At 38.4% G+C, this 101,066-nt stretch overlaps 10 protein-coding genes, 1 long non-coding RNA gene and 1 pseudogene across 15 annotated transcripts; 5 read left to right on the forward strand and 7 right to left on the reverse strand.

The window, feature by feature from the left end:
* Window positions 1-263: 263 nt before the first annotated feature.
* Window positions 264-4,881, forward strand: LOC110729089 (palmitoyl-acyl carrier protein thioesterase, chloroplastic-like). Its single transcript, XM_021908788.1, has 7 exons — window positions 264-810; window positions 1,397-2,078; window positions 2,194-2,327; window positions 2,597-2,710; window positions 3,071-3,242; window positions 3,382-3,450; window positions 4,265-4,881. The coding sequence occupies exons 2-7, from the start codon at window positions 1,566-1,568 to the stop codon at window positions 4,532-4,534; spliced, it is 1,272 nt and encodes a 423-aa protein (XP_021764480.1). The 5' UTR covers window positions 264-810; window positions 1,397-1,565; the 3' UTR covers window positions 4,535-4,881.
* An 11,630-nt stretch (window positions 4,882-16,511) lies between these two features.
* LOC110729167 lies at window positions 16,512-21,385 on the forward strand (annotated as a pseudogene).
* Window positions 21,386-21,516: 131 nt separating this feature from the next.
* LOC110729091 (protein yippee-like At3g11230) lies at window positions 21,517-26,980 on the reverse strand. Its single transcript, XM_021908791.1, has 5 exons — window positions 26,295-26,980; window positions 23,166-23,209; window positions 22,443-22,551; window positions 22,299-22,354; window positions 21,517-21,922 (listed from the first exon to the last, which is right to left on the reverse strand). Exons 1-5 carry the CDS (start codon window positions 26,388-26,390, stop codon window positions 21,823-21,825), a joined length of 405 nt encoding a protein of 134 aa, XP_021764483.1. The 5' UTR covers window positions 26,391-26,980; the 3' UTR covers window positions 21,517-21,822.
* Window positions 26,981-27,275: 295 nt separating this feature from the next.
* Window positions 27,276-56,488, reverse strand: LOC110729090 (mitochondrial inner membrane protease subunit 2-like). Its single transcript, XM_021908789.1, has 5 exons — window positions 56,280-56,488; window positions 55,424-55,684; window positions 55,270-55,339; window positions 54,833-54,998; window positions 27,276-27,963 (listed from the first exon to the last, which is right to left on the reverse strand). The coding sequence occupies exons 2-5, from the start codon at window positions 55,575-55,577 to the stop codon at window positions 27,856-27,858; spliced, it is 498 nt and encodes a 165-aa protein (XP_021764481.1). The 5' UTR covers window positions 55,578-55,684; window positions 56,280-56,488; the 3' UTR covers window positions 27,276-27,855.
* A 683-nt stretch (window positions 56,489-57,171) lies between these two features.
* LOC110729092 (3-hydroxyisobutyryl-CoA hydrolase-like protein 3, mitochondrial) lies at window positions 57,172-60,717 on the reverse strand. Its single transcript, XM_021908792.1, has 10 exons — window positions 60,534-60,717; window positions 59,866-59,967; window positions 59,491-59,543; window positions 58,884-59,018; window positions 58,696-58,792; window positions 58,454-58,583; window positions 58,136-58,314; window positions 57,926-58,053; window positions 57,724-57,825; window positions 57,172-57,511 (listed from the first exon to the last, which is right to left on the reverse strand). Exons 1-10 carry the CDS (start codon window positions 60,640-60,642, stop codon window positions 57,374-57,376), a joined length of 1,173 nt encoding a protein of 390 aa, XP_021764484.1. The 5' UTR covers window positions 60,643-60,717; the 3' UTR covers window positions 57,172-57,373.
* Window positions 60,718-61,356: 639 nt separating this feature from the next.
* Window positions 61,357-64,063, reverse strand: LOC110729094 (3-hydroxyisobutyryl-CoA hydrolase-like protein 3, mitochondrial). The gene is made up of 10 exons (XM_021908798.1): window positions 63,933-64,063; window positions 63,509-63,613; window positions 63,324-63,376; window positions 63,010-63,144; window positions 62,815-62,911; window positions 62,601-62,730; window positions 62,244-62,422; window positions 62,008-62,135; window positions 61,802-61,903; window positions 61,357-61,594 (listed from the first exon to the last, which is right to left on the reverse strand). Exons 1-10 carry the CDS (start codon window positions 64,039-64,041, stop codon window positions 61,457-61,459), a joined length of 1,176 nt encoding a protein of 391 aa, XP_021764490.1. The 5' UTR covers window positions 64,042-64,063; the 3' UTR covers window positions 61,357-61,456.
* On the reverse strand, window positions 63,994-67,868 carry LOC110729093 (3-hydroxyisobutyryl-CoA hydrolase-like protein 4, mitochondrial). 5 transcript variants are annotated; one of them, XM_021908795.1, is made up of 10 exons: window positions 67,597-67,867; window positions 67,128-67,232; window positions 66,941-66,993; window positions 66,467-66,601; window positions 66,276-66,372; window positions 65,995-66,124; window positions 65,644-65,822; window positions 65,389-65,516; window positions 65,194-65,295; window positions 63,994-64,070 (listed from the first exon to the last, which is right to left on the reverse strand). In XM_021908795.1, the coding sequence occupies exons 1-10, from the start codon at window positions 67,709-67,711 to the stop codon at window positions 64,044-64,046; spliced, it is 1,071 nt and encodes a 356-aa protein (XP_021764487.1). In that variant the 5' UTR covers window positions 67,712-67,867; the 3' UTR covers window positions 63,994-64,043. The 5 variants fall into 5 exon arrangements, with proteins under 5 accessions (XP_021764487.1, XP_021764485.1, XP_021764489.1 ...); XM_021908793.1 differs by lacking the exon at window positions 63,994-64,070 and adding an exon at window positions 64,590-64,885 and having other exon boundaries at window positions 67,597-67,864; XM_021908794.1 differs by lacking the exon at window positions 63,994-64,070 and adding an exon at window positions 64,892-65,092 and having other exon boundaries at window positions 67,597-67,868.
* A 1,247-nt stretch (window positions 67,869-69,115) lies between these two features.
* On the forward strand, window positions 69,116-70,290 carry LOC110729095 (circumsporozoite protein-like). The gene is made up of 2 exons (XM_021908800.1): window positions 69,116-69,439; window positions 69,709-70,290. Exons 1-2 carry the CDS (start codon window positions 69,159-69,161, stop codon window positions 69,785-69,787), a joined length of 360 nt encoding a protein of 119 aa, XP_021764492.1. The 5' UTR covers window positions 69,116-69,158; the 3' UTR covers window positions 69,788-70,290.
* A 1,058-nt stretch (window positions 70,291-71,348) lies between these two features.
* Window positions 71,349-72,111, forward strand: LOC110729098. Its single transcript, XR_002512813.1, has 2 exons — window positions 71,349-71,526; window positions 71,771-72,111. It is a non-coding gene; the product is annotated as an uncharacterized LOC110729098 (long non-coding RNA).
* Window positions 72,100-76,453, reverse strand: LOC110729097 (protein PGR-like). Its single transcript, XM_021908802.1, has 5 exons — window positions 75,718-76,453; window positions 75,474-75,587; window positions 74,230-74,452; window positions 73,556-73,804; window positions 72,100-72,610 (listed from the first exon to the last, which is right to left on the reverse strand). Exons 1-5 carry the CDS (start codon window positions 75,882-75,884, stop codon window positions 72,479-72,481), a joined length of 885 nt encoding a protein of 294 aa, XP_021764494.1. The 5' UTR covers window positions 75,885-76,453; the 3' UTR covers window positions 72,100-72,478.
* Window positions 76,454-76,547: 94 nt separating this feature from the next.
* On the reverse strand, window positions 76,548-80,458 carry LOC110729096 (tudor domain-containing protein 3). The gene is made up of 6 exons (XM_021908801.1): window positions 79,842-80,458; window positions 79,359-79,526; window positions 78,277-78,511; window positions 77,718-77,906; window positions 77,235-77,500; window positions 76,548-76,942 (listed from the first exon to the last, which is right to left on the reverse strand). Exons 1-6 carry the CDS (start codon window positions 80,115-80,117, stop codon window positions 76,763-76,765), a joined length of 1,314 nt encoding a protein of 437 aa, XP_021764493.1. The 5' UTR covers window positions 80,118-80,458; the 3' UTR covers window positions 76,548-76,762.
* Window positions 80,459-82,634: 2,176 nt separating this feature from the next.
* Window positions 82,635-87,007, forward strand: LOC110729099 (probable small nuclear ribonucleoprotein F). Its single transcript, XM_021908803.1, has 6 exons — window positions 82,635-82,793; window positions 82,986-83,048; window positions 84,757-84,844; window positions 85,107-85,144; window positions 85,284-85,348; window positions 86,680-87,007. Exons 2-6 carry the CDS (start codon window positions 83,043-83,045, stop codon window positions 86,747-86,749), a joined length of 267 nt encoding a protein of 88 aa, XP_021764495.1. The 5' UTR covers window positions 82,635-82,793; window positions 82,986-83,042; the 3' UTR covers window positions 86,750-87,007.
* Window positions 87,008-101,066: the final 14,059 nt, after the last annotated feature.

Raw genomic sequence — 101,066 nt, forward strand, 5'->3', positions numbered from 1 at the left:
TTGTGTTTTTCACAATATTTATGAAATGGGAAGAGAAAGTGAATGAAGTATATTAAAAAACGCGCAAAGTACAATTATAGACAAAAGTTAAAAAGAGAAAGTGGAAAAAGTACAAGGCAAGTGAAAATTTCAAGAACAATTACAAACTATTCAAAAATGGAAACAAGAACAAGATTTTAGGTCTACAAAATAGAAAACACATAAACTATATTACGGAGTATTATAATATGAGATGAAGGAAGTATGTTTGACCATATTCCGGAATCGAGTTCATTGTGAATCTATGAGTTGCCATACACATTACATTTACACCTAGTAGTAGAGGAAAAGTAAGAAAAGGTAAAGAGTGCAAAGAAGAGCAATAGAAGTCTACTTTTATAAAAAGAGGAGGCGGGACGAAGAGTTGGACACTATAAGAACAAACTATAGCTGGACTTTTACTCATTTGTCTCCGCCACCCATATTTCCAATTTTTTTTCTTAAAAGAGAGAAAAAAATATTTAGAAAATTCTTATCAAGCGTTTGGATTTGACGAAATATTTTTCTCAAATTTCACGAAATCTTCTCTCTTTAATCAACCAAAAACCTACATCCCAGAAATATATTTATTTAACAAAATTTATTAAATTAAAATTAGGGGTTGTTCTTATTTTTTGTTTATTGTATTTTCTCCTTATTTTTCTCTCACCCCCTTCGAATAAGGAGAAAATAAAAACTGAAGAAAAGAGAGGAGAAACTACGAGGAACAAAGCGCACAATATTGGAGAGAGAAAATAAGAAATAAAGTCACCGATTGAAGTATATATCCAGGTGTTTTTTCTATTTCTTTTTTTATGAATTTTGATTTTTATGGTGTTTGATCTAATGGGTATTGATTGTTTTTTGATTTGGTTTGTTTATTGGGGTTGAATTTGTAATGCAATGCTGAAATGGGTTTTTGTTCTTGAGTTTTTTTGTGCATTTTTTTGGGTGATTTGAGGTCAGATCTGAATTGGGTTTCTGAAAAATATTTGATTTTTTTCTGGGGTTATATTGTTTTTAATTCAATGATTTGCTTGCTTACATTTGGCCGAATGTTTTTGCTGTTTTTTCTGTATGATTCCAACTACCAATTAAAATAAAATTTTCTGGAAGAGATCAATTTTATAGGCACCTTCAGTTTTCATATATTTGTTGAGAATCATATTTCTCTAATTGTCAATGTTTAGGTAAATGCATAGAGTTCTGAAAGCATATTATATTGGTGTATTTTTGGGTGAATGTTTATGATTATATGGTGGTCCAATTATGTTGTAGGTTCTTTCTTTGTATAACATCTAATTGCTCTTTGTTTACATTTTTATGTTACATAAATATGTTTGGAATGTCTAATATTTGCCTTGTTGATTGGATTCAGGGTTCATGTGTGCAAACTCTGTGATGTTTCCTGATACAGTACAGTGATTCTTTTGGTTTTGATTCCTTGCAATTATCAACGTTGTTGATTGGAAAGTTTTTGATTTTGTGGTGTGGGGTTGTTTAAAAGGATTTATTGATCTGTTGGTGTTTAATTTGAGCTAGTAATCATGGTTGCCACGGCTGCAACTTCTGCTTTCTTACCTGTTGCTCCCTTACCTCCTGACTCGAATTCGAAATCCTCCTCGTCAAAACTTGGTTCCTCGAATTTAGATACCAGTGGTATCAAGCCAAAATCTGGCTCATCTCGCGGTTTGAAAGTGAAAACCAATGCACAAGCTCCCCCGAAGATGATCAATGGCTCTTCGGTTGGTTATTCTTCAACTAAGGAAGGGTTGAAGAGTGGGGAAGAAACCTCTTCTTCACCCCAGAGGACTTTTATCAATCAATTGCCTGATTGGAGCATGCTTCTTGCTGCTATTACTACAATGTTTTTGGCTGCTGAGAAGCAGTGGATGATGCTTGACTGGAAAACAAAGCGTCCGGACGTGCTTGGTGACCCTTTTGGCTTGGGAAGGATGGTTCAAGATGGGTTTGTCTTCAGACAGAACTTCTCTATTAGGTCGTATGAGATAGGGGCGGATAGAACGGCCTCTATAGACACATTAATGAATCATCTGCAGGTATTGTTCCGAACTTTTAAGGATGTTTGTGAGATGTTGAACTTTCCTACTCGATACTCTTATGGAGTTTGTTTTACCAAGTTTCCAACTTATTTTGTGGGCTATATTTTCGCAGGAAACAGCACTCAATCATGTGAAATCAGCAGGGCTTTGGGGTGATGGCTTTGGTGCAACCCCAGAAATGTGCAAAAAAAATTTAATTTGGGTGGTTACTAGAATGCAGGTTCTTGTGGATCGTTATCCAACTTGGTAAGTAACACAAGTATTGGTTTATTTTCACATATATATGGCAGAATAGGATGAAGATTTTGGACAGTGTTCAATACAAAGTATATGCTAAGAGATGATGCCCCTATAGTTTTTTGGTCCAAGTATTGTATGCTTTTCTATCTTGTCAATTCATAAGGATGCATGCTTCTGATTTGTGTGACTGGAATGCACCATGGTAACATGGCTTAAAAACAGAAATTTGCTTGAATATAAATTTTTTTTATGTTTCACCTGTTTTATTTCTGCAGGGGAGATGTTGTTCAAGTTGATACCTGGGTTAGTTCATCTGGAAAGAATGGTATGCGTCGTGACTGGCTGTTTAGAGACTGTAGGACGGGTGAAATTCTCACTAGAGCTTCAAGGTTAGCAATAATACTTTGAATTTTTTTCCAGTTCCCCTTTTGTTCTCTTTTTAACACTGTGAAAAAAGTTCTATAAGTATTCTGTTCTTATTTATATATTCTATATTTATAATAATTTAATTAGCCGTACCATCTAGCTTTATTTGGTTAGCTTGTACAGTAATAGTTATGGAAACCAATTATGATTCTCCTTGTTAAGGGTGCTGAAACTCTGATTAAGTGGGATTGAGAAGGTCGATGTACCTCTGTACCTCACTCTTGCCAAAAATCATTATTAACATGAAAAATGTCTTCTGCTATGGAAGATTTATAGGTGTTTGTTATATGAGGTAACTAACAAAACCAGTTATGAATTTACAGTGTCTGGGTGATGATGAATAAAGATACAAGGAGGTTGTCAAAAATGCCAGATGAAGTGCGTGCTGAAATTGGGCCCTACTTTGTGGATACTCCTCCTGTCATCGCGGAGGATGGGAGGAAGCTTCAAAAACTTGACGACAACTCTGCTGAACACATCCGTACTGGTCTTACTGTAAGTTACTCTTTCAGTACTCTGTTTTGGTCATGGACAGTTGCCTTAGGATGATGGTTGATTGGTGACTCACCGAATTTTAATCATGTAAAATTTTCTGGCCATGGGTTTTTATGACGGTTTAATTGACATTTTGCAGCCTAGATGGAATGATTTGGATGTCAATCAGCATGTCAACAATGTTAAGTACATTGGCTGGATTCTTGAGGTATCATCTTTTATCTACCTTAATATACCAAGTATGTTTTTTACATGATGGGTTGCATAATCTGTAAATAATTGTCTCAAAAATGTTCATTTTCTTGGCTTGGTTTCTCTTCAGCGTCCTTGTCTGATCTGTTTACTGCCCTAACATTGGCTTTTTTTGTTTGAAGCTCCCAAACTATCGACCATTGTGTTAGTCGAAATAGTCTGAGTTAGATCGTGCTTACAAAGTCTCAAATAACCCTGTCTTCAATTACATGTACTTCGTAATTTCGTATTAAGCTAGAGGGATCACAAATCTTAGCTTGTTAGATCCATCTACTGTGTTCTGTGTGGATAAGCCTCTGTAGAGACTGGTAATGGTGCCGTTGGGCTAACTTAACGAAAAGAGATTTAAAATAAAGAACATTAAAAATTTTGTCCCTAAGCAAAGTATTAGTATTCTAGCTAAAGCTCTAAAAGTTGTAATAGTCTCGAGATGTTTCCAGGGATAAGTTCAATATTAAAAATTTCTGTGATTGGTTTTGTCTTGAAATAATTGCTGCTGTGTAAATAGTATTGTTAATTCCCTGCCTTTGGTTTCAAAACAAAATCTTGGAAAACAAAACGTTGTTTGTTTCCTTTATGGTTGGTTCATGGATAAGCATTAAAAACATTTCCAAAATGGTCTGATCTCATTGCAACTCTTTTTCTTGATATGCTATGCTACTTTGTAAAATGTTTCCTTTTGAGAATTATACTTCGTATGTTTTTTTTTTGGAAAGTTTATTTGTTTCTTGAGAATTATATGTTAACGATAAGCATTTGTTGGATGGCAGAGTGCTCCACAATCAATACTGGAGACCCATGAACTCTCAGGGATGACTTTGGAGTACAGGAGGGAGTGTGGAAAGAACAATGTGATATCCTCGCTCACTTCTGTCTCTGGTGCTAGTGTTGGAGGACTCCAAGATTCTGGGAATGTAGAGTGCCAGCATTTGCTGCGACTTGAGGACGGATCCGAGGTTGTAAGGGGAAGAACTGAGTGGAGGCCCAAGCATGCTAAGAACTTTGGCATGTTGGATCAAGCTCCAGTAGAGAGCACCTAGTGGCCGCGAACATCCCTCTCCCATATTCTTGTGCAAATTTCAAATCTTGGCCCTGGAATCTCAAATGCTTTTACTTCCCCTTTTCTTCTTTCCTTTTACCCTTTTTTTTTTCCTTTTCCTTTTCCCCTATATATGTTTTTAATTTGCGCCGATGTGCTAAATGATTCTACAAAAACCCCCCATGTAATTATCCTATGATATGTATCTTCTACCTCCCCCCTTCTTCCTCATCTTAATGATCATGGTAGGACAATGATAAGAAATTAGGGATATGTTTTGTTCTTTAATTCTTTTTGAATGGTTGTTATGGTGAGTTTCTTATTCAGAGCAGATACCTATTCACTTAATTCTTTTTTTTAATTTATAGTTGATTCCAATTTGCAAGAAATGACAAATCAGATATTCCCTCTATTTAAAATAAAAATGCTTCTAACTTTATTTTATCTGATTTTTGTTAATCGATCTAAAATAAATTCTGTGGGACAAATCGTGAGAAGTATAGTTGCTTTTTGTCTTGTTACATGCTCTGCTGTATTTGTCACTAAGTGAAACTCCATTGATTTTATTTTCCTTTGAAAATAGAACATGGCTGATGTGGTGTTACCGATCTTACCATCTAACATAACATCAAGGCGTGTGTGACACGTGTTGTATACTCCAATCAATAATTGTCCTCAATCTATCTTTGTACCTTATAGTTAGCTAGATTGGAACATAAATTCAACAGTAGTTACATTTACACTATATGATTGAGTAAAACTTCAATTTGGTCCCCAATTTTGTTGCCTGGAAAAAGAAAAGCGTTCTAAATTCCTGGATTTCACGTGCAATTTTTACTGTATAGGTCCATATTTTGAAGTAAAAGCTGGCATATTTGAAACATTTTTGGTCCCTCCTATTTTTGGCTCATGCTATAATTTGAAGGAATTTTGTTAAAAAAAAAAAAAAAAAAAAAAAAGAGAATCCAAAATGACAGAATATTTTGGTGGGCCCTGGGCTTCTTTTAAGGTCTCAGTTAAGTATTGCACTAGATACTATTGGGCTGGGCTGTCAGTGTTTGGCCAGCTGTTTTGTTTCTGTAACCACCTAATTGTGAACGACTTATAGTATATTAAAATTGAAAGTGATTAGTACTAAGAAATATTCAACCTCAAAATTAAGAGGCATGAGAAATGGTACTACTACTTGTTAACTAGTCTAAAAATCGAATCGGCCTAATTATCCAAAATTTAAAATTCAACATTTGGAGAGAGTACCATTTATATTAGGATCTGGCTAGACTGAAAACCGAATATTTAAATACTCGCATTATTTAAGGTGACAAAGGTCACTTTGTAATAGATGTTAAGGAATAATAGAGTATATAGATGAACTAATTTGGCCTAATATAAGTCATGATTTGATAATGAAGACAAAACAAAACATGATGTTCATTAACATGATTTAATTAGCTTCTTTTTATGATTCACATAATCTCCTTTTCTCTCAATTAAATAGACAAAAAAACATACATTGCATAACTTTAAACATTTTTCGTTCTCTCCAAAGTAAATTAACTTTGGATGAATCAAATTAATTCTAGAAGTGTCGGTAATTATGTGGAATACAAGTCAATGAAATATATTCTTCCTAGTACAGATTTGATTTTTTTAATTAGTTAATTACATATTATTGATGAAAGAGCATGTGCCTTCCAGATTGTTTGTAGAATTGTAGCCACATAATTAAAAGTAGATAAGGTGGTAACACTTTTTAAACATTCTGTCATTTTCCTTTTTCATTTTATATTAATTTCATAAATATACTTGTTTAACTTAGCTTAAAGAATCGTGTTGGTGATTTTCCATTTCTCTAAGTAGGATCTATTGCGCAATTACTTCTTTTGGGTTGAAAGAACCAAAACTTTTAGTTAATGTCTGGTTAATTAAGATAAATTTGGTCTGCCCCGATTCCTATGTCAGAATAGACTCAACTAATTATGGCAAACTAACTAGAGTTGTTAAAAGTTGACCCGACTCGAAATACCGACTCAAACCCGATTATTAATCGACCCATCTAAATCCAAAAAAATAGTGACCCAAACCCGACCTGAAACCAACCCTAGACCCGAGTATATGAGACCCGAACCCGAACATGAACTGGCCTGGAGATGACCCGACCAAAATGTAACCCGTAAATTATTGACCTGAACGGCTGAACCGAACCCGACTTGAACCGAAATTGACCCAAACTCGTTTTAACCCGCCAAAACCCGAATTTAACTCGACTTGTTACTAACCCCACTCGTCCCTAACCCGACACGAATTTAACTCAACCTGTTACAAACCCGACCAGAATCAACCTGACTTGTTATTGACCCGACCTGAATTTTACCAGACTTATTACTAACCCGACCTTGAAATTCAACCCGATCTGTTACTAAACCAACTCGAAATCAACATGACTTGTCATTGACCCGACTTAAATTCAACCCAAATTGTTCCTGACTCGATTTCAAATCACCTTAAATGCAATTTAGACCATCTTATTATTGTTGATCAAAAATTTTTGTCTAGGGAGATCAAGTCGGTCTAGGACAACAAAAGAAAGGAGCATCATCCTCACATTTAAGAGTTAAATATAGTATATATCTGTTGTATGGTCAAAGGAAATAATTATCATCCTAAATTATAGACTATAGTTCCCTAGTATATTACCATATATATTATAGTCAAAGGAAATAATTAGGTGGGTGGAACCATCCAATTTGCATGTAAACGACCAATTTCCCAATTTAAAACTTGCACTGATTTCATTAACTCAAGCCTTTCACGAACATTTATGACAACATATAATGATCAGATATGGTTCCAAACGGCATTATATGACCCCGAGATGTATCCCCTAAAATCTTAAGGTTGTTCGATAACGGGTCCGAAACCTTCAAAATTACTCAAAAAGCGTGGATATTAGCCTTCAATTTTGGATTTTTTGACTTTTTAACGCCCAGAAAAAAAATTGCCGAAATGTTTACCATGGTCCTTACTACCCTCCAGGAGTCCAATTAGGTGGGTGGAACCATCCAATTTGCCTTTAAACGACCAATTTACCGGTTTACAACTTGCACCGATTTCATTAACAAAAGCCTACCACGAACATTTATGACAACAAATAATGATTACATATGGTTTTAAACGACACCATATGACCCCGGGATGTATTTCCAAGAATTTCGGGACTTTTAGCGCCGGGCTCCGATGACTCCAAAATTTCTCAAAAAGGTGGATATTAGTCTTCAATTTTTGATTTTTTTGACTTTTTTTTCGCCTGAAAATAAAATTGCCGAAATGTTTATCCTGGTCCCTAATACCATCCGGAAGTCCAATTGGGTGGATGAAATCATCCAATTTGCCTTTAAACGGCCAATTTACCGGTTTACAACATGCACCGATTTCATTAACTCAAGTCTACCACGAACATTTATGACAACATATAATGATTATATATGATTGCAAACGGCATTATATGACCCTGAGATGAAACCCTTAAATTTTCGAGTCTTTTCGACACCGGGCCTCGAAATCTCCAAAATTTCTCAAAAATAGTGGATATTAGCCTTTAATTTTGAAAATTTTCAACTTTTTTTCGCTCAAGAATTAAAAATAACTGAAATGTTTACCATGGTCACTAATATCCTCCGGGAGTTCAATTGGGTGGGTGGAACCATCCAATTTGCCTTTAAAGGGCCAATTTACCGACTTACAACTTGCACCAATTTCACTAACTCAATTCTACCACGAACATTTATGACGACATATAATGATCACGTATGTTTCCAAACGTCATTATATGACCCCGAGATGTATTCCCTAAAATTTCAAAACTTTTCAACACAGTGCCCCAAAGCCTCCAAACTTTCTCAAAAAGCGTGGATATAAGCCTTCAATTTTGGAATTTTTTGACTTTTTTTTACCGCATATAAAAATTGCCGAAATTTTTACCATGATTTCTAATACCCTCCGGAAGTCCAATTGGATGAGTTGAACTATCCAATTTTCCTTTAAACGACCAAATTACCGGTTTACAACTTACACCGATTTCATTAAATCAAGCCTACCACGAACATTTATGACAAGATATAATGATCATAAATGGTTCCAAACGGCATTATATGACCCCGAGATGTATCCCCTAAATTTTCAAGGCTTTTCGACACCGGGCCTCGATACCTCCAAAATTTCTTAAAAAGCGTGGATATTAGCCTTTAATTTTGGAATTTTCTGACTTTTTTCGCCCGGAAATAAAAATTACCAAAATTTTTACCACGGTCCCTAATACCTTCCAAGAATCCAATTGGGTGGGTGAAACCATCCAATTTGCCTTTAAAAGGCCAATTTACCGGTTTACAACTTGCCCCGATTTCATTATTTCAAGCCTACCACGAACATCTATGACAACATATAATGATCATATATGGTTCCAAACTTCATTATATTACCCCCAAATGTATTCCCTAAAATCGCAAAATTTTCGACACCGGACCCTGAAACCTCCAAAATTTCTCAAAAAGCATGGACATTAGCCTTCAATTTTGGGAATTTTTTGACATTTTTTCGCCCGAAAATTAAAATTTCCGAAATGTTTACCATGGTCCTTAATACCCTCCGCTAGTCCATTTGGGTGGGTGGAACCATCCATTTTGCCTTTAAACGGTTAATTTATCGGTTTACAACTTACACCAATTTCATTAACTCAAGCCTACCACGAACATTTATTACAATAAATAATGATCATATATGGTTTCAAAGGACATTATATGACCCTGAAATGTATACCCTAGAATCTCAAGGATTTTCGATATCGGGCCCCGAAAGCTCCAAAATTTCTCAAAAAGTGTGGATATTAGCCTTTATTTTTGGAATTTTTAGACTTTTTTGTCCGGAAATAAAAATTGTCGAAATGTTTACCATGGTCCCTAATATCCTCCGGGAGTCCAATTGGGTGGGTGGAACCATCTAATTTGTCTTTAAAAGAACAATTTACTGGTTTACAACTTGCACCGAGTTCATTAACTCAAGACTACCACGAACATTTATGACAACAAATAATGATCACATATGGTTCCAAATGACATTATATGACCCCGAGATGTATTCCCTAGAATTTCGAGAATTTTATACACCTAGCCCCGAAGACTCCAAAATTTCTCTAAAAGGTGGATATTAGCGTTCATTTTTTGACTTTTTTCGCTCGAAAATAAAAATTGCCGAAATGATTATCATGGTCCCTAATGCCTTCCGGGGGTCCAATTGGGTAGGTGGAACCATCCAATTTGCCTTTAAACGACCAATTTACCAGTTTACTACTCTCATCGATTTCATTAATTCAATCCTACCACGAACATATATGGCATCATATAATGATTATATATGATTAAAAAAGGCATTATATATCCCTGAGATGTATCCTTTAAATTTTCAAGGCTTTTCGACATCGGGCCCCAAAACATTTAAAATTTCTAAAAAAGCGTTGATATTAGCCTTCAATTTTGGAAATTTTTGACTTTTTTTCGCCCAAAAATAATAATTGCCGAAAAGTTTACCATGGTCCCTAATACCCTTCGAGAGTCCAATTGGGTTGGTGGAACTATCCAATTCGTCTTTAAACGGCTAATTTACCGGTTTACAACTTTCATCGATTTCATTAACTCAAGCCTACCACGAACATTTATGACAACATATAATGATCATATATGGTTCCAAACGACATTATATGACCCCGAGATGTATCTCCTAAAATCTCTAGGCTTTTCGACAATGTGCCCCGAAACCTCCAAAATTTCTCAAAAGCGTGGATCGATATTAGCCTAAATTTTGGAATTTTTAAACTTATTTTCGCCTGAAAATAAAAATTGCCGAAAGTTTTACCATGGTCCCTAATATCCTACTATACGGGAGTCCAATTGGGTGGGTTGAAGTATCCAATTTTCCTTTAAACGGCCAATTTACTGGTTTATAACTTGCACTTATTTCATTAACTCAAGCCTACCACGAACATTTAATTTTAATTTATGACAACATATAATGATCATAAATGGTTCCAAACGACATTATATGATCCTGAGATGTATCCCCTACAATTTCAAGGCTTTTCGACACTAAGCCCTGAAACCTCTAAAATTTCTCAAAAATCGTGGATAATTAGCCTTTATTTTTGGAAATTTTAGACTTTTTTCGCCCGAAAATAATAATTGTCAAAATGTTTACCATGGTCCCTAATAATCTTCGGGAGTCCAATTGGGTGGGTGGAACCATCCAATTTGCCTTTAAACGGCCAATTTATTGGTTTATAACTTGCACCGATTTCATTAAATCAAGCCTACTGATAACTTGTAATTTGGTATGGTTTTAGGGTGTTTTTGAACCTTGTTTACTTGATAAAATAATTGGTGTTTTTGTTCACTTTCACTTCATTATTATGTAATTTTTGTGTATCCTATGCTTCACAGGTTGTTAGTGTTTTTGTTGAGTTGTTAGACCTAAAGACGACCAAGTGAAGCCTATGGATGATGAACCAAAATGGAAAGCAAGAAGATGATGGAAAGAAGCCAAGACAAGGGAGCCAAGTCAAGAAAAAGAAGAGACTGTAGTGGCGCGGCCTCTCCTAAGGCACGACCTCTCCAGGTCAGTAGAGAGGCCTCTCCACCCCGCTGCTGTAGCTACTGCCTTCCTTGGCAGTTTCAAGGAATTTTGTGAGGAAAGGCCTCTTCAACATAGGTCGCAGCCTCTCCAACTAGAGCGGAATCTCCGCCTATTTGGATAGCCCTCTCCACCTATTTGGAGAGCCCTCTCCACCTCATTGCTGAACTTCCTGCCTCACTTGGCAGATTTGAAAGAAGTGATGCGGAGAGGCCTCTCCAACATAGGTGCGCGACCTCTCCACCTTTTTGGAGAGCCCTCTCCACCCTGCTACGGAGCATTCTTCCCCAACTCTCCCCAGTTTAGAGCGGCCTCTTCAAGACATGGAGCGGCCTCTCAAGTCCTTAGGAGCGATCTCTCCAGGCTTTGGAGAGGCCGCGCCCAATAGGTTATGCGAGCTTTCTATTGTGGAGTTTACTATGTAATTAGGGGTTATATATAGCTTTTGGGGGCTCATTTGTACAGGTCTTCTTCCCTCTTAACTCCTTTAGACTTATTCTCTTAATTAGTTCATAGTTTTCCTCTCCCTTAGTTTAGTTTCTCAAAAACTCAATCATTTGTAAGATTATTGGAAGTTTGTTCCATCAATTTAAAAAATTTCTCAACTTTGAAGTTTATTAAGTAATCTCTTTCCTCTATCTCTTGCTCTTAATTTTCAGTTTTAATTGTTTTGAGTTGCTAATTTCTCCCTTAATCTTATTTGTTTGTTCTTGCATGTTTAACCCATTCTTGTTCTATCTCTTTCCTAGCTTATTTGAATTCATGAAAACCCTAGATTTAATTGTTAGAGTAATTTTCACCATGTTTAGTGTGTAGTCTCTTAGTTAGGGGTTGGGTGAAAACCCAACCAAGCTATGGTTGATTAACTTGGATTTATTCATGTTCTACCTTGGATTGATAGTTTTTTATGCTTGAATTGATTATCGCATGTGTATTTTGATGGCCATAATATGCTCATGTGTTCATCCTTCTTCTCACATTGAAAGATGGGGTTTTGGAGTGAGCCCTTTCTTGTGCAATAGGATTATGCTACCTTCATGATTGTGGATATTTGGTTTCATTGAGTAGGATGCTTTAGTGTGGTAATTAGGTGAGAAATCCCAATTATTTGTGCTTCATGCTAGTTCGGTACGATTGAGAGACAAACTCGAGCTCGAAACCCACTTCCTATCCTTGTTACTTAATCCTTGTTATTTTGGTGCTCAATCTAGGAAATGCTTATGTTGTAACTTTGAAAGAAGACAATGTTAAGTTCCTATACTATCTTCCATGTATGCTCATGATTTGTCCATGTAATTGATTCCTTGGTTTTAGTTGGTGTTGAATCCCGCCGTTTCCCCTAGCATTCCTTTATATAGTAGTTCACCAATCAAAACCCAATTTGTGACCGAATTAGCTTACAACCGTTTCATACTATTGGTGTTCTTTACCCATTCCATGTGGATATACGATCCTCTAATTTCCCTAGACTTGTCTTAGGTTAGTTTAGGTAGAAATATTCTTTGGTTTAGGGTGATTGTCCAACGATCAATTATCCCTCCACCACCTACCACGAACATTTATGACAACATATAATTATCATTTATGGTTCCAAACGTCATTATATGACCCCGAGAAGTATTCCCTAAAATCTCAAGGCTTTTCGATATCGTGCCTAGAAACCTCTAAAATTTCTCAAAAAGCGTGGATATTAGCCTTCAATTTTGGGATTTTTTTGCCTTTTTTTTTTTGCCCAGAAATAAAAATTGCCGAAATATTTACCATGGTCACTAATACCTTTTGGGAGTCCAATGAGGTGGGTGGAACCATCCAATTTGCCTTTAAAGGGCCAATTATCAATTTACAACTTGCACCGATTTCATTAACTCAAGCCTACCACGAACATTTATGACGACATATAATGATCATATATGGTTCCAAACGTCATTATATGATCCCGAGATGTATTTCCTAAAATCTTAAGACTTTTCGACACAGTGCCCCAAAACCTCCAAACTTTCTCAAAAAGTGTGGATATAAGCCTTCAATTTTGAATTTTTTTGACTATTTTTCGCCCGCAAATAAAAATTGTCGAAATTTTACCATAATGGTCCCTAATATCCTACGGGAGTCCAATTGGGTGAGTTGAACTATCCAATTTTCCTTTAAACGACCAATTTACCAATTGCAAAACTTTTCGACACTGGGCCCTGAAACCTCCAAAATTTCTAAAAAAGCGTGGATATTAGCCTTTAATTTTGGAAAATTTTGACCTTTTTTCGACCAAAAATAAAAATTTCCGAAATTTTTACCATGGTCCTTAATACCCTCCGCTTTCCCAATTGGGTGGGTGAAACCATCCAATTTGCCTTTAAACGGCCAATTTATCGGTTTACAAGTTGTACCGATTTCATTAACTCAAGCCTACCACGAACATTTATGACAACAAATAATGATCATATATGGTTCCAAACACATTTTACGACCCTGATATGTATACCCTAGAATCTCAAGGCTTTTCGATACCGGGCCTTGAAACCTCTAAAATTTCTCAAAAATCGTGGATATTAGCCTTTATTTTTGTAATTTTTAGACTTTTTTCGCCCAAAAATAAAAATTGTCGAAATGTTTACCATGGTCCCTAATATCCTCCGGGAGTCCAATTGGGTGGGGGAACCATCTTATTTGCCTTTAAACGAACAATTTACCGGTTTACAACTTGCACCGAGTTCATTAACTCAAGACTACCACAAAAATTTATGACAACAAATAATGATCACATATGGTTCCAAATGACATTATATGACCCCGAGATGTATTCCCTAGAATTTCAAGACTTTTATACATTGGGACCTGAAGACTCCAAAATTTCCCTAAAAGGTGGATATTAGCGTTCAATTTTTTAATTTTTTGACTTTTTTCGCCTAGAAATAAAATTTTCCGAAATGATTATCCTGGTTCTTATAACCTCCGGGGGTCCAATTGGGTGGGTGAAACCATATAATTTGTCTTTAAACGACTAATTTACCGGTTTACAACTTGCATCGATTTCATTAATTCAATCCTACCACGAACATTTATGGCAACATATAATGATTATATATGATTCAAAACGGCATTATATGATTTGAGATATATTCCTTAAATTTTCAAGGCTTTTCGACATCGGGTTCCGGAACATTCGAAATTTCTAAAAAAGCGTGGATAGTAGCCTTCAATTTTGGAAATTTTGACTTTTTTTCGCCCGAAAATAAAAATTGCCAAAAAGTTTACCATGGTCCCTAATGTCCTCCGGGAGTCCAATTAATTAGGTTGGTGGAACAATCCAATTCGTCTTTAAACGGCTAATTTATCGATTTACAACTTTCACCGATTTCATTAATCAAAGCCTACCATGGTCCCTAATGACCTGACTTGAATATGACCCGACCTGATTGTAACCTGCAAATTATTGACTTGAACATAACTCGATTTGAATCCGAGAATGGCCCGACTTAGAAATGACTCTACCCGATTATAACCCGCAAATTATTGACTTGAACCGAACCCGAATTAAACCCGACTTAATGTTCACCCGACCCGAATGTAACCCGACCCAAACTCGATAAGAAGTATGACCCGACTCAAGCATGATCCAACCCAAACCCGACCCGCATAGGTTATGGAAATATGAATTGAACCGACCCGAGTTGACCCGACCCAAACCCGACCCGTTTATATCCGAATTGACAGCTCTATTGGCTATAATCCGTATAGTATATGACCACTCTGATCTCCACTCCTTTTTCATTAAATTATATACACAACGCCAAATACAAAATAAAATTTACATAACATACGCTTTGTGTCAAGGTACAACAGTCGTGTACTCGTGTTACACATTACGTTACTAGTCTTTAAGACTAACATCATGTCAATATGTGGTATCAATTTTGTTTGAAGAACCATTCACATACACGTTACGCATTGCCTAACCTCGTGTTCGAATTGGTTCATATTCAGTGATTAAAGCAAACAGCTTGCACAAAACTAATCATTTAAGAATGATGGAACTTGAATCTACAAAGTAGTTGAGCAAGTATGGATGAGTTATTATTTGTTGGGCTTTCGAATAGCTTAGATTCTTTTACTTCATAAACAAGAAAAAGATGCATGCATTTGATGCACATAAATGACATGATATGCACGTTTTATTTATCTAAATATAGCCAATTTGCCCATATATCACTGTGCCTCGTTATTGCACATGGAGGAAAGGTGAATGGGTTAGCCGTTAGCTCAACAATTGCTAAATTTACGGCTGCTCGTGTTATTAGCCGAAATATACGCTCTATCTAACTACCAACATTTTCGTCAACGACCATCCCCAAACAATCCTTTTTTGTTGAACCGTAAGTCGGTTGATTTGTGCCCTACTCGTCCTTGAGAATAAACTATCGATTATTAAAAATTGTAACAGTTTGACTTTTACATTATTAATAAACTATATATCGATTGTTAATAATCGCAACAGTCTGTTACTCAAGCTCAAGACCATTAGCGTCATGTGTTGTACTCCATCCGTTTTGTAATAATTGCAAAAGTCTATTACTCAAACTCGAGACCATTAGCGTCATGTGTTGTACTCTATCTATTTCATAATAATCACAATAGTTTGACTTTTACACTATTTATTTGCTTAGTTTGACTATACTTTTTACCAATATACGTAGTATATAAAAACATATATTGCCATGTAAATTTTATATGGATTAGTCTTTATGTATATTTTCATTATATTAACCTTTTATACTTCTTAATATTTTCATTATATTGACCTTTTATGTATATTTTTATTATATACGAAGTAATATATACTACCACCGTTACAGGTTATGTGCAACGTTTAGATATTTTCCCTCTCTACTTTATGTCAAATTGTTGCACATAACCTGTAACGGAGGTAGTATATACAAATATTAATGGTCAAAGTTTGGATTGATATGCGTACCAGTCAAATTGTTGTGATTATTATGAAATTGATTGAGTACCTTCTTTTGGTAACTATTTAATTATTTAAAGTAGGATAATGAAATATGTAGCATTAGAAGTTAGAACTATGTATAAACATTAAATATACTTCTCAAAATAGAATTAAATCGAAAATTCATTACAAAATTACGCGTAAATCGGTGTTATTAATATTAATTTATCCTCAAGTTTTTTTTTAAGCTTCTTATACATACCCTTAGGGCTATGTTTATCGTTTTCCTATAAATATAATTTATCTCGATATCAAGTTAAAACAATAATCTTCTTTAATTCATTAGCAATTTTTAATAATGGCTTCCATTTCTGTTGCCAAGGAGTTCGTTAAGGGTAACGTTCATCCTAACGGCGTCCCTGTTATTACTCTTGATCGTCCTAGAGCTCTCAACGCCATGACTTTAGGTCAAGTTTATTTTCCTTAGCTTCTATTTAGCTTTGTTTTTCTCTAATTGTTTACCATCTACTTAGATGATTATTGATAGACGTTAGTTACTAATTGCTTTTCAATTTGAGCCTTTTTAATGTTAACCTTCTTATCGTTTGAAGTAAATCATAAGGACTATTATTTCGTTTATTATAGTTGCAAGTCTTGCAACACACACTTTATCACGGTATTTAAGAAAAATAGACCTTACAAGATATAATACACTTAAAATGGGGTTAAGAGGTTGTTATGAGTATAATCAAGTGGGGCCATGAGCTTTAAATAAAGGTTATACGGAATAGTATAATTTTCACCATAAGAGCTTTTCTTTTATAATGTGTTGCAAAAATTGTGACATTTTTATTTTAAGAAAGTGTTGCAACTATAAGAGAATGAAGGAAGTATAAAATTAAATGCAAAACAACATGGGTTAGTCGACATGACTTTGGCCCGATCTTATACAAGCCTATAGTAAGTTTTGCACAATATAAGAGGCATGATGGTGGACCATTATGAACATTATTTTTAAAATTTGATATAGAGCCTAATATATAGGTGGCCTATGTTTCGGCCTACTCATTTTAAAACAAAATAAAGAGGCTTATTCGTAATACTTCCTCCGTTTCTTTTTAGTTGACACGTTTTTTTAGTCACGTTTGTCAATGCACTTATTTAATTATTAATATCTTTAATTATCGACAAGTAAAAATTATGAAAAGTTGATATTTTGAAAGTATATAACGTGACGAATCTAACAAGATCCCACAAGACTATATTTTTTATTACGTATAAAGCACAAAATACGATCAAAGAAAGCTGGATGAATAGTGCTAAAGTCAAAACGTGTCAACTAAAAAGAAACGGAGGTAGTAGATCACAAGTGTTCAACAAACACGATTTTCCCTTATCTGCTTGAGTATGAGGCACGATGACATGACATATGGGCATGTACAACCTTGTTCGTGCCCAAATTTAATAGAGTACAATACATGGAAGGGTATTCTTTTTTTTTTGGTTCCACTAACAGTTATTTAGTTAGTTTGGTGCAGATATGGAAATTAAGTTCAAAAGCTTACTTGATGAATGGGAGGTGGACCCAAACGTGAAATGTATTTTAGTAGAGAGTAGTTGTTCACCTCGTTCATTTTGTGCTGGTAATTCATGTTAACTCAAATCCACCTTTATTTTGGATGATTTACACAAACTTAACATTTTGACGTGATACTACGTTTAATGTTACTACGTTTAATATAATTCATGTTAACTCAAATCCAAATATCCACGTAGGCTTGGAGATACATTTGAGGTAATTTTTTCTTTAGAGACAAACCGCTACCTTAAGTAGCGGTTATAGTCTTAAACCGCTACTTGAGGTAGCGGTTTGTCTTTAGTACTCTAATTAAAGATACAGCTAATCAATTTATAAAGGGTAAAACCGCTTGAGGTAGCGGTTTTAGTGCAAAACCGCTACTTGAGGTAGCAGTTTTACTCTAAAAATAAAAAAATAAAAAAACCCTTATCCGAGCCTACATGGACAGTAATTCCGTAATTAAGTTTCATTCCGACGCAAAAGTGTAAATAAGTTTTAAAATAACCATACTTTCGTAAATCATCCCTTTATTTTGTACTAGTTTCTTAGCATCTGATGATTCCATTGTATTTATAACTTGATCTTTAGGTGGTGATGTGAAGTATATTGCTGGAATTCAACATTTATCAGCTCTGTTCGAGGTTTGTGTGTGTATTATTTAGGTTAATTAATTGGATGATGAGTGTTATTGTCGAGGTCAGTAAAATCACGTCAAAATGAGAGTCTAACATTTAGGAAAATGATGCAACTAAAAACAAATGGAGGAAGTATAAATCATATAATTGCCTCTAGAGTGAAAAATTTCGCAAGTGATACTACGTTTAATGTTAAGTTTGATGTGTAGAGAATTATAGACTACCACATGGATTGCAATTGGTGCAAATGTGACCAAAGAAAGTGCAAAAGTGAGATATGAAATGTTGCCTCATATTAAAGTGAAACGGGGAAAAACAATTAACATATAAGATTAGTATATCTACTCCACCTATTATCAATTGGTTTTAGCTAAAATGAAACTAAATCGGACTTGTATGTGGCTAGGAATTAAGCGATTTCAAAAACTTGACAAATCATCAATCATCAATCAATAACTACGAATATATACTAAAAGACACATTAGCAATGACACATGTCATCTCCTGGTGTGTCTTTAGTGAGTATTTTATATGGTTGAAACATGAGAATGCATGTCAATTAAGCATGATATTCTATGTTTCATTATTTAGACAGTTTATATAATATATTCTATCAATTAAATGTAACATTATTCTATAATAAATAATATGGACTTATGAAGTAATAATAACCGTGCATAGCACGAGACCTAACCTAGTAATTTGAAATTTATATGCTAGATAACAAATAAACAAGTACGAGTACATATGTGTGTATTATTTTTTTTTTTTTGTGCTTAAACTCCACTGTTTATTCTATCCTTATGCTTGGTGTGCTTGTTGCCTTGAGTCTATTGATAGGTATTCACGGCGGAGTATACTTTGATATGTAAGATATCCGAGTACAAAAAACCGTACATTAGCTTGATGGACGGCATAACTATGGGTTTGGGTCTTGGCTTATCTGCCCATGGCCAATACCGCGTTGTGACTGAGGTGCTGCTATAATTTGTCAAGTCTCTAGTAATTTTTCTGAAGTCATTATTGCAGAATACATTCTGATCTTTCCTAATAAAATTGTAACAGAGGTCTCTTTTAGCTATGCCAGAAAATTGTATTGGTGTGTTTCCTGATGTAGGGTTTTCGTAGATAGCTGCAAACAGTCCAGGAGACGGGTCAGTAGGTAAGCTAGCCTGATCTTGGGACCGTTTGATGAAAAGAAAATGAAAAGGCCGCGTTTAATGTTTGTTGTCTCTCAACACGGTCTAATATGTTATTGTTGTATCTGCTTCTTATGGGATCTACACTTACTCTATGACTGCTGGCCTTAATCTTTTCATTCTGCAGGTGCTTATCTTGGTATGACTGGTAAAAGAATATCTAATCCGGCTGATGCTTTATACGTTGGTCTAGGGACACACTTTGTGCCATCAAGTAACCTTGGATCTTTGAAGAAGTCTATGTTGGCATCCGCTTTGTATGTACATCCTTTCTTTTTGTTCATCCAGTTTAGGTGTTGTATTTGATTGTCAGCAAGTCATGAAACTATAAGAATGGACTTAAGCTATACGTTGCTGCATTATTATGTCTGCATTACAGTTCTAATAAGCCGAATTTTGACAGTTCAGAGGATCCTTACCAGGATGTTGCAGCAATACTGTCAAAATGCAGCATCAAGCCACATTATGAGCCACAACTGAAGCTTCTTTTGCCCTACATTGCTTCTGCCTTCAACGCGAACAAGTCAGTAAGTGAGATATTTGAGGAATTGAAAAGGCATCAGCAGAGTTCTGAGGACATAGGTAAGCTACCCACTATTCTGTAGTAATGTCTAGAGGTCAATGTTCATTGTGTTTCCTTGTATATCTGTTATGCCTTTTCGATCACACTCTTACAATCGTGGTTCGTTCTGCAGTGGCTGGATGGGCCAAGGAGGCCTTGAAAGGGCTTGGCAGAGGGGCTCCATTCTCTCTTTGCTTAACACACAGATACTATGCCAAAGTTGCATCAGCTGTCAAAAATAATGATGCTCATCTGTCTACTGTGAGTCAGAAGTTTCTCATTTTAATTCCCTTCTGTCAATTTTACATACATATCCCCTTCAAAATTCGTTTCCCTTTCTTTGCTCATGTCTTGCTAAAAATCTAGGTGATTGGAGTAATGAAACTGGAGTATAGAATTATTATAAGATCTTCGCTAAGAAAAGATATCATTGAAGGTGTCCGTGCTCTTTTGGTCGACAAAGATCAGGTCTGTCTAATTTATGCACAGCAAATTCACATCAAATTAAATGCAACAGCATTACAAAGGGCTCTTTGGTTTGGCATAATTTTTTTGCCTGCATCTCGAATGTGCAGTGGCACTTATAGTGATGCTACAAGGGGTCTAGTCATGTTCTTGTTTGACAATTGTTTTGTCTGTAATTTCTTGCATCTATTCTAACAGCTACTTATAACCTTTGTTGTTGAATTTACATGGCTGCTGACAGAATCCAAAATGGACGCCGTCTAGTGTCAAGGAAGTTGACATGCAGGAAGTAGAGGCTATGTTTGAGCCATTTGAGCCTTACATTCCAGAATTGAGGTATAAGAGCTCTAAGGGGATTTCTCTTTCAGCCAAAATTTGAGCGAAAAATGTATCTTGGAATTTATTCATATTCATAAACCAACAACCCTTAATTTACACTTCTCCAAATTTACATGTATATATTCCTATTTGTATGAACTAAGGAATGGACAACTAAAAACAATCCTAATTAAAGAGTCATAATCATCAGCAAGATACTGTTATATGATGACCGATGAACAAAGGGAGATACAACTCTTCTAGGGATTGTAGTATGTGTGCCTCAAATACTCCTTAAATTAGTAGAGAGATCACAAATTGTCATTCAAAATAAATCAAAGTCCAAAGGGTCCTTAATATATACGAGTATGGCAAACACAAAGCCAAAAGAAGTTTAAGATCAAGATTCTCGATTTCTATGTTGAAGTTCTACATCTTGAATGTGTAATTATGTATGTCTTAAATTTTTATTGGCTCGGGAATTATCTAGTTTTATTAACATTTTAACAATAATTGTCGCGTTCATGATATACTGGATAAGTATAAAAGTAAAGCCTAAATATAGTGGGCCTATAAAGGCATGCAGCACTTCAAAGAAAAGCCCAAGTCAATGAAAAATTGCCAAAATCTTGAAATTAACATGTTATTTGCTCACATAGCAAAAATAATACTCCTGTGACTCTGTGATACAGAAGAGGAGGGCACTAAAATTGTGCCAAAATCAATTGGCCGCTAATCACCAAAAAACAACATAGCAGCGGCTACTTTACTGCATTCAAGAATTACCCACCCTAACGATATTAAGTACTATGAAGTACAAGAGATTACAGACTACCATCAATTAATGAGTCGCTATGATATGGTTTAAGGAATGTACACACAGATGAGTCATGTACTCCAATTGCATGAGCTTAACCTTCATCAGTGTTATCTGTGTTATCTGTGTCACTCAAGGCCTGAGGTACCTGTGCGGGTATATATCCATTTCCGTTAGGACCCAGTACCTGGTATCTGTTCAATTAGAAAATCAAAATATCATGAGTTGATCAAAGATTTTAATGGAACACAGAAGCAGAAAGCTATTATTTGGAGGCCTACTTCATATCTGTGATTAGGGCATTTTGAGACTAATGAAATCAACAAGGGAGCACTTTGGAGAACTTGGGAATTAGGAGGATTTATGGTTGAGATAAAATGCAATATTTGCATGTCACAGTTTTATAGTTTGAGATTACCTATTGCTTGCAACTGTCAATCACATGCTTTCATATTTCATCATATATGAACTCATGGAGCGATTGGTCCAAAAGCATGCCATTGTGGAATGAAGCAAACAATAGTCTATGAAGAACACAAGCAGCTTTGAAGTCTAAAGTAATATACAGACCTCTCTAGTACAAATTTTCCTTCCTTGTACTTCTGAATCTTCTCGTATGCAGCCTCCTGCAATAAGTATTATTTCGATGATGATTGCTTGTGGATGAAACTGCCGAAACAAAATGTTAAAATGTTTCAAAGAAGGTTATTTTACATATTTCCATCCAACAAGGGAGCCACATCCAACACAGAATATGTCTACCACTGTGTGCAGTCCAGTCAGCATCAGACGCTCTTCTTTCTCCCCAACAGTGACATTCACACTGGATCAAGGAACAATCACAAAACAGCATTATTTCTAGCCCATAAAATAATATCAAAAAAATAAAAATAAAGTCACAAGTATAATATAAAAATTGTTTAAATACCATTGAAATGCTTTGTGATGATACTTGGACCTTAATCACTTACCATGACATACCACACCCAGATGGCCAGATACCTCTAACAAATCATCTGCAAAGAATGAGCCTTACACGCAAAATTACCATCACCCCTAAACGCAAATAGGTTCTTATTATACCCTTGGAACCTAAAGGTAACTAATTGGCCTTTCGCCACACACTAAAAGTAAAGGACATTTTGGTGAAAGGTGTGAAAACATGATTTATTCCATTGCAATCCAACTAGAAAAGTTTTGAATTATTCAGAGATTAAACACGTAATTTTGACTAATACTCAAATGTTATTCCTAATTTTATGATCCCAGAGACTATCAATTCATACTATCAACTCTGGGCATTCTTTCATGAGTTAGTAAGTTCCGTTCATAATCTGCAAAGGAACGCGTTATCTCTGCCTCTAACTGTGCTATAACTGGCAAGGGATAAACCATCACTAAAAAGAGATGAGTAGTTAGGAATGAAGATTCACTTACATTTTTGCAAAAAGATAAGCCTTGCCATGACTGCTGTGAAATGACTGAAACAGAGGAAATGCATTTTGTTAGATAACGATGTTCTCAATCTAGGAAAGAAATAAAGAATAAACATAAAATGTGAGAACCAAACACCCTCAAAATCCTAATTGGCCTCTGACAATTTAGATGAAAACCAAATTTGTGTATAAAGTCACGCAGGCAGATTAATTATTTACCATTCCAAGAGGTTTAATGATTCTAAATATTAGTATAATCCAATAGGCAAATTTTCCAATTTGAGTCATTGTTACTGATATTCCTTCTAAAAATTGTACAGTAATTGCATTAGAGGAAGGGCAACATATGATTGATATAATGATATGAAGAATTAATCTTTTGCACTAATGTTTAAAACAAAACACTTGATAGAGGATAACTACATTTGCACATAGGGCACTTAAAAAGAATGAAGGCAATAAACAACAAGCCTCAAAAGTCAAAAGCATGGAATTCTCTTTGATGATCATGATCTGAACCTGAACATTACATGTAAAAGGGTTACAGGTTTTTTTTTTTTTTTTTTTTTTTTTTTTTTTTTTTTTTTTTTTTTTTTTTTTTTGACAACAATAAAACCTGGAGAAAGGTGTGCCTGACCATTTTCAATTGATGTTTCAACCAGCTTGTTTTTGAACATTTATGGACACTGTCACACTGATAAATGATAAGCATACGCACTCTAAGACTTAAATGTGAAACAGTAGGATTATTTTTTGGTAATAATATTTTACATTTATACAAGATAAGAAGGCACAGGGTTCACTGAGGGATATATGAATAATGCATGTCATTGAAAGTCAAACCCTCAATCACTGATAGTGAAGCTTGTATATGGACCAGCTTAATAAGAAAAATGCATGCAATAATTTTTATGTAGGACCCTACAGAATCCTTTCCTCCTACTCATTTGAAACACAATCTATATGAGCTACCATAGTCGAATCATTCCAACTTTTATTGCTCATCCTTTATTCCCTTATTCTTTTTTGGTACACAAACACAAAGCCCAACAAAACCCATGAACTTTGACTTTTGAGCATAGGTGTCCAATGGTATTCCTTAGAGCATAAAGACTACTAATTCAGCCTGGAAACATCCTATTGATGCTTGAAGATTAAAAATTGGGTGCAGAATTGTCAAGACTCTGGAGTACTAACAGTATAGAATGTCAAACCTTAGGATCACACCCTCCATTAAAATTCACAACAAAAAGTTGCTTCAGTAACATGTTGGGAAGAGATTTGATGTTCTATAACACTGATGTTTGATATCATTCTTGGAATTCAATTATGACCTTCACGAACAACGTATGTAACATATTTACCACTTTCAAATACAATCCTAAAGGATCTAAAGTGCAGAACTAAGGTTTTATAAATAAGAAGATTTCACTCCAAGCCATTTTTAGCAGCTGGGGATCACTGGCCAGCAAGAAGCTTCCAATGTAATTGGAGAATAGTTCTGAGCAGAGTAATTAACCAGCAGCTAGAGTAATGTTTACGGAGAATGGCATACACTGATACCATTGACCTTTGTGGCTCTTATAGTCTTAAGCAGTTAAGCCTTTCCCACTCCCTCTCCCCTTCTCCCAATTTTAAATTTTTAAAGAAAAGAAAGATAATATAGGCAGATCAACTACCAATAATACAAATCAAATATGTTTTAGCCTGTATTTAAACAAAATTTACTCTCTATCTAATAACACTTAAAATATTTCCTATTTGAAAATCTTTCTGCAGCATTAATTCTAATCTTCAATTCATCTTACGTATCCTTGTCAGATGCTCAACAGTTAAACAAAAGTTTGCAATCCTTATCAGACATTTAAATTTTTACCCCAACACCTCAAGCATTTTGAAAACCACATGGTATGTGCTCAAAAATGACTTAAGAGAATCATAACTAGGGCTAGCAAAGAAGTAAATCTAAAATGAGAGAAAAGCCATGCAAAACTCTTTCAAAATGAGAGAAAAGACATGCAAAACTCTTTCAGTATTAAAAAAATTGTTTCATTAATGCCATATCCCCATACCTGTGCCTAGTTTAAGAACACTACCTGAACAATTTTCAACCTTGGGTTGCCTAATATTTGGATATATACCCGCACCCAACACCTGCACATTAATGCCTAATAACACAGTTATCTACGCAACTGTGAGAAGCAGTTCATGTCATACCTGAAAGGCCAACGCCTCAATATTCAATCAGTTTCTTACTGTAGTTACACTTCTATCACAAAAGGGTTTAACACACTTACTAGCCAAAGAAAAGATTGCCCAAATTGTTGCCACACTTGCTTCATAGTGTTTCCATGAAACAAAAACTATTTCAATAATAATATACACCCTTATAAGTTGACAGAAGCTGCTAAGCATCACCGGAATCAAATCCCATTAACTTGACCAAACCTCTTTAAACAATAAACATCTAGGTCAACTTACACTAATTGAATCAAAAATGCTCCTCGGCCACCTATATAGCCTCCTTGATTATTACTTCTATTCTTGAACTAAACACATCATAATTTGATATCAAAATCAATTAAAAGTAGACAGTCTAGATCATGAAATAACATAAGTTTGTTTGTTTGTCTTTTTTTTTTAAAAAAAAAATTTGAATTATTTCCTACGGAGTACTATTTCATAGTCCAATCTACACCAAATTGCTTAAATATTTCACCCATCATCCCATCATTTTTATAAGCTCAATTTCCAAGTTCCAAGGACCGCTTTTCGATTCAAGAAAACCCCACAATTATGCATACCATAACAAACTAATTCAAGCAATAGAACATTCAAAACAATCACAAATTCAAGATCATTACAAGAAACCCTAATCATTTCAATAACAATAATAATAATCTGAACAAGAAAACAACCTCAATTTTCCCATAATATAACCAACCAATCAATCAAACACAACGTAAAAACATATTCAACAATTCAACAAACCCATCAATCAAACACAAAGAAAATCTCACAATACTTGATTTCAGCATTCATAACACGCAAATTAGCAACTACCCATGAAAGATTAACAGACTAAAATGTTCATAAAATTAAAAGATAATTCATACAGTAAGAATTTTACCTTAGACATGATATCATCCATGAGGCCCAGGTGGGTATGGCAATGTTTGCAACGATAAATCTGGCCTTCCAATGTGATAAAAAACAATCTTCCCATTATCAATCTTTTGCAGATTAACAAAAAAGCAGAGAAAAATCAATCAAAGAGATGAAATTGAACGTATAAATTGGTACTTTTATAGTAGTTGTATGTGGGGTAAGTATTTGCAAATGCAATGCAATGCACGCTTTTTTGCAAGAAAAAAAAAAGTAGAACTAAAAAGGGATATGAATGAATGAAAATTGTGTGTGAGAAAGAGAAAAGAAGAGAGAGAAAGAGAGCAAAAGGAGGTTATATGCATTGATCGTTGTTCCCTGTTTGTTTTACGGGGCAATGATGACATGGGAGCCTAACTCGTTGAAAATGAAGTTTGCTTAGTTGGCTATTTGCGTGTTTTAAAGATGGGGCGTTAATGAGTCGAGACAAGTTGAGCATTATTCACTCGATTGAGTTAATTATTTGTGGTTAAGTTTGCTTATTTAGGTGAGTCCGAGTTCAAATATAAGTTTCATACTGAATTGAAATTTTGTGCAAGCTCAATTTGTCTAGTAATGATTTTATTGTATTCAAGCTTGGTTCTTGAGTAATTTGTTTATTAATCGAGCTTAAGTTTATATATGAGGTTTACTTCATTCTTGGATCGTCCAATGAATAAAAAAAATGAATTTCAACTCATTTACCTTGCATTTGTGTTTTATATTTGATGAATTTTGAAAGGCAAGTTGGATTGTCTAAATGAGTTTGATAGATTATTCGTTAGCTAGTCTTGAGGATGGTGTAATGGTGTATGTATGAAAAAAAACCCCTCTGATGCCAAATGTAATTACAAATGTGTTTACTTGGCTCATAAAGAGCATCCCAAGACCCAAAGTAAACACATTAGTAGATTACTATTTCTTCAAAAAAAAAAAAAAAAAGAAAGATAAACACATTACTAAGGTCTCATGGAAAATGGACTCAGCCAAGTTATGATTATATTGACAGTAGTAACTAACACCAATGAAACTTTATAACCAGAGTTGAATGAGTCTCATATGTCCAAAGTTCTCCAGGTCTATTCACTGTGGTAAGGTTAACTTCGATAACTAGCCAAATGTAATTCAGTGAAACTATGCCACTATGCACCGTTATTCATTGTGAATAATCTACGCAGAGTTTAGGAGGATCCCTATAACTCCATAAGAGGGGACATTATGTAGCGTTCCCAGAGTCTGGGCTTATTTCAATTCAAAACGAATGGACAAAGAAAATTGCAATCGCAGGCAGATTCAGAACGCCTATCATACTTCTGTAAACAAGGAGAAAAAGTGCATGTCCTGTTCGTAATTCAGTAAGATGCACAAGAAAAAAGTCAATGAACAGAGCTTTATCTTCCCTTCAGAAGAATTATAAGACTCTCTCACTCTAGTTACTACCAAAATTGCCAGAGCAACAAACTGCACCAAAACCAAAAAATGAAATATAAGTGAATTCCCTGTTAGTAACCATATCCTGAGTAGACATATTCTGGACATCTGCCTAGTCAGCTCAATGCAAGCCTGTGATGAGGAACTACTCTCTCGACTTTGCCTATTCGATGAGGTGGCCACAAAATGTGTGTGACTCTACCTTGGGCTAAGCCTAGAGGAACCTGTGGAAGAAAGCACAATTCTAAGGTCAGACTGGATACATCTTGTCTTGCTACATGAAAACAATTTCCATACATTTAGATGTTGGCATGTCGCAAACATATCAGTTCAGAATGATAGGAATGAAGTGTACGACTTCTCTTTGCTTAATGCTAACTCTTAAGAAAAAAAACAATCAGATTGCTAATCACAACATCCACATGATCCACCATTAAAACATGTGAGCTGAATACATAAGTAATATTTTGGATAGTGGTTTTAATGATTTTATGCCATGCACCAAAGTCATTAAATCTGATACTGAATTTCCCAAAATAGTAGCTCATAAGGTGTTGAGGAGATATTTACTTGCAGTCTTGCAGATGAAGGGGAAAAAAAGAAAAATTAAATTACAAAGAATTATTTTCATGCCAGCTTGTCAAGGTTATGCCTTTGATAGCTTGATGCATCAGAAAGCAATTTCAAATTCAGGAAAAGAAAATTCCCTCCCAAGTCAGCAGGATATATCCATAGCTTCTTCAATGGTGAAAAGGTAAATGAAGACCAAACATGTGCCAATACAGGAAATTTCCATTATCATTGACAAATAGGATACAATGAAATTATTTATCATTGAATGCTACATAATAAGAACTAGCAATGTTCAAGAAAGCATCACTTCAAGTGCATAAAGTCATTGCTTATATTCAAGTTCAAGAGATACAATGAAGTTCAAAACATTCGAGGCACTATTTAGTTTGCATATAATATCTGGAATGGGATGGGGAATATATGGAACTGAATGAACAATAGAGTACAATGTATATGGAATAACAATAATTATTCTATCTGTAACTAGATCTTGTTCCCTCCGTCATTTAACCCTCACCAGACTTACCACCACTACCACTTCAAAGCAGAGCCTCTTAGTACAAACCTCACCGGTCACCGCCACACCAAGTCTAGGGACAACAAACATCAGGGTGTAACTTGATGTTCAAAAAAGTAAAAGGGGTAGCACTACTTGGGAAAGGGGCAAGGAGGGGCATTGGTCCTCCTAGAGCTGTCAATTCGAGTAAACGGGCCGGGTTTGGGTCGGGTCAACTCGGGTCGGGTCAATTCAGATTAATTCCATAACCTATGCAGGTCGGGTTTGGGTTGGGTCATGCTTAAGTCGGGTCACGTCGGGTCATACTACTTATCGGGTTTGGGGCGGGTTTAGGTCAGGTTAATAACAGGTCGGGTGAACAATAGGTTGGTTTCGGGTTTTCACGGGTTAAAAAGGGTTAGGGTAATTCTCGGGTTCGAGTCGGGTTCGGTTCAAGTCAATAATTTGCGGGTTAGAATCAGGTCAGGTCACTCTCGGGTTTGAGTCGGGTTCGGTTCAAGTCAATAATTTGCGGATTATAATCAGGTCGGGCCATTTTCAAGTCGGGTCATTCTTGTGTTCAAGTCGGGTTCGGTTCAAGTCAATAATTTGCGGGTTATAATCAGGTTGGGTCATTCTCGGATTCAAGTCGGGTCATGTTCAAGTCAATAATTTGCAGGTTACGATCAGGTCCGGTCATTTTCAAGTCAGGTCATATTCGGGTTCAACTAACTATAAATAGATAATTATCATTTTTATTAAGCTAATTATTTCCTTTGACTATAATATATATGGCAATATACTAGGGAACAATATTCCGGAAAGGTATTAGGGACCATTGCAAACATTACGACAATTTTTATTTTCGGGCGAATAAAAGTCAAAAAAATTCCAAATTTGAAGTCTAATAATCACGTATTTTGCGAAATTTTAGAGGCTTTGGAGCTCGGTGTCGAAAAGTATTGAAATTTTAGGGAATACATTCCGGGGTCATATAATGCCATTTGGAACTATATAGGATCATTATATGTTGTCATAAATGTTCGTGCTAGGCTTAAGTTCATAAAATCAGTGCAAGTTGTAAACCAGTAAATTGGCCGTTTAAAGGCAAATTGGATAGTTCCACCTAGGGGTGAGCAAACCGGGTACCCGGTCAAAATTTTAGGACCCGGACTTGGAATTGGTTGGAACCGGGTCCTAAAATTCGGAACCGGAATTGGAATTGGTTAAACCGGGTCCTAAATTTTAGGAATTGGAATTGGAACCACTGGGTACCGGTTCCGGTTCCGGGTACCCACTTATGTATGTAATTATTAAAATATAATACAAATTATAATTCTTATTTTAGTTAGTATCATTATTAGTGTTTAATACTTATATTTATATATGCATTAAGCTATTTGTATTCATGTTAGGTATTAATAATACTTTTTTTATTGTACAAATTAGATACATTTAACATATTTTTATTATTTAAAATTTATTTAATTTAGGATATATTGGGTAACCGGGTACCCAACCGGTTCCGGGTCCAAAAAGTTGAGAATTGGAATTGGAATTGGTTATAACCGGGTCCTTAATTTATTACCCGGAATTGGAACCACCGGGTCCAATCTCGGTTCCGGACCCGCCGGTTCCTAACCAGTTCCGGTTCCAATTCCGGGTACCCGGAATTTTTGCTCACCCCTAGTTCCACCAACCCAATTGGATGCCCGAAGGGTATTAAGGAAATGGTAAACATTTCGGAACTTTTTTATTTCCGGGGGAAAATAAGTCAAAAAATTCCAAAATTGAAGGCTAATATCCATGCTTTTTGAGTAATTTAGGAGGTTTCGGGACCCGGTGTCAAAAACCTTAACAATTAGGGGATACATCTCGGGGTCATATAATGCCGTTTGGAACCGTATATGATCATTATATGTTGTCATAAATGTTCGTGGTAGGCTTGAGTTAATGAAATCGATGCAAGTTGTAAACCGGTAAATTGGCCGTTTAAAGGCAAATTGGATGGTTTCACCCATCCAATTAGCCTCCCAAAGGGTATTAAGAAGCATGGTAAATATTTCGGCAATTTTTATTTTCGGGCGAAAAAAAAGTAAAAAAAATTCCAAAATTAAAGTCTAAAATCCATGCTTACTGAAATTTTGGAGATTTCGAGGCCCGGTGTCGGAAAGCCTTGAAATTTTAGGATTACATCTCGGGGGTCATATAATGTCGTTTGAAACCATATATGATCATTATATGTTGTCATAAATGTTCGTGGTAAGCTTGAGTTTATGAAATCGGTGCAAGTTATAAATCGGTAAATTGGCTGTTTAAAGGCAAATTGGATGGTTCCACCCACACAATTGGAATCCCGAAGAGTATTAGGGACCATGGTAAACATTTCGGTGATAAGTGGTTTATTTGACCACTTATTGTGTTAATTTAAACCCGGTTATGCATTCATTTCCCCTTCTTCTAACCCGTTTTTGAATGAAAATGTTTTATCTTGGCCTTGCCCCCTCTTGGTTTGTGTTTGTCCATGTTTTGCAGGTTTATTGATTCAATTTGGCAAGCATTCGATGCATAGATTTTGTTTAAGGCAAGAAAATTAGAGAAAGGAGAGTCCGCTCCAGCCGGTGCGGGCGTGCACCTCTCAGGGCGCTCCAAAATTCCTGTAAACTTTCTGCCTAGTGCACCCTTTGAGGAGCGGGTGTGCACCTGTGAGGCGCGAGCGTGCACCTGGGAGGAACGCCCAAAATTTCAAAACTGCCTATACTCTGAAGTCAGCTGGAGAGGGCGTGTAGCAAGCTGGAGCGGGCACTCCTCGCTTGGAATCCGTTTTCTTTTGACGGATTTCCCTATATGTTTCGGGGAGTATAAATACTTCCCCTTTAGGTCATTTGTAACCTAGACAGAAATAGCCTAGATTTTAAAAACTCTTAGTTTGAAAAATTAATTTAGCTTAGTTTTCATCAAATTAATCATTGTAATAGTTGGTTTTAAGATTTATCCTCAACATTTGGCACTTTGTATTCAACATTTCCAAGCTTCAATTAGTAACTTCCTTCTACCTTTCTCCATTAAATTTATGATTTTATTTGTTCTTGCATGATATTTAAATCTCTTTAGTTCTTGATAATTTGTTATTGGATGATAGTTATTTCAATTGTTGATCACATTTCCCAATTATTGAAGAAAATAGAACCCTAATACTTGTTTGCATGTTGATAAACATGAGTTGTGAGTAGTCTTCTTGCTAGGGGTTGGGTGAAGCTCAACCTTTTGGGTTAATTATGCAAATGTGGGAGAAACATTGATGTTTGTATTGCAATTAAATTGATTATATGAGATTGCTTGTTAGTTCTTCATGATAGGATTATCTACCCTTGACTTAGGAGCTTAATAGCATGATATGCTTAGTTTGACATGGGAATGTAAATTGAGTATGTCATTACTCATTGCAATTTTATTATGTATCATCTATTGCTAGACTAATGAGGAATCTAAGTTTAGTAGAGTGAGTTGTTTTCTAATTGCTGAGGTCGATTTTACATATAGTCCTTGCTATACCTTGTCTATTTTACTCCCCCTTTGCCTAATTGCCTTGATTGAGTGGATCCAATTCCCTAGTGTATTTAATCCATCGATTTAGAAACATAGTTTGTTTGTCTACTTGACGAACCCCAATTGACCATAAACTTCGAATTAGCTTAAGTGTTAAGATCTTTAGCAACCATATCCCGTTCTTTGTGGACCGAACTTTTACTTATCATTATGCTTGGTTTGTAGGGTGTTTGTTAATAAATGTGTTTAATTGAGTGTGGAATGTGCGACCGTTCTAACGCCCATCAAAATGGCGCCGTTGCCGGTGAACGGTGTTGTTGATTGCTAATTGATTACTTGAGACTAGTTCACCATAAAACAACAAAAATTCAAAAAGAGTGTTTCTTTTTGGCTACACTTGTAGCCTTGTTACTAATTACAATTGTTGAGAGTGTATGCGCAGAAATCATAACAGGATTTTGGTGCCTTACGATTCCGAGATTGAGCAAACCTATAGGAGGAGAAGGAGAGCCGGTTCTAGGCCATTAACTACTTCCCCAACTAGGGTGGTCAATTTCGAGGAAAGACAAGAGCAAATGGCTGATGGGGAACAATCGGTCCAAAGAACTTTGAAGGAGTTGGGAACTCCGAGAGCTTATAGAGCTTCAAGTGGCATTGCTCCGCCCGTTATTCAAGCCAATGATTTTGAAATACGCCCCGCAATGATAAATTTGATCGAAAGGAGGCAATTTAGTGGAGCAAAACATGAGAGCCCTCTTGCACATTTGAACGAATTTGAAAAATATTGCAATACGATCAAGGTAAATGGGGTAACTCAAGAATTTCTGAGACTAAAGCTATTTCCTTTCTCCTTGATAGGAAGGGCTCTTGAATGGCTTGAGAAAGAAGTAAGGCCAAACTCCTTGAGAACTTGGGACGAGGGTACCACGACTTTCTTAGGGAGATTCTACTCTCAAACGAAGACGGCCGAGGCAAGGGCTTTGATACAAGGTTTCCGTCAACAGGCTAGTGAAACCATTTATGAGGCTTGGGAGAGGTATAAAGAATATTAAAGGGAGTGTCCCCATCATGGCATTCCGACATACCAAGTGCTTCAAATTTTCTATGGAGGCTTGAGCCCACAAGGAAAAACTAGCCTAGATGCGGGAGCGGGTGGCCCGATTATGAACAAGACGGAGGAGCAAGTCATAGAGATAATTGAGGATGTGGTGAGGCACCACATGGATTGGCAAGAAGGAAAGATAGAGTCTCTAAACAAGGGAGGAAATGCGGTTTACTCCATTGATCACCTTAACGCCATCAACAATTTTGACATCCCAAATCGGCAACCTTGGCAAGTAGATGACGTCCATCAAGGCAAAACTAGAGACCTCTAGTTCAACACAAGAGCATCCCTCCCAAGCTAAGGGGAGAGGTATGAATTCTAACCCTTCTCCTTCTAATAACATGCCACATGGGTGTTTGTTTTGTGAAAATTGTGGGTCATATGACCATGATACCTCTTCTTGTAATTATGATTCCCAACCTCAACCCCAATATGAAGATGGTAATGATAGTGAAAATGAACAAGTCAATGCCTTGTCTTATGATAATAGACCTAGGAATGACAATCAAAGATACTTACCACCTAATCCAAGAGAATAAGGGGAAAATTCCTATAACCAAAGAGGAAATGATTATGATTACCATAACCAAAACCAATGGGGAAATAGGAACCAAAGGGACCAAAATCCCCAAGGTAACTACAACCAACAAGGTGGTTATAGTAACCATAACCATAATAACCAAGGGAACTATGGGAATCAAGGGCAATATCACAAAGGAGGAAACTCTAATAATAGGAATAATTGGAACAACAATAATAATAGAGGTTCTTCTGATCAAAATGCTTTTAATTCAAATGTGAGAGGTAATAGAGCTCCCCAAGATAACTACTATGCACAAGCACCACCTACTAGGTCTTGCTTAGAGGAAATGATGGAAAGTCAAACCAAAATGTTCAATACTTTCATGGCCTCTAGTGATCAGAAATTTAGTGAAGTCATCACCTTTAATAAAATGCTTGAAACACAAATTTCTTAATTGGCCAATGCTTTGAAGGAAGGGACTAACACTTCCAAACTTCCACCCAAAGGACTAGATCCCAAGAGGCCTGTAAATGCTATATCAAGTAGGAGTGGTAAAGTGTTGGAAGAGAGTGTTCCTAAGAGAAGCAATGAGAGAATGAACATGAGTGAGCCTCCCCTTGAGAGTGATTTTGAACAAGAGAGAGAGCAAAACCATGAGAATGAAAAAGAGAAAGAATGTGAGAAAGAAAAAGAATTTGAGAAAGAAAAAGAATGTGAAAAAGAGAAAGATTTTGAAAAAGAGAGTGAAGAGAAAAGAGAAAAAGAGAGAGAAACAAAACAATTGCAAAAGCTACCATATCCTCAAAACTTATTGGAAACAAATTAGATGTGCAATTTGGAAAGTTTCTTGAAACATTGAAACAAATTCACCTTTTAATTCCTTTTACCGATGCTATCAAGCAAATGCCTAACTATGCTAGGTTTTTTATTTGAGTGGAAGGAGAAAGTGTGAATTGGTGGAAACGGTGAATATCACCGAGAATTGTAGTGCAATTATTTGACCACTTATTGTGTTAATTTAAACCCGGTTTTGCATTCATTTCCCCTCTTTCTAACCCGTTTTTGAATGAAAATGTTTTATCTCGGCCTTGTCTCTTCTTGGTTTGTGTTTGTCCATGTTTTGCAGGTTTATTGATTCAATTTGGCAAGCATTCAATGCATGGATTTTGTTTAAGGCAAGAAAATTAGAGAAAGGAGAGCCCGCTCTAGCTGGAGCGAGCGTGCACCTCAAGAAGCGCTCCAAACTTCCTGTAAACTTTCTGCCAAGTGCACCCTGTGAGGAGCGGGCGTTCCTCCCCAACCTTTCAAAACTGCCTATATTCTGAAGTCAGCTGGAGAGGGCGTGCAGCAAGCTGGAGCGGGCGCTCTTCATGTGGAGCAGGCGTTCCTCGCTGGGAATCCGTTTTCTTTTGACGGATTTCCCTATGTGTTTCGAGGAGTATAAATACTTCCCCTTTAGTTCATTTGCAACCTAGACAGAAATAGCCTAGTTTTTAAAAACTCCTCTTAGTTTGAAACATTCATTTAGCTTAGTTTTCATCAAATTAATCATTGTAATAGTTGGTTTCAAGATTTATCTTCAAGATTTGACACTTTGTATTCAACATTTCCAAGTTTCAATTAGTAACTTCCTTCAACCTTTCTCCATTAAATTTCTAATTTTATTTGTTCTTGCATGATATTTAAATCTCTTTAGTTCTTGATAATTTGTTATTGGATAATAGTTATTTCAATTGTTAATCAATTTTCCCAATTATTGAAGAAGTTAGAACTCTAATAATTGTTTACATATTGATAAACGTGAGTTGTGAGTAGTCTTCTTGTTAGGGGTTGGGTGAAGCTCAACCTTTTAGGTTAATTATGCAAATGTTGAAGGAGTTGTGTCTTCGATAAGTGCAATTATTACATATATCAAGGATCACTATTATGGAGATAATAAGTTCGTTCTCTATATCAAGGATCACTATTATGGAGATAATAAGTTCGTTCTCTTGGGGCGTCATCATCTGTTGCTAGATTATGAGAGATGATCTTTGGGCTAGTCAAATAGTCCAAAGCCCGCTAGAATGGATCCTACGAGGTCACACACAAGGGTATTGGGTTAAGCAAGTTAGAGGCTCATTAATGGACCTCATGAGCAATTAACTAATCATGAAATGGATTGGGCTAGCATAGTTAGGTTGGAAATAAGTTTTAGGCTTTTGACATGGGCTCTTATTTAGAGATGAGATCTATAAATAAGATCCATGCCTAGGGTTGCAATTAAGAAGTCATAATAGTGAATTTTGACATCAAGGCAACCAATCCCAAAACCCTTATTCCCTTTCTAATTCACGGCTCCCTCTCCTTCCCCTTTGGACTCACGGCCGGCCACCCTTGGTGGCGCGTGTAGTGGTTTGTTGCTCGCACTTCTCCATAGAAGGTCAATTGAAGGGTTCAATTGCAACAAACTAGCATTAGTGGAGGTCTTAATCTGTGCCCGTGGACCAAGTAGAGGAATCACGCTTGAGGTTCTTTATCTCCCATTGTTCTTGCTCGATCGCACGTGGAATCACGCTTCAAAGGTACGATTATATGTTCTTTATGTGTTATGCATTAGATCTTAGGATTAGGTACTGTATGAATATGATTCATGTTTATTTCCGCTGCGTAGTACCTATAATTCCCTACAAATGTGGGAGAAGCATTGATGTTTGTATTGCAATTAAATTGATTATATGAGATTGCTTGTTAGTTCTTCATGATAGGATTGGCTACCCTTGACTTAGGAGCTTGATAACATAATATGCTTAGTTTGACATGGGAATGTAAATTGAGTATGTCATTACTTATTGCAATTTGATTATGTATCATCTATTTCTAGACTAATGAGGAATCTAAGTTTAGTAGAGTGAGTTGTTTCTAATTGCATGAGGTCGATTTTACATATAGTTCTTGCTATACCTTGTCTATTTTACTCCCCGTTTGCCTAATTGCCTTGGTTGAGTGGATCCCATTACCTAGTGTCTTTAATCCATCGATTTAGAATCATAGTTTTTTTTTTTGTGTACTTGACAACCCCAATTGACCATAGATTTCGAATTAGCTTAAGTGTTAAGGTCTTTAACAACCATATTCCGTTCCTTTTTTCTTAACTCTTACTTATCATTATGTTTGGTTTGTAAGGTGTTTGTTAATAAATGTGTTTGATTGACTGTGGAATATGCACCGTTCTAACGCCCATCATTCGGCAATTTTTATTTACGGGCGAAAAAAGTCAAAAAATTCAAAAATTAAAGACTTATCCACGCTTTTTGAGAAATTTTGGAGTCTTTAGGGCCTAGTGTCTAAAAGTCTCGAAATTCTAGGAAATACATCTCAAGGTCATATAATGTCGTTTGTTACCATATATGATCATTATTTGTTGTCATAAATGTTCGTGGTAGGCTTGAATTAATGGAATCGACGCAAGTTGTAAACCAGTAAATTGGTCATTTAAAGGCAAATTGGACCCCCGGAGGGTATGAGGGACCATGGTAAACATTTCGGCAATTTTTATTACCGGGCGAATAAAAGTCAAAAAATTCATAAATTGAAGGCTAATTATCCACGCTTTTAGAGAAATTTCGAAGGTTTTGGGGCCAGGTGTCGAAAAGAAATGAGATTTTATTAGATACATCTCAAGGTCATATAGTGACGTTTGAAACCATAAATGACCATTATATGTCGTCATAAATTTTCGTGGTATGCAAGAGTTAATGAAATCAGTGCAATTTGTAAACCAGTAAATTGGCCGTTTAAATTCAAATAAGATGGTTTCACCCACCTAATTGGACTACCGAAGGGTATTAGGAACCATGATAAACATTTCAGCAATTTTTCTTTCTGGGCGAAAAAAAGTCAAAATATTCAACAATTGAAGACTAATATCCACGCTTTTTGAGAAATTTTGGGGTTTCGGGGCCCGGTGTCAAAAGCTTTGAAATTTTAGGGGATACATCTCGGGGTCATATAATACTGTTTTAAACCATAAATGATCATTATATGTTGTCATAAATGTTCGTGGTAGGCTTGAGTTAATGAAATCGGTGCAATTTGTAAACCAGTAAATTCGTCATTTAAAGGCAAATTGGATGGTTCCACCCACCTAATTGGACTTCTGAAGGGTATTAGGGACCATGGTAAACATTTCGGCAATTTTTTATTTACAGAAGAAAAAAAAGTCAAAAAATTCAAAAATTTAAAGCTAATATCCACGCTTTTTGAGAAATTTTGGAGGTTTCGAGAACCGATGTCGAAAATCCTTGAGATTTTAGGGGATACATCTCAAGGTCACATAATGTCGTTTGGAACCATATATGATCATTATATGTTGTCATAAATGTTCGTGGTAGGCTTGAGTTAATGAAATCGATGCAAGTTGTAAACCGGTAAATTGGCTATTTAAAGGCAAATTGGATGGTTCCACCCATCCAATTGGACTCCCGAAGGATATAAGGGATAATGGTAAACATTTCGGCAATTTTCATTACGGGCGAAAAAAAGTCAAAAAATTCCAAAATTGAAAGCTAATATCCACGTTTTTTGAGAAATTTTGGAGGTTTGGGGACCTAGTGTCGAAAAGAATTGATATTTTAGGGAATATATCTCGAGGTAATAAAATGTCGTTTGGAACCATTTATGATCATTATTTGTTGTCATAAATGTTCGTGGTAGACTTGAGTTAATGAAATCGGTGCAAGTTGTAAACCGATAAATTAGCTGTTTAGTGGCAAATCGGTGGTTCCACCCACCCAATTGGACTACCGGAGGGTATTAGAGACCATGGTAAAAATTTCGGAAATTTATATTTTCTGGGGAAAAAAAGTAAAAAAAATTCCAAATTTGAAGGCTAATATCCATGCGTTTTGAGAAATTTTTTAGGTTTCAGGATCCGGTATCAAAAACCTTTGAGATTTTAGGGGATACATCTCGGGGTCATATAATGTCGTTTGGAACCGTATATGATCATTATATGTTGTCATAAATGTTCGTGGTAGAATTAAATTAATGAAATCGGTACAAGTTGTAAACCGGTAAATTGGCCATTTAAAGGCAAATTTGATGGTTTTACCCAGCCAATTGGACTCCCGGATGATATTAGGGACGATGGTTAACATTTTGGCAATTTTTATTTCCGAGAGAAAAAAGCCAAAAAATTCCAAAATTGAAGACTTACTTCCGGGCATTTTTCGAAATTTTGAAGGTTTCGGAACTCAGTGAAAAGTCTTGAAATTCCAGTGAATACATATTGGTGCCATATAATGCCGTTTCGAACCATATATGATTATTATATGTTGTCATAAATGTTCGTGGTAGGCTTGAGTTAATGAAATCGGTGCAAGATCTAAATAGGTAAATTAGTCGTTTAAAGGCAAATTGTATGGTTCCACCCACCTAATGGGACTCCCGGAAAGTATTAGGGACCACGCTTTTTGTGAAATTTTGGAGGTTTTGGGGCTCGTTGTCGAAAAGCCTTAAGATTTTAGGGGATACAGCTCGGGGTCATATAATGCCGTTTGGAACCATATATATTCATTATATGTTGTCATCAATGTTCGTGATAGGCTTGAATTAATGAAATCGGTGCAAGTTATAAATCGGTAAATTGGTCGTTTAAAGGCAATTTGGATGGTTCCACCTACCCAATTGGACTTCAGGAGTGTATTATGGACCATGGTAAACATTTTGACAATTTTTATTTCCGAACGTAAAAGTCAAAAAATTCAAAAACTTAAGGCGAATATCCACGCTTTTTGAGAAATTTAGAGTCTTCGGAGCCCGATTTCTAAAAGTCTTGAAATTCTAGGGAATACATCTCTGAGTCATATAATGTCGTTTGGAACCATATATGATCATTAGTTGTTGTCATAAATGTTCGTGGTAGGCTTGAGTTAATGAAATCGATGCAAGTTGTAAACCGGTAATTGGACCAAGTTGGATGGTTCCACCCACCCAATTGGACTCCCAAAGGATATTAGTGACCATGGTAAACAATTCGGCAATTTTTATTTTCGGGCAAAAAAAAGGCAAAAAATTCCAAAATTGAAGGCTTATATCCACACTTTTTGAGAAATTTTGGAGGTTTCGGGGGGGTATTAGGGACAATAATAAACATTTCAGCAATTTTTATTTCCGTGCGAAAAAAGTCAAAAAAATTCTAAAATTGAAGGCTAATATCAATGCTTTTTAAGAAATTTCGAAGGTTTCGAGGTCCGGTGTCGAAAAGAAATGAGATTTTAGGGGATACATCTCGGGGTCATATAATGCTGTTTGGAACCATAAATGATCATTATATGTTGTCATAAATGTTCGTGGTAGGTTTGAGTTAATGAAATCGGTACAAGTTGTAAACCGATAAATTGGTTGTTTAAAGGCAAATTGGATGGTTCCACCCACCCAATTGGAGTCTCGGAGGGTATTAGGGACCATGGTAAAAAATTCGATAATTTTAATTTCCTGGTAGAAAAAAATCAAAAAATCAAAAAATTCCAAAATTGAAGGCTTTTTGAGAAATTTTAGAGGTTCGGGGCTCGGTGTCGAAAAGGTTTGAGATTTTAGGAGATACATCTCGGGGTCATATAATGCCGTTCGGAACCACATATGATCATTATATGTTGTCATAAATGTTTGTGGTAGGCTTGATTTAATGAAATCGACGCAAGTTATAAACCAGTAATTTGGCCGTTTATAGGCAAATTGGAAGGTTCCACCCACCCAATTGAACTTCCGGAGGGTATTAGAAACCATGGTAAACATTTCGACAATTCTTATTTCTGGGCGAAAAAAAGTCCAAAAATTCAAAAATTGAAGGCTATACGCTTTTTGTGAATTTTTGGAGTATTCGAGGACCGGTGTCGAAAATTCTTGAAATTCTAGGGAATACATCTCAGGGTCATATAATGTCGTTTGGAACCATATGTGATCACTATTTTTTGTCATAAATGTTCGTGGTAGACTTGAATTAATGAAATCGGTGTAAGTTGTAAAACGGTAAATTGGACGTTTAAAGGCAAATTGGATGGTTCCACCCACCTAATTGGACTTCTGGAGGGTATTTGGGACCATAGTAAACATTTCGGCAATTTTTATATTTAGGCGAAAAAAGTCAAAAAAAATTCCAAAGTTAAAGGCAAATATACATGCTTTTTAAGAAAATTCAAATGTTTCGGGACCTGGTGTCGAAAAGCATTGAGATTTTAGGGGATACATCTCGGGGTCATATAATGCCGTTTGGATGCATATATGATCATTATATGTTGTCATAAATGTTCGTGGTAAGCTTGAGCTTATGGAATCGGTGCAAGTTGTAAACCAATAAATTGGTCGTTTAAAGGCAAATTGGATGGTTTCACCCAGCCAATTGGACTGAGGGTATTAGGGACCATGGTAAACATTTCGGCAATTTTTATTTACGGGTGAAAAAAAGTAAAAAAAATACCAAAATATTCACGTTTTTGAGAAATTTTGGAGGTTTTGGGAAAAGCTGTCAACTCGGGTAAACGGGTCGGGTTTGGGTCGGTAAGAGTGGATTGGGTCAATTTGGATTAATTCCATAACCTTTACGAGTCGGGTTTGGGTTGGGTCATGCTTGAGTCGGGTCACGTCAAGTTATACTTCTTATCGGGTTTGGGTTGGGTTTAGGTTGGGTTAATAACAGGCAGGTTACATTCGGGTCGGGCGAACAATAGGTCGGGTTTAATTCGGGTTTTCACGGGTTAAAACGGGTAAGGGTAATTCTCGGGTTCAAGTTGCGTTCGGTTCAAGTCAATAATTTGCGGGTTAGAATCAGGTCGGGTCATTCTCGGTTTTGAGTTTGTTCGGTTCAAGTCAATAATTTGCGGGTTATAATCAGGTCGGGTCATTCTTTGGTTCAAGTCGGGTTTGGTTCAAATCAATAATTTGCAGGTTATAATCAGGTTGGGTCATTTCCAAGTCGGTCATTCTCGGATTCAAGTTGGGTTATGTTCAAGTCAATAATTTGCAGGTTACAATCAGGTCGAGTCATTTCCAAGTCACGTCATATTCGAGTTCAACTAACTATAAATAGATAATTATCATTGTTTCGGGGTTTTCTGATGTCCTGCGGGAGAGTTACAATTCCGAGACTGGAACCGGACGCCTGTACCTGCAAAACAAACGGATGCTCCGGATGATTGGAGATCCGCCTCCGACGGTCAAGTTAGTACTTGATTAAGGAGTAATTAATGCGGAAATTAAAGTGATTGGGTCTCTCTAGGTGAGAGAGTTTAATGTGTGTAACCTGATTGGTCCACTTGTCAGATGGTGATTGGTGGGGAAAAATCCCCTAATCATTTGCCCCTCACAGGTGGCACGTGACTGGTCACGTGTTACCTGTGACAGGTATCGCCCTGTAACAGGCGACGACCTGCTACAGGTGTCACTCGGCGAGAGGCCGAGAGATTCTCCCGCCAAAATTTTGAATTCTGGAAGTGACCCTTCGCCTTCTCACTTCGCCTATATAAAGGAGTGTTGACTTCGGTCATTTTCACACTTGAAAACTTTGTGAGAGAACATTCGGACCCCTGAACTTGCTCTGACATTTTGGACCCTTTCTGCCTACCGCCTGCTCTGACAAGCCGACTGCAAAGGATTTTCAGAACTTCATCAATCGTCACTCGTTCAGGTAACCGTCGGTTCTCTTACTCTTAATTTCCTCTTTACTTTATTCTTTTTTGAAATGGCACCACGGAAGCACACGACACGACCTAGGTTAGTGATCAGCCGGTCACCGGGGACGGCTGAATCTAGGACTAGGAGTGCCGCCTGCCCTTTTCTGGACCCATCTTTGCCCTTTATACAAAGTCCGACTGTATCTGTGTCTATGCAGAGCATGATGGCCAGAACAAAAAAGACTGTCAGGATCTCAAACTCAGACGGCTCCTCCCACAGGGTGCCGATTAGTGAAACATCTGACAGGCGCCAGATGTGGAAGTGAAACAAAGCGGCTTGAAAGCCGGCAGTTCTGAGGGAGGAGTCAAAGTGACCCCTTCCCATTTTACAGTTGACAATTCTACATTCTCTCCTGCTCCTTTTAAAGGAGAGGAGGCGGGCCCCTCCGGGAGAGGGGAGGAGTCGTCCTCTTCGGACTCGTCAGAGGACGATTCCGAGTCTAGCTCTTCTGGCCATGCTTCTCTGGACACAGAAGAGAAAAACAGTCGCCTGCAAGAGGCAAGGCTTTCTCACGCAGTTGAGAAGGGGGACGATTGGGCGGAGCCATCCGCCTCTCACCGAGAGCAAAATACCCCCTACTACTGCACGGTACCTCGGGGCCGGATCACAGCCATGTAAGAGAAAGTGGAGAGCTTTATCGCAAACCACACAATGGGCCCCGGCTTTTTAGTGTTCGTGCCGGATCCAGAAGACACAGTCGTCTGGCCGGCTGGTACCAGTTATGATGGCGCCTGCTTTGGCTGCTACGAGGCGGCCATCAAGGCTGCGCTTCCCACTACATCCGGCTGTTCAGCGGATCTTGGATGGGTATGAGTTGGGGTTATGGCAGTTAGCCCCGAACTCCTGGGTCAACGTACTCGGCTATGTGGCCGGGTGCGAACTGCACGGGGTGGAGCCGAACTTCGAGGCTTTTGCGCACATGAACTACCTCAGCCGGACCCCTAAGGCAGGCGGTACCGGCTGGTATCAATTAACGAGCCACAGGGGCTACCTCATGACGAGAGGTAAAGCAAACAAATGGAAGGACTGGCGGAGCACCTTCCTTATCATTGAGAGTTCAGACACAGAGCTGAACAAGCGCTTCAACAGGTGGAACAGGAATCCACCCCTTCTTGCAGGCGGCCGCAGCATGCCGCCTGTTCCCCCCAAGGCTAAGAAAGAGATCCTAGATAAAGGACTCTTCAAAGTAGAGGTCGAAGGTGAACTCTACTTCAGGGGTACGAGAGCAAGTACCCCTGCACTGCGTCCCGAGCTTCAAATGGCTCTACGACGAGTACTTTTTGGCCGCCTGTGGCCTCAGCAGTCGGTGCTTAAGAGGTAGCCGGCCTGTCGAATACTCTGTTGTTCCATGCATTTCTTGTTATGACTTTTATTAACTTTGCTATTTGTTTTTGCAGCGGACGCCATGAGCAAAATTACCGCCTCCAAGACTGCGGCGGCCATGTTGCGGGCCTCCATCATGCAACAGTCTTCAACCGACACCCCCAACAAGGGGGCACCCTTGGTGGGCTTCGAACCTTTCACCCTCTTTGTGGAGTTGTGTTTATGCATATACTGACTCTTTTCTTCTTTTTTAGACGGGCGCTCCAAGAGCTTCTTCTTCCCAACAGCCGGACCCCAAGGCCCGGAGGACGACTGTTGCGAGCTCTCCTGGTTCTGCCAGGAAACATGTGGCGGCTGAGAAACAGCCGGCCACTTCTTCTAAAACTCCAGCTGGGCCACCTAGAAGTATGAAATTATCCTTGTAAATTTTAGACTTGCTCCCTTCTTTACTAGGTCTAATCCGTTTGTTTATGCTTGATGCAGCCGGCCCTCAGGAGCCTGACTTGGTCGAGGTGGCCAAGTCTATGATCAAGGCCGTTCCTCCAGCTGAAAGGGAGGCGGTCAGGGGTGTCGGCACCCTTGACCTAGACGGGATTGCAGGGATCCTTGCTGAGGTATACTTAGCATATTTTTGAGTATTTGAATTCCAGGACGCCTGTTTTCTTTTTTGTTTGGAAACTGACGCCTGTTCCCCTTTTTACTTAGGCCCTGCTCCGAGTGAACGGTCTTCGCAAGCCGCTTGACCGGAAGAACAAAGAGGTAAAGGCTGCAAAAGCTATGGCCGCCTCTGACTGTGATAAGGCAATGTTTCAAATTGCCCAAAATGAAGTTCTGACCATTGATATTCTTTATTATCAGGCGCAGGCTACCGCCGCTATCCGGGCTCAGTTAGAGGCGGCCCAGAAGAGGAATAGCGAGCTGGAGGCGACCATCAACAACCTCAAGGCCGAGCTGAGACCTCTTCGCCAAAAGATGTCCTCATACGAAACCTTGTAGAAATCCTTGGCGAGCGTAAAGGTACGCCTGGTGACCCAGGAGAAGAGTCTTACTCAGGAGCTCTCGGAAAAGGCCGAGCAAGAAAAGAAAGAGCTGGTCCGGGAGATGATGGAAGACTCTGCTCAAATCCAGCGCATGACTTGGGGCCGCCTCTTCCCCAATGCCGACTTTGCCTCATGGGAAAAAACGTACCGCCAGTGTTCTGATAGATATAATCAAGAGATCCTGGCGGCTGCTGAGGAAGAGGCGTTGGAGGAGGAGGAGCAGCCGGTAGTGGCGCTTGTGCCGCTTGGGGGTAATGCATCAAAGAAGGATGCAGTTGAAGCCGAGTCCAGCAAGAAGAGTGCTGACCCGGCAGCTGCTAATATTGAAGATCTGCCCCCTTCTTAAGCTTTATGTCTTCTTTCCACGGCCTGCGTGCCGTTTGTTTGTATTTACCCGGCCAGGGGGCCGGGGCTCTGAATATTTTGCCAGTCTTTAATGACCGGCTTCTTTTTAATGAATTTTTTTGTTTTGCTTTAAATTTGTTTAAGTATTGAATATTCTGATATCCAATTGTACACTATACCGACTGTTTTACATGGCCGATAGTTGCAAACAGGTACGGATAGTTAGTCACGCCGCCTATGCCCCTGGACGACTGGTTGTCTGTTTCCAGGCTAGACGATCAGTCGGCCATTTATCCAATCGGTATTCGAACCATTTTAAAGACTGGATCCCCTTTAGGCAGGCGGTCCTGTCATGTGTAAAATTAACCAAGTAGGAAAGTTGTTTCCTACTTGTCATGCTTTTAGGCTAGAGACTTTAGGCCGTCTAGGCCGACTGTTTCCCGCCATATTTAATCTAGTGTGAACAGGTGCTGTTTGAACACCTTTTTAGTTTCATACTAAATTTTTAAGGAGTGACCAAGTAAACATGATTGTTACCTAGTCGCCAAGTAACTGAGTAGTAGAGGTATCAAGCGGTGGGTACCGGTTGTTCCCCTTTATTCGCCAATGTTTGTTGGCTTTTAACTCATAGGTTGTTAACCTAGCAGGAGTAGTGGTTGAGAGCCCCTGTTTGCTAAAAACAGGCGGACGACTCATACCTTTTAGGCTCCATACTAAGTTTGAGAGAGTGACTATGAGTTAACTTTGGTGTTACTCAGTCGCCGTCACTCTTGCTTGAGTAGTAAAGGTACCAGGCGGCGGAGGCCGGCTGAACCTTTTGATTCGCCAATGTTTGTTGGCTATTAACTCAAGAGGTACCCCCTGCATTTATCCCAAGTAATACAGGCGGTCATCTGACTCAGATGCCAACTGCTACCACTGGTTTGGTTAGTGATAGAGTTATCCTTGTCTCAAAAACGGCTACGTGGTTGCCCTTGGGGACAGTCGTATAGGTGTCGTGTAATTAGTTTATAGAGCAATGTTCCACCCAAAAGGGAGCTGCTCTCTGCGACGAATTTCATCCGGAGGGATGCCGCCGGACGCCTGCTATGATGTTGGGACAGGTCGAATTAGTTTAAAGATTGGATCAGTTGGCTTGGCGCCTGGACTGATCATTCGGCTTGTGGAATTGGTTAGTTCTTGGTGAACGTAGGTGCTAAGTAAGAGGAGGGTAGCCGCCTCTGCGACGAATTTCATCCGGAGGGATGCCGCCGGACGCCTGCTATGATGTTGGGACAGGTCGAATTAGTTTAAAGATTGGATCAGTTGGCTTGGCGCCTGGACTGATCATTCGGCTTGTGGAATTGGTTAGTTCTTGGTGAACGTAGGTGCTAAGTAAGAGGAGGGTAGCCGCCTGTTTAGGCACAGGGTCGGCCAGGCCCTGATCATTTTTAGCTAAGTATAAGGGGGGTGGTTGTGTGCTTTGGAACTAGTCGGCCCTCTTCTTTGGAGAGTAGCCGACTATATATCCAGACGGCATGCCCCTTTGGTGAGTAAAATATTCAATGGAGAGTAGCCGAGGTACAGGCGGCATGCCCCTCTGAAGATAGAGTAAAATACTCAATGGAGAGTAGGCGACTGTAAAGGTACAGACGGCATGCCCCTCTGAAGATAGAGTAAAATACTCAATGGAGAGTAGCCAACTGTAAAGGTACAGACGGCATGCCCCTCTGATGATAAAGTGAAATACTCAATGGAGAGTAGGCGACTGTAAATGTATAGGTGGCCTGCCCCTCTTAAGTAAGAATAAAAATTAAACATGGAGAGTAGCCGACTGTTTGTCAGTAGGCATGCCCCACTTAGGTAAAAATGAAAACTGAGTATGGAAACTTTTATTAAGTAGCCCTTGACTATTTATATCATTCAAAAGAAATATTTCTTAAGATTATCTGCATTCCAAGTTCGAGGCAACGGTTGGTCGTCTGGTGTTTCCAGACGGTAGGTACCGTCCCTGACCTCTTCACAGATTCGGTAGGGTCCTTCCCAGTTGGGAGTTAGTTTGCCAGACTCATTAGCCCTTCCAACTGCTTCCATTTTTCTAAGTTCAAAGTCCCTCACCTTGAGTGGACGCCTGTGTACTTTTTTGTTGTATGATCTAGTCATTCTCAGACGGTAAATTTCATGGCGCAAGACAGCATTGCCCCTCCTTTCAGGAAGTGAGTCTAATGCCAGGCGCATGGCTTCCCAGTTTGCCTCTTCGTCATATAGCATTACTCGAAGAGTCGGCTCGTAGTGTTCTACTGGAAGAACAGCTTCCGCACCATAAGTTAGGAGGAATGGAGTTTCTCCAGTTGCCCCTTTTTCAGTCGTCCTAATGGCCCAGAGAACATGTGGTAATTCATCCGCCCATAGGCCGCCTGCTCGTTCAATCTTTTTCTTGAGACCGTCTGAGATGATTTTATTAAAGGCTTCTACCTGGCCGTTTGCTTGTGGACGGCCGACAGATGCAAAGTAGTGTGCAATTCCTTGGTCACCCAACCAGCTTTTGAGAACAGGTGTCTCAAATTGGGGACCATTATCAAAAACCATAGACATGGGAACCCCGAACCGAGTGATGACATTTTTCCAAATGAATGAAATTACATCCTTCGTCTTGATTCCCTTTACAGCCTCCGCCTCTACCCATTTAGTGAAGTAGTCGACGGCAACAAGTATGTACCTCCTTCCGCCTGTAGCAGGCGTATATGGACCCAGAATATCCATGCCCCACTTAGCAAACGGTAGTGGGCTATGAATGGTAGTGAGGTCAGTAGCCGGACGGTGAATTAGCTTGCCAAACCTTTGGCACTTGTCACATTTTTTCACCATCTCCATTGCATCTGCTTCTAAAGTAGGCCAAAAGTAGCCCTGCCGCCTTGCCCATTGAGCAAGCGTCCTACCGCCTATATGGGAAGCACAGTAACCAGAGTGAAGATCGTCTAGTATCTCTCGTCCCTTTTCTGGAGAAACACACTTTAAGAAGGGTTGAAGGTACCCCCTTTTGTGAAGTTCTCCCTTTATTATTTCAAAACTGGTTGCTCGTTTTTTCAGTGCTGCCGCCTGTTGATGATCATCCGGCAGGGTACCCTTTATCAGATATGCCCTGATTGGATCCATCCAGGTTGAGCTTATGTCTAAGATTCCAATAGGTTCTTCCTCAATGCTTCTCCTCTCCATTACTTCCCAAAAAACAGTTCGAGGAGTATCACAGGAGGCGGATGATGCTAATTTTGAAAGTGCATCCGCCTGGTTGTTTTTTGATCTCGGCACTTGGGTCAGACGAAAATCTTCAAGGGATCCGACCGCCTGTCGTACCGCCTGTAAATACTTGATCATGGCCGGATGGGTTGCTTCGTATTCGCCATTGTACTGACTCACTATCAATTGTGAATCAGAACAGGCGTCTATTTTTCTTGCCCCTGCCGCCTTGCACATGCGGATTCCGGCTAGTAAAGCTTCATATTCTGGCTCATTGTTTGAGTCCTGAAAACTGAAGCGTAGAGCATACTCGTACCTGTCGCCCTCTGGCGACTGACATATGACGCCTGCTCCACAACCATTTGAAGTAGAGCTTCCATCCACATATACCTTCCAGACTTGGTCTGGAACTTGAGAGTCAGGAGGATGAGTCATCTCAACAATAAAGTCAGCAAAGGCTTGCCCCTTCACTGCTTTTCTAGGCTCGAAGGTAACTTCGAGGCTCTGTATTTCTATGGCCCATTTGATCATTCGGCCTGACGACTCCATGATGGTCAGCAGCCGCTTGATAGGTTGGTCTGTATACACGACGACTGCATGTGCCAAAAAGTAGGGCTTCAATTTTTTAACAGCCATGAAGAGTGCAAGACCAAATTTCTCCACTAAGGGATACCTCAACTCGGCATTTTTCAGTACGTGACTGACAAAATAGACCGGGAGCTGACAGCCGTCTCTTTCAGCAAGGAGAACAACGCTTAACGCATGATCAGAGACGGCCAGGTACATGTAGAGTACTTCTTTGGGCAAAGGGCTGACCAGCCTCGGCAAGGAATGCAAGTGAACTTTCAATTTCTGGAAGGCCGCCTCAGCATCCGGCCCCCATTCAAACCTTGCCTTTTTCTTAATTGCCTGGAAAAAGTATAGGCATTTGTCGCCTGATCGGCTTAGAAATCTTCCCAAGGCCGCCAGACAACCTGTTAACTTCTGAACCTCTCGGATGGTACGAGGCGACTGAATGTCGATGACCGCCTGCACCTTCTCAGGGTTCGCCTCTATTCCTCTCTGATTGATAAGGAATCCGAGAAATTTCCCAGACTCAACTCCAAAGACACATTTCTTAGGATTGAGCATGACATGGTGCCGCCTGAGTGTGGCGAAAGTTTCTCGGAGGTCCGACAGATGATCTTTCTGAAGTTTAGACTTGACAATCATATCATCAATATATGCCTCGACATTTCTCCCAATCTGATCAAAGAACACAGTGTTTATCATTCGCTGGAAAGTGGCCGGGGCATTCTTAAGACCAAACGGCATGACCGTGTAACAGTATAACCCCTGATCAGTGACGAAGGCCGTCTTCTCCTGATCTTTCTCCCATAAAGGAATTTGATGGAAACCAGAGTAGGCGTCCATAAAGCTCATCAAAGCATGGCCGGCTGTTGAGTCAACCAGGTTATCAATTTTAGGCAGAGGGTAACTGTCTTTGGGGCACGCCTTGTTTAAGTCTGTGTAGTCTACACACATTCGCCAGGTGCCATTCGGCTTTTTAACAAGCACCACATTTGCAACCCAGTCTGGGAAGTAACATTGCCGAATGAACCCTGCATCAAGTAATTTTTTAACTTCGGCGGTTGCCGCCTGACTTCTTTCTTCGCCATGGTTCCGCTTCTTCTGCCGTACCGGCTTCTTTTTCGGATCCACGGCCAGTTTATGTACCGCCAGATCAGGACTAATGCCTGGCATTTCATGGACTTCGAATGCAAAGATGTCCTTGTATTCTTTCAATAGTTTGTGAAAGTCGTCACCCAGGTCCCTTAGAGCAGTCGTCCCAACCTTGATTGTTCTGTCAAGACGCGAGTCATCTAAGATCAGGTCCGTATGCTCACCAGCTGGCTGAGGGCGGAATTCATCCGACCGCTCCTCTGCCAATGATTGCTATTTTCTGTCTTTTCTTGCGGCTCCTGTCTGGGATGCCTTTCTCTTCTTGCCGCCTGCTTCTTGAACAGGCGCACTCTCCTTGACATTGTCAATGTCTATTTTTCCACCGCTCGACCCAGTGGCCATAACAGTGGGCTTGACATCCGAGAGATAGCACTCACGGGCCATCCTCTGATCTCCCCTTAGGGACCCGACTGTTCCATTATCCCTCTCAAACTTGAGCAACATAAGAGATGGGATTATAACAGCCTTGGAATTATTCAGGGTTGGTCGTCCCAGAATCATGTTGTAGGCCGAGAATTCTTCTACTACCAAGAACCGGACTACCATGTGTCGTCCTTCCCCTTTTTCGCCCAGGCGGATGGGTAAATCCACTCGTCCCACTGGGTGGACGACTCCTCCTCCAAACCCTACTAAAGGGTGGGATGTCGGATGTATGCAATCAGTCTGATATTTTAGTTTCGACAGACATTTGCTACTGAGGAGCTTCCGGTATCTATGAGGATTCGGCCAACTCTCTGGTTGGCCACTTTACATTCAATAACGATAGGGTCGTCATGCGGCCCTCTTACCCCTTCTAGATCTTCTTCAGTGATGACAATCTCAGGAAATGAATATTTGGAGGGCCGTTCTTGGTGAACGGAATTTACATCTAACCGTCTGATATTGTCTTTGTTGCCCCTAATAGTGGGGCCGCCTCCTGAGAAGCCGTCTGCAATGGTGTAGACGACTGCATCATCTGTATCGGAACTGTCGGCCTGTTGATTCTTTTTGGCCGACTGCTTTTTCGAGGAAGTGTTCCCCGTAGATTTCTTGACATAAGTGTCAAGATCACCTTGCTCAGCCAGGCGGTCCAGATACCGCATGAGACTGATGCATTCATTGGTGTGATGACCAACATCTTCATGATAATCACAGAATTTTTCTTGGTTCCGGTTGTTTGCAGAACCCTTCATGGGGACCGGCTTCTCAATTGAGATCCGTCCCTTGACTTCCTTTAGGATAAATTGGCTATCCTTGTTAAACGCATACTTTGGGGAGTATGGTTTGAATTCTTTTTTCTTTTTCTGGGCCGGCTGTTTAGAGGAATCAGCCGCCCAGACCTCTTTTCTCTTCTCGTCTTTGTTTGACGACTGTTTTTGTCGTCCTTCTCTTTTGTCGGACCTTCTCCCGTCTGACTGCTTTACCGTACTACAAAGATCAGTCGCCTGTATATAAGCTTCCGCTTCAATCAAGGCCTCTTGAAGAGTCGCCACCCTCTTTCGGACCAAATCAAATTTGAAGGTCGACCCGTCTTTGAGACCTCTGAAAAAGTCAGTATAGGCTACTTCATCCGGTAACCCTTGAATCTGTATTCTCATCAGGTTAAACCGCCTGATGTAAGAACGAAGCCCCTCCTTCTCGCCCTGCTGAATTGTTCCTAAATCAAGGGTCGTCTTCTTCGCTGGGATGTTCATGGCGAAGTTGGAGGTGAATAAGTAAGCAAGCGTCTTGAAGTTATTTACACAACCAGTCGGCAGGTTGCCGAACCATTGTTGTGCGATTCCTTTGAGAGTCGCTGGGAAACACTTGCACCAAGTGGGATTATCCAACCCTTGAAGGTACATCAGGTTGGTGAATGCCATCAGATGGTCTTCTGGGTTAGTAGTGCCGTCATAGGCGCCTACTAATACATTTTTCACTTTGACCGGCTGAGCGGCTTCAGTAATTTCCTTGGAGAAGGCCGACGGCTGTTCACCAAGTCTAAGCAACCGTAGCTGCCAGTCCATAGGTTGGACATTTTTTGCTGCATGTCCACCAAACGGAGGTGGCTGTAAAAAATACTGTTGTTGCGGTACAAACGGTAAGTTTGGTACCGCCTGGTCGCTATGAAAGCCGGACTGACGGGAGGTGCCGCCTGACTGACTCTCATGATACGACTGAGTATGCCTCATCGAGGTATTTCGCAGACTGTCTTGGAAGTTTGAAGTAGAGGCCGACTCTGACAATCGGTCACTCTTCTTCTGCTCTAGCAGTAGCCGAGCGTCTGTGTATGTTTTCCTCGACCCGTCCGCCTGAATATGACGAACAGGTTTCTTATTTCCTGGAGTAGGAAAACGGTATTTTGTGAAATCAAGGGCAGGTGGCTCCCACTTCCTAGATTTAGGATGAGGGGTCGCCTCTCGCCCTTGAACTGGCTTCCTCTTCCGTGAAGTGGAGGGTTTCTTAGCCGACTGCTCCTTGTCCAGAGCAGGCGGCTTCTTGTTGATCAACTCTTGAATTTCTCCCTTGAAGTCCCTCATGAAGGTCATGAGTTCGTTCCTTGTGATGGGAGCAGACCTATCAGTCGGCTGCTGCCGAACAGGCGGTGCGCCTGCTGGCTCGCTTCCAGTTTGAAGATTTTCCCGTTCCCTCCTTTCGGTATGACGGGTACGTCGGGCCCTTAGGGTCCCGTCTGAAGTTGTGTGAGCTTCAACTTCAAATTCATTCTCAGTATCGTGGTCCGACTGAACTAGAGGGTCGTCCAGGGGACGTCTCTCTTCAGGAGCCGGCACAAACGTGGATGCCATCTCAGAAGTACTCTCCCCACAGACGGCGCCAAGATGTTTCGGGGTTTTCTGATGTCCTGCGGGAGAGTTACAATTCCGAGACTGGAACCGGACGCCTGTACCTGCAAAACAAACGGATGCTCCGGATGATTGGAGATCCGCCTCCGACGGTCAAGTTAGTACTTGATTAAGGAGTAATTAATGCGGAAATTAAAGTGATTGGGTCTCTCTAGGTGAGAGAGTTTAATGTGTGTAATCTGCGTAATCTCCCTTAATGAGGATTAAGGGAGGTATTTATAACCTCGGGAAACGTGCCAATCTAGGTTTAGGTTAACCTTGGTTGATTGGGCTTCCCACGGAAGTTGGGCCTAGGTGACCGGTTATCCCAGGTGTCATGGGAAGGACACGTGTCGTGTCGTAATTGGTCCAGAGTGGACGGATCATTGCTTGACACGTGGCAGGCTCCTATTGGCCCATGTGACGGACACATGGCGGAACCTGATTGGTCCACTTGTCAGATGGTGATTGGTGGGGAAAAATCCCCTAATCAATCATTTTTATCAAGCTAATTATTTCCTTTGACTATAATATATATGGCAATATACTAGAGAACTGTAGTCTATAATTTAGGAATATAATTATCTCCTTTGACCATACAACAAATATACACTATATTTCACTCTTAAATTTGAGGATGATGCTCCTTTCTTTTGCTGGCTTGGTCTCCCTAGACAAAATGCTTTGATCAACAATTATAAGGTGGTCTAAATTGCATTTAAGGTGATTTGAAATCGAGTCAGGAACAATTTGGGTTGAATTTAGGTTGGGTCAATAACAAGTCGTGTTAATTTCGAGTCGGGCTAGTAACAAATCGGGTTGAATTTTTGGGTTGGGTAAGTAATAGGTATGGTAAAATTCGAGTCGGGTCAATAACAAGTCGGGTTGAAATTGGGTTAGGTGAATAACAAGTCGGGTTGATTTCGGGTCGGGTTTGTAACAGGTTGGGTTAAATTCGGGTTGGGTTGAATTCAGATGAGGTTAGTAACAAGTCGGGTTAAATTCGGGTTTTGACGAGTTAAAACAGGTTTGGGTCAATTTCGGTTCAAGTCGGATTCGGTTAATAATTTACGGGTTACATTCGTGTCGGGTCATCTCCAGGTCAGTTCATGTTCAGGTTCGGGTCACACATACTCGGGTCTAGGGTTGGTTTCAGGTCAGGTCAGGTCGGGTTTAGGTCACCATTTTTTCGGGTTCAGATGGGTCGGTTAATAATCGGATTTGTGTCGGTATTTCGGGTCGGGTCAATTTTTGACAGCTCTAGGTCCTCCCAAGAAAGAAGGGGGAAGGAAACAATGGTCAGATAACAGAAGGGTTAATCTTACATGTATAAGCTGATAAATGCAAGCGAAGGGGGAGTAGCAATGCAGGTTGAATTGGGGGGTCGTTATGGAGGAGGTGAAGAAAAGAACTCGAAGTTGCTTAGGAATTGATCTGAGTCTTTGCTTTTGTACATTATATTCACATGTGAAAGGAAATGGGAAAAACCGACATCCTCCCATCAGTATGCCAACCCCATGCTCATTGTGATTCTTACATTTTAACTTCTAAGTTTCTAAGCATGGGCCCCACAGGTTTCAGTTTTACAAAATTCCCAACAGACACTAGGTTGAGGTTTGACATAATACAAACCTAACTTCAAATCAAAAATCGATTAAAGCGTTTCAGTTCAATAAGGAGTCACTTACTGGACCGGAAGATCTTGAATCAGCACTGGAAGCTACATCATCTCCCTCCACCCAACAATGGCCCTGAGGAATATTCACTGTATCATGTGAGTCAGACAGATTGAGCCAATCACCAGGCATAGCAATGATCCTCTTCACATGTCTCTCCTTGTGATTACTTGGGGACCTAGCGTATTTTACAACAACAAACGCGAAAACATTAGAAAAGATGCCAAGGTGTTGAATACAGACAGCACTGCTAAAAATTCTACTTAGAATAGTAACTAGGAACAAACTTAAAAATGACAGCCACAGAAGCTAACATATATAAGGGAGATATTGAATAGCAAAAACGGTAAGGATGATTGTATGAAATTTATGCTTTCAATCATGTCAGCAAGAAGCAAGCATGTTACATTATTTAACAACCAAATCAAGAAGCTTTATGAGAGACTCACAAGAAAATTATAACATCACCACGTGAAAAGTTGTAATTCTTGAGGCAAAATTTCTCCACCAAAACATAGTCTACAAAATAACAATCGATGTATAGTTAGCCACGCCTAAAAAACCTATCAAAAGCATTTTCTTCATCATTAGACATTTCCTTACCTTTAAAATAACTACGTGCAGGATTGAATGTAGGAGACATAGAATGTCCAGAAATTCGTGAGACAGATGCAAATCGGTCAGAAACAGTTAGGGATATGATACCAACTGTAAAACATTTTTTGGCAACACCCCACCAATAATTAGGAGTAGCCATCCAAAATTTTGTAACCCAATAATCGTCAACTGAAATCTGGAGTCATCCGCTTCAACTTTCAATGAATAGGATCACAAAATGGTTTGCATATATATCAAGCCAAATACCTGGTATTAATCAACATTAATCAGTCCAACATTTCTACATCAATCAGAGTTTAAAGGTGTTGAAAAAAAGTGCAAAATACAATAGTACCCGCCTATTCGATTCCTCTGTACAAGATCATTATATAAGATTAGCTGTTTATAGCATCCAAATATTAATTCGAAACCTCAATATACTTCCTGAATGAGCTCAAAAATGATAGAAGCATGTAATTTTCGCTAAGAACATACTTATTCTAATTTTTATTTCAATGGCTTTTAAAAAAAACGCCAGAATTTATTGTCACAAAGTAGAATGCTGCAGAAATTCTTCCAATTTCAACTCACTATAGTCTATACCAAATCACCAAGTAAACAAAATATAATTCAGTAATCAGCAAGTTCTAGAAAAATGCATACTTTAATCTGTAATACTACTACAATTTAATGAATTACCCAAATTGATGAAGATAGAAAACCTAATTAATAAGAAACAATCAAGTCCCTAAAAACTACCAAACAGTTTATCTAAACTTTGATTTGAGCTTGCCAATGAATAATTGAGGCATGAAAAAATCAGTTTGAACACGAAAGAGTTAAGCAATGGAAGATTAATTACCTAGCAAGTGACTTTGGATTTCAATTTCTGGAAAAGATTGAATTTGCCCCAAATCTTTCCCTCTCAATATTGTAATTTGAACCTCAATTCCTCAATTTTGAGGAAGGAGGAAAGAGCCTTGTGCCGTACTCCAATAGTAAAATAGTAATCAGTTTGATTTCTGAGATATAGTGTACAATGGTTGGGGCCTTGGGGGTAAGGGTTCTTTTTGCGGGTCATTTGGATCGGATATGAGTCGGATTTATTTGGATCTTCTCACTTTCTAATTTCTAAGAGTAGTCGGGATCAGGATCAGCTTTGGATTCAAGCTTCGATCATTGGGTTACTACTTACTAAACAACCAAACACGTCCATCATGATTATTGATGCACTCATACACCGATGGTTTATAATTACAAGACATTTTAAGATATGATAACGAAGGGTGAGACGAGGCATGAATGATATAGTTTGAGGCATCAAAGAGGCTTCTTGAGACCCGTTGGACGCCTTGGGAAGCAACTCAGTGCTTAATCTTGTCAAGTTTAAAAATGTTTATTGAAGATCAAATTTGAAGCCCATAATATTTGTCTTAAGTCTCTTGGGGTCTATGGTGAGTTTGAAAAAGTTGAAAATTGTCCAAATTTGAAGGTTACTCACTTAATTGTTTTTTTGGACCAATTTTTAGGAAATCCTTTCATCCGTAAAGTGATTGCGTGGTGTGTTTTCCAAGGTTATTAAAATTGATTTGGAAACATAACAGACCTACCACTAAGTGCATAAAGTCTCGAGAATGAGTTTGGTACAACTATATAACCATTTTGAAAAATTGTTGAAGTAGTAGCCAATAGAAGCAAGAGATGATTCCAATTAGTAAGTAGGAATCTTTCAGTGACATGGGTTATCAAATCAAAAAACACCCATTACCATTGTTGATACATGGGTTACTTATGGAGTACAAATTGTACAAATGTAAAATTATTTATAGATAATCCTTTGTGAAAGTAACCATAACAAATCATTGCAAGAATATATGAATATTACTCCTATATGACTATATTAAGATAAAATACTGTAATTTTGTTGGATATATGTAATATGGATACATATTTCTCTCAAAGTTTGGCTGTTAAAGAATTCCACTTAGAGCTCTTAAACATCAATTCTGGAATGCTAGGCTCAAATGGCTCAAAAAGTGCCTCAACTTCTTGCATATCAACTTCCTGCACACTAGATGGATTCCACTTTGGATTCTGCCAGCAGTAAAAAAAATATATGTCAGCTATGTAAATTTAACATACTAGTACACTCGAAGAATCAGATTCAAGGCAATCGAACAAAAACAAGGCCATAACAAAAGACCCTTTAGTAATGTTGTTGCATTTACCAAGTTATGAGTTTATTCTGTACTTGTGCATAACAGGTGCAGTTTGTGCAATATAATTTGAATGGAAATTAGACAAACCTGATCGTTGTCCACCAGAATAGCACGGACACCTTCTGCAGCGTCTTTTCTTAGTGAAACTCTAAGAATAACTCTGTACTCCAGTTTCATCACTCCACTAACCTACATATCAAGCACGGAAAAACAGAAAACAAGAAACAAAAATGAGAGCAAAGTCTTAATAAGATATGCAGACCGCGTAAATGAGAAGCTTCAGACTCACATTTGACAGATGAACATCATTACTTTTGACAGCTGATGCAATTTTAGCATAATACTTGTGTGTTAAGCACAGAGAGAATGGAGCGCCTTTCCCAAGCCCTTCCAAGGCCTCCTTGGCCCATCCAGCCACTGCAGATTATACCACGCTCATGTTGTAAGACTGATAAAAATGGCATAATGAATTTACTAGGGTGCACAATGGGTATCTTACCTCTGGTATCAGAATTCTGCTGATGCATTTTCAATTCCTCAAATATATCACTTACTGACTTGTTTGCATTGAAGGTAGAGGCAATATAAGGCAAAAGCAACTTCAGCTGTGACTCGGTATGTGGCTGGATACTGTATTTTGACAGTAGCTCTGCAACATCTTGGTAAGGATCCTCCGAACTGTCCAAAAATCAGCTTATTAAAATTGTATTGCTGACATAATATGCAGCAACAGACGAGAGAGGATAGTGACAATAATGCAGTAACATCAGTCCATTTTTATAACCTTGTGAACTAAAAGAAAGAACGCTATACATACAAAGTGGATGTCAACAAGGACTCCTTTAGAGAACCTAGGTTACTCGATGGCACATAGTGCGTCCCTAGGCCAACGTACAATGCATCAGCTGGGTTAGATATTCTTTTACCAGTCAGACCAAGATAAGCACCTGCATGATATAACAGAAACAGATTTTAATGTCCGGTTTACTTTCCAACATGCATATTGTGCTTAAGTTACATTAGGTTGTGTTGAGAAACACCAAACACGGCCTAGCTTACCCACTGATCCATCTCCTGGACTGTTTGCCGCAATGTAAGAAAACCCTACATCAGGTAGCATACCAATACTATTTTCTGGCATAGCAAATACAGTCCTCTGTTACAATTATACAAGAAAAGATCAGAATATATGTAATCTGCAATAGCTTCAGAAAAGTTAGTAAAGAGCTAACAAATTAAGACAGCACCTCTGTCACAACGCGGAAATGGCCATGGCATGATAAGCCGATACCCATACCCATAGTTATGCCATTCATCAAGCTGATGTACGGTTTTTTGTATTCAGATATCTTGCAAATCAAAGTATACTCTGCCGTGAACACCTGCCAATAATTGAAGAGATTAAGCATAAAAAACCAAGAGATACAAATGAATTAATAGGAGAAAATTGAGCACAGAAATTCAATACAAACAATATAGGTAAAAGATACATTGGAGCTTGAACAAAAGGAGGTAGACCAATATTATGATCTTCATAACATCATCAAATAATAGTAGCACCAGCTTAATAGCTAGAAAGCGCATAGCATTACAGATTAAAGAGTGGCACATTGAAAAGTATTCGCCTCAAAGATAATATACTTGACCTCGCCTACACATTATACACACTTTAACATATATCTCTACCCTGAAGACTATATGTATGTTTCAAAATCAGATAATGAAGTAGTAGGAACAAATAAGTTTCAGACAAAAGTTGGCCTCGACAATAACAATTAATACTATAAAAAAAAAAAAAAAAAAAAAAAAAAAAAAAAAAAAAAAAAAATTGTTAATAAAAAAAAAAGCACAAACCTCAATCTGAGTTGATAATTTTTGAGTTCCAGTAAGATACTTCACATCACCACCTAGAGATCAAATAATACATTGAGTTAGATGCTAAAACAGAATTGAATACTCCCTTCGTCCCAAATTACTTGGAAAAATTTCCTTATTAACTCCTATAAATGGCACAAATTTACTTGATATATATATACGGATCAGTAAGGAGTCATTTCTTTTTTCTTTTTTGCACAAAATCATGTGCTGGTTAAAGGTTGGCAAGTAGAGTTTGCTCACATTTACTGAATTGAGCTGAACTGATTGGAGCTGAACTAAACTAAACTGAAATTAAGCTGAAGTCAACAAACCCTAATTCGGTACAAAAAAGGATTGTGTTTGCATCATTACCAGCACAGAACGAACGAGGTGAACTACTCTCTACTAGAACACATTTCACTCTTGGATCTTCTTCCCATTCATCTAGAAAGCTTTTGAACTTATTGTCCATTTCTGCAGCAAAATTAAATAAAACTTTATGGAAACAAAAAAAAAAACAAGTAACAAGCCTTCCATTGATCAATTTTTATAAAATTAGCTAAATAAAAATAATGATACAATCATGCCAATGTAATAATCCTCGTGCTCAAACCCTAAGAGAACTACGTACAACTAACATGTACATATTCTACATTTCTACTTAAGCACGCACTCTATAGTCCATACATATATAACAACAATGATACGAGTCTTCTTATTAGATCATACATCCATGGTTCCTATGTATTGAACAATATAATCATTGAATAATTAGTATAACTAACCATTATGTGTAAAAAGTTGATATTTTAAAACTATACATACTTTAAGGTGAATATTTTCTTAGTCAATGAATACTCGTTTTATTAAAGTTACAATTCTTTGAATGAGACTATTACAGAGACGGAAGGAGTATTTTACTTTCCGACCACATAGTTATAAGAAGGGTACAGTAAGACTAAATGCACTCTAACTAAGTTACGTCAATGTACATTTCAACCATGGTGAACAAATTAAATGTAAAGAAAGCAAAAATTGACCTGGAGTCATGGCGTTGAGAGCTTTAGGACGATCAAGAGTAATAACAGCGACGCCATTAGCTTGAATGTTTCCCTTGACGAACTCATTGGCAAGAGAAGCGGAAGCCATGATCAATGAGAAAGAGAAGAATGAAGAGATAATAATGCAAGTAATAGTATTAATGCATGATTTGATTAGAATAGAAATCTAGAATTATTAGTAAGTAATAATTCGAGTTGGTTGACTGTTCTTGCATGTGATTTATGTGAGTGTAATTAATTTGATGGGATTGAGCATGTCACCAAGTGCATGGGCGTCTTATACTTCGCATAAAATATTATTTCCTTTAACTCTCAATGATTATTACAATTTTTATTTTTGTCGGTATTTTTGAATTTGTCTCATAGATGTACTTAATAATCCGTAACTTTTTAGTTAGAGTTTTCTAATTCCATATGCTCTTTCTATATCTTCATTAACAACAGTTTAGATTTTATATTACTACTCTTTAAAGATTGCACTGGCCAACCAAGGCTCAATACAACATGTTACTCCACTATATTTACTTGTTGTGGGTGGAGTTTGAGTCGTCTTTATTTGGGAGAAATATGACAGGGCATGACACGACCTGCCGCGACAATAGCTAAAAGAGTTGCATCACCCTTTGTTAGTTCATTATAAAACAATATATTGCTGATGATTATGACTCTGAATAGGATTGTTTTGAGTTCATTTCTTAGTTTATACAATTAGGAAGATATACATATACATATTAACTTGAAACAACTTTATTTTAGAGGGGGGGGGGGGGATTGTATACTTGTATGATGAAATTGTTATGAATAAATTTCAAAATGTTGATTATTATTTAGGCCTGAAAAAGATTTCACAATTTCATTTGTAATCCTAATATTATTATAGGATATTCGGATACATATTTCGCTCAAATTTTGGCTAAAAGAGAAATCTCCTTGGAGCTCTTAAACCTCAATTCTGGAATGTTAGGCTCAAATGGCTCAAAAATAGCCTCAACTTCCTGCATGTCAACTTCTTTGACACTAGACGGCGTCCACTTTGGATTCTGCAAGCAGCCATGTAACTTCATCAACAAACAAGAAATTGAAGGCAAAGCAAATCAACAAACCAGAAATTAAAGGCAAACCAAATCAACAAACATGAACACGACGAGACCCATTGCAGGATCTATCACTAGTGCAAACCCTTGATAATGTTGTACATAACAGTTCTGTGCAACAGGGGACATAATTCAACTGGAGATTAGACAGACCTGATCCTTGTCAACCAAAAGAGCACGAACACCTTCAACGACATCTTTTCTTTGTGAAGCTCTAATAGCAATTCTATACTCCAGTTTCATTACTCCAATCACCTAGATTTTAAGCAGGACATGAGCAAAGAAAAGGAAACAAATATTGAAGGGGATATGCATGTAAAATTGGCAAAAGGTACGAAAATGAGAAGCTTCTGACTCACATTAGACAGATGAGCATCATTATTTTTGACAGCTGATGCAACTTTAGCATAATATCTGTGTGTTAAGCAAAGAGAGAAGGGAGCTCCTCTGCCAAGCCCTTTCAAGGCCTCCTTGGCCCATCCAGCCACTGCAGAACGAGCCACGGATGTGAGTGGGTGAGTGAGTGATTGAAAAGGCGTAACAAGTTTACAAGGATGGACTGGATATCACTACAGAAAACAGAATAGCTACATACCTATGTCATCAGAACTCTGCTGATGCCTTTTCAATTCGTCAAATATCTCACTGACTGATTTGTTCGCGTTGAAGGCAGAAGCAATATAGGATAAAAGCAGCTTCAGTTGTGGCTCTGAATGTGGCTTGGTGCTGTAATTTGACAGTATAGCAGCAACTTCGTGGTAAGGATTCCCTGAACTGTCCAAAATCGGCTTATTAATGATTGGATTGCAGACATATTAATCCAGAAACAGACGAGACAGATGATAGTGAAAACATTGCAACAACTTTATTCCATTCTTATAACTTCATGACTTGCCCTCAACAAATATAGCACCAACACTGGATGAACTAAAAGAAAGGATGATGTACATACAACGCGGATGCCAACAATGACTCCTTTAGAGAACCAAGGAAACTTGATGGCACATAATGTGTCCCTAGGCCACTGTATAAAGCATCAGCCGGATTAGATATTCTTTTGCCAGTCATACCAATATAAGCCCCTGCAAGATGTGTAAATCGAAAGCAGATATGACATCAAGCACGGTCTTCTCATCATTCGATCCTTAAGGGACAGGCTAGCTTACCCACTGATCCATCTCCTGGACTGTTTGCAGCTATGTACGAAAACCCTATATCAGGAAACAAGCCAATACTATTTTCTGGCATAGCAAATAGAGTCCTCTGTTACAAAATTATACCAGAAATGATCATCAGAACAATGTAATCTGCAATAATGACTTCAGAAGAATCAGTAAAGGCTTAACAAAGTATAACAGCACCTCTGTCACAACGCGGTACTGGCCATGGCCTGATAAGCCAATACCCATACCCATAGTTATGCCATCTATGAAGCTGATGAACGGTTTTTTGTACTCAGATATCTTACAAATCAATCCATATTCCGCTGTGAATATCTACAAATAAGTTCAAGGCGACTAGATAATAAAGACACCAAGTATAATAAAAGAATTCACATGTAACTCAACACCAAGAAATCAATACACACACTATAGGTAAAAATTCAATATACAAAATTTTCGGGTTATAAAAACCTCTGAATTAACACAACATAAACAAATAGAAAAACACAAACCTCAATCAGAGCTGGTAAATCCTGAATTCCAGTCATATACTTCACATCACCACCTAAATACATACATATATATATATCTCAACTAATAATACATCAGGTCATAAATCCAATGGAACCGATTCAGATGCTAAAATAAGAAAATAAGATATACAAATTGAAGTTGGATTGAGTTTAACATAAATTACCAACACAAAATGAACGAGGCGAACCACTACTCTCTACTAGAACACATTTCACTTTCGCGTCCTCTTCCCATTCATCTATTAAGCTTTTGAACTTAATGGACATAGCTGCACCAAATTAAACTAAGAAAGATTTAGTGGAAGCAATAGAAAAACAAAATAACAAGCCTTACATTCCTAGGAGATTAAACTAGTACACGGGTTTTACTTAAGTACTTCGTATGTCACAGTGATTGAGTTGTTCACTCATCCTAGTATAACAAATTAACAATAATACATAATAAATACTCCCTTTGTCTCCTAAAGAACTTTCGTCTTTTGGACATTCATAAAATGTCAAGTACAATAATCATTTTACTATAGGGTGACTTATAACAATAATTAGAGAAAAATTAAACATAGGAAAATAAGGGGAAACAAACTTGACCTGAAGTCATGGCGTTGAGAGCTTTAGGACGATCAAGAGTAATAACAGCGACGCCATTGGCGTGAATTTTTCCCTTGACAAACTTGTCAGCATCAGAAGCAGAAGCCATGATCAAGAAACTTCAATGATCATTATTGTCTAATTTGAAATTAAGAAGAAAAAAAATTAAGAATTGTGTTCATTGTATCAATGTATGTCAGCATTTGCATTGATGTGCTATTAAAAAAGACTTCAAATTATGTTCTACTCCATTCATTTGTGAAAGAGCTTGTATGTGAGTTATTTGAAAGTAACGTTTTCTAATTAGTTAATCGCGTTTGACATAGTTATTAATATTTATAGTTTTTCAATCTATTGCTTAAGTGGAGATAGGAAGCTAGAGTAGTTGGCTAGTTCTCGACTTTCAGGCATGAGGCCAAGGGTCAAATCTTACCAAGCACATTTTAGGAGGGTTTTCCCTTAAATTCCCCCCTTCTAGAATGGGCCTTCTCCTTAGGTTTGAGTTTCTAGGCAAGAATCAATTCAATAATTACTGTGGGTTTTCTCATGGGCTCAACATTATATGTTAATCGTTCTTCCCCATTTTTCTTTAACGAAGGCAACATATCATGTCTCACTTCTGATTTTTTTTCGCGGTCATACCAACTACAACATACCTGATAATCAATTGATCATATCATCCATATTGGATCAATTAATTTGGAATTATTCCAAACAGTTTTGTTCATATACTGTTATATAATTAGCTTCTGTGCCTGAAATCAGATTCTACAATTTCATTTGCAGTCCTAATATTATTGGATACAAAATTTGGCTCAAATTTTGGATGAAAGAGAAATCCCCTTAGAGCTCTTAAACCTTAATTCTGGAATGTTAGGCTCAAATGGCTCAAACATAGCCTCAACTTCCTGCATATCAACTTCCTTGACACTAGACGGCGTCCACTTTGGATTCTGCCAGCAGCCATGTAGATTCAACAACAAAGGCCACAACTATTAGAATAGATCGATGCAAGAATTTATTGACAAAGCATATTGACAAACAAGAACACGCGACACTCCTTGCAGGATACTCGTAGTGCTACTAAACATTTAAGGCATTCCAACAGAAAAATGGTACCAGCACAAAGGATTCTTGGTAATGTTGTTGCACATAACTAGCTGTAAATTTAAATCGAGCATAATTTAATTATGTTTTGTACATATAAGTTTTGTGCAGCACAGAACAATAGAACATGATTTAAATGGAAAACTAAACAGACCTGATCCTTGTCGATCAAAAGAGCACGAACACCTTCAACAGCATCTTTTCTTGGTGAAGTTCTAATAACAATTCTATATTCCAGTTTCATAACTCCTCTCAGCTAGATTCCAAAAGCAGGACATAAGAATAAAAATGCAAACAAATTTAGCATACTATATGTATGTTCAGCAAAAATTAGAAGCTTCTGACTCACATTAGACAGATGAACATCATTACTTCTGATGGCGGATGCAACTTTAGCATAACATCTGTGTGTTAAGCAAAGAGAGAATGGAGCTCCTCTGCCAAGCCCTTCCAAGGCCTCCTTGGCCCAGCCAGCCACTGAACAAAACCACGGTTGTATGTAAGAGTGTGATCGAAAAGGCATGGAAGTTTAAAAGGATGCACTATGAAGTATGAACATCGACCTCTAGGATCACTACAGAAAACTAACAGAATTGTAGCTTACCTAAGTCATCAGAACTCTGCTGATGCCTTTTCAATTCCTCAATTATTTCACTTACTGACTTGTTCGCGTTGAAGGCAGAAGCAATATAGGGCAAAAGCAGCTTCAGTCGTGGCTCATGATGTGGCTTGATGCTGTAATTTGACAGTATAGCTGCAACATCCTGGTAAGGATCCTCTGAGCTGTCAAATATCGGCTTGTTAAAGATTGTATGACAGATAATAATGCAGCAACATTTGAGAGATGATAGTGACAATAATGCAATAACTTAAGTCCAAACTTATAATTTCATCACTTGCCCAAAAAGCATATACAGCAACGGATGAATATAAAATATATAAAGGATGTACATACAAAGCTGATGCCAATAAAGAGTCCTTAAGAGAACCAAGGCTTCTTGATGGCACATAGTGCGTCCCCAGTCCAACGTATAAGGCATCAGCCGGATTAGATATTCTTTTACCAGTCATACCAAGATAAGCGCCTGCAGGATGAAAAAAAAAAGTATAACAGGAAGCGTATATAACAGAAACAGATTATTATGTGTCATGTTTACTTTCCAACATGCACATTGTGCTTAAGTTATGATAGCTAGGCCATCATACGGTCCAAACGGACAGGCTAAGCTAGCTTACCCACTGATCCTTCTCCTGGACTGTATGCAGCTATGTACGAAAACCCTGCATCAGGGAAGTAACCAATACTATTTTCTGGCATAGCTATAAGAGTCCTCTGTTACAAATTATACTGTGAAAGATCAGAACAGTGTAATCTGCAATAATGACTTCAGAAGAAATAGTAAAGACTCAACATATTATAACAGCACCTCTGTGACAACGCGGTAATGTCCATGGCATGATAAGCCAATACCCTTACCCATAGTTATGCCATCCATGAAGCTGATGTACGGTTTTTTGTACTCAGATATCTTACAAATCAATGTGTACTCTGCTGTGAATCCCTACCAATAAATTCAAATTCAAGACATCAAAAAAAATAAATACACAATGAAAGATTTCGCAATTGAGCTCAACTACAAGCATCAATACACACACTTCAGGTAAAATTTCTACATAAAAAATCTTCGGGTTTTAAAAACCACTCTATAGTTACTCAGTATTACTTGTATATGTTTGTAAACACAAATTTTAAATCTATATTTTGCATTTGTTTGTTTTGAACCTATATTTTGCAGATATAAAATATCTGTTTACATTTTTTAATTCTAGTATTACTTGTATATGTTTAATTTCTACTCCTTCAGAATAACACAACATAAAACAAACAGTAAAACACAAACCTCAATCAAAGCTGATAAATCTTGAGTTTCAGTCATACACTTGACATCACCACCTAAATATATATATCAACTAGCTTAGTAGATCAGGTCATAAATCCAATGGAAATTAAACAATTCAGATGCTAATATAAAATAAGAAAACAAGATACAAATTGAAGTTGGATTGAGTTTTACATTAATCAATTACCAGCACAGAATGAACGAGGCGAACTACTGCTTTCTACTATAACACATTTTACTTTTGGGTTCTCTTCCCATTCATCTAGTATGCTTCTCAACTTCTTGTCCATAGCTGTACAAAATTAAACTAACAAAAGTTAGTGGAAGCAATAGAGAACAATTAAAGTAACAAGCTCGCCACCCCGTGTGACCACTGGTTAAAATCAGAGTAACCCCTAGTAACGTTGACATATTTTACCCCTATTATATGGTCAGATTAAGCTTTAAAACACTATCCGAGTAACACCAGAATGGTTAGCCACATATAAGAATTTGTGATAATAAATGCGTACTCCCTTTGTCCCCTAAAGAACTTAAGTAGTCCGTATAAAATATGATAATGAAGTGATTAATCACGCTTAATTATATATCAAGTATCATTAATCATTTTACTATAATAATTAGAGGAAAACGTAGGAATATAAAGGAAACTTGACCTGTAGTCATGGCGTTAAGAGCTTTAGGACGATCAAGAGTAATAACAGCGACGCCATTCGAGTAAATGTTTCCCTTGACAAACTCATCATCATCATCAGCAGCAGCGGAAGCCATGATCAAGAAGCTTCAATGATGAAGAATATTCTACTAAAGGAGTTAATTATTGATTAACTTGAAATTGATTAAAAATAATTATAATAAGAATTACTGTGTTAATTGTACTATAAAAAACGACATTGTTGCTAATAAAAAAAAAGACTTAAAATATAAAATAATGTTCTATTCCATATAAAATTATTGGCTTTATGAATTTATTCGATCACCTTTTTTATTGAACACTTCAGCTCATGTAAAGCTAAGCATGTAACTTTAGCGCTGAGGTGGAAGAGACTAGAAGGTCTAGAACTGAATTAGTATTCCCTCCGTTTTTAGAATATTTAAGATGTTGGACTTTATTTATTATTTATGTATTAGTTTTGATCATAATTTCTATTACATAGATATTGATATAAAGTTTCATACTGTAATTTTTAAAATAATTTTCATTAATATTCAATTATATAAAAATAAAGTCAAACTAGTGTATTGATATGTGTGTAAAGTGACTAATATTTTTAAATAGATTAGAGGGAGTACTACTAATTTTTCGCGTTTACCCTATTGGATGCATTTCATGCATAGCCCTTAAAAAGTGTAAATTTAGTACACAATCAAGTGTATTGATGCACGTACAACATACTCGGAATACCCATTCTATGGTTAAGGGTTGTTCTCTTCAGATTAATTTTAGTTCAGTTCAATTCAGTTCTTATACGCGAATACAAGGGTCAATCATCCTCGATCAGAGCCTTTAATCATCAAAGCTAGCCTCTCGAATTTCTTAGGTCAAAGTTCGAGTTTCTTGACTTTCATCTAACGTCAAGTAATCATAGTGTTTACGTTACTTAATATTGTAATCAATTTATAATTAAATATTGAAAAATATAAATTAAAAAAAATATATATATATAATCAAGTCCATTACAATTTTGGTTCCATTGAATAGCAGCAATTAAAAAAAATGTCACCAACCAAGAATCAATCCAATAATGAGTTGATTTTTATAACGTTAATTAGTAATTATACTATTAATGTATCATGAAAGCAACAATTATTACTAATCTGCTGTATATTCAAGGCAAATTGATATTTTTTTAAGGTATTAATAACTTCCTCAAATTTGTCCTATATCTTTGGGTATGACTAAGCTACGTTATTGATGAGGTTTCTCATAAACATACTTGTTTAACATATTAATTTCATTCATTTCCAAGAAGACCAAAACCATATTTTTTGTAATATATATTAGTCTACTTTCAAAATAAATTTGTGTGATTTTATTAATCATAATCTAGTTAGAAAAATAATCATATAATGGAGAAGAATACCAACTATTACGTATATGACAGATCATATCACATTGGATTAAATTAATTAATTTTGAGTTATTCATTTTCTACTACTACATAAACCAAGTGATCAAATTACAATTTCTCACCAAATTTTCAAAGAAATATCAAGTATGAACCCAAATGAGGCACCCCCTTCTCAAATTGAGACAGTCGAGCCCTCATCTCAGACTGAGGCACCCCCTTTGTCTAAAGACGACGAAACCCCATCTAAAGATAAGGCACCCCCTTTGTCTCAAGACGACGAAACCCCATCTAAAGATGATGATGAGGCACCCCCTTTGTCTAAAGACGGCGAAACCCCATCTACAGACAAACCTCCCATAGCTCATCAAATGTCATACACTGATCATATTATGTCACGCCGTGAAGAAAAAGGAGTTGCCTATGCAGCGTACGTGTTTTTTTTTTTTTTTTTTTTTTAACTTTCGTTAATATTGTATCTACTACCTCTGTTTCATATTATTTGCAACGATTAGACATTTTTCCTCTCTATATCAAATTGTTGCAAATAATATGAAACGGAGGTAGTATTAAGTTTATATTGTGATGTTCAAATTTCACACTAGATCATTAACTTTTACACGAAAATTAGTTGATATTAAGCTTAATAACAAGATTACTTTAATCATATATTTGTCCTGTTTTTCTGAATGCATGCAGTTTATTTGCTCTGTGCTGCTGCTTTTGCTGTTATGGAGCCTGTGAATGCTGCCTCAGTATCTTCTGTTGTTGCTGTTAAACAGAAGCTCGAAACTTTGTACTTCCTCCGTTTATATTTACTTTGAACATTCTAATAACACACGTAGTTTAAGGTGGGAAATATTTAGAGAACGTTAACATAAACAAATCAATTAAAATAACTTAAACACCGGTAAAGGGAGAAAAATAGGATTGTTAAAGTATAATTTATGTTGAGTTGTTCGTTTACCTTTTCTAATCTCTTATTTTAACTACGTGTCAAAATATGTTTCAAGAATAAATGTAAACGGAGGAAGTATGTGTATAAACTGAATTGTATATCACTCTACTCAAAGTCGAAGGATTTGTATGTATTTGGATCAAGAGTGGTTTGTATCATACTTATGCCATGTTTGTATTCATCATCAAAAGAATTGTATTTTTTTTTTTTTTTTTTTGAAAGAAAAAGAATTGTATTTTTGAAAGTTCATCTATGTAATTATGTAAATGATTGGATATTTTTTTAACAAGTACTACAAAATCAAGTGGTTTAAGTTTCCTAAATTTCTGAGATCAACGATTGAGGCTTATCTCTTTAATTAACAAAAAAAAAAATTAACAATTACACTATAATTAAGTTTTTGTTCTTTGATATTTTGATGCAAATTGCCAATTTTTAATTACCACATACCACCAAATGCACAAATGTTTTATCTGACTTTGACTCTTTGGATATGATCCTAATACATTTGATGAGGTGTCTAATAAATAACATATAAAATATAAAAAAAATATTCCACGCATTTTCACCTTAAAAAAAAAACACCAAGATTTTTACATGTTCTACCCCCTTTTTTTCAATTCATTTACTATTCATTGGGTTAAACTTAAAAAATAAAGCTTTGACCATCTATTTCTGCTTTTTATACAAAACTAAAACTATCACCGAGGATCTTATTAGAATCAAATTTTCATACTTCACGGTTTACACTACGTAATTAATGATATAGTTGATCAAACACGTGTGATGGAGACCACATAATATGCAAGTGAGTAGAACAAAAAAAACGAAGGAAGTAAATTGTACAATCACAATAATAGCCTTTATAGCAATTTTATAGACTGACTTGTACTTGTAATAAACAATAGTCTACTACCTTTATTAACTTTTAGTTGCAACTTTGGAATATTTTATATCTCACAAATAATATCTCAAGGTTGTAACTAAAAGTTAACGAAGGTAATACAAGATTGACAATTAATCATAGTGTAGAAAAAGGTAAAACCGATGAAACCCCTTACAGTCGGGTTTGATGAAAAGAAGAGAAGAGAGGTCACTATCCCTTTATTAATCAATAAAGATACAACCAAAACCATATTTGTAAATTACAGCACAGTACTCTAGTCCAATAAAATAATTGTGTGGTTTAATATAATTTGTGGAGAAATTTCTCTTCCACTACAACCAACTACCTCGCAATCAATCGCATTGAATTGATTAATGAGAAAATACAAGTATGTTATCCGTATCTCGCACATGTGAATGATTTAATTGGCTGGTATCACGTGTGACAAGAACAAGAATTGTCAAAATATGAAGCTAACACTCTAATCTTCATCTACATAAACAAAGAAAATCATAGTATAACCAGAAAACATAAATCAATCACTAAATTTCAAAGAGAAGAGAGAAAGAAAGAGAGTAAAAATGTACTCAGATCAGCCACCTCCAGCTCAAGAAATAACATACGTAGATCATGTTAAGCGACGCCATGAAGAGAAAGGATGCATCTATGCAACGTTTGTTTTCCTTCCCTTTCAATATTAATCATCATTCTTTTTCTTTTGCTTGTTTCGTCGAGATTTTTTCTTATTTACAAAAATAATATGGAGTTTAATCAAGATTTTACTTAATGGACTTGTTTAATTCTTCAATCACTTGAAAATTTTGAATAGATTATTATTGGTGTGTATGTAGATATTTCAATGTTAACCACTAAATCCAGTTTAAGTAAGCCTCTTTTTTCTGCTGTTCTGAATGCAGTTGTTTTGCGTTATGCTGCTGCTTCTGCTGTTACGAAACCTGTGAATGCTGCTTTGATATCCTCTGCTGTTGCTGTTAAGCACGAGCCTTAGTTTCAGAAAGAAACTATCTGTACTATCGTTATATTGTACAGTACTGCTTTATGTGTATGAGCTTGTATTTGGATTGAGCTGGGTTTGCATCATATTTATGTCGAGTTTAGCTTCTAGCTGTCGCTTTGAATTCATAAAGTTCTGTATTATTTCAGCAAGAAGTTCATGTAATACTAGTACGGCTGTAATTGATTGGGTTTTTTAATTTGTAATGTACTTTATACAAAGTAACAGAGATTCAAGATTGAATTCTTTGCCATATCTAACATCAGTTTTCAACAAATTTTTCTACATATGAACTATTTCTTACAGACAACTTCAGTCGTTTCAGTCTTCCAGAAAGTAAGGACAGAAGACCAACGAAAGAAATGTACATGTGAACTTATTTCAAAAGGTTTAAAAATGAAAAGACTAAGAACTACAATGTTCGGTCTACAAAACCAGTGAAGTCCTCATGAATTCATCATCATCAAGCTTGTTATTGAATTCATGTTGGGGTGTACAGAGCAACTCAGCATCTTATAGCGGAGAATAGGCTGTCAAAATTTGAAGGTAGTATAGCTGAATCTTGGAAATTGACATTACTCAAAAAGCATCCTTCTCTATTTTTTCGGTCTCAGAATATGTACACACAGGCAACAGAAGTCAGCAAGGTGGTGAGCAGTACTGAGACAAGATTGACAGCATTGTTGTCGAGGATATCAACACCTGATATGCGCTTGACAGTTGGTCCAGGTTTTCCAACAACCTTCAAATGACAATTTTAAATTAATTAGTAATTATCAGTAGTATCATCAAGCAAGCTGGCAAATGCAAAATGATAAATTTTAATATAGTGACAATGCGAGAGTGATTCCAGTTTCATACAGGAATGTTAAAAGCTAACTACTTCCACTGATAAAACTGCAAGCTGAAGCAGATGTGTATAAATTTTAACATAGTAGATCAGCAGAGCAGTAGTAGAGTATAAATGTGATCGCAATACTGTTTAAAATGTGAGTATATTCCTAACTAATTCTCTCTTATCAACAAAATTACAAAATTAACTATGACAAGAAGCATGGCCAATTATTCCACAAGAATGACAGTACGTAGAAAAAAAGTAGCATTGAGATTTGGAAAGCTTAGGAAGAACAGAAATTCTAAGACTTCATGAGCACTTTCATTCTACATGCATATACATATAAGCATCACAGTTACTCTTTGTAGTCCGCAAAAATATCTGAATCGAAACCTTTGAGGCAAGGCAGTCCAACATGTACAGGCCACACAGTCACCTTAGGAGGGTGCTCGTCAATTTTATGAAAAATCAAAGATGTTAAAACGAGAAGCAGCAACAAAAAAAAGTATGACAGAAGTGTGCAGAAAAGATCTAGATACATGTGCGGAACAAAATGTATGAACTCTATGAAGAACAAAAGTGATAGAATACATTAAAAGCAATAAGAGACAGCAATTGTAGAAAAATCTTCAAGCATATGTTGATTAAAACATGTACTACGAAAGCAAAAGACAATGTTTGTGTATGCATACATAGGCTCTCAATGAATATATGAAGAGAATCTAAGATGACTTGAAATGTTGTACGTTTAACACAGGTCATTTCCTCAATTTATATGAATATGTATGTTTAAATCTGGAATAATCAGCACAATCAGACTCCTGGACTGTCAGAAATTATTTCAAAATTTACCTTATTACGAACAGTACAAAATCCGCTGAATTGCAGTGTAGCACCCAATAAAGAGTCTAACAAACTTCCAAACAGTCCAGCAAGTGTTGCAAGGGGTATAACCAGAAGTTGTTTCAAAGCCACATCAGAAGGACAGTTGATAGTAAAATATCCGAACACAGTGAAAGAAAGTCCAATCACAGCGCCTCCAGCTGCAGCTGCCAGGAGCCCTGTTCTTGTAACACCACCATTTGTACCCTTGCGAATTACCTGATAGGCATGGGAAAACAAAAAATCAGAATAAGCAATCTATTCTCAAGTACATTATAATCAACTTTCATTGATCAACACCACCACAACTAATGCTAAAATGTAGCCCAGGCATAGATGTTATCATGTAACGCAACATGCGTGCTGCAGCACCCCCGGCATGCTTAAATCATTTGTCTACATTTCTAATGTATCTTCAAACCTCCAATATATAACGATATAATAGAATCAACTAAAAAAAAGTATCAGAAATGCATTGATTCTAAAGAGTATCTGCAGGGAAAAAAAAAAAAAAATTGGCATCATCAATTCATCACCCTATGTCACACTGACACTGACACTCGACAATTCATGTTAGACTATTAATATGCTTAAATTTGTAAAACCATGAGTATCTATGTAAATCCAAGTAGCATAATTGTCACCTTTAAGGTTGTGATTAATCGAGGCTGTGCATTACTAAGTACACCGATTTCTGAAGACCAGGTATCTCCATTGCAACAACAGTAGTGACCAATTATGCCACCCAATAGTGCTGTGATTAGAGTAGATTCTCTAGTATCCAAACACTTGTCTTCCAATCCTACCAACTTCCAGATCGTCACAACCAAAGCAGTAGAAATGGCACTGTTAAAAAGCACCTGTATCCTGCAAATTGGCAATGCATAAGGTGCAGTACGAAGTTTAAAAAAAAAAAAATTCACCAAAACAACGAAGTGATCAAGCTTTCAAAACTTATGATAAATACTCATTGCTTGCTTATTTACAATTCACAAACCTATACATTTTAACCTAGGAGAAAATTCTGTGTTCAAATTAAGGTATCCAGCTAGAATCCTATCATAACCACAAAACTTTGGGAGTAGTCCAATAACATTTCTCAAACTTTCCTATCCAAGATGAAGCACTCTATTACGCCTCAAAGTAATTCATATTCCCAGAAAAATCAATCCAAAGTTAATATGAGAAACAAGTTTTTGATACCAATGTCAAAACAAGATCAAGCCTGAAAAGTCCGACGGCTTAGTATTCTTTAGAGCCCAGTGGATTAGAAAGACACTAGGTCAAAACAAAGAATACAAGGATCAATTACTCACACCGAAGATCTAAGGCCAGATTCTTGATAATGATTATAAACCATAAAAAATTCAATTGCTACCAAATATACTACAGCATCCCTACTCCAATAAATTCAAGTTACATTTGTTTAGACCTCGATATCAAGCACTTCAAATAAAGTTCTGCTCCTATGCCTGAATATACTACAAACCCAAACTTACATGAATCTACTAAACTCTCTTATTTTTTGTAGTGATGAAGATCATTAATAAGTTGTTCAATCGATTTTCTCTTTCCTACTTCGTCACCTTTCTCCTTCCTCTCTCATATCTACCACCTTTCACCATTCCTTCTATTGATACAACCGCGTTTTGCACGGTCACAAGACTAGTACTCCTCCGTAAATTAGCCGAGTTTAACTCTTCATTTCTTTACATTTCATTGAAAAACTGATTTCACGAACCATAAATTTCAGTCGTCAAATAATTTCAGTAATCTAGAATCGCAAAACGGTCAAAGATAAATCATAACAAACAGCATAATAATACATGCAAAATCATAAACAGTACTAACAAGCAATTAAAATTAGAGAAGAATCAAAATGTAATACCAGTTCCTTTGACCGCCTTCCTTGTAATCAGCTTCAGATTTACGTTTCTTCTCAGCTCCTACTTTGGTCAACTTAGATGAAGTAAAGAAAAACACTAACAACAAAACTCCAGCCCTATAAAATCAAATTAACCAAAACTAATCACAAATCTTTATCAAATCAACTAATATTAACAAAATCGAAGTCAATCAAACACAAATTTCCAGAAAAAATTAATTGAGAAGTTTGGAAAGTGAGATTGAACCTGTAATTAGTAGCGAGATGAATGAAGACGACGAAGAATCCGCAGAAAGCTCCAGAAAGATCGAGAGACTTCTTCCTGTAAGATCGAATTGCGATAATTGCCGCCACTAATGCTGCGACTAGAGGTTGAATCAAAGCTCTCTCCATTTTTAAGGATGATTCGAACATTGAATTGATTTTTCTCTGTTGTTGTTCTTGCTATTTTTTTGATTTTTTTTTAGGGGAAATTTGTGAGAAAATGAAGTTAGTTACAGGTTATATAGTTGAAAGATTAGTACATTGTGAAATGTGTAGAGGAGTGGTTGAGGTCGAAGCCGTCGTACTGGAAAATGTTAGTTTTACTTTTCCCTCGTATTTTTCTCATTTCTTAAGCAGTCAAGCTTGAAAAGAATGAACACACTCCAATTAGGCAACGTCAGCACGTGTATTGGATTGAACATGTGCGAGCTGGCACGGAATAGACCCAATCTAGCTTAACCCCGGACAAGCCCGGTATGGTAAAGAAAGGCAAAATTAGGCACAACCACACAAGTTTGTAATCTCAAAATCATAAGATGAATTCCAATTGAGGTAAAATAATTTCAAATGCAATCGGGTGGATTTCAAGAATATTTTCATACTCCGTATTTCATTATTGTAGAAATTTGGGCATAATTCCTTCCCACTTTATTCAAGTAATAGCTCTCCAAAAGTTAAGGTTGTCTAGTTTGACTCTTAGCTCCATTATTAGGCAATATTCAATCATTCCCTGCTCAAAATGATCCTTTTCATCCTCACATGACCATTTTATCAAAATTCAACAGGTATTTTAAAAAATTCGAAGACATTTGATTTTAAAAAAATATACGGAGTATATCTATTGATAAAAAGGGTTACATAGTTTAATAGTGATTGGCTGTAGATTACACCCCAGGATAGTTACAACCTTTTTAAGGGAAAACCAGAAAAGAACTCAAAAACAGACTTTGTAAGCGACTAAGAGTTGCTGTACGGAGTATAAACTAACACAGGAAGAAAAAAAAAAAGATCAGAGAGAGACAGCGTCATCAACCTCTCCCTCTCCCTCTACCCCTGCCCCTTCCTCTACCCCTACCCCTGCCCCCTCCTCTCCCTCTTCCCCTCCCTCTTGAACCAGACATTCCTTGATCTCCACTTTCGTCTTTTTCAAAACTGAACATGCTCAACCTTATATCTTCTGCCTTGCTTCTCTGAGGACCCCGCTGCTCCTGAAGGGGAAACAAGGAACATTACTGATTGAATACAAAAGCCCTAAAACTTCATGTTTCAGAAATACTGGACAGTATAACTTCAAATTTTGACTATCTTATAGGGTTTGACAAATTGAACTCAGACAAGGAAGAAAAGGATGAGAGAAAAGAAAATAAAATCATAGATCAAATGATGCATATATCAGAGACAGTTTTCACTATCTTGAAGACCTCTAAAGTCACCCAGAAATGCATTTGAGCATTTTTTTTTTTTTTTTTGAATTATTTGAAAAGAGTAATGGGTACTCACCTGTTCTTCCAAATTAAACTGGTTTTGAAGTTGTCGAGCAAGAGCCTCGTCATGACTGAGATCAAGTGGTTCTTTCCTAGCTGCTGGATTTCCCTCGGCTTTTCTCCTTTCCCACTCTTCTAGAGTGAAAACCTGTTTCTCTTCTTCATACCCCCTTCCCTTGTACCTTGAACCTCTATGTCTTTCATTGCCATGGTTTGGATTATTCATTTTTTGCAGGAGTTTTTGTGCAGCTGCTTGATTCTGAATAGGGATGTACTCAGTCACTGGCAAGCAAGAAAATACCAACTCACTCAGCCAGTTTTATTGATATAATAAAGCCAATATCATCATAGTAACCAACCTATTCTCAGTGAACTTAAAGTAATATGTAGAGCATGAGAAAAAGGAAAGAAAAAAATTGAGATGTGAAATTATAAACATGTGGTTTTATGAACATGCACAGAATGAATTAATACGAAGTAAGATCAAAAGAAGCTGGACCTTCTTTTGGTCTAGTATCAGAGCTCGTTGGCTTTTCTTCAGCTCTCTGGGAAATTGAACCAGTTTTCAGATTAGCATCTGCATCATCAGCTATAGCATTAGGGGGTTGCTTTTGTTCCACCTGCCGGACATCAGTTTCTCTGGAAGATTTGGCAACAGTAGCTCTGGTATTCCTGGAAGCTGATGCCGCTGTGCCAATGCAATATGTATATTAAACACAAAAGGAATATATTTTTCACAGAAGGAGAAATCACATAAAGAGTTGTTCCTTGCAACAATACTTTTTCTTTTATTTATTTTATTGGATAAGAAGCTTACAGCAATAATTGATCCATGTAAAAAGTCAAATGTATTCCACAACACAGGCTCTGTTTTACTTGATAGAATTTAGTCCTAAACTCAGAACCCAAGCCCTAACCATGCTGGCAGTCAGCAGCATCAAGACCTTCTCTGTTTTATGTATTTATAATTACTGCTTGACAAACGTCATGCAGATTGCAAGCACCTCAACAATATCTTCCTATTCTCAATTAACAAAATAGCAAGATGAGAAGTATACCGGTACGAGAAAAACCAAGGTTAGGCCCTCCAATCTTCAATTTCTCAAACGGTGGGGGGCCACCAGCATCACCTTCTCGGCCTAGCCTCAGAGAGGAGCGGGCAAAACCTGAATACTTCAGGTTCATCTGCCACTCTTCATACAATGATTCCACAACTCCTCCTAGTACAGTAATTACATCCGGAGTAAGGCACACGATACCATAGTGTACCACCACTTTCTTTTCTAAACGGACCTGACAATAAGCAACAACTTGCGTTCATTAACGTTAACCAATGATAAACAAAATTTAGATAAGCCCCATAAGCACCAAACAATGCGCCACACCAAAGCCCATTACCAAAAACAGCCACACAAATGAAGAGCACAGTTTAGTTGTTTTCAATGTCATTTCTTGGATGACAGCATCTAATCACATTCAATAAATTGATCATTTTCTTCTTTACACATCATTCCATATGATAACACTTAAAGTCTTTGAATTCCAACTAAACCAAGACATGCCTTTTCTTCCTTAAGGCTCATCTCTTTTTTAGGATGATGAACGGATATCTGCATGTCTATCCTATGATTGCTGATGTTAATTCTACTATCTCCTTTATTGTTCTCTAGCAACATGAAATTCCAATGAAGCAACATTCCAACATACAAAGCTTACAGCCATGTATTACACATAATCAAAACTAGAGGCACTATCTATTTCTAACAAAGTTAAAGGAGCCACTACTGGCAATTTTCAATAACTTTGGATAACAATGTACTGAATCAAACGTCAAATTATACTGTTCTTCACCTTCTATTTGTCACCGATCAATAAGTCCATCAACTTTTTCTTTCAATCGAGGGTTTTCACAAGCAGCTACGCCTATGCCAAGATAATTATTCAATACAAATCTCCACACATGTTACAAAACCAACAAATATTCTATGAAGTAACAATGTAGAGTGAATATTAAAGACTGAACTATTGCTCATTCAAAAATTCTTCCAAATTGAGAGATGTCACAAACATAGGCCAATCACTAAACCAAAACAAATGCAAACCGAATCATTAGCATCGATTAATCATAGGAGAAAGTAACCTTGGTTCCAGGGACAGTGTTTTCGGACAATGCCGGTATAGGAGAATACTCCACAGCAGTAACTTCAGATTGTCCATCAGTCAAAATCAACTTCAGAAGCCTCCGGTCGCTCGAACCCTTATAACCAAGCACCTCACTGCTCCTACTTATATCCTTCACTGAAGCTATCTACAAAACCCAAAACCTAAACACAATCAACAAAAGCAAATTATAAAGAAATTCTTCAGGAAAAAAAAAAAAACAGCTTGGGATACTTTTCAAGGCTTAAGCAGATAATAACCCACGAAAACGGTTAACGTTAGACTAAAACTTGAAAGAACCCTAGAAACTTGGGGAAGAAATACTTGAAAAACAATTGAAGATACTAACACAATTAATTAATATCCAAATTCCCCAAAAGGATTAAATTGAATTGTTTCGAACATTAAATACAAACCCTAGAAATTGGGGGTAATTAAGGATATTGAGAGAGAGAAAAATTGCCTGAAGAACTTTAGGAGGTTGAATAAACTGAGACGACTTGCGAAGGAGAGAAGAATCAGGCAATGATTTACCACCAATTGAACGCAAATCAACATTACAGAGCTCGGATTCCAAGGAATTGACGAAGAAGGAATCACCGTTGATGGCGGAATTAACGGTGATGATTGCTCGAACTTGATCAAGGTTGAGGTCATTGAAACACCAACCTCTAGTAGTTAGGGTTTTCAGCAGGTTTTCTGTTGACGAAGATGGTGATGATGAAGACGACGACGCCATTGAAATCGAATTTCCAGAAATTAGAAGTTTTTACTCAGAAACCGGGAAATTTCAATTTTAGTGTGTTTTTTGGTAGGTTGTTTTTGAAGAAAGGTTGGGCTTTACTCTTTTGCGGTGTTGCATTGGACTGTTGTGAATTTGTGACATGTTAAGAAGCCCACGGATCGGACTGATCTGGGAGAAGTTTCAATCTGATATGAGTAGAAAAAAATTTCAAAAAATAAATATACAAATATACAATGGAGTGTAAAAAAAATTAATGAGAACACCCAATATGTATATGAATTATGTTAAGGAGCATTATCTTATACTTTAATTAACTAACAATAAGTTCACCTAATGAGTAGACCACCCCAGTCGATCAGACTGATTGGCAAATATTGTAAATCAGCTTCTTTTGTGGACCACCTTGTTGTAAATAAAGGAGTAGTCTATTACAAATAGTATAAAAATATTAAGCAAGACCGAAAAATTGATCTCACAAAAGTAGGAAGAGTACGTGTGTCGTGAAGCAAATTCACTGAGTTGAAAACGAAATTCCGACACAACCGGAGTGCTCAATTGTATTCGTCGGCACGTTCCCTAAGGTTAACATGCCACTTCCACTCAAAGGCACTTTTGGGTGGAAGGTTGGAGCCAAGTAACTTATGCCCAATATAGAGTATGTGTTTAGCTTGTGCTTGATATGTATTTCTTAAGTGTATGTAACATTGTAACATAATAAAGACTTCTTCTATTTATAGAAAAATATAGAAGAAGAATCCCATCAAACGTCAAGAGAGATGAATAATCAAATTGATGGTGGTAATTAATCACCTTTAACATTCTCATAAAAGGGGAGGGTTATAACTTATAAGAGTTACGCAAGAGTATAACGTTGGTGATTTATCACCTTAAACTTCTACTTAAATGAGGTGTTATGTGAGAATTATTCAATTGAAATTAGGAATGGGAAGTAACATCTTGAATTCCCTTTCTTTATTCCAATACACCTTTGCAATATAATATAAATTTTTTTTTTAAAAAAAACCTAGATTTAGCATCACAATTCTCAGCGACGAACCACCACCATTTCCGTCATTCCTCTGTCATCTCGCCGGTCATCGGTTATCATCGATCATCGCGTCCCTCTTCTTCTTCCCTTTTTCCTCCTTCCTCCTTCCCCGACCACTCCAAGCGATAACAAAAAGAAACCCTAATAGCAAAAAGGTGTAAAATTAGGGTCATATCAAAAAGGTGGAAGCAATTTTAATCACCTTAGGTGTTGATGGCATTGTTGTGATGGACTGATGGAGGAGGAAGAAGGTGCAGTGAGCTTTATTGGAGGAGGAAGAAGGGAGGAAGAAAGTACAAACTTGCTCCCAAGTAAATAAGTGAAATATCTTATACACCCCCTGTTTGGTAAATTGGACTGATGAACATGTATTTCCTCCTCGACGAGTTCATTTGCAACCAAAAAAAAAGTTATACTTTGTATTGAGTAATAATTTGTAAATTGTGGGATATTAGCTAACTTAGCTGATTAAAGTTGGAAATACGGAGTAGTAGAATTTAGAATTGCAATCAAATCTCGTCAACAGTGTAATTAATATGTATTTGATAACATAAAGACTATGTTAAGTTGGTATGTATTATTTGTTGAATTTTGAATTATGTGTACCTAATAGTATAGTCGATCGAGACTCAACAATGCACTTTATGTGTCCCTAATAGCGTACAGACTTTGCTAAATTCTCTAGCATATCACAATTATTTTGCAGATTGAAGATAGTGTCTTAGCTTGCATAATTATTAATTAAGGCTATGGGAGAGGCAACACGAGCCAAGCCAACGTCATCTTAAGACACAACAATGAAGGATGGAAATTAAAATTTTGCTATTTCCTTTCTTTCTAAACCCAGATGGCGTTAAGGTATGATTTATGAATATGGAAACTAAAAGTTTCTTAAACAAACGCTATGTATAAGTTTATTCGTTCTAAACAATTTTATATATAAGCTACTTAAACCAAACTTTTCTTAAGATGTTTTACAAAAATAAGTTTGTATAAAATTTGTCTAAATGGATCCTTTACGAGTTTTGAACCAAAGTTATTAGTCCAATGTTCCAATACAAATTATACAATCAATTCAATTTTGAGTCTTGGATTTTATTTTTACAGTCTTCGAATTTGAAGGTTGATCATTCAATCATTCATCTTTGTTTCATAATAGTTGCAATTTTGGTATATTTTATATATATCACGAATAATACTACACCTGATCTAAGCGAACCCAACTTGACCAACCCTGGGCATATTTTTCTGGCCGGCGAGTTTGGGAATGGGATTTTATGTAATTTTAGTTATTTTTTGGCCCCGACTTGAAAAGCTCACATGGCTCGATTAATTTAGAACATAATTTTCGATCCAAATCTTGACCCGCCCTGCCCAAAGAATGGGCCAATTTTTTCAACCTCACCCCAATTCAAAACCAACTTGAGCCGCCCGAGTATTCTAAAATTTCAATTAATATGACACGGAATAGTATATTTCTCCAATTTACAATACTAGACCTATTTCATGTTTGCGCTACCTCGCTGCACCCTTTACCTCTCTTGAGTCTTGACTCAACTAGACCGTACTCTCCATAGTAGCGGCTCGTGAGCTTTCTCTCCTCCATTAAAGCAGCTTCTGAGGTATCATGATAAATCATCGAATATGAATTTTACAATCTAGTGTTCATCGTTAATTTAATTGTCAATATACTCAATTTAGGGTTCTTCTGAGGAGGATTATTGAACTATTGGTTGTAATTACTCGAAGAATTTAACAATTTTTTCGAGCTTACTTTGATAATTGACTCAACTTTGATTGCTAATGTGTTGCAGGCTTTGGTTTAACCCTTATTCCCAGAATTGTAGGACACTCTTGACTGTGAAGCTAAAATGGCGGTAAGAACTTACTTTATTTTGTCAAATTATTTCTGTAATTCATATGAATACGTCTTCTTTAATGCCTGCTTGTTGTAGTAAATATGAGAGTCTATTTGCTTTAGTTGTATTCATGATTGATTGATCAAAATTAATGGACAAAATTTGATTAGTGTTTCTATGTCCCTGTTGAGAATCATGAGCCGAAACCGTTTTCGCAATGCTTTTGCTCATAGTGTGCCATGTCGGGATGAATTGATAAAAAAAAACCTATTCTAGTGGCAATTTTATTACAGTGCTTAATATTATGCTGGCTGCTTGGTCATTGTGATTATTACTCTTAACATATTTGGGTTACATAATTTGTTTACGATGTAATATTTTCCTTATAGAATAACAAACCAAGTTAGGTAATGTGTGCTTAACTTTGTCTTCTTTAACTTAATGAGTTGAATGATACATTAAGTTGTTCTTCAGCCCCTTTTTGGATGGTATGACCGAATGAGAGTGGAAGGGTGAAATGCATATAAGATTTTGAGATGTTTATGATTTTTTCTGACTCGGCAAGTCCTTGTAGATTTGTCCATCTATCCTTGAGCATCCTCCTAATATGGAGTAATATTGTAGCATAACTTATCTGAAAAAGAAAGTATCTGAATATTCATTTTGGCTTTTTATTGCCATTTATTTAGCGTCGGCCCATTATGTTCCATACAATCAGTGGTATAAAGTTGTTCATATATTTGATAAATCAAAAGGTTCCACAAATATGTGGTAAATCATTTTTCATGATTGATGTTGGTAAGTAATGAATTTGTGAATATTCAACAACACTAATGAAGACAAAGGATTCACGACACCCTGTGATGCCAAGTTGGTGATATAAACAATCATCTATTGCAGTTTTTCACTACCAATATATTCTGAAATAGCTACATAGTTGAACCTCATAACTTTATAAACCTATTGGTAGGCTTTTTTATGGTTCCAAACCAACTTAAATGAGCAAGGGAGACACCCCGCACATTCACTTCAATCTTGGATTTTCTTTCTTTTTTTTTTTTTTTTTTTTGAAATTGGCTCGAAAGCATGGATTATAAGCCTTCAATCTTGGATATTTTTCACCTTTTTTCGGGTTGGTAAAGGAAAGAGGTCGGGGTGCTTTCCATCGATTCCAAAACACCAAGGGGTCCATTTGGGTTGTTGGATCCTTCTTATTTGCCTTTAAATTGTTAATTTAGTCATTTACAATTTGTGCTTCCCTTCATTAATTTAAGGTCACCATGGGACTTTTTATGACCAACTAGTGGTATATATGGTTCCAAACAACATTATACGACATCAAGATGCATTCCTTTCAATCTCAAGGGTATTTAGCACCGGATTCTGAAATTTCCGAAAGTGGTTCAATTACTTATCCAAACAATATAGTATCTGAAGCATTATTTTGCCTATCTTGTTATCTAATTACCAGCATGAAAAATGATTTACCACATATATGAGGAATTTTGTAGCATTGATTGTCTGGAACCTAATGATCTGAAAATGCAGTTCAGACTTTTTGTTCAGCTCACTAATGGGGAAAGAGGGTAATGAGTTGTATTGGGAGTTAATGATTTTGTTTTAGCAGCTAGAGTGTTAGATTTTCCACCAAATTGTTGAACGTTTCATCTTCTGATTACCATGACTTTCTGAACTATTTCTTTAATATTCGTGCTTACTATTGCAGACTGTTCCAGTAAATCCTAAACCATTCTTGAACAATCTAACTGGAAAACCTGTCATTGTGAAGCTGAAGTGGGGAATGGAGTACAAAGGTAATTCTCTTGTGATCAGGAGATCTAATTTTCATGTCATGAATTTCTGCCCTTATTTCTCTTTAGTTTCACGACTATTTTCTTGAGCTTACCTTTATTTTCATTTTTGCTGGCAAGTCCAATGACTATGAATAGGTTTTCAGAAAAAAAGAAAAGGAAAGAAGGGATTGCCATTCTTTTTCATAATTATTTGGGTGTAATAGGTATTTTAATTGGCCATGAGGAAATGAATGTGACAGTGCTTTTCTTATGACCTCTGCAGGTTATCTTGTGTCAGTTGATGGCTACATGAATCTACAGGTAATTACTAGAAGGCATTTTTGTTTGATTGCATTTCAATGACATTTCTTCTGAATTAGTGGATGCTTTTCTTTCTGTTCTATTGTTGTATTTCATAGTTGCTTGCCTGATTGTTCCAATATTAATGACTTGCCTGCAGCTGGCAAACACAGAAGAGTATATTGAAGGCCAGAAGACTGGAGATCTTGGAGAGATCCTCATCAGGTAATGAAAGTTCTCTTTTCATTTTTACATATACTTCGTATAAAAAATGTTATATTTCTCAATGAAGGTCTAGAGTATTGCACCTCTGAACTTGTGCTTGGCCCACCAACTTTGTTTCTTAGAATGCTCACAAATTTTTGTGCGACTGATTGCACCTATTTTTATTGGTGCAACCAGCTGGTCTTGGGGTGACTTGTTATATAATTTTTGTTGACAGTCATGAGGGTGACTTTCTATCATGTATTGGGATGAGTATTTGATTATTGAGGGGGGCAAGGGGGGGGGGGGGGGTGGGGGGAGGGGTTAAGGACTTGTTATATGTTTCATATATATTAAAGCAAGCATGCAATTTTATAAAATCAAAATTATGTGCAAGTAGTGAAGGGCATACCCTTGAGGAGGAACGGGTCAAGGGGTGCTCATCTACCTATCTTAGAGCATCTAACCACTCCTTTTCAGCATTACACCATTAAGCATTAATTAGTTTCTAAACTATCAAGTTTTGTAATCACTTGAGACAATATTATCACAGATCAAATCAGCACAATAAACCTTTTGCTTCCACAGAGATGTATCTTTAGCATGCCAAAGATTGTAGACCAAACTAACCATATCTTTCATCCATACACTTGATTTTCTTCTGCCTTGAGCTTTTATAAGTTTCCCTCTACAGAGAATCCAACGTAACTCCATTTTTGTATGGAACTTGAATCCAATTATAGATAAGTTCAAGAACCTTGGATCTTTAGCACGTTAACAGAGGTTATCAGGACAAACTCCAATTCTGTGTAGTCCATCCTTTGTTATTAGTCTACCAATCTTAACAAACAGTCAGATGAAATTCCCAAAAGCAATAGAATAGACATGCTTTGAGTTATTCAGTCCAAACGTTGTTAGCATAGGCTCTTTTTTTTTTTTTTTTTTTTTTTTTTTTTTTTTTGAAACCTAGCGTAGGCTCTTTTGAAACTCTCTTTCATACAGCAAATTTTCTTCCCAGTCCAACTGTCATTAACTGTGGATCTATTTTCCCACCAACTAATGACTTCAAAGAAACATGTCCATTTCCCCTCAGAAAACATCAGCTAAGTGACTTACCAGACATACTTGGCAATTGCTGCTTTATTCCAAGCCTGGCAGTCCCCAACAGGCCCAACCCCGCTGAGAATTTAGGCAGACGAATAAAGTCCCAAACTACCACAGCTGTTAATACTTGGTGAATGGTGATCAAATCTTTCAAGTGAACTTATTTCTGAGTCTTTGTTTGGATTTCATATCTTACCCAAACTCAAATCTAACACTACCCTTTTTGGGGCGGGTTATTTTTCCCATAGGTGCAACAATGTCCTGTACCTTCGCGGTGTTCCTGAGGATGAGGAGATAGAGGATGCTGACCGAGACTGAAACAGACTTATATATCCCAATCCCATGATACAAGTTTGCCATTGTCATATGGAGAATTACTGCTGACATACCAGCTCATGGAAGACAGATATATAGGGTGTAGAAACTACTGAGTGAGACTGATTTGACACACCTTATGTAAAAGAATCACTTGATATCCACAACAAAATTTTTGTATTATGATGAGGTTAAAATTTTGCTTTTGGGATGTTATGTTTATTGTCTAGAAGTTGTTCATTTACCATTTCAGTTTAAGTTTTTCTGGGAGCATGTTGTCTGTTGAACATTTATTTCCAACAAGAGAGTACAGCCTGCAAATCTGCTATTGGACAGGGTGTTTCAGGCATACCTCCTTAGATAAATCAAGTGGCATGTTGCAGTGCAAAAAGACGCTAGAGGGGGCACAGAACAAATTTCACCATCATCTTGTTTCATAACTATCATGACTCACCACCTCCCCAGCCCCATCCTCCCTCACCTTTCCCTATGCCAGTACACGCCTAGGCGCAACTACTACCATTGCTGCTACCCTGACTACTGTGAACATCAGTACACAACATTTTTGTAGAGCTTTCTTGTCTCTGAAGTTAATCTCATTATTGGCCATTGGAAGTTATTGGAAGTAATATGATTAGGATTATGGAGATCACTTGTCAATGAATTTACAACGTCTTGGGTTGCGATTTTATACACACTTTGGTTAGTACCTCTAAAGTTGGCCGGAGACAGTCTTAGATTTGCTTCTCCCAGATCATAATTGGCAAAAGTGTGCTACCCTGGCCTTCTAATCTTCTGAAGGATCGGTGCACGAATGGACAAATGCCCATGCTTACTCAATTGAATTATACTAACTGGAAGATATGACAACATAGTGAAGCTACTTGAAGTGATGCTACGTAGTATGAAGTACATTACGAGTACTGATAAAACATTAAATATATTTATGAAAGTTAGAATTCTATAACATTATACAATATGTTATCAAAGATTAACTTACACAAGTAATTTCAAGTTGTTTGTATTCTAACTCTTTTTGCCCATCAAAAAAATTTATCTTATACATCATCCTCTACAAAAATTTGATAAGAATATTTCCCATAATTCAATGTTTTCTTTCACATCTCAATTCTAATAAAATTATAAAAAAAAACTAACGCTATAATACTGGTAAGTTTGTATTAATCATGACTATTTTCAGTAGTGTACAAAGATAGCAAGGATACGAATTTAGTAAGTTTGTAATTCTGTATATATGCACATTAAAACGAAAATTACGTACCAATTTATATTAACCATGCAATATGATAGCTGATAATGTTGGGCACCTTGCGATAGATCGTTATTTATAGTCTCACCTAAATTGTCAGCTGTAAAGCAATCCAATATTAATGAACATTCAATTATGTCAATATGTCACCAAAATTTCTCGCTGATCAATGAATTTTTTGATTACCAATTGTTCCAATTATCTTCAATGTTGACCAATAATATTGCTTTGGTATACGATTAAGAATTTTATTTTTAGTACCCGTATCAATTTTTTGCATTGAACATTATACTTCAAAAAATAATAGAAATAAAGTGAAGCTTCTATTGGAGATCTTGAGATCGATTCTCACCCCTGCGGCCCTGATCTCATGGCGTATATATTGAGGCATGGACACCATATCAAGAAAATTTTAATTTGGCCAACTCACATACATGCTGTATAATTCTTAAGAAGTTTCACTTCCATACATGTTAATGTCAATTAAATAACTTACTACGTAATAAAATAAGGGTCTGTTCTCATTGACTGAACTGAGTTGAGCTGAACTGAACAGAGCTGCACTGAACTGAACTGAAATGAATATTTTATAAGAGAAGGAAATTAGGAGCTGAATTGAACTGAACTGAGCTGAACTGAATTGAATTGAACTGAACTGAATTTCAACGTAAGAGAACAGGCCCTAAATACAGAGTATATCAAGATCGACTTTGGGGGCGGGGAAACGTACCATGTGCCCCATATAAATATGGCATACAAGTATATGGGTAATATGACATTTCTATGCAATTATACATTGGTGTGGACTCATTCAAGGATCTTCGTGCCCATATATATGGGCAGAAGACTAGCTTAGACTGAACACACAATTATTTCTTTTTGTCTCCTCTTAGCTTCTTTCATACAGAGTACTTCATACAGTATACTAATATAATACTAAATACTCTCTCTATTTTGTTAGTTACTCCACTTAATTTAGCACAATTTTAACATACGTATAATATTTAAAAAAATACATTGAGATGAATTCGATAACAACATTAAAATAAACATTCATGTAAATCAAATGTCAATTTTTATTATTGAATTTGATGTTAACATTATTAGCTAATGTTATTTTTTTTTTCTTAACTAGTCTAACACGTCATAACGCGTGGTGTAATTAGGGATAATGATAATTAGAGTTGAGCTGCTGGATCTTAACTCCATATCATGCAAGCTGGAAACTTTAGTAAGGATTCATATTTCAAATACATCACATGCATATTTAGACTAAAATTTGCAGTGGTGTACATAGTAATATTATATATTAACATCATGTTATGCATTAAATTTATGATATACAGTGTATATATATAGGTCAAGAATACTATTGCAATAAGTCGTTTTCCTCCCATTATTATCTATCAACATTCAACAGTATCTACGGATGTTGTAGTTTGGATGTCTATGTTGAAATATAGTAAATAATATGCATGTGAGTTGAAACTATTAATAACTAGGCGTCCACCCACAAATTAAATTGGGTGAAGAAAATGGAAGATGTACGAGTAATAAACATGCGGCCATAATCAATTTGGTTTATACTAATGGAGATTTAGCATGTCATGTCGTCCTTGGCCTAAATTAAAGTCGGGATGAAGGGCTCATTAACCAAACTCCATTCCTACTAGGATAAATGTGTAAATAGGTGCATGCAAAAAGTTAAAATAATGCGAGTATAATAATATAGGATGGAGGGAGTAACGTACGACTACTACAACCCTGCCGCGCCTGGGCCTATTGCAAAGCAATAAAAGGGGTAGGGCATTCAACCGGCCAGCCGAGAACTGAAATTGAGCATGTTTTGGTGGTCATGTAAATATGTAATAATGAGACTATGAAATTAATATCACTATATTTCGTAGCATCAAATACTTATTGTTTGGGTCCAATTTAGTCCAATTGGGCCTAGTCATTAAATGATCCAATTAAAAGCCCAAGATCAAGGTTCAACTCTCCAATTGTGCTAAAGTCAAGATCAGTCCACAAAGCAAGTCAATTGGGCCAAGGCCCACTTCTCCCATATACGCAAAGGTATAAAAGCCATTAATATCACATTTGTACATTCATTCACACAAAGCCTCAAGCAATTAATTCTCTTGCATAGCTTTCTCTCTCTACACATTGTACTGACTTTTAGCATCGGAGGGGCCTTCCTCGGCAACACCCCCGAGGCTAGTTTACGTGTGTCTGCTGTGCAGGAAATCCTCGGCCTAACATCACTTGGACCGAGCCTAGTCTTCACCACTTCTCTGGACCTTCAGCAAGGTCCTATTGTTTCCGCCCGAAACAATTTGGCGCCGTCTGTGGGGAAGACTTTCAAAAAAAATTTAAGCCAATTTCATTAGTTTTACCTCAATCTTAGTTCCAATGGCTAAGAATCGCAAGAACAAGAGCAACGGTGCTTCTCCTCCGAGAAAACGCCGAAAATCACTAGGAGGGGGTCCCTTAGAACGCCCTACTCCTAGTCCATCTCCTCCTCGGGATCGGAGCCTTTCCGCGGGACCCGACTCTCATGGAGAGCCTAGGGAGAGATCCGAATCTCCTTTAATTCAGTCCAACCATCCGCCGAGTCCACCTCGGTCGAATGAGGATAGCAGGTCCACTCAGAGGACCCAATCCCATGCTCGGAGTCAATCCCGGAGCATTCACACCCACTCTCGCTCTCAGCCGAGGACACCCCTGACGGGGCCCAACTCGGAGGAGGTAGTGAGAGCCTTAGCGGTCCTCATGGAAGCCATGAAGGCCCAAAATATGCCGCCTCCGCGCGACCGAACCCCTCCGCAAACCAGGAATCAGCGGAGGAACCTCGGCCAGGATGGGGGGAAACCCTCATCTTTTAAGGAGCTCGGCGAATGGGAGGAAGACACATGGAGAACCGAGAGGGAGAGAAACAGGAACTCTCACTTCTTCAGGGAACCTTCCACTCAGCTCACCACGAGTAGAGCCCACAAAAGCAGCAGTTCTGCCTCTCGGCCAGAAACTGCCCGCCGAAGCGTTCATGACCGTCTTGGCGACAGGGAACGGAGCGTGCACAGCCGCCTCTCCTACCCTGCAGCCGAGGCCCAGACCTCCCAGCCAGGGACGAAAACCACTTCTACCTCTCTGAGAGGGCGGAGCGCGGTCCTTTCGGCTGGGAATAAGGGAAAGGTCGTGATGCTGCCCTCCAGTTCCCCATTCGTGCAGTGGATACTGGAAGCCCATGTGCCGACGGTTAAAATCCCGTCGCACATTACTTATGATGGAACTTCGGATCCGAAGGACCATATTGCCTCGTACGAGGCTCATATGCATCTTTGCCCCAGGTCCGAGGCGACTTGGTGCAAATATTATCCAACCACTCTCAAGGGGGTCGCGCAAGCGTGGATCTCCAAGGGAGTGAAAGAAGGCTCAATCACCGGGTGGGACGATCTGTCCTCCAAGTTTAAGAGCAAGTTTTCCACGGCAAACCGCCGAGAGAAGACTACTGCAGAGCTTATGGGTCTGCAACAAGGGGAGGCTGAAAGCCTCCGAGACTATCTGACTCGCTTCAGCAACGAGTCGTCCAGCATTTCTCAGCTGGACCAAGGGCTGGCAGTTTTCGCCCTTCAGCACGGTCTCAAAACTGGACTGTTCTCCGACTTCATGGTCATGAATTCACCCAGGACCTTGGAGGAGGCACTGAATGCTTCGGATAAGTACATCCGAGCTGAAGAGTGGAACAAAACAAAAACCCAACCTCAATCTGGGGGAGGGAAACAAAAACAAGCACCCTCGTCTGAAGGCCAAGGCCAGAAGGCAAAAGGAAAGGCGAAAGCCTCGGAACAATCTTCGGCCAACGAGTCGAAGAAGGAAAAATCTGCTCCTTTTGCGGGCAGATACGAATCCTACACTCCGCTCTCTCTTCCGCGCGCCAAAATTTACAGCGTAACGAAGGAGGAGCAGAGTTACAGAAAGTCGAGACCACTCCCAGAGTGGTATCAGCGAAAAAATAACAATCAGTGGTGCGAGTTCCATGAGTCACCGGGACACAATGAGGAGTGTATCTAGATGAAGGTCCAAATCGAAGATATGGTCTGGAAGGGGTACTTGAAAAAATATACCGCGGATCACCACGAGAAAAAAGAGGCTGAGAAATCCGAAAAGGACTCTCGGCAAGAAATTGACTTCCCCCGAAAGAACAGTAAAACTACGGAAGGGAAATTCCCTCCAATCCATGTTATCTCGGGAGGAGCATGCTCTCGGAGGGAGCACAAGCGTCACCTCAGGGCTCTGACCCATTAGGTGAATCATGCTGACATTCAGTCGCCCCAGTCACCGGTGCCGAACATGACGTTCACATCCGCTGACTGCCGGGGGGTGACGTACCCTCACGAGGACCCGTTGGTGATCATCGCCACAGTGGCCAACCACGACGTCAGCAAAGTTCTAATTGACGGTGGTAGCGGAGCAAATATTTTGTTCCGAAAGGCCTATAATCAAATCAAGCTGAAGCCCAAGCACCTCACGCCGGTATCCTACCCAGTATCCAGATTCAATGGGGCTTCAACTTATCCTGATGGGAAGGTTCTGCTTCCTGTCACCATCGGCTGCGATGAAGCAGCTAGGAACGTCATGACTGAATTTTTGGTCATCGACGCTCCTTCAGTATACGACGTGATTTTGGGGAGACCCATAATTCACGAGATCCAAGGGGTCGTCTCAACTTATCATCAGCTGACAGCTGATGATCTACGTTTCAGACGCCGGCTTCCCCGAAAGGGTCTAGGGCAGCCAAAAGGAGGCCCGAAGGTGCAATTACCTCAAGCCATCCACTAGTCGCCCAGATGACGACGATGAGGATGAGGAGGAAAAAGAAAAAGAAAGAGAGCCGAGTACAAAAAAGCCGAAAGGTCTAAGTGCTTCGGCCCAAGGTTCTGTGCCCAAAGAAAAAGGGCCAGAAAAAGAAAAGGCTAGCTCTTCATCTGAGCCGAAAGACTCAGAGAGCCAGCCGAAGAAGAAAAAGTCTGGGACGCCTGCTGACATAGACAGGAGGCCAGATTGTGAAGAGTCCAGCCCATTAACAATGGACCTGGACCAGCAGACTGAAACGGTTGAGTTGACCGAAGGAGATGCTGAGAAATGTGTAACAATCGGGATGAACCTTGATCCGAGCACCCGTTGTGAACTTATTCAACTCCTTCGGAACAACAAAGATGTGTTTGCCTTCTCGGCAGCTGATATGCTTGGGATAAGTCCAGACCTCATCTCCCATAAGCTTAACGTCGACCCAACGTGTCGGCCAGTTAAGCAAAAGAAGCGGAATTACTCCGCAAATAAGAACCGAGACATCGCAGCCGAGGTCAAAAAGTTGCTGGATGCAGGCTTTATCGAGCTCTGTCAATATCCAGAATGGCTGGCAAATGTGGTGATGGTTCAGAAGGCCAATGGTACCTAGAGAATGTGCGTTGACTTCACGGACCTAAATAAGGCTTGTCCGAAGGATTTCTATCCCTTGCCGAGGATCGCTCAGCTAGTTGACTCGACAAGTGGCCATGCCTTGCTTAGTTTCATGGACGCATTTTTTGGGTATCATCAGATCTTCATGCACCCTGACGACCGAGCAAAACGACATTCGTTACGAACGCCGGGGTGTACAATTATAAAATGATGTCCTTCGGATTGAAAAATGCGGGGGCAACTTATCAAAGGCTGGTGGATCAAGTTTTTGCCGATCAAAAAGGCCGAAACATGGAAGTTTATGTTGACGATTCAATCGTCAAAAGAAAAAAATCTGAAGACCATGTTAAGGACCTGGGTGAAACCTTCGCCACCTTAAGAAAACACCAAATGAAGCTGAATCCGAAGAAGTGTGTCTTCGGCGTGAAGTCAGGGAAATTCCTTAGGTTCATGGTCAGCAAGAGGGGGATTGATGCCAATCCCTCCAAAGTGAAAGCAGCGCTCGATCTTCCTGAGCCGAAAAAAAAGGGGGATGTACAGCGACTTACCGGAAGAATGGCAGCCCTCTCGAGGTTCATTTCCAGAGCTTCGGACAAGGGGTTACCTTTCTTCAAAGCCCTGAAACTCCCCAAAACAAAAGAGCTTGTTTGGGAAGAAGAGCAAAAGAAGCCTTCAAGCAGCTTCGGGAGCACCTGGCTCAACTCCCGACACTGGCTAGTCCAGTAGGGGGAGAAACTTTGTATCTGTACGTGGCTGTCAGCCTAGCCACCATCAGTGCGGTGCTGCTGAGGGAAGAAAATAAAATTCAGCAACCGATCTACTTTGTCAGTCACACTCTGACGGATGCCGAGACTCGCTACCCTCTACTCGAGAAAGTCGCCTTTGCAGTAGTGGTAGTTGCTCGGAAGCTGAGGCCCTATTTTGATTGCCATCAGATAGTGGTCCTAACTGATCAGCCGCTGGAAAAAGTTCTCGGCAAAGTTGAAAAATCTGGTAGGCTGGCCAAGTGGGCTTTCGAGCTCACCGAATTCAGCATCAGCTACCAGCCGAGAGCAGCCATCAAGGCTCAGGCTCTAGCGGACTTCTTGGCCGAATGCTCATACTAAGAGACGCTAGACGATGAAAAGAAAATCTGGACCGTGTTTACGGATGGATCCTCCACCGTAAATGGTTCGGGGGCAGGGGTAGTGATAACCTCTCCCGAAGGCAAATCCTTTGAGTAAGCACTAAAATTTTCTTTCAAGGCTTCGAACAACAAAGCTGAATATGAGGCAGCAATCGCTGGCCTAGAATTATGCATCTCTCTGGAAGCCAAGCATGTCTGCCTGAAAATAGACTCTCAGCTAGTTACATATCAGATCGGTGGTAGCTATGAGGCCAAAGAGCCCTCCATGATAGCTTATCTTGCCAAGATCAAATCAGTCATTGCAAAGCTGAGAACTTTTAAAGTTCAGCTGATCCCAAGGGGTCAGAATGCTCAAGCCGACGCACTCTCCAAACTTGCCAGTTCAACTCTCACTGAGCTGAACAAATCTGTATATGTGGAAGTGCGCCGAGAAAGAAGTGTCGACGAAGCACCTGAAGTGTGCTGCGCTGACCTAGACCCTAGCTGGATGGATCCCATCCTAGCTTTCAAGCTTCGGGGAGAAATTCTCGAAGATAGAATTTTGGCCTCCAAACTAAAGAGAACCAGCTCAAGGTTCATCGTCTTCAGAGGGGAGCTTCTGAAAAAGTCCTTCTCAGCCCCATTGCTGTAATGCGTGGGACCAGCAGATGCAGATTACATCCTTCGGGAGATTCACCTCGGTATCTGTGGAAACCACATTGGGGGAAGGACCCTGGCCCACCATGATCTTAGATGCTAAGGAGCTGGTCCGAAAATGTGAAAAATGTCAAAAATTTGCACCAGTCATCCATCAGCCAGCTAGAGACCTTCAGCCGATCTTTAATCCACTCCCATTTGCCCGGTGGGGGCTGGATATTTTGGGACCCTTTCCAGATGCACCTTACCAAAAAAGATGGTTAATAGTCGGCATCGACTATTTCAGCAAATGGATTGAGGCTGAAGCAGCTTTGAATATCACAGAACAAATTGTTTGGAAATTTATCTGGCAGAACATTATTACCCGCTTCGGTATTCTGAAGGTCCTTGTCTTCGATCATGGGAGGCAATTTGATAATCTGCCGCTGAGGCGGTACACAGATCAGTTCGGCATTAAATTGGCATATTCGGCAGTGTGTCATCCACAAAGTAATGGCCAAGCCGAAGCTGCAAATAAACAAATCCTCAATGCTTTGAAGAAAAGGGTTGAAGATCAAAAGTCCAAGTGGATAGAGGAAATTCCAGGAACCCTCTGGTCACTTCGGACAACTGAAAAAGAGGCAACGGGCTATTCACCTTTTGAGCTGGTGTATGGTGCCGAAGCCATTCTTCCAGTGGAAATCGGCTCTGAAAGTTTACGAGTGCACCACTTCTCGGCTGAGAATGAGCAACTTATGAAGAAATCCCTCGATTTCCTCGATGAAGTAAGAGACTCAGCCCGAAACAGAATGACCGCTTATAAGCAGAGAATCAAGAAATTTTACAACCGAAGAATCCATGCAAGGCCTCTCAAAATTGGAGACCTTGTCCTTCGGAATGCTGCTGCAGTTCAGAAAAGCCAAATCCATGGGAAACTCGCAGCTGCATGGGAGGGACCCTATGAAATCTATGATGAGCTTCAGCCAGGGACATACCGACTTCGTCAGTTAGATGGAACTAAGCTGAAAAATCACTAGAATGCCGATGTACTTAAGAAATATCATGTGTAAACTCTTCGGGGCAGAACAATCTTTGTAAGTACATTTTGAATTATTAATGAAAGGCCTCAGAGTCACCATTACTATAATTATTTGCAACTTTTTATTCTTTCAAGTTTTCTTTATTCTATCTACTCTTTAAGGGTTTTTATTCAACCTCGTCTGAAACCTTCGCCTTTGGGTAACTGGGTTTCAGATTGCTGAAAAACTCGTCTTTTTAAAGAACTCTGGTCTTTTAGCTGAAGTCAAACTTCAGTAAGACTTGTTCTCCAAAGACATGAGTCCATGGACAAGTCTGGGATATTGCCTTAACTGAGCCTTGTATCCCAGAAAGCCATTATCTGAAACATTGCCTTCAGTTGGCCTTGTGTTTCAGATATCCATTTTTAAAGATAGACAGAAAATCAAGGATAACAACAACTGTTAGAAATTTTTTATTCAGCTTCGTCTGAAAGTTAAAGAAACAAAACCCAACTCAGCAATCCAAAGACTTGAGTCTTCAGATTTCTGGGGGGGGGGGCAAGAGGCACTATCAGTACAATTTTATCTTCAGCAGAATTTTTCAAGCTGAAAGCTTTGTACATAGCAAATTTTTGCGAAATTTCTCAAGTTCAGAAAAAGTAAAGCATTCAAAATAAGACAAAGCAATTGAAGAAAAAGCATCAGATTAATGAGAGTAATGCTCAGAAAGTGAGCTACAAGTTCAAATGTTTAAAGAACATAATGAAGCATCGGCAGCCGCCCACAAGCGGAAAATTACAGCTGCCGAGGTACATACAAAAACAAGAAAGCAGTTTTTACATCAAGGCAAGCTGAAGCAAAAAACAAGGCAAAAAATTCAGAAAGCGGCAAGTCTAAAGTTGAGCGCACGATGAACCGTAAGATTCTGAAGTGCCCGAGTTCCTATGCTTCAGCCCGAGGATCAGACTGATCAGCATTACTGGGTCCCATGGTGGCCTCAGTCCCAGCAGCAGAAGAGGCAAGCTTTGCACTCTGCTGAGCCTCCCTTTCCCTTTGTTCAGCCTAAATCTCCTTTCTTTCAGCTTCTTCTTCGGCTTCTTCAGCCTCAAGGATTTCAGCTTTGATTGGAGTTGCATACTTCATGTGAGGGTCTTCGGGATCCTGGATCCATTCAGCACATTTGGACCAGTCCAGCTTCGGCTCAGCATGTAGGCAGACTCTTCGGCACACTCTGAACCCGTTTCTGAAACCCATGTCATACTCTTCTTGGGTGTAGATACGGACCTTGAGTAGAGCCTCAGCATCAGCCAACTTCTTCTTTGTCTCCTCCAAGTCTTCCTTGGATTTCTTCAGCTCATCAGCGAGCTTGGAGGAGGAATCTTTCTGCTCGTTCAGCTCCTGCTGAACTTGGGAAGCTTCAGTCTATGTCTGGGTTAGTTCATTTTTTTTGGCCCTCAGCTGATCCTCTGAGAGTTGGACATTTCGAGCTTGGAGCACCTCTTCAGCAGCCATTCTACTGGCTTCAAGAGCTTTCAACTTTTGTTGCACTTCAGCTTATGCAGCAGCTCCTTCTCGGATTCGGCTCTCAATGACAGCCTTGAATTTGGAGATGTCCACTCCCATGTGCTCCTGAAGGAATTTCTCCCCTTCTATCAGTGGGGGAAAAACTTCCTTTTCCATAGCAGCACAAAAGGTCTGAAGGGCCTCAACAACTTTTTTCTCATACTCTTCACCCTTCTGCTGCTTCTCTTCAGCCGCTGCTTGCTTCAGCTTAGCAAGTTTCAGCTCCTCCTCTGCCACTTTCTTGTCATACTCAGCGGCATCTACCCTATCTTGTAGGGAATCTATAAGCTCTACAGTGAGAGTCTGATTGTGCACAAACTGGAAACAGAGGCACAAGTCAGTAAAAAAAAAAAAAAAAAAAAAAAAAAAAAAAAAAAAAAAAACTAACTGAACTGAAGAGCTGAATTGAAAAAGAGATAAAGGCAAGGAAGGAGTTTTACCTGCAACATCAGCAGTTGATTAAACCTGGCTGGGTCTGGAACTGATCTGCTGGATTCGCCCATCCCAGCAATGGCCTTCAGCGACCAGATCCTCGCCCTATCTCTTTCGGACAGGCCAGCAAAATTTCCGAAATAGGCTGCAGCACCTTCTCGGTTCTGGCCCCATATGAGGTCCCAGATGTGATCTGGAATTGGAATTCGGGAGGCCGAGAAACCCATTTCTCCAGACTGCAGCGTCTGGAAAGAAGGAAAGGATGACGATGGAGCTTCCTGAGTCTTAGATGGCTCAACTTCCTCCTTCTTCTCAGCAGAGTCAATTATTATGACCTCTGCTTCTTCTTCAGGTGTGAGGACGAAAGCCTCAACCTCTCTTGCAATATCAGCTGTGAAACCCTCAGCATCGGGCTTCACAGCATCTTCAGCATTGTGCTCGGCAGCACTCTCTTGAACCTCCTCTTGGACCCCTCCCTTAGGATCGGGAGTTTTCTGATCCACCTCCATCTCTGGAGGTGGTGAAGGGGTCTTCGGTGGTGATTGAGGTGGTGGTTGGGGAACCCTCGGCGATCCACCGCCTTCCTCAGGCTCCCTTATTTCGATGCTGACGGTCCTTGGCCTCGTCTGGAAGTCGTAGGGGCCGATGATGGCCATCCTTCGTCTTCTTTTGTGAATAGGCTACTCGTCCATGTCTGACTCTTCGGATTCTTCTTGTATTTGATCTTCGGGACGAGCAGGGGATTTCCCTTCTCTTTGTCTTTTGCTCTCTTCAGACTGCAAAAGACAGGGGGCAGGAAGAATGTGAGTAAAAAAAATAAAAATAAAAGAAGCTGAAAAGCTAAGTCTAAAAACTCACCGAGGTCTTCAGCAAAGCCTCGTCTTCTTCAGCAGCCTTGGAGGACCCTTCTCCTCCTTCACAAGCTTCAATAACCCGTGCAACCTCTTCGGCTGTACGGGCAACTTCAGCTTCTTCGTCTAACAACTGAAGCCAGGGATCTCTCTTCTTCCACCAAGGCTTCTGCTTCTGATATAGAGCAACAGCCTCAATTTGGAAATGGGAATGATCTAGATGAACTTCCCTGTGCTTCGGATTGGTGATAGAAGGGGGTCGATCAATTACAACTCTTTCTCGGTTGACGCCGAGACGATTGTAGTTAATGCCGACATTGGTCTCGTTTCGCTCCGAATATAAGAAAAAAGGAACAAAGATTAGTTCAGCAAAAGAGAAGATGCTGGATTGGCTCAGCAGAAAAGTGCGAAGCAAAAACAGAGAAAAAGAAATAAATAAAAAAGGCCTCGGCCCCAGCCGAAGAAGCTTACCATCCCTAAACTTTCGGCTAAGGCCGACAGCTGCTAACATGTTCTCTTAGAAAACGTAATGCGTCTCCGGGATATGCTTCATTCGGCCGCCGCCCCACGGTTCGGCAGTTTGCCGAAGATATTCTGTTGATTAAGGTTTAGATCTGGGCCGTTATCTTCGGGGGGGCCTAAACTTCCCATTTCGGGATCAGGCTGAGCAAGATACCTGGGAGCGCTGAAGACGTAAGGGTGGTCAGGATCCGTGGGCGCTCTGACCCAAATCCATTGACCCCTCCAGTCCTTGTCTGAAGAGTCGTTCGACCACATTGCTAGGTACTGGGGCCGGGACTCAATCCGGTACCACCCAGGACCATGATGTTCGTGCCCACTTTGAGTGTTTGGCACTAGCCGATGGAGCTTTTTGAAGCAGTGCAGGTTCGGCACATATCAGAAGAAATTACAGACCCACAAGTATGTCATCACCCTTCGGATGCTGACAGGAGTTAGCTGACACAGGGAAACATTATAGTGGATCAGCAAGTCTCGGACGAATACGTCCAAAGGGAACCTCAGCCCATACTGAAGTTGTCTTGTGTACACCCCCACATATCCCGGGGGTGGACGATGGATCCTATCGGATGCCACAGGCATTCGACACCAATACCCATCAGCTTCAAGGATGCCGTAATGTAATTCAATCTGCTCGGCAAACCGATATTCTTCAGCGTTCCCTACCCACCATGAGTAGGGGCGGTTCTTTATCATGGCCGAAGCTACTTCGGCATCCTCCCACTCTGTAAATCCAGGGAGGATATCCCAAAGGTTGGCGGGGACTTCTTCGTCCCGCCCAGAAACGCTTGGCCCCTCCGTTCTCTCAGGAGGCGCCGAAGAAATTGGAGTCGCCCTGATCCCTTCAGCAGGGTCAGACCCCACTCTTTGTCCATTCCATGTCCCAGTCCTGTTCCTAGGATCGGGAATCTGCCTTGCTCTTCTTGGAGCACGGGCCCTACCTCTAACTCCTCTCACCATGGTTGAGTTTCAAAGAAAAAGTCGAAAAAAGGGGAAAGAGTTCGAATTCGAAGAAAAATAAGCTAAAATCAAAGGAAATTACCTTAATCTGAAGCGGAATTTGCCGATCTACGAGTTGGTAGTGACGAATTTCAGTTTCTAAGCTTAATGCTCGGGGAACTTGCGAAGTTTTGACGCGGGTTCTTGGGTTTTCTCGAGAATTCTAGGTTTGTGTTTGTGAAGAAGTGAGGAGAGATGGTGCGCCTCTTTGATTATATTTCCAGAAATGGGAATTCTGGGAGTCCGCGCTTTAATTTCTCTTAAATACCCCACTAAGTAACCGTTAAACACACGTTCCCATGATTAACCGCCCATTATCCGTCCAACTTCCACAATTATCCATCCAGCCGCCGTTATTTCATTATTTGGGGTTTAAATTCAAATTTTTTGGATTAATTAAATCATTTACTTCCCTCCTTTTTCTGATTAATTAAACCCGACCCGTCATACTTCCAAATCGGGTCTG

The sequence above is a fragment of the Chenopodium quinoa genome, unplaced genomic scaffold (genome assembly GCF_001683475.1).
Source record: "Chenopodium quinoa cultivar QQ74 unplaced genomic scaffold, ASM168347v1, whole genome shotgun sequence".
In the NCBI taxonomy this organism is placed as follows: Eukaryota; Viridiplantae; Streptophyta; class Magnoliopsida; order Caryophyllales; family Amaranthaceae; genus Chenopodium; species Chenopodium quinoa.

What these genes read in the sequence shown, in the direction of transcription:
- LOC110729089 (XM_021908788.1), top strand. Translation starts at nt 1,566, where the DNA reads ATGGTTGCCACGGCTGCAACTTCTGCTTTCTTACCTGTTGCTCCCTTA. An exon ending in CATTAATGAATCATCTGCAG is followed by an intron (nt 2,079 to 2,193) that starts GTATTGTTCCGA and finishes ATATTTTCGCAG; the next exon opens with GAAACAGCACTCAATCATGT. An exon ending in ATTCTCACTAGAGCTTCAAG is followed by an intron (nt 2,711 to 3,070) that starts GTTAGCAATAAT and finishes ATGAATTTACAG; the next exon opens with TGTCTGGGTGATGATGAATA.
- LOC110729091 (XM_021908791.1), bottom strand. Translation starts at nt 26,390, where the DNA reads ATGGGAAGATTGTTTTTTATCACATTGGAAGGCCAGATTTATCGTTGC. An exon ending in TGGATGATATCATGTCTAAG is followed by an intron (nt 23,210 to 26,294) that starts GTAAAATTCTTA and finishes CCTCTGTTTCAG; the next exon opens with TCATTTCACAGCAGTCATGG. An exon ending in GCTTATCTTTTTGCAAAAAT is followed by an intron (nt 22,552 to 23,165) that starts GTAAGTGAATCT and finishes TCCTTGATCCAG; the next exon opens with TGTGAATGTCACTGTTGGGG.
- LOC110729090 (XM_021908789.1), bottom strand. Translation starts at nt 55,577, where the DNA reads ATGGCTACTCCTAATTATTGGTGGGGTGTTGCCAAAAAATGTTTTACA. An exon ending in TGCACGTAGTTATTTTAAAG is followed by an intron (nt 55,340 to 55,423) that starts GTAAGGAAATGT and finishes GTTATTTTGTAG; the next exon opens with ACTATGTTTTGGTGGAGAAA. An exon ending in ATTCAAGATCTTCCGGTCCA is followed by an intron (nt 27,964 to 54,832) that starts GTAAGTGACTCC and finishes TTTCTTCCACAG; the next exon opens with GTTCCTCTAGGCTTAGCCCA.
- LOC110729092 (XM_021908792.1), bottom strand. Translation starts at nt 60,642, where the DNA reads ATGGCTTCCGCTTCTCTTGCCAATGAGTTCGTCAAGGGAAACATTCAA. An exon ending in ATTTCCGCGTTGTGACAGAG is followed by an intron (nt 58,793 to 58,883) that starts GTGCTGTCTTAA and finishes TAATTGTAACAG; the next exon opens with AGGACTGTATTTGCTATGCC. An exon ending in TTCTGGTGGACAACGATCAG is followed by an intron (nt 57,512 to 57,723) that starts GTTTGTCTAATT and finishes TACTGCTGGCAG; the next exon opens with AATCCAAAGTGGAATCCATC.
- LOC110729094 (XM_021908798.1), bottom strand. Translation starts at nt 64,041, where the DNA reads ATGGCTTCTGCTTCTGATGCTGACAAGTTTGTCAAGGGAAAAATTCAC. An exon ending in TCATTGTTGGCATCCGCGTT is followed by an intron (nt 62,423 to 62,600) that starts GTATGTACATCA and finishes GATTTTGGACAG; the next exon opens with TTCAGGGAATCCTTACCACG. An exon ending in ATGATGCTCATCTGTCTAAT is followed by an intron (nt 61,904 to 62,007) that starts GTGAGTCAGAAG and finishes CTTAAAATCTAG; the next exon opens with GTGATTGGAGTAATGAAACT.
- LOC110729093 (XM_021908793.1), bottom strand. Translation starts at nt 67,711, where the DNA reads ATGGCTTCCGCTGCTGCTGATGATGATGATGAGTTTGTCAAGGGAAAC. An exon ending in GCAGAGTTCTGATGACTTAG is followed by an intron (nt 65,517 to 65,643) that starts GTAAGCTACAAT and finishes GGTTTTGTTCAG; the next exon opens with TGGCTGGCTGGGCCAAGGAG. An exon ending in ATGATGTTCATCTGTCTAAT is followed by an intron (nt 65,296 to 65,388) that starts GTGAGTCAGAAG and finishes TTTGGAATCTAG; the next exon opens with CTGAGAGGAGTTATGAAACT.
- LOC110729095 (XM_021908800.1), top strand. Translation starts at nt 69,159, where the DNA reads ATGAACCCAAATGAGGCACCCCCTTCTCAAATTGAGACAGTCGAGCCC. An exon ending in AAAGGAGTTGCCTATGCAGC is followed by an intron (nt 69,440 to 69,708) that starts GTACGTGTTTTT and finishes GAATGCATGCAG; the next exon opens with TTTATTTGCTCTGTGCTGCT.
- LOC110729097 (XM_021908802.1), bottom strand. Translation starts at nt 75,884, where the DNA reads ATGTTCGAATCATCCTTAAAAATGGAGAGAGCTTTGATTCAACCTCTA. An exon ending in CATCTCGCTACTAATTACAG is followed by an intron (nt 75,588 to 75,717) that starts GTTCAATCTCAC and finishes TTGATTTTATAG; the next exon opens with GGCTGGAGTTTTGTTGTTAG. An exon ending in GAAGGCGGTCAAAGGAACTG is followed by an intron (nt 74,453 to 75,473) that starts GTATTACATTTT and finishes GCCAATTTGCAG; the next exon opens with GATACAGGTGCTTTTTAACA.
- LOC110729096 (XM_021908801.1), bottom strand. Translation starts at nt 80,117, where the DNA reads ATGGCGTCGTCGTCTTCATCATCACCATCTTCGTCAACAGAAAACCTG. An exon ending in AACCTCCTAAAGTTCTTCAG is followed by an intron (nt 79,527 to 79,841) that starts GCAATTTTTCTC and finishes TGGGTTTTGTAG; the next exon opens with ATAGCTTCAGTGAAGGATAT. An exon ending in ACACTGTCCCTGGAACCAAG is followed by an intron (nt 78,512 to 79,358) that starts GTTACTTTCTCC and finishes GCTTATTGTCAG; the next exon opens with GTCCGTTTAGAAAAGAAAGT.
- LOC110729099 (XM_021908803.1), top strand. An exon ending in GTGGGGAATGGAGTACAAAG is followed by an intron (nt 84,845 to 85,106) that starts GTAATTCTCTTG and finishes TGACCTCTGCAG; the next exon opens with GTTATCTTGTGTCAGTTGAT. An exon ending in CTTGGAGAGATCCTCATCAG is followed by an intron (nt 85,349 to 86,679) that starts GTAATGAAAGTT and finishes TTTTTCCCATAG; the next exon opens with GTGCAACAATGTCCTGTACC.